General features: G+C 30.4%; 8 protein-coding genes across 10 annotated transcripts; 3 read left to right on the top strand and 5 right to left on the bottom strand.

Moving 5' to 3' along the window:
* Positions 1–8,824: 8,824 nt before the first annotated feature.
* Positions 8,825–11,045, bottom strand: LOC113873267 (zinc finger protein WIP2). Its single transcript, XM_027511316.1, has 2 exons — positions 10,425–11,045; positions 8,825–9,327 (listed from the first exon to the last, which is right to left on the bottom strand). The coding sequence occupies exons 1-2, from the start codon at positions 11,043–11,045 to the stop codon at positions 8,890–8,892; spliced, it is 1,059 nt and encodes a 352-aa protein (XP_027367117.1). The 3' UTR covers positions 8,825–8,889.
* A 15,499-nt stretch (positions 11,046–26,544) lies between these two features.
* Positions 26,545–43,506, bottom strand: LOC113871223 (DNA-directed RNA polymerase I subunit 1). 2 transcript variants are annotated; one of them, XM_027508169.1, is made up of 21 exons: positions 43,377–43,506; positions 43,127–43,296; positions 41,924–42,083; positions 41,537–41,818; positions 40,605–40,820; positions 40,267–40,437; positions 39,413–39,575; positions 38,817–39,001; positions 37,555–37,818; positions 37,054–37,142; positions 36,724–36,871; positions 36,212–36,430; positions 35,456–35,770; positions 35,212–35,356; positions 34,339–34,547; positions 31,872–32,074; positions 31,205–31,403; positions 30,853–31,115; positions 28,842–28,982; positions 27,949–28,714; positions 26,545–27,569 (listed from the first exon to the last, which is right to left on the bottom strand). In XM_027508169.1, exons 1-21 carry the CDS (start codon positions 43,392–43,394, stop codon positions 26,973–26,975), a joined length of 4,923 nt encoding a protein of 1,640 aa, XP_027363970.1. In that variant the 5' UTR covers positions 43,395–43,506; the 3' UTR covers positions 26,545–26,972. The 2 variants fall into 2 exon arrangements, with proteins under 2 accessions (XP_027363970.1, XP_027363971.1); XM_027508170.1 differs by having other exon boundaries at positions 26,675–27,569; positions 39,407–39,575.
* Positions 43,507–61,675: 18,169 nt separating this feature from the next.
* On the bottom strand, positions 61,676–71,934 carry LOC113872273 (1-acyl-sn-glycerol-3-phosphate acyltransferase 2-like). Its single transcript, XM_027509701.1, has 11 exons — positions 71,656–71,934; positions 71,208–71,330; positions 69,780–69,819; positions 69,532–69,605; positions 69,209–69,268; positions 68,816–68,893; positions 68,431–68,589; positions 64,053–64,178; positions 62,684–62,776; positions 62,393–62,479; positions 61,676–62,274 (listed from the first exon to the last, which is right to left on the bottom strand). The coding sequence occupies exons 1-11, from the start codon at positions 71,734–71,736 to the stop codon at positions 62,035–62,037; spliced, it is 1,161 nt and encodes a 386-aa protein (XP_027365502.1). The 5' UTR covers positions 71,737–71,934; the 3' UTR covers positions 61,676–62,034.
* A 5,494-nt stretch (positions 71,935–77,428) lies between these two features.
* Positions 77,429–92,221, top strand: LOC113872059. The gene is made up of 16 exons (XM_027509280.1): positions 77,429–77,550; positions 77,694–77,817; positions 78,112–78,534; positions 78,655–78,748; positions 79,642–79,828; positions 79,919–80,174; positions 80,916–81,131; positions 81,227–81,313; positions 81,404–81,538; positions 81,999–82,112; positions 82,568–82,815; positions 82,949–83,029; positions 83,257–83,488; positions 83,908–84,006; positions 84,143–84,328; positions 91,688–92,221. Exons 1-16 carry the CDS (start codon positions 77,531–77,533, stop codon positions 91,784–91,786), a joined length of 2,601 nt encoding a protein of 866 aa, XP_027365081.1. The 5' UTR covers positions 77,429–77,530; the 3' UTR covers positions 91,787–92,221.
* A 5,111-nt stretch (positions 92,222–97,332) lies between these two features.
* Positions 97,333–98,220, bottom strand: LOC113873655 (dehydration-responsive element-binding protein 2F-like). Its single transcript, XM_027511870.1, has one exon. It carries the CDS (start codon positions 98,218–98,220, stop codon positions 97,333–97,335), a length of 888 nt encoding a protein of 295 aa, XP_027367671.1.
* A 1,410-nt stretch (positions 98,221–99,630) lies between these two features.
* On the bottom strand, positions 99,631–105,574 carry LOC113872222. 2 transcript variants are annotated; one of them, XM_027509600.1, is made up of 6 exons: positions 105,249–105,574; positions 104,965–105,152; positions 104,579–104,683; positions 102,227–104,475; positions 100,406–100,478; positions 99,631–100,138 (listed from the first exon to the last, which is right to left on the bottom strand). In XM_027509600.1, exons 1-6 carry the CDS (start codon positions 105,340–105,342, stop codon positions 99,977–99,979), a joined length of 2,871 nt encoding a protein of 956 aa, XP_027365401.1. In that variant the 5' UTR covers positions 105,343–105,574; the 3' UTR covers positions 99,631–99,976. The 2 variants fall into 2 exon arrangements, with proteins under 2 accessions (XP_027365401.1, XP_027365402.1); XM_027509601.1 differs by having other exon boundaries at positions 99,632–100,138; positions 104,965–105,137; positions 105,249–105,557.
* Positions 105,575–131,687: 26,113 nt separating this feature from the next.
* On the top strand, positions 131,688–138,550 carry LOC113872327 (protein DETOXIFICATION 42-like). Its single transcript, XM_027509805.1, has 13 exons — positions 131,688–132,047; positions 132,290–132,411; positions 133,153–133,374; positions 133,544–133,722; positions 133,999–134,134; positions 134,685–134,781; positions 134,903–135,003; positions 135,774–135,937; positions 136,636–136,707; positions 136,793–136,909; positions 137,045–137,140; positions 137,932–138,053; positions 138,407–138,550. The coding sequence occupies exons 1-13, from the start codon at positions 132,016–132,018 to the stop codon at positions 138,465–138,467; spliced, it is 1,521 nt and encodes a 506-aa protein (XP_027365606.1). The 5' UTR covers positions 131,688–132,015; the 3' UTR covers positions 138,468–138,550.
* A 1,879-nt stretch (positions 138,551–140,429) lies between these two features.
* Positions 140,430–142,998, top strand: LOC113871415 (putative disease resistance protein RGA1). Its single transcript, XM_027508510.1, has 2 exons — positions 140,430–142,166; positions 142,236–142,998. Exons 1-2 carry the CDS (start codon positions 140,458–140,460, stop codon positions 142,996–142,998), a joined length of 2,472 nt encoding a protein of 823 aa, XP_027364311.1. The 5' UTR covers positions 140,430–140,457.
* The last annotated feature ends 1,181 nt before the right edge of the window (positions 142,999–144,179 follow it).

Genomic DNA, 144,179 nt, shown 5'->3' on the forward strand with positions numbered 1-144,179 from the left:
CAATTAATGTATATAATTAGTGCTATTTTTTTATTTTAACATGCCGAATTTTAAGGCTATACGTATAAATCCTTTTTTTTTCCTTAAAAGAAAAAAATATGGTGTGATACATGAGCATATGTTATAATTTGTTCTGTCGTCTATCCTTTCTTTTGGTTGATTATAATTTTGAAAGTTTTTTAAGTTAAGCATTGAGTAGAAAATAGATAAAATTTAACAGGCTTAATATGATGTGAGATTGAAGTTTCAAAAGGAAGAATGTCAACTTATAGTTAATTTTTATTAAAAAAGATATTTATAACATATTTAAATTTGAACAGGAAGAATATTCTTTCTCTGTAAAAGAATTATTATTTTTCAGTACTTAAACTTAGTCTTCAAGCGAAATTTGAAGTTAAATTTGTGAATTTGAGTAAAAAATTCTTTAAAATAATTTATTGATTTAATACATAAATATTGGATTAAAAATATGTTCTTGAGTTTTAATTAATATAAATTTTTTTATAACGACCTAATTTTATAAATAATGAGATGAATTGACATGGATAAAAACTTAAAAAGCTAAAATTGCATACATTTCAAACTAAACAATATTATTAAATTTTATTAATATTTATCCACTTTTTAATATAAGCGTGAGAGATGGAAGAAAATAAATGGTTTTAGCTAGGGATTAGTGACACAATTAAGTCCTTAGATATATTTATTGATCGATTACCAATTATTAATCCTTCAAAAAATAATTCCGAGACACTAATAAAAATTTCCTCACTTCTATTTCCACTTGTGATAATAATTTTGTAAGGTATGAAATGTTTTTAATTCCCCAATAATTGTGATGTTGAAGAGTGTCATGTGAGGAAAATAAACTTATGTGCAGTGTTCTGATTTCTAAATATGGGAAAGTGAATGCTTTGAGTTAGGGTGGTAACTTTCAACAAGGTCCATGGTGCTGGAAAGACTTGGGTAAAAGTGTAAAAAAAGAAAATGGTTCTTGCTGATTTGCAAAGGAGTAACAAGAAAATCAGGAGATGGGAAAAGCACAATTGGATGAAGTATGTGTGGGAGAAAAGTGTCTGCAGAAACTTTCACCAAAATCTTTTCAATTTCTAAAACAAACTGGTAATTTTCAAGTGCAAACTCCAAGAACCCAAAAGCATGACCACTCAAGCTCATATATTGTTACATCAGAATTCAGAATAATAAGCAATGATGGTGACCAAGGTGATTAATTAGCTACTCTTCAAGAAATTATAGTCTATCTTTGTTCCTTCAAAGGTCTTGGTATGTGTTTGGACAATTCTTCTGAATAGATTACTAACTAAACGAAATCTTTTCAAAAGAAATATTTTATTGACAACACTCAAAATCTTTCTTCTATGTTTACTTCTCACTCCAAAACTCATCAAAAAGCAAACCAACCTGTCTTAGCTTATTTTTTGAAATGGGATAGAAATGCCCACTCAACCTGTTTAGGTGTGGACCAGTCGACTATCAGGTTGGATTGTCAAAATAAAAAAAAAAGTAAAAAAAAAAAAGGATAATGTATTTCATTAAAAAATTAATCAAATTCTTTTTTTTTTAATTAGTTCATGAATTTTTTTTGTTAGTACCTGCACTAAGAGTCTTTATTTTATAAATATATCTTTTATTTTTATGATTATTTATTTCAATAAATTATGATATTTTAGACTTATTTTTTTAAAATATAATTATTTTCTTAGAATACTTAATAGAACATTATATAATATCAAGTAAATAAATTAATCATAAAAATTTGTTTAATGTTATTTTAAAAATGTTATAGTCAAATATTAATATTAAAATGATATAATAGTGTATGAGTGGGCTAATGATGGAATTATACATACAAATGTTATAGGCAATTTTCAATGTCATAACAGAGTATGTGGTTCTTTAACTTGATTTCTATTAATTTTATCAAATATCATTTGTAACAATATAATCATAAAGTAAGATGTTGGATATAAATAAATTAAGTAGAGAAATGCAAGTGATCTATAAATGAGATTTTTTTTAACTCTGTATAAATCATAATATCTATAAATTATGAAATGCATAATTATTTTAAATGAGATAAATATTGTATATTTATTTTGAAAAAATATACTTAGATACAAGAAAACAAAAAATAAATTATACAATATACATATTATCATACAAATAGCTTACATCAATTTAATAACATTAATATTGATATTTGGATTTAATAATGTATTAGTAGATGTAATTCAATTTTTATGGTATTAAATATAAAAGTTTATATTTATAATATCATAACTAAATATTACAAAATTCTAGAGTTGCGGATAAAAATAAGCTCGCAAGAAAAATTAAAGTTTAGTTAGACTAGAGTGCTTAATAAATTAGACCAAACTCATAAAATTGTATTACTGATTACCTAAGGATATAAATTAAGAAATATGTTATTATTTATTAATTCTTGTGCTTAATGTAATTAATTTTAACTATGAATTAAGGTAAGATTGCCAAGGGATTGGAGCTTACTTATTTAAGTGGATTAGATCATTAGTTAAGTTGTAGGTTCTAATTTAAGAAAATCATGTTTAATGTAGGATGAGAGTGGGAAAGCAAATAAGAGAATGAGAAAGATTGGAAGACACGAGAGAATGTCAATGATGTGTGAGAGAGTATGAAAGAAAAGTTCAATTGGAATATAAACTGTTAAGGCGAAGAAAACCTTGTCAGTCAATGGCCAAAACTACAAAGAAGAGTTGTGTAGATTACTATTTTCTATGGTTAAAAACATGAACCGCCAATATTAGTATTTTTATCCCCTCTGTTTTCATATGTAATCTCAACATAAGTTTGGTTGAGTTATTTCTATAAATTTACAAACAAAACCGCAAACATATAGGTTCTTCTTCCTAGCATACTCAATAGAAATATAAAATAAAAATTCCAACATGTGCTCATACTTACGATGGAGGATGCTTATCAAAGACTAAATATAAAAATGTTTCATGACTATTTCTAGATAATTTCTTCTTTTTTTTATCAGCAACTTGAAATTTTCTTAAAATTGATTACATGGGGACTCTAACCCTTACATATGAACATTTATGGCCATGAAGCAATTTCATAGTACACAACAACAAATTATACCCACTAAATTACTCTTAGGAGGATTCAAACTCCAATCTTAAAAAGAATATTAGACAAAATTCTCGGGGAGGAGAACCATCTCAATGATAGTAATCGTATATTTTCAACAATCGCCTCAAAAGCATAATCCCTCGCTGTTGAACACTACCAAATTTCCTAAACTATAGCATAGAACACTATCAGCATGCCTTAGCTCAATTTATGATCAGTGAACAGCCCTTGTGATGAGACAGCCTCCACTTTGGGAAGGGTAAAATTTTTCCAAATGTAATAGAAAATTTTTTGTTCTGCACCTTTGAAAATGTAGTAGATTTGCCAAGAAAATTCCTTTTGAAGCCACTTGTAGATAGATTATGAGTAATAATAAGATCCTAATCTATCAGAGGCCACAGCCACACATCTTTTCAGTTTCTCAGAAGATTTTTACGTAATAACTATATTTGTTTAGTTATCAGCTTTTATCCTTAAGGAAAAGGTTCCTTCTCCAAGACTTGCCACCAAGGCATTTTTTCCCCATTGCAAGCACATATACCCTTCGGAGAAAAGGTTTTTGCTGTTTCTGTTTCATTTTAAAAGAAATATATAATTATTTTATAATAATTAATAAAAAGTAATTACATGTCATAAACTTATATTATATTTTAAAAATACTCAAAGAATAAATAGTTTAATTAATGATTTATGTATTAAATGAATGAATGTATTTATTTATGAATAATGTGAGTGCTTTGTTAACATAAATGTCATGATAAATCGGGGTTTATGAAAAATTAAGTAATTAATACATCTAAAAACGACTGTTTATTTTTGTATTTTGAACCAAAATTTAATGATAATTATTTCTATAAATAGGAATATAACTTTTGGTTGCTAATCCATATATCATACCGGAACTTCACTATTTCTAAAATCAATTAATAGTTGAGCCTTTTACTTTCCATATCTTGCAAATGTCCTTGGACCAACTTGATGGACATTTTTAATAAATCAATAGAAAAATAGGTAGTTTGACCTTCTAGAATTCAGCATATAGATTTTTTTTTTGGATTATTTTAATTAAAATAGCTTTTAAATGAGTAATTAATTAAGGGATATAAATTAGCAAAAGAAATTAAGAATTTAAATATTTTGCAAGATTAATACACCACTAAGAGAAAGGAAATGAATGTTCAATTTTTGAGGTCAACCAAGACTAAGATGTAACCTTCGTAAGATTCACAATTCTCATTATCTCGAGGAGCTCTTCGTTGAAGATAATGTCATGTATGAGTCCAAATAGTCCAAATTACTGTCATTCAAACAAGTATCTAAAACCTCCTACGTACTATGTTGAGATTTTAATAATATTTTGTGCTGTAAAAAATGTCTCCTACAGTCCGCAACAAGTGAAACATTGCAACCTAACAAAGCACAAGTGTTGCCCCAGACCTTAAGAACTATATTGTACGAAAAGAATCATAGTCAGCATATATTTACCAAACAATTATGCCAATAATTTATTAACCTCACATTTAAATGCACATAATCAAGTTTGAGCGTTCCAAAAGCATTTCCAAGTTAACAAGCATTACATCGTGCAAGAGCCCTTACACCCTAAAACATCATGTGAAGGATAGTATTTTTTAAAAAACGTAAGTCATCGGGTAGAAACCTGTGAACAACTTTAAATTTTCCATGCCCCCACCCTACGAGAGTCTCTTGAACTTGAAATGTAGATAATTGCAATATATCCGCATGCCCTTTTGTATAAAGAGTCTTTTGAACTTAAAACATAAATAAATAACGAATTTATGAATAATTCTATTTTTTTTACTTTTTATTTCAACATATCTTTTTAATTATTAAATAAATAAAGTATTAAATATATTAATGTTTTCAAGATAATGAGTGCATTCATTTTTCATTCAAAATGTTTATTTTATAAAATACTAATAAAAAGATAATTAAAATAATAAAAAAGATGACTTAGCAAAGCTCAAACAACATAGATTTGAAAAGGTTTCATGAATTAAGATAGACATTAAGAAATAAAAAACAATAAGCACAAGGATTCAATATTTTGAAAATTCAAACGGAACTAATAAGAGGACAACTTTCTTTAAAACCTCTCTTAAAAAGTCAAAATAAGTTTTAGAAAAATTAGTTCAAATACATACTTAATAATTTATAAATAATTGAGATGAGTAAATTAAAGATACCCATTTTAATATTTCTAACTTGCATCTTAACGTACATGTGAATAAATTCTTATACAACGTATTTTAAATATTAAATGCACAAAAAAAATAGAAAAGACAAAAAATATTAAATGAGAGTTAGTGATTCGAGCCAAGGAGACAAAGTTGTCCCTACTGTATTGGAATGTGAATACAAAAGGAGAATATCACATTTAACATATTCTTGCGTGTTGGGTTGTTTGGTGTCCTTTACATGGTCATGGCTCGGTAGATCATGGAGCTACTACATATATAAAACTAGCTACCTAACTCTGTTTCTCTTCGATCAACTGTTAATTAGATATTTATTGGTAGAAGCGATGTCATTAACAAAGACAATAATCTTGGGATTACAACCTATAGATATTGTGTGTTCGCACTATAATTAACTTCAAGAGCTGATCTCCTATTTGATTACTTATGTCTAATTCCAAAGTGATAATGCATGTACATGCATGGACTTATACATGCCTTACGTACTTTTAATCTTTTTTGTCAACCTTTCTTGGGAAATTCTTATTTTTTTTCTGCATCATTTCGAAAAAATAAATTGTCCTAATCATTGTCGATCTCATGTATTGACATTGGAGGGCATATTGTGGGTATGGGTGGTTTTGAGATAGAGACTTCCCATAAAAGCATAAATGCCACACTAAAAAGATGATGTTATTGCAAGACACCACACTCTCAGAAGAGAGTGATAGAGATCGATCCGGTGGAACTAATAGAGTCCCAAAGGTTCAATATAATGGTAGGGTTGGTTTCCACAACAAACAGGTAAGGATATTGATTGTCAATAAATGCTTTATTTTTCAGTGTACTGTTTGAGTTCACCTATTAGTAGCATTCTTCATAGTCAGGAAGGAATTAGTAACCCCACATGGGCATCAACTGACATTGAACAGTGTGTTAACTCTCAGAAAATTATTCTTCCACAATATGCCAATATGCAAACAGATTGCTTTTATTAAGGAAAAGTCTTCTAATTCTAATCAAGATAGTCCCTTCTTTTTTAAATGAACGAAGAAAAATTTAAATGTCGTTTGTATAGATTATAATACTCTTAATTTACATAATTTGGTCATGATTTTATACAAAAGAAGGTCGCGGTAGTAAAGACAAAATCTGCCTAACTAGCTATGATCTTCCTGCGGTGGGACAACTTTTGGTATCACATTTAATTTTAAAAAATATTTTTAATATACGTGTGTGTATATAATTATATCCAGTATTAATTTTAAATTTTAAAATAACTAACTAAATAATCGTATTACCAACGTCAAGGATCTAAATTATAATTGCAACCATGATGCAATAATAAAAATGTAGATAAACGCGGTTACATATATATAATTTGTGTATGATCCTTAGTATGGCCACACTCTCAGTTACAATCAGTAGTTCTTATTTGTATAACAATTTTAAAGAATAATATTTAAATCTACCTTTTCCTTTTTAATTAAGTATATATTTAAAATGTATATATGAAAATGACAAAATGTTAACATTCTACACAAATTATTCTATACACTATTTTGTGTCAGCCATAATAATAAGAGAAAATATTTAAATAATGAATAAGATATATTTGATTTAATTTTCTTCAGTTCTGGCCATTGTACACCATATGTATAACTGCATTGAGCACCATACCATATGAATTGAAGGCTGCAGGTTAATTTAGAGCACTCAAAAGGAGAGAGAAAGATAAGTGGTCAAAATTAAAATAAAATTGGCTGAAAGGTCGATTCAATCTACAGTTCATCCATCAGAAGGAAGAGGGGAGAAGGGGTGCATGCACTGTAGAAGGTATCAGTACATGTTGCCAATCAGCCCAACCAACAAAACTTGGGCTCCACACTCTTGCAGTTCTCAGCTGTAGCTCACCTTTTGCCATTCTCTCTCTCTCTCTCCACAAAGCTGCAAATGAGATCCACTTCATTGCATTGCTTGCAGGTTATACCCTCATATACCTCACAAACTTCAAAACGGGACCATTATGATATCTCCTATGTATCCTACCCTTAAATCTTTTGATATCCTCCTTTTACATTGTGCATCAATTTTCTCTCAAAAAGCTAATCATTTGCTTTGAATTTTCCGTGCAAGGGTGAATCTCAATTTGGTATATGTTCTATCTATCAACAAACACATCGTCTCCTCTCCCACTATGCAAAGCAAAAGGGCATCATATGCACCCCCAAACAAAAAGCTGACGTAGGGTTTCAGTTTCACAGGATGAAAAGGCTACCCAATGACCTACAATTGTAAGATAATAAAAATATATGGAATAACTTGTGTCATCAAAATTTTCAATTATCCAATACTTTACATCATTATTTAAATTGTTTTTACTTAAGATTATGTTGTTAAATATAAAAATTAATATCAACATGTCACAATTTAATTGAAAAAAATAGTGAGAAATTTGATTTTATATTATGCTCTCAATGGCTTCCTTGTGACTTTTGTGGTATATTGTGGCATGTTGAACTCGTACTCTCATCTTTTGATATCCAAGTGTTAAGCTTCACCTTATATATATCCATTTTGAGACAAATTGTGGATTAATTGGAAAATACGTACCAAGAGATCTTGAGAGGAAAGCAAGTTGTCAAAGCCATGAAATGCCCCACATGTATTTGTCCATGCACATTCATCATTATCCATCAAAGTTTAAACTTTGATGAGGCCTACAGCCTCTGGATTTGAGAAAAAAACTTTTCTTCATTTTGACCCTTCTTCCTGTTCATTTTGACAAGCAAGAACGCAAGACATATATAGGTCCTTTCTCAAACATATATACGTACAATAGCGTAAACACATAACATATTACATGTTGAGACAAACGTAGAGTGTACAAGACTAGTGCACTAATTCGTACGTGTATCCAGAAGTACATATACACCAACCTACGAGATACTAAAACTTTTCTTACGATGATACTAAAACACATGTCAAAACGTTATTATAAAGGTAATAAGACAAACGTAAATAAATACAGATAGCTCAGTAAAATGAATGTACAGTGTTTTCAATCCGCCACATGGCACTGGACCTTAAGACAAACGCAATTTTAGATAAATTAAGAAATTGAAATTTAAAATACAACTGAAGCTGCATGCTATAGGTTACAATTGCTACTAACCAATTAGCTACATGCTTATGCCAAAAGCATATGTAAGGTAATAATCTTTGACTGCAATGCCTTAAGCAGATATAAAAGAAGAGATCTTATACATGAGAGAACAAATTAAAAAAAGTTGGATTTACACCTGGCTTTAATGCTTAGCATCCAGGGTTAATTCCAACAGAAAGAAAAGAGAGCCAAAGAATAATAAAGAACCAGAAAAGGTTGGCCTCTATTTAAACCTGGTGCTTATATATAGTTCTTAAATGGGAAGCCATGGATATATATTAATCCCAATTAATTTGTTCATAAATTAATTAAGATTTAAGAATAAGATAATTCACATAGGGATATAGATATAAATTTAAAACCAGTTTCATTTTCCTTATTATGTCTTTACTGGGTGAAATCATTATCTTGTTCTACTTCTGATGCAGGCTCTTCTTCCTCTTCAAAGCCATCAATCCCATAAGCTGCATGGCCACTCCCAAAAGCCTTGATATGATCTTTAAGAGACCTCTTGTGCTTGAAATCAGAGCCACAGATGCAATACCAAAGCTTCCCACAGTTCTTTTCATGGGTTCTCCAATCACCCCTCACAGCAAAAGCCTTGCCACATTTTCTGCACATGAAGGGCTTAATACCATGCTTCCTCTTGTAGTGTGTTTGAAGGGTTCTAAAATCTTTGAGGGGCTTTGCTCTTGGGTGATCAATGTTGTTCCTGCAACCTGGGGAACAACAATAGCATGGAAGCCTAAGCATTCCTGTTGGTTGGGTACCCCTCAGAGATTCAGGCCCTTTTCTGTACTGTGATCCATGCCCCCACATATGCATCTGACAAAGAAAGAAAAGAAGAAAATTTATGGAATATACCCCAAAAACAAGAAATTAGCTACGTTAAATTAGGCAAATTAACAAGGTAAAATGATCAAAATCTGTATTAATTGGTTATATATTGTGAATTTTTAAACTTTAAATGAAAAACCAAAACAAAAGTTGGTTAAACTTTAAGTTGGATATTGAAGTAATTGTATTATTTTTATTTTTGTTATTAATTTCACTTAGCAATCAACTGGAGTTGACATAGACAATAACTGTCTCAGAAGCGCCTTGCGGAACAATACTTTTTTCTCCGAATATGTTAGCTTTTTAGTATGTATATTAATTGTTTAACTGAATGCACTAAAATAAATTAAAAAAACAAACAAACAAACAAATTTCTTGCACTGCAAATTTCATGAAAATTAGATAAGTAATCATTAACTGTTTGCTATGAAGAAAGAAGGCCTATTACAGGCCAGAGAGATAGAGTAAGGGTATAGCCTTGTCCATGTATGGGATTTTCAGGTAGGGAAGGTGTTTGGAATCAGACTGAAAAGGGCCACAAAGAGAAACAAATCTATTGCTGTATTAATATCATTATCTGAGAGATCTGGAAGAAACACTGCAAAATTATCAGTTCTTTGCGCAGCTGCATGCCAAAACACATACGAAGCACAGACTTCAATGCACTAAAGGCATAAGGAACATTGCCTGAGTAGTTTAATCAACAAAAAGTAGTATGGGATCTGATCTAAGTCACAGTGTGAACCAGGAAAAGATTTGTTCATACATTAGTACTGGTTTCACCATGCAAAAACGCAAAAAAAAAAAAAAAAAATGCTCATTAATTTTAATCATTATGACTGAAGGACAAAAAATAAAAAATGACCCTGGTGGTAAAGAGGGGAAGACAAAAAGGAGAAGAGAAAAATAAAATGAAAGTTAAAGAAAAGGACAATATTTTCCTCTAACCATTCAAACAATTAATCAAATTAATTTTTTTAACTATAAATTGCCGGAAGAAAAGTAGAAGAAGAGCAACAGAAGGAGGGCCTTCAACATGTGTGTGGGTTATGGTTAATTTCTTGTATATGTTACTATACACTAACCTGCATATTGTTGTATCTGTTGAAGGTTTTGCAGCAAACAGGACAAGAAAATTGTGTAGGACCAATGAGAATCTGAGAAGGAGTAGGGATCCAGTACTGCCCCTTGTTGAGCCTGTTGGCTAAGAACCCTGAAGAAGAATCCTCACTACCATTGTTACCATCACCACTTTGTTGTTGTTCTTTGTTAGTGGAAGAAAGCATTGAGGCTATCTCAGCAGCACTAGGGCTTGGCAACCCTATGTGCAGTGCAACAGTGACACTATCATCATCCTCTTCTTGTTCTTCCTCTTTGGGATGGAGGATCCTGTTACACTCCTCTTCCACATCCATGGACTGATCCTCCTCTTGTTCTTCTTCATCCTCTTGCTTTGTTGGGCTAAGACTCAAAAGTGGAAGGGCTTCTCTTAGAGGAGGGGAAGGGGGTGAAAAGGTAGAAGAACAAGAGGTGATAGTGCTTTGAAGGTGGTGGGGGTGGAAGTAGTGGAAAAAGGTGTTGTTGTTGATGTTGGTGTTGGTGTTTTGGTTGATGAAGTTGTGAACATAAGGGTGGCGTGGTGAAGGGTTTGAAGATGGGTAATGGAAGAAACCTGATGAGAAGAAATTAGAGTAAGGGTCAGCCATGGGTGGAAAAAGGTTAGTGTTTGTGGAGAGAGTGGGAACAGTTCTGAGGATATGTTGGTTTCCTTTTATACAGATAGAGAAAGTACAAGATGGCTGAAGGAAGTGGACGGTGGAGAGAGAGAGAGAGAGAGAGGTATCAGACATGGGGAAAGAAGTATAGTCAAGTGGACTCAAAAATAAAGCAACACAACATAACAAAATCACTTTAATTAAAATATTTGATGATTAGGATTTAATCATTAAGAAGAATGAAGCAATATAATGACAATTCTTTTTTTAATTTTCGTCAGTCTTCTTTTTCATTTTTGTTAAGAGAGAGAGAGAGAGAGAGAGAGAGAGAGAGAGAGAGAGAATACCGTTAGCGGCAGTTTATAGTTATACATGGAAGAGTACTATCCAATAATTAATTTTAATTTATTAGAGTATTTACGCCACATATTACTTCATTATGTATCGTCATGTTCTCAATATATACATCTTCTAAATTTTTATTATTATAATAAAATTTGAGATAAATACTAAACTTGATGAAACCAAAACCTCCAAAACCCCCTCTCTCTCTCTCTCCCCCTATATATATATATATATATATATGTGAACGTTTTCAAAATTAAATCATAAATGATTAATTAAGGATTAAATTTATACATAATTTGCTTTTTGAAAAAGTATTATGTATGAAAATAGAGGAAAAAAACTTAAAAATAAAATTACCTCACCATTATAATATTAAAATGATTATTCGTTGTTTTTTCTTTTGAAAATTAAATTAGGTTGGCAACTTTTTTAAAGACAATTTAATGTTTACTCTTAATTTATAATAATATATAATATGTGAAAAAATAATTGTGAAATAAAGTTAAATGTTTTATCCCCTGGGTCGATCAATCAACTGTTAGGTTGTGTTTAGATAAAACAAAAAATATAAAATATTTAAATATCTAATTTATATTATTATTTAACTTTTTATCATTTTAAATTAGGTATTTTAGATTGAGTAATTGAAATTATTTTATTTTTTATTTAAATAGAATAATCAAATTTTTTGAATTTTAATTTTTTTATTTCAAAATTTATTATGATAAGTATAAAAAAAAGTGAAGGCTCACACATTATGATGTCACTATGGAACTAGACCACCAATTCTTCATTATCTAAGTAACAATGATCTCAAACTCAATCCGAGTATGATTTTGAATAAACTTCTATAAAACAGAAAAAATTAACATAAAAAATAAATAAAATATTTTATAAGTTAAAATAATTTAGAAGTTAAATAATTTTTAAAAAATTATAAGTTATTTCTAATTTATAAAAAAATATTTATTTTTTATACTAATTTTTTTCTTTACAAAAATTTCTCTAAAATTTTACCTAAATTGAGTCTACAGCGTGTGAAGATGGGGAGGAGGGAGGCACATGGAAAGGGGATGAAACACGTGCCCGAGAAGACATTAAAGCAAGAGTGCACAGTGACGACATTGACGGATTCACTGAAGGAGATGATGATATATTTTGGTATCTCTAATGGTTTTGTGAATTTTTAGGAATATGAGAAGAGATAATGGTTTCTAAATATAAAAAAGAGAGATAAAATCCTAAGAAAGAGATATAAGAAAACATTAAAAAAAAAAACCATCTAACAAAAAATGAGAAAAGATTAAAAAAGCTGCATATGCAAAGCACATGAGAAAAAGAGAAGGAGAAGGAGATGAACATGATAAAATATTAAGAAAGTGAAAAAAAGAAAAAAAAATAAGGAGTGATATATTTTATTTAAAAAAAAAAAAACTGTTTTTAGAAGAAGAAATAAACATGTTCTAACTCTTTTAATGAAATTTGTAATTTTTTAATTATTGATTACAATTTTCTGTTAACATTTTCAAATCTTCAGTTAAATACTCAATTCAAATATTGTATATCATTTTATTTAAAAAAATGTCTCATTTGTAATTATGTTTTTTTTTTATGAATGCTATATTAAAGTACAACCTAATGGCCTGAATCAAAAATTAACTTTCTTTGACTTGATTTTTTGTTTCAAATTTTATGTTATTTAATCCATTTTAACTAACTTGATCTGACCGTAAATATTTGAGTTCTAGACTTTTTATATTTAATTATTTCAACAAAATTTGACTTTAAGGTGATGGACATTTGAATCCTTGTGATCATTGCTTTCAGAGTATGACTTTCACTACCTTCTTCTATGAGAACTGTTGCCACGAAAACTCATCTGTAAAAACAATAAACATAGGAGAACGCATCTTTAACCATTAAGTTAAAAATTCACCTTGCAATTAATTATTTTATTTAATTCTTCTTGGATCATTGTTGTGTTATGCTGTTTGATAGCAGGATATACAAGACTTGCATAGTAGTATAAGTAAACTTACAACTTATGATATTTTTATGGAAAACTCTACTACACTGAGTTATACTTTTAAAAGTAAAATAAAATTATAATCATTAATATTATTTTTATTTTTAAAATTAGCTATAAAAAATAATGAAACATAAATCTTTAAGTTGATGTGCATCATCTAATTTACTTCAAAAATTTCGATTTAATCTTCAGTATAAAACATATACATATTATGCTGGCATGAGAATGAGTTACAAAAGTAAAACATTTTATTATATTTTTTTATTTCTTTAATTTAGATTATGTGTGATTTTTTAAGTTAATAAATTTCTTTATTTTTAAAAAATTAACAAATTTGACTATTCATTGTTTGCTTTTACTTAAATTATCTTGTGATAGATTTATTATATTAAATAATTTAAATATTTAGAAGTAGAAATTGAAAAAAAATTATTATTTTATTGAATTTTGATGCTTTGATGAGTGAATTTTGAGTAAAACAATTAAATTTATTCAATTTGTGAAAATTTTGAATTGATAAAAAAGATTAAATTTATTTAAAAAATATTAATCCGTGGTCTCAAATTCAAGTTTCAGTAAATGCAGTTATATTTAGAAAAAAAAAACTGACACCAAAATGATCCCACTGACTTGAATAGAATTATTTCTAGTAAACTAAAAAAAATTCTATTAATATTTAAAGGAAGAAGGAGTTAGTTTTAATAAAATTTTAATAAAAATACTCAATCTAAATTAAAAGAATCAAAATTACAGTTAAGCTAAATTATTTTTCATATCCATTGGGTAAATTGGATAATTAATTTTTGTGAATATCAATAGAATATACATAAATCCAAATGCCACCACGAGGGTCCTAAAATATAACGGCAGCTTAAAATGCCATATTTTCCCCTTATATATATGGTGGATAATTGCAGCTTAAAGTACAAGACCATGTCATTCCTAACAATGATATGTATATAAATTTTATAATTTATTAAGAAAAATAATGCATAATCAAATATAAATAGCTAAAATTACATAATTTCATATCAAACAAATTAAAAATTAATGAACGTGAAATTTTTTTGCATAATTGTTGTTGCTAAACAGAGATCTTAAACCTAGCCTATTCGACAGGACAAGGCTCGTGTTTCACGGTACATTTAGGAACTTACTAGATGTTGAAATCCCAACAGCACCAACAGGTACCACGTTAGTACAAAACCTTTCTTGTCAAAAATATTATTGTTTAAAAACTATTTTTACTATTTAATTACAACTATACATTTTAATTTCAAATTTATTATTAAAATTATTTTTGCATATATTTTTATTATATTTCACACTTTGAAACTAATTAAGTTTATTAAAATTAATTCTACTAAAACTGATAGCCTTTAAATTCAATTGTGAAACTTTATTTTGCGTCGTTATAGAAAGCAATGTCATGCGTAATTAAATTCCACACGTTCAATCTTTTAGTCACATAGACATATAATTCCCAATATATGAATTTATCATTCAAAGATATTTTCTATTATAGATAGTTGTATGAAGTACTAGATCCTGAATTCATTTACTTGCACTATTCTAGAATAATTGTTAGAGATAGAATATTTTAGTTGGGTTCTATTTATTTTGTATTTATTTTTATTATTAAACATTAATAATTGTTAGAGATGTGTCTTCGTTTGGTGAAATTATATTACTTACATTGTTAATATCTTTATAAAAAATTAAATTTCATTAATTCTTATTAAATTAATCAAATAGTTCTTGTTTTTATATATTTTAAAAGTATATTTCACACTAATTTATATATATATATATATATATATATATGAATAAAGTATCAAATAATTTTGAATTGATCTATAATCTATGTTATTAAAATTTTTAATCTAAAGTTTTTTTCTAAAAATTAATTATTCAATAATAAAACTATCAAATAGCGTAAGAATCAGGATAATTTATATTGGTATAAATTTATTATTTTAATTAATATAACAAGGATCAAATTGCACTGTGGTGTAGTGTGTGTCCATATATATTATTGCTCTAGGTTTTTATTCTTCTTGGGTGTTTTGAAGGGGTAGAAAAGGTTATAGGAGCTGAGATGTTGCATAAACATTCGAAAGAATAGAACATTTGACTCTTAGCATAGATAGAGATACTTTTAATTTCAAAAAGAACAAGATAGTTTTGTGATGATGAATTGATTAATTAAATTAATGAGAGAGAGTATTGCACGCATCCCAGGATAGACAAGAGGCATAAAAGATAGAATCTGTTTCTCACAGCCACCATCATATAATACAATTTTGTGAGTTTATAGGATACTGGCAGCGACAAGAAGCAACCAGTCCCAATATGCCCCCAACATTTTCATTGGTGAGTGCACTCTGGTCGGCTAACCCAACTATTAGCTTATAACATTGTTTCATTATTTTATAATTCAATGCTCAGTGTGCACCTTATTTTGGACTCTGATTTCTTCTTCTTCACTAAAATCATGTGTGAAATAATGTGACCTCATCCATTATTTTAATTTACTGTAGTCATTATACTATTAATTATAGTAATTAATCATTTGGGTTCACTAAATATTAATAGGGTGTTCCCATGTTAAGTTAAATTACATTTATATTCTTTTTTAATCGTTCACAGATTTAATTTGTATAATTAAATTACAAATTTATGGAAATTTGTGTCAGTAGAAGGGGCAACAGTATGTTATTATATAAATTGAAAAAAAGAACATAACTAGAGTTAGAAAAAAACAAGAGAAGAATAATATAATAATATTACTAATATTTAATAGTACGAGTGTAATCTATATTATAAGAATAATTTTACGTAAACAAGTTTTTAATATACATATAGTTGTTGAGTGCATGATGTAATTCTATGTAGACTTAGAAACGTGTCTAAAGAGTCTGTACCTGAAAAACAAAAGGAAATTATTGAATATTTTCGAAATTTGTATGCATATATATATATATATATAAAAAACTAAATTGCACTCTGTCTTATTTTAATAGGCGTTATTATTTATCTATGGGGGTGGGCAGGGTACATAAATAGTGATTGTTATTATTCCTGAGAGAAACAGTGAAAGCAGAAGAGGGTGCAGTGTTAACCTGAGGTTTAGGTCTGAATGTTGATGGGCATATAATGACATGCATTCTGTTCACTAATTGACCCCAGCAATGCCAAAAGGAGCCAAAAGAGTGTGTTGGCCTAGGCCAGTGTGAGACTACAGTACAACTAGTCTAAACTAAACTCTAAAACAATAGCATGACACAGGATAAGAAGAAGAAGAAGATTCAATCAAAAAGCCTAGCTAGATTATTAATTATATATTTTTTTTTAAGGAGTGTTGCTGCTAACCAGTGTTTTTAAAGTATTAACTAAAAAAATTAAAATACTTGATTAATATTTGACCATATATATTTATCATCAACACACATTGAGAATTAATAACAACTAGGATGCAAGAATTACCAGCATGGGCTCCCACACTCCACCGTGGGAAGCTTTGGTTGTAGCTATAGGTAGGGACATATGATGTGTGTCACTCTAAACTGGTTTCAGATTATGAGCTAGCTAGGCTATAGCTTTGAACAATGTTGACTATATATATTAATTATTGACATTATATAATATTTATATGCTGTATAATTGGTCTGATAAGGAGTGTAGTGATCACTTGGTCATGGCATGGGGAAATGTTTGTTACAGTTACACCACAAATCTAGGCTTTATTTATTCATCTCTGTTCACTGGCTATAGCATGTATATATGCAACCTCTCTTCTGTAACATTCAGGACCACTTTCTTCTGCCCCCTCTATAGATCTCTTTCTGATCAATTTTGTTTATTTTTACTTTTATTTTCCAAATTTTTTTCTCAAACGATTATGGGAGTCCAAACTAAATTATATATACTCAATCACAACAATTCAATTTCATATTGTACACATGCTACATGTGTACATATGACTCGTTTATACAATAAAGTATAATGCACAATATAATTATTATAAGAAATGATATTAGTGTTCACATTCACATTCATCCCTGAGAAAGAGTACAAGTGAGTTGTCTTTGTTCAGGACACTCGGAAGATTTTGTACAAAACATCAAGGAAGCTTAGCTGAATTACCTATATAGTTTCAATTTCACTGTATAATACTCATACTTTTTTTATTAAACTTCAACACCGACGATATCTGCATAACGCTTTCTGACACATGTTGTGTAAGTTAAAAATTTTAAATTTGACCACAACAGAATTATCATGACAACACAAAGGGACTATATATATATCACGTCTGCAGAAGAGGTGGAGAAATTATTGTTATTATATTATAATTACGTTGGAAGTTTACAAATCCTATTTCATTTAGTTGTACCATATACACGTGTGAAATTAATGACAGAGAAATATATTTAAGCAGGATATGAAATTTGGGTAAATTATTCTGTAAATTTCTAGTTTCAATTAATTTTTATATTTTTATAATTTAATTTTTGTAGTATCTAAAGTTTAAAAATATTTAAACAGGTCGTTATAATTTAAATAAATTGTTAATGAAGTATATATTGATCATAACACTTTATTTATATCTCTAACACCTGGACCAATAACATAAAATGATTAGCAGATGACTGTAAATATCTATTAGCAAAGTCTAATGTTCAACCAATAAGGACTTTAAATTTTAAAAAATTAGAAATTCAATGACAAACTTTGAACTACAAAGAATTATTTAAAATAATTGTCAAACTCTGAAGGCCTAGCTAGAGAATAATTTATTTTTACAAAGTATTTTTTTACATAATTTATTTTATCTCTTTTTTTTTATTTCTCACTTAAATTGTAAGAAATGTGATTAAGCAAAAACTATCTGTTATATTTGAAGGATTCCAAAGAAGATTATATTAAGAGTATTGGTTAAAATATTTAACTTATCAAATGAAACATATTTATTATTTTGGAAAAATAATAGATATTTGTGTTAAAGAGTTCCTAACTAGTAGACTACTTTTCATTCACTATTTCTATTTTCTCAATAAAAAATTTCATGAATAATGATAATATTTAAATTAATTACTCAAATGTTACCTTCACCAAGTACATCCTTTCCTCTTCCCAACATTATTATTTGAAACAAACCAATTACACTATCTCTCTGCCTCTGAGAAGTGAAGATATATAGCTTCACGATTCCCAGAGCTCTCAGAAAGTTAAGTTCACCATTCTAAGTTTTTTTGTCGAAATCTGAAAACATTAGCAGTTTTTGAGCGGAGTTAACATGAAAGTAAAATATTATACTTGAAGAACATGAAGTGGGGGAAACACTATATGCATAGGTTTGTCACTAAGGAAAAAAAATAATGTAACAATATAGATCATAGCATGGTTAGGATACTTTTAACAAAGATATAAGTTAAATTTGTGTACGAAAAAGGGAACACAATAAAACATATTTAGCAAAAAGGGTATTTGTGTTGACCAGAGATCCCATGCATGCTTCTTTCATCCTTTGTATTTCCAAGACAGCACGAGTGAGTTTACATTGTAAGATCAGAATTTTTAATATATTAAACATCATTCTTTGTTGTTAAGATGTCACATGTCTTCTGAAAAATAAGTCCTAGTTCACACTGTGTAATAACGATCGAGAATTGATAATTATCGACTTTGTTAATTTCAAATTTTAAAGTTGATTTTAATATTTAATAATAATCAAATTTTATTAAAAATAAAATAGTTATTATATTTTTGTATCTTTAATATGATAAATACTTTACTTTTAAATAGTTAAATTTAGTGAATTAAGAAAATTGTTAATTTAATTTTATATTTTTGTACACTAGAGGATTTAAAATCACTGATCAATTCAACATCATTCTTTTTCTTTTTCAGATGTCCGTGTCTTCCGAAAACCTCCAATTATGCCTGCTCTGCACTGTCAAATCCTAATGATCATTACAAAGAATAAATAATTCACTCTATAATAATAATAATAATAATAATAATAATAGCTACTTAATTTCTCCATAATATTCCTTAGAATTTCTCGTGGTCCCATTGGAACTGATACGTACCGAAGTATTAATTATTAGTGGTTTGGATCGCAATCAAGCATGTGATTGTAGATTTTGAAAAGATATTGTTTAAATAAACAAATATTCCCATCAGCTGTACCTTAGAAATTTTCTTAAAATTAACGGTATTCTAGATTAATTGTCCAAAAAAATGTGGAAAGTTTGAATTTTTAGGAATTAACTGGCTTTTATAATACTATGGGTTTAAATTAAACTTGTCGGAATGCAAATTGTGTAGAATGACAAAAAATATATATGGTTGGAGATTAATTTGGATAAATAGATTATATTTAAATAAAGTTGACGTTTCAATCTCTCTGATGAAAAATAACACCCACATAACTTATCTGTTGTAAAAGAACACTGCTAATGACAATTATTTTTTTATCGAATAAATTGATGTCACTAACATTTTAATCGATATCACGTGTGTTTATTGAAATAAGTATTTTTAAGTTATATTTTTTAATATGTAAATGGAAAAATAGAAACAAAATCAATGTGGTTGCCGGAACTTCTTACAATCCAAAAGATAAAAAATTATGTTCGTTCTTATAAATGATTACATGTATCATGATATTGAGAGTAGAAAGTTTTTTTTTTCTTATTCGATTTAATCTAAATCTAATTCGAGTTGCACATTTGTATATAATGATAAGTTTATTACTAAAAAAATTTTAAACTCAAACTTCACTTGAGACTTTAAGCGATATTGAATCGTTTGCTACTCAACCCAATTTCTAGAGTAGAAAACTCTTCATAAGATAAAAGATTTTTTTTTAATATCTTTAATTAATTGCACATGATATGTTACCATGCTTAATTTACACAAGAGAATAGTCTTAAGAATAGAAAGCTCTCTTCATGGGTTAATTAAAAAAAACAAAAAATACTAGATTTACTTCCTGATGAGATGTCCATAACATAAGAAAGTAAAGATATATCAATGTAGATTAAGGGTAAATCTACTTTCATTTAAATAAATTATACGAATAATGCTAGTTATGTATAAACTTTTTTTTAACATTGTAAGGACTTTTTCTTTTGTATTAGAAATTTTTAGTTATGGGTCTCTTTTTTAACGAAGAAAATTTATTATGACCATATAATAACACTTTGGAGTTTTTGGAACCATTGGCCATTTCTTAGCTAATGATAGAGGATGGAATCTTTTCAAAGTCAGCACTAGCAAACTCCCTCCTCCTTTAATTAGCATTGTGTGTTTCTTGTTCAAATGTATTAATTTGAAGGCTCTGTTTATTAATATTGCAAATTGCAGGTATGAGCAAGAATCCGAACCAAATCTATCAATGGATCAGTTATATAGTATAGTCTTATTCAATCGTATGTGGTCATATGGTCTCTTCGGTACATGCAATATTACTTTAGCAATAAGCCATTTGATGTTATTGGTTCATTGAATTTGATAAAGTTTGGGTCTTGGCCATGATTTACTATATACCAAGGTGAATAGTTGATTTTTCATGTTAATGTATAAGTTCTATTGATTGCATAAAAGCAGTATTGCTGGAGATGGTATAGTGATTTCTTATATATGGGTCATTGAATCACTTATACTCTTATCAATAATTTTGGCATATATAAAAAATTGGTGACAATTAGAAAATAATTAAAATATATTAGATTAAAAACCGAAAGACAAATAAAATCTAAACCATAGCTCTTTTTTTTTTTTTACAAACCTAAACCAGTTCTACTCCTTGTATATATCAATATCTTTCACAATAAAGAGCAATAAAAATGCAACTCTTAAGGTGATGTGTTTCTTTTCTCAAAATAAAATAATATAATAATATGAAACTCTCTACTAGCTGTAAAATTATTACAATGTAACCAAATATATGAAAAATATATTATATAACTAAAAAAAGAAAGAAACATTTAAATCTATTTAAAGAAGAAAACAATCTATCTTAAAAAAAAAGAATGATTCTTAAGTCTTCTCATTCACTTTAATAACTATGATTTTAATAAAGTAATAATTTTCAATAAGCAAATATAGTTAATTGTCTATTATTGATATGATTTCATGTTAAATGAACGGTTATAATTTAATAATTTTTAAATAAATATTTTGAATAATAGCAAGTTAATGAAGAGCAAATCGGTATTGTTGCTCTTCTTCCTTTGTCTTTTTCTTCCTAACCTCATCACAATTCCTTCTCTCTTAACTTTCATTCCTAACCAATTTGCTGTTAAAACAGGAAAAGTTTAATAATTATTGTTTGTTACTCATATATATATATATATATATATGCAATTTAACTCACTCAAACTTGAGAAAAGTATTTGATACAACCTTAGTCAAAACTCTATTTGAGTTGGGTAAAAATTAGATTTATTGATATTGTTGAGGGCAAGTTAAACTTTTATAATAAGCAAGTTGACTGTAGCTAAATCACAAGCGAGATAGGCATGGATGAGAGATAGATGCAAAAAGAACTATTTTTAATATTGATTCTTAAAAGAACTTCTATATCATTACTTTCTGCATCAATTGTTTTAAAGAATCGATGTATAAAGTACATCAGTTACTTTGAAAAACTGATGTATAAAGTAATAAAAATTTATGTAATTTTTTGTCTTTAATGTCATAAATTTTAAAGAGACAATTTTTAGTACTGAAATTTAAATTTTATAAATTATATATTTATTTTATATAACTTTTCAAGATCTATTCAACATAAACTTTTTTTTCTAAAATTTCAACTTTTTGTAATATTTTTTATTTTGTAGTATTTTTTTATTTTTTTATAAAGAGGGTTTTGCCATTTGAAAATCCTCAATAATATAAATAAGAATTTATAACCATGAAGTAAAATAAAAAGTAATGGTGCTCAACTGTGTAGTAGCTAGTGAAAGACAAAGAGTAAATGAGAAAGAGATTGACAGATAAAAAAAAGAGAAAAATATAAATCAAATGATTAATATGTTTTTTAATAAATTTAACTTGAATTACTGATTTTTATCTTACATTTTTAACCATAAGATTTTAATTAATAGTTTATAATACTTGCAAACTTTTTAAAAGACATTTTTACTTTACTTCTTTAAATTTATGGGAGGACATAAGATCATAAAAAATGTAAATTTAGATAATTAAGTTGAAAACAATCAAATGAGCAATTTATTAGAAAAAAAGCCTAAAGAAGAACAGAAAAAGGAGATGACAAGGTTACTTCTAGAGAAAGAGAATGGGAGAACTCTTTCACACTATCAAAAAGGAAAGAGTGAAAAGACAAGGGAAAAATAAATAAAGCAAAACAATGTTAACATCAATCAGTATTAATTATTTTATTTTTAAAAAGAATTTATTACATTAAAAATAAAATTGTAAAATATATTTTTATACAAAACAATAATTAATTTTAAATAGTTAAATTTAAGAGTTTAATTATAATGCACTGTTAATATAAAAATATTTACATTATTAACTAATTAAAATATACTGTAAGTATAGTCCTAGCCTAATTATATTAGTAATCATATACAAAAGTTAAAAAAAAAAAAAAAAAAAAAGCCATACAACAACTTATGATTAAGAGATATGTTAAAAGCTATTACAGTGTCAATATATTTTATTAAAGTCTAAAGAATGGTGATAATATTTTTATAAATAACACACACTTAGAGTGATAAGTTAGGACAATCAGATTTATGAAACTTACAACAAAGCAACTATATATATTAAATCTATATTTGTTCAAAATTGCAAGATCCTACAAGTTGAACCAAAGAAAAAGTAAGGGACAAAGGAATTTGATACTAATTATATTTTGGGTGGTGGGTATAGATTAGGACAGTTGGTGGCACTTAATCTTGGAAGAGAATTGCAGTTCAATGGCTATGTATGATTGAGAGACACTGTTGACACATAGTTGTGACATCACTTGCTTTGTCTATCTGTAGGCTCAAAAATAAAATCACTATTCATAAGAGAGAGACATTCACTCTACCAGGCATGCATCATGCATCTTTCAGGCTCGCCAATTAACACCACACTAAAGAAGCCAAATTACACGGCGCATGCATTATTATGTGCTTTATTACCATCATCATCACGTGTAATATGCTGCATTCCATGGCAATCTACTCTCATAAGACTCATATATTGGCTTTCAGAGATCCATTTTTCATATATGACTTTTTCTTATGAAAAAACCATGTTTGCTTCTTTTATTAAATTTGTATGCACCAAACGATGTTATGCTCCACGCATTAAGTATAATATTTTAACAAAGGAATCCAAATACAATATTCATGAGCATTCCTAAGGGACCTATTACATCTGGGTAGTTTTTCTCATGGAGATTTAATTGAATATTAAGTAACACAAAAATGGGAATGTATAAAATTTTAAATACAAAGATGATCAATGTCTCGATTAATTGTACACTAGACGATAATAAAATCCTATTAACAAGTCTGCAAGATTATTTTCGTTCCAACCTATGTCTTTAAGAAGAAATTTTTTTTTATATTAATAGATTACTTCTAGCCTAATTAAAAGATGTTATTATTTATGATTATTGTGGTTTTATTTCCTTTTTTCAGGTATAAGAGTATGATTAACCCTCATGTACACATAGATCAAACAATAATAATACCCAAATTTTTTTCTCCTTTGTTTTTTATCCTTATACATCACAAATATTATGTTGTGAATAGATTCTTAGTTGCTTACAAGTCACAAATATGACAGAAAGGAAATGTAGTTAACATAAAATAGCAGCATTCTTGTTTTTTATTTTTCGATATTTTGTCATATGAAAAAGAACAAAAGATTCCAAAATGATAAACAAAGAGTGTACAAAAGGTTAGATAAACAATCGCCATCAAGATTGAAGAGAAGGCTTGTGAATTGGGCGAAGCAGGAGGACACGGCTAAGTTGGTTAACTAATAAATACAAATGCAGAGACAGCTTGATGCATTTTCTCCTTTGCTTTTCAAGTCATTTTCCCCTCAGTTTCACTCCACGAAGACAAATGAAAAATTAAAAACCGTTAATGTGTGTTAAAAAATACAATAAAAATTTCATAAAAAAATAAATTTTGAGTAAACGTTATAATATTTAATGTTATAAATATTTTATATTTTATAAATTTTAATATAATTTATTATATATAAATTTATCTTACATATACCTTAAAATACCAAATTAATAAAAGGGGTAACAGCTTGGAATGTCATTACTTCTCCCTCTCAACAGTCCAAAAATAGTGTCATTTTCATTCGGTGGCTATGGACAGACCACAGTTAAACTATTTTGAAACCATAATTGCTACGTTGTCACTTTGTGTGTTGTGTCCTTCAAATGTTTTTGGGAGATGCAACACACATACCCCCACTTCTCATTGGACACTTTTTTCAATAATAAATTGAAGGCTCTTAATTTTTTATATTTTAAAACATATACAATTGATTTAGTTCATACATAGAAGTATTAAATATCTTTAAAATTTAGTAATTATTTCATATTGAATTTGTTTACATAATTAAAAATATTACTGAAAATAACTGTATTAAATGTTTTAATCAATATTTATAGGCATATTACTGAACTTGAAGATGGTTCAACTTACAACGATATAATTAATCTAATTTTTATATTAATGATAACTTTAGATAAAAATATAAGTTTTTAGTAATCTAATATATATTTTTTATCATTTTATTTATTTATGTAAAATATTAAAATTTTAGCATTAATAAATCAACAATCAAGTATTTTAATTTCTTTTGCATTTTGAAAATATATATAGCATTAAGCTTCATATTAAACAGTTTTACATAATGTAAAATTTTATAAATACGATTTATATGATAGTAGTTTCAATATAATAATAAATTTTAAAAGATTATTATAATTTGTGCAGTTGTAACTATCTCTCTGTATGTACATGCATGTGTGTGCATAGCTATATTTGCTGCTAAATAAACTTATTCTAAAGGCATATGCTAAATTGATGATGCATGAGAGATGTAAATAGATAAGAATGAATTTAGATCTTTTCATGTAATATAATGCTCCGTTAAAAAAATACAATAAAATTATTATCATAATTAGTTGTGTGATTTAAAAATTGTTTCTTTGATTTAAAATATAATGCATTTAAAAATTATGGTCCTCTTGAAGAAATATGAAAACTTAATGAAATGTAATTTATCTTTGTGAATAGCTGTGAGCAAGATTGAGCAAATGCTAACCTTAGCATTAACTATCCAATCAATATTTTGTTATCTTAATGTTTGAAAATATGTTATAATGATACAGGCAAAGATAGAGACAATTGTGAAAGTGCTAAATGACTCAACAAAGTCCTTATAAGTCAATGCTAGACTCGAGATCAAATTCTCCTATTATCCCTGAAATCAAAAGCTACTCTTCTGAGATAATTATATTGACCTCTTCTAAGATTAGAGGTAGATTAGACCTTAATTCAAAAACTACTCATGCATCTCTTATTTATATGTTATAATTATGTTTTGATTCTTAAAAAAAGATAGCACACACTATTAGAATGTAAAGAAAAACTAGAAGAGGAAGAATGACAATATTGTATTATCTTTGCAGTACAAAATGGTATCTTTAGTATATTGTGTATATAGTCTGAGTCAATACACACCTCCCTTATTTTTATGTATAAAACATACACATGATATCCATAAAAATGACAAAGCAAAAGCGTGCAAAGAAGACGGGTGTAATTTCTATAAACAAAGAATCTCTAATTATACCATTTTTTCTTTTTGAACAAATTCCCCCTTTAATCCATACGCCTGCTCTTAGATCACCTAATACAAAACTCATTCACCACAGCAGTCCAATTTCTAATTTCAGTTGTGTTTTTTTAATAAATTCTGGACAAAATTATTATATCCAATATTTTAATTATTCAGATAACAAAACTACAAATTTCATAGAACATGCTCAATCCAGATTGCTTTCAAAATTTAAGGAATTTAAGATCCCGCATGCATTGATATATTCTTAAAGTGCTACTTAAAATAACTCCAAATCCAATCTCCTTCAATTAACTTCCAGAGATGAAATTAACCCTATCCGTTCGCAATTCTAATAAAACGATACACATTTTAAAATAAGGATCCTCAACAAATGCATTTAAAATTTACAAAACAAAATAGATATTTAAATTGTGTGTAAATGTTGTACATTAGAACAACCGTGAAAATCAAGACAGTAGAAAAGCTACTCATTATACCATACCTATATATAAAAAATATTGGACGAAGAATGGCACTTCAAACTATGCTACACTACCACCAATTACTTTCCAGCCAAATGAAAATGGCTTTCAAAAAAATTAGAACGTTAGTTGTACAATTATGGTATCAAAATTTGCCAGGAATTACAGGCATGTGTATGTGGTGCCCAAAGTTATATAGAGAACATGCCAATTGCATCATATGTCCAACTTCTGTATCAAGTCATGGCACCCAGTTCCCATCTTCACTGGCAAACCAAGACATATTCTAGAAGAAGGAGTCTCCAAATTATCCACCTGCCCATGATAAGCAGCTTCAACAATAAATTTGGAGGCTGTCTCAAAGCACATTTTAATGAAAGGAGATGTAGAGTCTGCTATGCTCCCAGTTCGGTTCATGGGACGATAGCCACCAGAGTGCGTCATAAAGTCGGCAATGAGGGTCAAGTGCCGGATATTTACTGATATCCCATAAGACTTGAAAACATTCTGTACTTCCCTAATGATGGTCTCTCTGGCTGCTTCCACACCATAAGCATTTAGCATAGCATGGACGTTGTTTGAATAAATATACCTAACATCAAGATCATCTTGCAACTCCCAAAATGTTTCAAAATGTACCCCTGATGTCTGAAGTGCTGGTATTTTTTCTTTCACTGAGGATGGAATATCATCCCTTTTACTACAATCCTCACCGTAGTAGACAACTCCACTTTCTTTACATGTAATAGCTTTACATTCCCCAACCTTTCCAAAGCTCTGGATGCAAACCTTCTTGGCTGTTCTCAGAGCAATCTGCATAGTTGATTTGAAAACAGTTGAGTTTTATAAGAAAAATAGAAAGAAAAAAAATGCATATACACCCAACAGCTATCATATTTGCTTTCTGACCATATTTCACTTCACAGTTTCCTTAGATGTTACTATTTCTCATCCAAAAACCTAAGGATGGGGCACACCCCCATTATAGGAAAAAATGTATGACACCACCATATGCATTTTAATGGGCCAGACAGTGCAGGTAAGGTATTGTCCTAGAATATAGAAATAAACTATTTATTGTGTCGAATAAACAATCTAATATACAATAACACAACCTAAACTTAAATATCAATATAGAAACCCTGATATTAACACTGCGTATTAAACAGAAATGAGCCGCAACTGAAAGTACCTGAGCTAACAAAATGTGAGGTTCACCAGTAAGTTTAAAGTGGATCTCAAAATGCATCCCTTTAGCTTTCACAAAAACTGCCCTGTCATATTTTTTTGTTGTTAGTTTAGATTTTTTCTTTTGAGATTTCAAATTATCTTTTCCATCAATAGACTTGCCCTTGGAGGGTTTTTCATGTCCTTTAGAATTATTATCATCCTCATTGACGTCAATATCACTGCCATCCTCATCACCTTCTTCAAAATCCTCTGACAGCTCACCATCATGTGTTTCCTCTTCAGGACCATCCTCGTAATCAACCTCATCAGTACCTTGCTGTTTTCTTTTTTGCGCATCTGAACCAAGATCGTCATGCCCTTCAGTGTCTTCAACACCACCGTCATCATCGTCATCATCATTATTTTGACTTTTTTTCTGAGATTCTGATTCATTATTATGAACATCTTCTGAGCTGTTTGAATTAGATTGTGGATCTGTCTTGAAATTCTTTATGCCACTAATTTTAGAAAGCAATGTCATGTGATTTTCAATGGCGTCCTCCAACGCTCTCACGAAGACTACTCTGAGAGTTTCCTCCCAGTCTTCGAGGGTAATATCAGTGTACTTCGGATAGTGTTTAGGTTTATATAGCTTCATCACAAGTTTATATATACTGCAAATCTGACCGCCACGAATGGTTACTGGTACAACAGAAACTTTCATACTCTCAATTATGTCAGCTACAGTAATCTTCTTCAACTTGTCAGCAAGACAAACAGCATCCTCCCTGCAAATAACAACTGCATTAAACATCTAAACATATCTGTATGTAGAAAAAAGAATAATTTTGCAGAAACAAAATAAGGCATATACAAGGAAACACTAGAGAACAGATAATAGTGCCAGCATCTCACATAGATTTTTTGGGTCTCAAGGGACATGTCATAAATGGAGTTTTGATATCACGTGCAGCAGCCATCACAATTTCTTGCAAGCGTGGAATTCCAAGTGTCACATTCATTTCACCTCGACCAGCAAGGTGGAAAGTATTCAAACTGAAAAAAGAAGCTGAAAATAATCAGAAACAATAAATCAACCACACATACAAATTAAGTCTGACTTAATCATTACTGAGAATTTCATAGCTGGCAAAAAAACTACTCTGAAGTAAGAAGTTCTAGGCTTCTAGCGGACCATGAAGAGAGCGCTTCAGAATTTAATCAGATGCAAATAAAATGTCATTGTTCCAGCTAATTTTGCTGAGGTTCTCAAAGCTCCAGGAATACATCAGAAAGTTTACCCACATTTCAAGAATTTGCTATGAAAATTAAAATATTCATTTTCTCTGTGATCATAAAAAAGCGCTCAGCTTATCTAATACTCTATTAAGTACCCCCATTAGCACAAGTCATTCCAGAAACTCATTACGCCTACCTACATTAGAACCCTAGAGAAAGCTTTTAAGAAGTTTAGATCAAACTAAAACCACTAAATCTGTATTGTAAGATAATAGAGAGGAGCTAACTTTACATGTGATTTGTTCTGTCTGTTATTCTCTTTTGAGAGCAGATAATCCAATAATTGGTATAGTGCTCACCTTAGAATTCAATCCCCTATGGCCAATGCTTTCACCCACTTCCAACAAATAAAAACCATTGTTTAACTTAATTCTTTTTGCTCATTCTAAATTGTTCATCCATTAAAATTTACTTACTATGCATGAACAAAACAAAATAATAGCAACAGGCTCATCAAAAAGATGTGAAAACTTGAAGGTTTGGCTAATTAAAAAGAATCACAAAGATGATTTAGATGGTCAAAACACACAATCATCCCAGAAAAAGTGATGCCACAACAATGTTGACACAAAATTACATTAATTGCAAGATGATGCCCAGTGATTGGAGCAGGTGGAGATGACACGGAAATGCACCAGTTTAAGCATAACAATGCCACATCTCATGCCTTAGCTTAAGAGATGAGTATTCCTAGCCAGCTTCTTGGCATAAAACATAGCAAAATCCAGTCTATACTACACTCTTGAGGAAAGAAACAGGAATGTACATGTTTGTTGCGTACAAAGGCTCATCAGTTAGTTCTATCTATAAAAATTAATAGATTCAGTTTGATTCAAATGTCATGGGGGTTAGACTACACTTACATAGAGCTTGTGAAACCACCAAGTTCAAGTGGGTAAAGTGTATTATTACCTAAACAAGGCCATAAGATTTGTTTAATTTGTTACTTAAGCTCAGAATATATGAATGGAAAAAAAATAAGAAAGCAAAACAAAAGGGTGAAAAAACTTTAAGCCAAATAGCCAATAAGACAAGAAAATGAGAAAAGAAAAAACTTTTGGGAAAACTGAGTCAAGCTGGACAAGACAAGCAAACAAAGTGCAGAACAAACCTATGGGTTGCAAGGATGGGCAAGAAAATGCAGGCTCAGCCAGAAATAAGCCAGAAAGGTAGGGTTAAAGGGGTTGCATCAAAACAGAGAAGGCAGAGGGTGTATGCATATTTGAACAAGGGTTTTCAAATCCTTTCCTCTACTATAATGAAAAAAGGGTGAAGCCATGAAATAACCCTCCAATAAAGGTTTCGTAATACAGAAAATAAGGGTCAAAAACATATTCTAAGCCCCTTTTTAATGGTGGCCACATGTGTGAGTATTTTTCACACACAGCAAGAACATCCAAATGCTTAGTCAATGAACTTCTGTAGCAGCCAAAGGCTGCAACACCATAATAGTGGTGCTATTGCATACTTTTAATAACTCTGGCTCCAGTAATCATGAAAGACTGGTAACAACTTCAAAATTTTTCGTAAGCTTTAATTATGAAACAGATTGAGTATAAAGGGCATCTCATGGTTACACATTAAATTCAAAAAATAAGAAAAATCTATGAAAATTAAAAATTCTTACGTCATCTGTGTTGCCGGTTCTCCAACAGATTGAGAAGCTAATACACCAACTGGCTCACCTGGTTGAGCAAGACTCGAGAGATACTTGTGCTCCATCAACTTCAAGAATTCTTTTCGTTTCATTGAACCATGATTTTTCTGTTTTAAGGAGAAATCACGAAAGAAATTTTCTGCTTTTCCTTTAAGAGCATCAGGCAGTTTGTTAATATATGGACTGGATCTGTCTAGCTGACGGCAACAGTTGCTGTAAACCAATTCTTTATTCTGAAAATAATAATAGAAACATCAAACAATAAGCTACAAGTTGGATATGTAATCTGCAGTTTTCTAAAAACAATAAAACATGCACATACAGTTGACAGTGCTTCAAATTTGGTGATAAAGCTAGTTTGATGGACATCTACACCATCTTCTCCATAGTGAAACTGAATAACTGAACCATCAGAATCACGGACAGTATGATCATAACAAACTTTAAGACACTCAAGGTTTTTCATTAGGCATCTTTGCAGATAACCACTCCGAGATGTTTTGACAGCAGTATCAACTAACCTGTGCAGCAAAGATGTCATTTGTTAGGTTTTAGCAACAAATGAATAGTGTAATTTGATGATCTGATGTTCAGTTTGGAGGGAGGGGGTGTCTTTCACATGAAACAGTAGCCATGGAAGGAAAGTTAAGTACATATGATGCATTCACATGTAACCATGTGACTTATATGACAAGTACACACCACTACTGTCACCAAGTACTCTGTTTTGGACCCATCTATTTCTCTTAGATTCAACAAAGTAATTCATCTGTTTATCTTCAAAGATAATATAACTTATTAAAGTTAAAATAACAAATATCATTTTGGTATTTGTTGTCATTCATATGTTCTATGCCTTGAACAGAAATGATATACAGGAAATGGAATAAAATTATAACAATTCACAACCCTAATGACCATAAATCATTCAATAACAATTATTTAGAATGAGCTATTTCTATCAGCTCAATCTAAAAGTTTTTCTTTACCCTTCACGACCAGCCATGCAATGAAAGTAATATTCCTGCGGATGAAGAGCTGTAAGAAACCGATCAATAATGAATCCTCCTGCTCTAGGGGAACAATCCCAGGGAGGAAAGCATGGTAAGGTCTTTCCAGAAACCATACGTGGGACTCGCTTCCCTTCCAACTCTTGCTGGCCAAGATGAGATGATATTTGCTGGAAATTCACCTGTTTAAAAGCATATGAAATCAACTTGATATCATTAAATGTCATAAACATAATACATAAATGATTAGTATCCATATTCATCAACACTGAAAGCAGCAGGTATGGCCATCCTAGAAACCACTACAGCAGGATAATGGACAGCATAAAGACATTATTGTAGACTCTAGAAGCAATATATAACAGTTATATTGTACATATACAGATGTTCAAACATTAAAAAAACACACTAAATGAAAGTTATGTCCATAATTAATGATCAAATGTTCCAATCCAAAGTCAATGATAACAAAAGTCAAGGAGTTAAAAATGCCCCTCTTAAGTGGATGATGCCATGACTGAGATGGACATGGAGGGTGGTGACCAATGCAGTTAAAAAATAGGAAAGAAAACGGATAGAAAAGGAGTGAACAGGATAAGAACTTAGAACGTACACAAACAAAAAACATAGGTAACAGAATAGGTAGAGGAAGGGCACAAAGACCTTTCTTGAGTTTCTTCTCAGAAATTTTTCATGAAAACTAGGAGTAGAGGGTGCAATATATCGGCAAAACAGAGTAGAGGATATGCCCAGGCATGGCTGAACACCATAGTTGTTAATCTCGAATAGTGGCAAATAGCGGCTGACCCCTACAACGCTATAGCAGAATTGCGTAAGTGGGATGATCGCTATTTAAAGATTTATAATATGTATATATAACAGTGTAAAACATTACAACATGAGTGTTATATATAAACAAAAATGCTTTCATATGATAAATCAGTGAACAGACGCCGGAAAATCTGATTTTCCGGTGAACAGAAAAACAGAGATGCTGGAAAAAGTAATTTCTCCTGTGAACAAAAAAAGAGGAGACGCTGGAAAAGCTGATTCCTCCAGCAAAATGGAGCAAGTGAGCCTCTGGACAAGCTGATTTCACCAGTGAAATGGAATGGGTGCGCCGCTGAGAATGGGAGAAATTGCTACGCAGAGGCTTGGTCTTTTCGCGGAGAGAGGAGAGCGTGGGGAAGATGGGTTTCTTTCTTTTCCCCAAATGACCCTTTACCCTTAAAAAATAATCCAAACAGTGCATTTTATAAAAATAGAATAGGGTTTCTTTCTTCCCACCAAATCACGCGATTGTCTCCCTGTTTTGGCCACAAACGCCCGCACCTGCCGCGACATACCAAACTCCCCGCGTTGTGGCAGCCAACAGCCTGCACTGCTCTGGTGCGCTATTAACAAGTATGCTGAACACCAGCAGAAAGTAGTGGGTTTTGAAGGAAACAGGTCACACCACAGCCAGTGTTGCATTAATGAAGAAGAGAGATGTGAAATCACAAAAGTAATACAAAAAGTTTGTCTGACAATGCAGAAAATGGGGCTGGGGGGGTGGTTTGGCCCCATTTCAGCATAGCTGCTGCAAAATCCATGAATCACCACAACATTGGGTGCAATCATGAGCACGACCGGCAGATGTATAAACACTGTGATGCCTTTTTCTGTAGCAGGTGGCTGTTATTGATAACTCTGTATCAACTAGAAAAGATGAACAGAGACTTTGTACAGTGTTTTAGAAACCAAACCAATTAGTTATATGCTAGATACAGGAAAACCAATTGCCAGATTACTGATAACCTTTGTCAAAAACCATTGCAAACCAGCTCAATCTACCAAACAAGTTTAATACCAGAAGAAACAGTACAAATAGTGAAATATCAATGAATTTATTACTGTATCTATTGCATCCCAGTTAAGAAGCTGTTAGGTGCCCTAAAAGGACCATGTACTTTACAGCAAATAGAACCCAAAATGCCCCAACCATATCTATAGTGATAACCCATGAAATACGTTTTTTTTTTTCTTTTACATATGCCAGACATACAGGACCCCTTGGCGCCAACACTGCAACACATATCACCCAGTTCCAGATTTAGTAGAGTAAAATATTAATCTAAATTACAATCTTGTACTCCTTTATAGAATAAAAATAAAAATTTACACTCAAAATTAAAAACAAAAAAAAAAGTTCATGATATTTTATAATTTAAAATTTTGAGTATCATCTGCATACTCTTCAATAAGATCTTTTAATTCATAAAACACACAAATCCTGCATTTCACTCTAATCATACAGCACACTAGTGCCACGCTGCCACAGAAAATATTCATAGGAGAATGTTACTAACAAATAGCACACGCGATACTTATGGTGCCAGGTATCCTAATACAACAACATATGAGAGTGACTGAGGACAAATTAACATTAAAGCAAAAGTACACATACCATACTACCCTTAGCTCCAGATGTAGTCATAAGAGAAATCCAATTTTTTCCGGAGGGTTTCAATATTCCTTCAGATAGTAGCTCTTTCAATATCCCTGAGCTTGTTCTGGAGTTAAGATTGCTTATCATCTTCCTATCCAAGTATGTTAAGGCTCCTTCTCCATTACTGCGTATCTTTTTCTCAATATTCAATTGCATTGTGATTGGATCTGAAATGCAAAAATATGCCAAAACATCACAACTTTAAGCGAAAAAAAAGATGGCATTAAGGAAATGCCAAGTACCCCATGTAAGATGCCTATGAATTGGACACGTCTCAAACGGTAAGATAATGAAAGAAATGAACGCAAAAATTTATCCAAAATATTACAAAGTATTAACCATTGTTTTCCACAAACACTAATCTAAAATGAAATGAGTCTGTCAGAACTCACTAGAATATCATGAGAATCATACAACCCTCAACAGAGATAGTCTATTGTGGGCAAACATGAAAGACATATTTGATACAAAAAGTCACCATATGTCAACACTTAAACACAAGAAAATTTAGTGATTGAAAGATATGAGTGCCCATCTTCTCAACACATTATTTTGGTCTGTCGGCCTAATAGTTACTTTTGGTTTTGGAACAACAGGTAAAACAAACTCATTGACACAAATTTTAGATAGTAAACATTCTTGCATGCTCATAACCTTATTCGAAAGACAAAAAAAGATGGCATTCAATAATACAGTATTAAATTCAGGGTAAAAATATTAAATAGAAAACTAGCAATTCACCAACTAAAAGCAATCAATAAATGTTATCACATTTGGAAATGGAATATTTCGATTATATAATTTGAGCAAATTAATTTTACTTCAGGTTACCTATATTATCACTATCCATCACTCCAATGAATTCACGATGAACAATGTCCCCAATTTCCTCACAACTTTTGAGTTGATTCATTCTTTCAACATCGTTTCCTTCCATTAATAGAAGATCATCTACTCCACATGTGAACCCATGCATCTGAACAACAGAAAACAGATCAGAATCATGCAGGATTGTAGGATGAGTAAATACTATTAAATAGATTCCATTTGCATAACAAATTAATTGGTGGCTAACCTGTAAAAAGGTAGTGAATAACCGACTTAATGCAGAAAGCAGGTTGCCAGCAACATTTGACCCATAAAGTTCTTGCACCGTGTGTACTATACCATAGTCACCAAATTGAGCCTTATCAACCACACCACGCACCAAGTCATTTCTATATATCAATAATTTATCCTCATCAGGCTCATTCTTTTTTGATGTATCCCGAGTGCATTTTTTACCCTTCCTGATTCGAGTCTTGAAAAAGTTAGATGGGATTTTTGCATTCTTCTCAACAGTAAATGGTGGTGAACCTCTGGTGATGTAGTATAGCAATGCACTGATAACCTAAAAAAGACAGCAAAGACCAAACATACTTAATAAAACCATTATGTTATAAAAATAAAGCAGATCATACCTGAGTAGAAAAATAGGAAACGGGATTGACATCTGTTTCTGTAGTTTCATAAAGACTTAGATATGTTTTTAATCCTTACATTGTCACAAGATTGTGATTTTAGTCCCTCAAAAAAAATTGATTTTAGTTGTTGATTTTTCTAAATTCAACATTTTTGTCCCTACTGATGATGTGGCTAACTAAGAGGTTGCCACGTGTCGATTTTTGGCACCACATCAATGAGAAGGACCAAAAGTGCCAAATTTAGAAAAATCAGGGACTATAACGATTTTTTTAAGGATTAAAATCAAAATCTGCCAGTTTATTTAGATAGTACTCTTATAATGTCAAAAAAGTATTAATTCTTAAATTTAGGGGTATCAGAATGCAACCTGTTTTCCTGTCCAAAGGGGTTCAGGCTTCCATATTGCAGGAGGAAACAGAAACATTTCACTCTCAGAATTTGTCATGAAAACTTTCTGCCCAGGTTTGCCATAGAATGAGCCTAGCCCAGCCATGGATACACCAGAACTGTAGAGTAGTTGATTGAACTCTTCATAACTTAGAAAAGTATCCTTTTTTGTAAGAAGAGCAGCACTTACAATATGATCCTGGAAAAATGTTCAAAACAGGAGGAAAATACTTCAGGAAATCACTCCAAAAATAAATCTTTTGTAAATGATTTACATTAACTATTCAATCAAATAGGTGGAGGATCAACAGTAATGTTATTAACTTGTGACCTAATGGTCTTGGATTCTACTATGGACAACAACCCCATGTCCCCAAAACTCACCGGGATGAGGCTTCATGATTCTAACTCTATCTAGACCCCACAATGGAGGGATCCTAATGTCCTGAGGCACTAACCACCCCTGTTTAAATAAAATATTTATGCAAATACCTGAATCAAGGCTCTGATTGGATCACCACTTGTAGGTTTTACATATTGATTGTTGGCATTTACAATATTGTAAGCTTCAGCCCGGGAAATTTCATCTTGTGGAAAGTGAACATTAATCTCATCACCATCAAAATCAGCATTATAGGTACTGAGATAACAAGAAAAAAGAAAATGTGATTGACTTCAGAAACAATATTAAGCTGCGATGCTCTGTATATGACATCAAAAATGAAATTTTCATGACAGCTCATCAATCTAAGTTTTCAGATATAGTCAAAACATAATAGTTTATATCGCTATCACAATGCTCAGAAACAAATTATACATTACCTACAGTTTGCATAGTGCATGCGTACAGTTTTCTCCCCTTTCAGAACACGAACTATGTGAGCCATTATACTAGGCTTATGGAGTGTGGGCTGTAACAGAATATAAAATTCAATTACTATAAGGTCATCAAATAGATCGAGTCATATTGCACATTTTCTCAATATGATCACCATAATGGTAATTGTGGTATACAGTACAAAATTAAGCATGCAGAATAATCACCGCCCACTAAAGCAAAAACATAATTTTAACTCTATATAGACAAGCAATCACACATATTCAAGAATTGCATAATCTTAACAATTTCCAAGAGCAGACAGGAACAAAAAATCATTATTCTTAACAATCACACATACATCAAGCATTCTAATGTATAGCTTTTCTGTTTCATTTTTAACCCAAAAAAAAAAAAAATCATTAGAGGAATAGAAGACAATACCATGATACAATATATATTGCATTATTGTTAAAACACATCAGATGAGATAATGCATTCATTACCTGTCGATTGACAAGCACAACATCACCATCTTTCAAATGGCGATACACAACTTTTCCTTCAAATTCTTGGTCATATATCTTTCCATGATGCATAATAACCCCTCTTGAGGATGGTAATTTCCTTGATGTCAAAGAAAGCATTTTCCCTTTCGGAGGAAGCTTGACTATTGATACTTTATCAGCATAATGTGTTGCACCTGGATGGGATTCAGGACCATTAAGAATAGCAGTCCTTAGCTTGGCTACATTCCAGGGAGTCACTCTCTGCAAGATACTAACTTAAAAGTCAATGGCAGGAAACAAACTGAATTCCTTAGATTATCAAAATATTTGCTTCTGTTAGAACTGTTAGAATAGCAAGTAGTTCATGTATCACATTTTAAATGAGTCCAATAATATATTTAGGAAGTAGCACCCAATTAGTCTATCAATAATAGATAGATAGATAGATAGATGTTCTGCACAACCTAAGTATACACACTCAAGCAATATCATTCAAGCTATGTCATCCCATCTCCCTTTCTTTATTTTTCTCTATATCTCCCACTAAAATCAGCATGGTATCAAAGCACTATCATCTACCATGACCTGTCGCATCACATTCCTGCTCCAGTGGTCATAAAACATGAAACTATTTCGATTTCCAGTAGATTTCCTTTCCTCTGTAATTTCAGTGGTTTTCTTTTGTCATTTCTTCTGTATAGTCACTTTTCTTGTGCAAAAATTCTTGCTTCCACCCTTTTACCACAGGCCTTCTCCTCCAGCAACCTTCCAGCAACTTCCCATCAATCTTTATAGCTGTTTTTCATACCATTGACCTTTTCAGGTGACCTTCCAGTAACTTTTTGGCAACCTCTTCAGCAAGTTGTCACCTCAGGCGACATTCCAGTGAACTCGCCATTAATCTACAGCTGCATCAATCTCCAGCTGATATTAAAGTGTTCTCTGGTTCTTTTCTGGTCTAATCAAGCCCAATGTTGCATTCGCAGGGGCATTTAGTGGATTCCATGTTATTTGGAACAAAAGCTTAAATCCTAGTAAGCTTTAGCTTGAGGGGAGTCTTAAAATAACGCTCCATTCAAGTATCACATGTTACACTTACATGCATTTAATTTTAATGGGAAATCATAAATTTACACATTTTGATTTTCATACCATATGCAGGTGTTAAACTAAATAGACATCAGAAATTCATTACACACCAAAATAATAATAAGTGATAACAATATGCACATTGAGTAATACTTAGTTAAAACCCTCACCTCAGGATACGTTAATCTTAAAGCAAAATACGGGGGAATCCCAATTTCATTGACAGCTAAATAAGGATCTGGTGATATGACAGAGCGGCATGCAAAATTAACCCTCTTTCCCATCATTTTCTGCCGAAAGATACCTTCCTTCTTTTCCAGCAACTGACAAATTCCAGTAGCCACATCTCTCTGGCCTATACAAAGCAAGAAGTAAAGATAACCCTATGTACGAACCATTAGCATTATATCTAAATTGGCTACATGTTAACATATATATCAAGAGATTTCACAAATTCATCTAATGGACTAAACTTTGTTTCAATAAAATCTTGTCTACTGGATTCTTTGAGAATTACCTTAATTATGTTTTTGCAATGATTTTTTCCTCTATTATAGTACTTCCTTCAACAAAACAGAAAAATGAGATCCTCTTACAAACATTCTATCACAATTTAAAAAAGCATACAAAACTATTTTTATTTTCATTTGCTCTGTTTAGTGTATTATATATTGATATTGATTTTTTTTATTGACAAAATACAAGCCAACCCAGTTCCACATAATTCCAACAGGGTAAGGAAAATGAAACTAGAATAAACTCTCACCAGAAGCAGTTTTATTGTCAAATAGCACATTTACTGATTGCTGAAGATCCATCCACCGACTTAGAACCTTTGAAGAATCTGCCTTGTTTAGATGGGCATCTCCTAAGGATATATTGCACTGTAAAACCTTAGACAACAAAACAGTTTGAGGATGCTCCATCACCTGCAAAAGCATTGACCATGTAATTAAAAACATGTTGGATTGAAGAACAGCCAAAATATAGCAACACAATAACTTTAGAATAATGTGGAAAGGCCAATGAGGCAATGACAAGAGACTGAGTACCAGAGTAATTGGATGTAATTTACTAATGAAAATAAGGAACACAGGATGTAATTCACAAAAGAAGCTCTGAATGATTGTAATACATGTAACCAAATATCACTGTTTATCCAAAACTATGAATATCAGAAGACAACTATACTTGTTACATGGTCCACATGTCTAAAAGCTTTTTGCTTTTTCAATTATCAAGACTGTCCTACTTACCTAATAATATGTTATATTTCTCAACATTTACTGTAGCATCAAATAATATCAAGCGAAGCAACGAATATAAACAACAATAATCCATCTCACATAATAGTCCTAGCACAATGCAATTCAATAGTAGGAAAAACCAAAAAGGAAGAGAGAAAGAATGATAACATAATATATAAACATACTCAGTAAAATACCCATAAAAGTTCATCTCTACAAATAGTAGATTGTATACATATACTTTTCCTCATGAAACAACAATCTGAGTCAAAAATAAAATAATGAAGCGGTTCTCACAACACTGTTACATAGCTGTTTGTTGTTAGACAAAATTTATAAACTTTTGGTAATAGCATCTCCTAATCACACTTACATTATCACCTCCTTTAGTTGGGGGACGGAATTTGATTGGTGGCACAAATATATTCTGTAGAAAGAACATTGAGTGACCAGCTTTCTTCCCAAAACCCTGATCTTGAATATCACTAATATAAGAACAGAACCGAGCCTCGTTTTCCCACAAAAGCTCTAAAATATCTTTAACCTGTAATTTGAATAGAATTATATGAAATGAAATTATCCACACACATTTTCCAACAGCATCTAATATGTATATAAATTAAACATGCCATTACCAAGTAGACACTTTTCCTTGAAAAATAGAAATGTTATATAAATGACAGTCATTAAGCCAATTTGTAAGAAACTAACCTGTGATGGTAAAAGAGAACCAGAAAGTTTATTTTGCTCAGCAAGCTTGTAAGACAATATACCATTTTTCTTATTATCCCTTTTTGATGTCCTAGCAGAGGTAATATCTTCTTCATCTGTTGTATCCCCATTACCTAAAGATGTATCATCATTCGTTGTTTCACTTGCCACAGATCTAACGATATTTGCTCTAGCTTGATCAGCTGAGAGAACATTCTAGAGCCATCGAGCAGCAACCCAAAAAGGAGAAAGGAAATGAAAAGAAAAGCAAGAATTAGACATTGCAGCTAGAAACACCTACAAACATGGACCTATGGACATGAAATCTCTGTGGACAAAAGTATAAATACTTCATATGAAAAACATAATATACACAATAGATATAGTGACTTTATGGTATTCAAATTTCAAAATTTACCAAGTCATCATACATATTCCAAAGAAGAGAAAAAATTCAGACTTACTTAACCATACAACTTTTTGTCTTGCATATTTGAAAATTGAAGGTACCATCAACAAATTATAACAAAAAGGTAAAACGAGTATCATTTTGCAAATTTTACAGTTGTATGCATAATGTCTGGAATTACTGGACAGAGCATACATAATACACATCAACAAAGGTAGTAGTCACACACCCAGCCCAACCCACTCCCTCTAAATGCATAAATACACATGTGTATAGAAAATAAAGGAGTATTATTGTTGCTGCTGTACCACACAGTACACACATAACATTATAAAAGAACAACAAAATCTATATATATGTCTGTGTAATAAAAGAGAATACCATAAAACAATTATTATAACCAAAGAGAGGGTAAAGTCAAAGCTGCCTACATGAACCCCACAAAGTCCAGAAAATATCCTTTAGATAATATATTATTTTAATTTCTGAAAATAAACAAAGTAGCAAGAAACAAAGACTGTACCACATGAAACCATCCAAAGGTTGGTTTAGTAATTCTAGGATTGATAACTCCGCAATTTTGACACTTCTTATATTTCCGCAACAGAAATTTCCTTAGAACAGACATTGCCTCACTAAATTGAAGGGAGGTCCAATTTTCTCCCAGTTGCTCAGCACCACAACACTGGCTCTCGTCACCATCACCCAAACCAATGGATTCATCTTGATTGATAGAATCCAAACTTTTGGCCCTAATAATATCCCCTTTCATGATGAGCTCTAATTGGGATGTACGCATTTCCACCTTGAATCAACACAAGGCAATATGAATAATGGCCAAGAAATGCATAAATAACTTATAAAAAGCACAAGTATAGAGAACCAACACATAAAATTACTAAAAATTTACCTCCTCTCTTTTAGCCTGAAAATGATGGCAAGAGAAACAAGTTCTTTGTAGAATACTGCTAAGAATATTGAACATCAAAGGGTTGTAGACAGGGGAAACAAGCTCAATATGACCGAAATGACCAGGGCAATGTTTAGAAGTTTGACCACAGGATTTACAACTGAATCAAGCAAAAGATACATCTCAGTCACCCACCTCAATTTCAAGCTATGTAACGTAAATAAAAAGCAGAACAAACATCTTCAGTTATCACAAAACAATCAATTACTACCCCACTTAATCTTATCTCCACACAACCATATCAGCAACAAACTCCTAGGATCAGAGGACATTAAGATAAAATCTCAATCCAAAAGACAAGACATCCTCCACTTTGAATACAGACTAAACCCCAGTTTACTCCTTCAAGAGAAGTTCTTATAGGAGAAAAAATCAATATAAAAAATGAATAAAATTTCTCATTTTTTTAGAATTTCTCTCATTTAACTTCTCTAAAATTTGAGAAGATAAGTAGTTTCTAACTTATGACAAGTTTTATTAAGTTTTTATACTGATTTTTTTCCTCTTAGAAGGACTCTCTAGAAGTTTACCCAAACTAGATTTACAAGTGCATTAGGATAAACAGCTTAATCAAGCGCTTATTTAATAAACTCATACCAGAGAAGGACTTTTGGCATAAATTTGATCATGAAATTTATTAAAATAAGTTAAAAATAACTTATTTTGATAAACTATATCAAGAATCATACTGAGATAATGTAAAAAAAGCCTATAAGAGTGCTAACTATTGTGTAAGCTCTTCCAAATTTCCCCTAAAGCCTGCTTTGAATTAGCTTCTAGCTTATGGCAGATTTTCAAGTGAAACAAGTTTTCCATTCTTAACTTACAACAAAGCCCTTACAAGTTTATAACTGGTTATGTAAAAGTTGTGTACAGAGCTCAAAAAAAAGTTTAGGATACCGCGCATAAATTGATTTTAGCTTATGCAAAAACTTTCATTTATGTCATCTTAATTCATTTTATTTTCTTCTCCTGTAAGTTCTGAAGTTTATCAATACTGGCTCCACTATACTTGTACTCAAAAAATATGTATCAATAGTAATCGCCTGTTCGGTTTGGCTTATAAAAGTAAGCGACTTTTCCTTAAAATCTAAGGTTTCCCAAAACGAAGAGTGAAGTGAAAATTGATGAAACGCAGCATACAGAGACTTGTCATCGAGGGGACCAAACGCAGGGTCGTATAATCCAGCTGGCACAGGACGCTCCAAAGCATCGAGCAAAATGGGATTGGTGACTTTCACGTGACTACTCCTCCGTAACTCTTCTTCCGTTAAGAAACTGAAGGCCACCGCCTTAACGGAATTCGTTGCGCCCTGCGAGGTTACGGCGTTAGGTTTCACGGAGCAAGAACTGAGTTTCGATACAAGCGTGTTAAGTTCGAGAGTGTGATTACCTCAGTTGTGAGAACCATGTTGCTGCTGTCAAAGGTTCAATGCAGAGTTAAAGAAGAAGAAAAAGAAGAAGAGCCGTTGAGGTGACGAGAGGTTCAATGACAGTGCCAGTGAGAGGAGACACGAAAATTAGGTTTTGAAAAGTTAGGATCCATAAATAATTAAATATATTTGGTCCGACCCATCCACCTATATATGTTCTTGGGTTTGATTATACTCTTAGAAGTCTTTTTAAATTAAATTTATTATATTATTTTCTGCTAAAATTTATTAATTAATATAACAAATTTTCTCCAAAACAAATTAAAATCTCAAAAAAATTCTTCAAATTCAGTTTTATATCATTAAATTTTAACTATATTTACTTATAAACTTTTAAAACTTTTTCATATTTGAATTTTATTATAAATTATCTGAAAATCAATCAACCGAAAATCAATTATACAGAATTTTAATAATAAAAGTAAATAATTAACTCAAAAAATGTTAAAGGATTGGTCTAATAGATTAAGTTAAGATATAATTTTGTATCCTACGTTCAAGGTTTTTTTTTAATATTTTGCTAAGATTAAATCAAAAAATAATTTATTTTATTTTTTGAGAAAATTGGTCCATAAATTCAATTCATTTGTAATACAAACTGAAAAAATTTGTCTATAACAAAAATTATCAACAAAAAAATATGATTGTATTTTGAAATATATTTCTAACTTTTCGTAGAGCTCTTTAGAGATGGAAAGATATGTTTGTAACTAAGGTTTTAAAATACTACATTTCATTAAAGCAATTAAAGATGAAAAATTTTATCAATAATTTGTGAAATAGATAAAAATTACATCTCCTCCTTCTTCTTCTTCACTTTGCATTTTTTTCCTCTGTCTCTCTGCCATCTTTAGTTATTTGTCCATTGCTAGTGGTTGAAGTTTCTATTTAGAAAATAAATTACACCATTGTATTCTTAGTACGATATTCTAACTTTTACTCAACTTAGTTTTTTTTATTTTTTATGTAAAATAGATATTTATAATTTCTAAGATAGAGTTGTAGGATTGAAAATTGTATAATTGGGGAATGGACGTAGTGGTCCTCCCCCAAGCCAAATTATTATTTGCTGTGAAACTGTTCATAATTGTAGAGATTGTAGAATTTGTATGTTGTGGAATTATAAGGAGATGCACCCAAAACGATTTTAAGATTATGATGTATATGTTTATGATTTATTTATTAATATATTTTTATATAATATATAGACTATATGTGAAGAAAATGTTTATTTTTGTATTAAGTGTTAACATACATAAAGAAATGTTTATATAGTAGGGAGATTCTACAAAAATTTATATTATAAATTTGTGTATAAAATAAAAGATGTTCATATAGTATGTGTGCTTGTATTTAAGTTTGTTTAAAATATGGTAGGTAAAAGTAAGAAAGATGATACTTAACATTTTGATCATGGCAACACTCCTCATTGTAACGCCCCTAATTTTGTAATATTAATTATTATTATTTATATAAAATATAAATGCATATATATGTGTGTATATGCGTAAATGGATGTTGAAAATTACATTGGATGCATGATGATGGTGTTTTGTGTGTAATGAGTATGAATATATGTATGTTGTGGATGTGTGTATATATATGTGTGTGTATGCATGACTGGATAAGGTTGAAATGGGATAAGTGCCTAAGTACAGGCGTGGTACTGGGTTGTTCTCGCTGCAGCGAGAGGATTCTCGTTGTAGCGAGAAGGCCCTGGGAGGAAGGACTGAAACTGTCTCATTCTCGCTGTAGCGAGAGAGCGACAGTTTGGAGTGCATTTCTGGGTGCAGTCTCGCTGTAACGAGATTCTGCAGAAATCAGAGTGCAGTTTCGTCTGATATTTTCGCTACAGTGTAAGAGTGTGTCGCTGCAGCGAGGGGAATATCTTACTGTAGCGAGAGAGTCGCGACAAAAAAAGGATTTAAAGGGGTTAGGATTCGGAGAGAGTAATTTCTCCCTCTCCCTTCAAAATTCCTTTGATCCTCTCATTCCCAAACCATTTTCTACCGATTAAATTACCTCCAAAGCCGTTCGAGAGCTTGATTGAAGGTTGAATGGTGAGTTTTAATGGTTAGAGTTTCGATTTTTCATTCTCTATCTCTGTTTTTGTGGTTTCCCTGAGTTCTCATGGAATTTCTCTATGTGTTTAAGACGAAATCTGTGAGGAGAAACACTTCTTGGTGAATTTAGTGTGTGGGTCTTCAATCCAAGGTAAGGGGGGACTCTACTCTATCTCAATATGTTGTGTAATTCTTGTGTATTTCAATGAATAATATATTGTGGCTGAAATAGAGAGTAGGAATTGTGTGTTTGATGAAAATTGGTATGCAATATGATGTGTACTAAAATAGTTAGGCCCCGTGGAGGTGGTTGTGTGTGATAGAATGTCATTGATTGGTGAATTAATGATATTGTGAATGAATGAAGGCTATGTGTTGTATATTATGGATAAAATGTGGGCTATGTGCCGTGTAATATGAATTGAATATAGGCTGTGTGTCTTGTGCAAGTATGAATATTGCGTGTGTAAATGAAATGTCTGTGAATAGGGCATGTAGCGCCGTTGTAATGTGCTGTAAATGGTTCAGCGATACATTGGGGGTGTGAAAGATGAAGACGGTAGAAATACCTTGAGGAAGAGGGAGTGGTGGTGACACCGACTGTGGAACGGGTGCACCACAGGTCACACACTCTCTTCCTAACTAGACCTCTGACCATTACCTTTGTTGAGCAACCCATGACTGCCCACGTGGTATCCGTGAGGTGGGGGTAACCAACGACCATTCATAGTGTAAATCTGTGATCACAGTGCCACAGTGAGTGTGGTTGGCGTGCATATGCATGAGTTTATGAATTGTACTTATGGATGTGAAATGTCGCTTGTGATTGTAATTGTTTAATGTATTGGAAATGTACTAGGGGTGAGGCCTTGTATTGACTATATGTCTTTGGGTAGTGTAGAGTACTCACCCTTACATTCATTTTTCAGATAATCAAGACGATCAGCACCGGACTCAGTGAAAGGGTGGATGAAACTGCTATAAGACTTAGGACATTATTTTGAAAACTGTTGTATTTGAATAAGGCTTGTAGCAACTGTTTGATGTAATTTGTAACTCGTTTCTTCATTTGAAATGTTTGATGAAACTTGAATTAAAAATGAAAGTCTTATTATTTCAAAAATTTGCGAAAATTCCTTATTTATTGAAATTAAATTTAAGGTGTTACACTCATCAACCACCATACCAGTTGTAGTGCAAACCTACTAAGTTGGGGAGCAGGACTAGTTCATTATAGTGCTCAACCTTGGCTATGTGCCTCCTCTCCTCTCGTATAAGTTACACAATTTACATGGCTAACTACATCTATCTCATTATCCCATCTACATAGCGCACAAGCAAGAGATCTACTACTATTGCATCTTCCTATTGGCAATAGTCACAAACCCATACACCATCGAGACTGCTTCCAAGTTTGAGATGAGATGGATCAACTTGGTAAATTATTTACAAAATATGACACAACTTTATTTGATGTGAATTTTATAATCATTGTGTTATTTTATTGTGCTCAGTTGGTATCTACCGTAGAAAAGTATCCATTACGTAACAGATACCATTAAAAAGATATAAAGGTGGAGTAGTTCAAATATTTGAAGGTAATAGAAGTCAATTAATTTATTTTAAATCTAATTAAATATCTAATTCTTGCACCTGTTATAATTAATTTCTACTTATGTAAAGCAACTTCTACATTCCCTTCCAAGAGAGAAGATGATTTTCAAGGCTGGAAGAGTCGTACTACAAAGCGACTAAGACAAATGTACATTGTGATAATTAAAAATAACGAGGAATAATTATTCAAGTAAACAAAAGAAACAAAAAACTAAATTAAATAATCTATTTATGACTTATAGATGGAAAAATATGTATGCAATTTACAAATGGATTTAAAAATCTTCTGTATTGATTTACCAACAAATAAATTATAGATGAGTGTAACTCGTTTGTAAATCTAAAATTTGTTGATAACTTTTCAAAAATTCATCGATAATTTGCATATTTTTAGTAGTGTAAAGATTTTAATTAGTTATACAAATTTGTTACTTAGTTATTATTTTTTAATTTTAATTATAAATAACCTTGGGATGATATTTATGATGATTATTGGTATGAATATAATTAACGTTTGTATTACAGAATTTTATTGCATTGTCATTAATTATTATTGTTATTGTATTTACAAATTTGGAAAATATTAGAGTTTTTTTTTATTAATTTGTTAACTATTAGTAATTAGTAGATTACATATAAAGTTGAATCATTGATTAATTGTATTACTATAAAATTAATTATTATTATTATTATTATTATTATTATTTATTAAATATTAAAATTATATTTAGATAGCATCATCTTCTTAGCAAATTAGGGTCATTAATCTCAAATTAGAGAATTCTTCGTTGTTACAATTTACAACATTTACCTATCTAAATATTTTTAGGATGGTCAAGATCACCCTACTTTAAAGGTGAGGAAGAGTTAGCTTATTTTAACTAGTCTAGAAGGTGTTTTAGCATATATCTTTCCCTACTTGAAGATTTAACATTGTTGGATTTGCTGGAATTGTACATTTGTCAGTTTTCACTATACCTTTCATTAATCATTGCACTAGTGGAGAGATGACACTACTAAAAAAAATATTTTTTTCCGCTATTTATATAACCTTTGTTAAGTTTGAATATTACCCGTGATTTAAATAACCATAGTTAATAGTTAATTAACAATGATTGTGAAAAACTCCCAAGTAATTATTGAAATTTTTTTTACCTATTTATTATGACTTTGCCTACAAGCATAGATACCACTTCTCCTAACCCCAAAACATAACCCTACTAGTGCCAAAGGTACGCCCTCTTTCTTAACTCCTTTTTTGACATCCTCTCTATCAACTCCTCTTTGAATTGATTTTGTGCCCTCTCTGTTTCACAAAGGTTCGATTCAATCTTCTTACTGTCTTCCAACCAAGTATGATTTGTGTTTTACGTTTGGAGTTTTATATTTGGAGTTTGTATTTGGGCTTAAAGTCGTCGTTGAAGAGCAAAAGAGAGTGGAATGAAGGCTAGAGAAGCATACATTCTACCTGCCTCTTAGAGAGTGTAGGATTGATCTTTAGGATATTGCCACTTTGTTGGGATTGCAAATTGATGGATGACCTATTACAACACCTATTGGAGGTAACTATATGCATATGATCAAAGATAGTCTTGGTATTCAACCTTAGTGTGATGTCTTTGTGGGTAGCTTCCTCAAGATGGGTTGGTTAGACTAACATTTTACCCACAATATGATGTATAATGAGAGTTCTCTCCAGATCACTCATTTTGTCAAAGCTTACATGTTGCAATTGATTGGAAGGTTTATATTGAACAACCACTCCAGCAACAAGGTTTTTGTTAAGTGCTTCTACTTAAGGATTTTGCCATGATTAGTCAATATAGTTGGGGTTTGTAGTTCTTGGAGTTCTATATCAAGAGTTGTGCCTAGACCCAAACATTGATCGGATTAGTTTAGGAGGCATGGTTGCATTGGTTGTGATTAGGGCATAGGTTAAGTTTTCGTTCTTAATTCCTGGTAATCCCACACACACATGATTTGATCTTCTGTATTTTGTGAGGTATTATACGCATTTTACTTTTATTTTTGTTTTGTAAAATTTGACTAACCATTTTGTGTTAGCACATACCTTGTGATCCATTTTAGTCAAATACACTACATGACTTGACACTACGAGGTAAGACATTGGAAAACTGAAAGAACAAGCTTAAAGATGTATTAGAGATTTAGGAGAGGAGAAATTAGGTTATGAGTAATGAATTGTAGATCAATTTCCTCAACTCTAACTTTGATTATAGGTGATGATATAAAACTCACACCCAACGTTAGATGACTAGGGATTGTATTATGCTTTTGAACACTTGGTCCTTTAATCATGCATTAGAAAGTGATTTTGATTGAGAATATGATTAATCAATCATACAACTTTTAAGATAAAGATCGGTATTTTACATGCAATTCAAAACAATAGTTAATCAAGAAAGCAACTTTGGGGAATAGTAGAATTAATCCTAAAAAAATTATATGCCAGAAAATGAGAAAATGTTAAACTAATAAAGCAACTTTAAACAAGAAAGTTATCATTCATTTTAAAAGGTTTTAGTATTTAGAAGGAATGATATTAATAATTCATACTTATCACATTTTACCCTATTATGCATATTAATTAAGAATATGAATATTTGTCATTACCAATACATATGTTTTTAATAATTTTAAAAATAAAGTAACATATAAATATTAAATTAAGAGTCAAAATTGAGTATTTAACTCTATAACATTAAAATGTATACTTTGTACATGTGTTCTTATTACATTTATCACGTTCTTATGTAAAAACTTTTAAGCCATCTTCACTTGTTTTGCATTGCACATGTTACTTTAAACGAGCACTTTTATTTCGATTAACACATGCTCTTTCATGTACACTATCTAGTTTAAGGCATACATATTGATCTACATAAACTTGTTGCATGTCTTTTTACACAAAATTGCATATTTAACTCTTCATAGGTCTAATTATATTCTCTTTCTTAACTTTATTTTTGTAAGCACATTGAATATTTTTCCTTTTTGCAACCAAAGTGCCATTACGCGCTCTTTTTTAATTATCATGAGCATTGTTTTTATTATTTGTTTTGTTGTCCTTTCAAGGCTTCATTAGTACAAAAAATACTTTCTAAAACATGATTCTACATCAGTTCTTTCTGAAACGATGTAGAAAAAGACCTAACAATATTTTTAAAATTTATGCAAATTTTTCTACATCAGTTGTCAAAAAAACTGATGTGAAAAGTATTTTATACATTGGTTCTAAAAATAACTGATATAGAAAAAAAAACACAATGACATGTTTTAAATTTATGCGAGCTTTTTACATTAGTTGTTAAAGGAATTGATGCAAAAAGTACTTTCTACATTGGTTGTTAAAAGAATCGATGTAGAAAGTCCTATAATTTTACAATTTTTTGTGTTCATAGTTATAAACTTTGAATGAGCATAACTTTCAGCACAAGACTCTGCTTTATATAAATTATATCTCTATTTCATGTAACTTTTTGATATCTATCTAATCCAAGCCTTCGATGGAAGTTTGGACTAACTATTTTTTCAAAATTTCAATGTTTTCTCCCAATTTTCTATTTCTTAGTGTCTTTTCAATTTCTTAAAATTTCAAAACTTTTTACATCGGTTAAATAAACAATAGATGTAAAAGGTATTTTCTACATCGGTTATTTCTAGGAATTGGTGTAAAATCAATGCAAATTTTAAATTTTAAAATACGCGCAAGTGAAAGCGTCAATGAAATAGCATAAATTTAAGATGAACAAAGATTTTTCTTAAGTTTTTGAAGCTTATGTTAGCTAGAAACATATATAAATAGTGAACACAATAACAGTTTTTCATGTACATCAATGGTTTTATATTACTTCATTTTCTGTATTTTCTTCTTCATTAAACAATTTGACAAACACTGCATATTCTTTATGACATATTCAAACAAAGATAAACACTGACATTTATGAATTTTAATTTAATTTAAACAATGTTTTAAATCCTGAGAAAATATATTAATAACATGACAAACATATATGTTAAAACTGTTAGAGAAGAGAAACAACGATGTCATTGACCAAAACAAACATAAACAAGAAGAACATTTTCTATATCAATCATTATGAATAACTAATGTAATTAATTATTAACAACTAAGGTAAATTTTTTACATAACCTATGTCTACATAGTTTATAGAATCGACGTAAAAAACTTTTTTTAATAAATATAAAAAACTTTTTCTTCACTAGTACTTTTTTATTTAAATAATAAAATTTTAAAAATAATTTTACAAAATAGAATTTTTTAAAACTAATTTTCTGTGTATTACTTTTTTTTTTTTGTGATATCAGTAGTATGATTGTTCATGCATAAATGACAATAAATTATTATTATTATTATAATTAAATATGTCTAACAAAATAGAATGATAATAAATTATTATTGTGGGCCGATAGTCCAAAAGAGCTGGAATACAAATCCGATGAATCGGGTAGATAGCGTCTCCTCGAGTAAAAGCTTCTACAGCTGGAAATCCGCTTCGCACTCAAACAATTTCTTATATCATTCTTTCTCAGAGTGCAGCCATTTCCCATGCTTCCCTCTTTTGGTTGCTCTGGCATTCTGTAAGCCTATTCCTATTGTTGATGAAGAATTGGTTCCCTTTTTAAGGGTGAAAAGAGAACAACCATAAGGATCCATGAGAACGGGCTTGTCCTTCACAAACCCATACAGACTCATGTTTCAAGAGCTTGATCTCGCCACCAGGCATAACCCCCTTCTTCTCTGTGCTGCTCGCATTGACTTTCTTCTGTGCTTAGTGTTTAGGTCATCACTTTGCCATTCCTCGTCCCATTGAAGGAACCGATTCATATATGACTTTGGGGCCTTTTCAATGAAGAACCTGACTGCAAATGGTTGTGGCTTAAGGTCTATCACTGCAAATGTCAACCTATGCATGTCAAGGATGGAGTTATCATTCATATATTGATGATTATATAGTTTGACCCTCAATTAGCTCAAACTTTGAGATGTCGAGCTAGAGTTTGACATAAGACTTTGCCTGCTCAACAGGGTGTTGCATGACTGAATCCCATAATATCAATCTATATTTATTTTAAATTTAATTATATATGAATTTGATTTTAAATTAATTTATTTTAATTTTTAAATAAACTTAAAATTAATTTTAAAATTTAAATTTAGTTTAAAATTAATTTTAAATATAATAAAATATACAATAATTATTTTTTATACTGTTATTAAATTATTATATTAAAAATATTTAAATTTTATAATCATTAATATAAAATTATATTTATATATATTTTTAATTTATTGATGATATTTTTTTTATTTTTATATGATATTAAACTAATAAATATTTACATATATTCTACTTTACATTATCTATCCACCATACAAACTAATTTATTTTATTTTTTTAAACAAGTTTAAAAGTAATTTTAAATTTTGAATTTAGTTTAAAACTTATTTTAAATTTAATTTTTCTTGAAATCAATTTTAAATTCAATGTTTTATGATAAATTAATTTTAAATTTTCTTTTACGTTAAATTCATTTTAAATTTAATTAAGACAAAACTAATTTTTAATACATTGGTAGATTTAGTTTTTAAGGTAAAATTAATTTATTTTATTTCACCATTACATTAAATTAGTGTGTTTTAAAAAGATTTTAGTAATATTTATTAATTATATTTATTTATAAAATATTTTATAAATATTTATTATTATTTTTAATAAACATAGTTGATGATGAAATTTAAATTTAAATTTACAAAAATAATAAAAATATTTTGTTAAAAAATTTAAAAAATTAAATATTTTACATATAAAAATAATAATAGTAATTAATTTAAAAATATTTTTTATATTTTTATATCTTTAACCTAATAAATATATTTTAGAAAATATTATTTTCAATATTTAATATTAATTTTAAAAATTAAAATTGAAAAAAGATTAATCATAAAATATAGTCATAAATAAAATTGATGAACTGATATAATATAATATCAAAAAGATAATTAACAATTTAATCTCTAAAATTTAGAATAAAATGAATAAAAATATAAAATAATTTCAATGAAAGAGGGACGTCATGTATATATCATTCTCCACTAATTTTAATCATAAAATATAAAAGAGAACAATTTAACTAATGTTTCACTTTTTCAAATAATAAACATGAAAGAATGTATAAAGTGAAAAAAATTATCAATAATTTAATATTAATTATATTTATAAAATATTTCAATTCAAATCAATTCTACTTTACATATTTTTGTTAATATTTCTTTTAATTTATAATATAGAAAATTACAAAATTCAAAATATTTTGAATTTCATGATTTTTGCTTAAAAGAAACTTACTCAAATCCGTGCTTATAAGTTTCCAGGGGATCTTTAAGTTTTTAGTAGAAAAATTTTGAAGAAGTATTTTTTGATTTACTTTTTTCTTTTTATGACAATCAACTTGTAAATTTTAAAAGGAAGAAAGGAAGAATTTTAAAATTAAAATAAATTACTGCTAACTTTATTGTAGATTAATAACACCATATTAAATTATCTTTTGTTTAAGTTAAATAAGTTAAATAAACTCTTCTAAATTATTTAAATAAAATAATTAATATTATTTTAACAATTATTCAAAGTGTCATATCCAAGAATTAATATCTAACTACTTTGGAATATTAATATGTAATTCAAAATCTAATTCAAAATTTAATTTTCAAAATTTGAAAGGATAGTTTAAAACAACAAAAATTATGATTTGAATATTTAAAATTTGAACTTTAAATTTAAAAAATTAGGTAAAAATTAATAAAGATAAGGGTGATTTTAAATTTTAAAAGTTAAAAAATTATATTAATAAATAAGACTTGTAAAAAATTTATTTGTCAAGATATGAACAAAATTTTTAATTTACACCTCATAAATATTTCTATGATATGTATTAAAAAATCAAATAAAGCAATAAATTAAGTCAAAATAAATTTTTAAATTTTTAAAATTTAAATTATTATTAAAACATAAGTGATTAATTATAAATTAAGATATCACTTGGCATGAAAAAAAATTAACTTATAAAAATTTTCTTGTATGATATTTTGTACTTGTAAATTATGTATAAATATTAAATTTTTATTTTTTTTATTTTTTATTCCTTTTAAGTCACATTTCTTAATTTAATTTAATCTAAATTTCAATACTTTATACATCAATTCAAATTAAAGATATATTTCTCTCTATGAATTTGTTTTATTTTATAAAATATTTTATCTAATGCAAAACTTTTTTTATGTACTTTTATGTAATGTCAGTAACCAATTAACTCATTTGATACATTCGTCTACACATCTCTTTGACTCTTTCTCTAGGTGACTCTAGATGTATTTTCTAGATTTATAATTTTAGTTAGTTTACATATTTTGTTTTTTTTTCCCTTATTACCAGACAAAAAATTAAAGATATAGTTACTTTTTTAAATTAATCACATTGTAAAATTATTATTTTAATAATATTTTAAATTTTTATACACTATATCAATAAAGATAATATATGTTGGTTTTAATAATTTTTAAAATTTTGAAATTGTTGTTTCTTTAATATAATAAAATATTTATTATTCTCTTTAATTTATTATTTATGTATTTTATTTAAATTTAAAATATTTGTACAATATATAAAAAACATGTTAGTTGTATATACTTTCAAATTAAGCATATTTCAAATGTTTTAAAATTTACTTTTTCCAAAATCTAAATTGTTGATTTGTCTCCTTATTTATTTGAACAAATTAGGCATATTTTGTAAATTTAAATATTATAATTTATACTTGTAAAATTGAAAATACATGTTCATTATGAATCATGTAGTTTTTGTATTAAATTAATAATTAATCAAGAAAGTTCGAAAGAAAATAAACAAGAAAGTTCAAAAGAAAAGAATCACCCACATGATGTTTTCGTTTTTGAAATATGAATGATATATACACTAACACAGACCAATTAAAAAGTGGGTACATTCATAAAGAAATCTAAAGATAATTCATTCCCATATATGAACAAGGAATCGATGTCTGGAATATTTCCAGGAATGTCAAAATCAGCTATGCACTCAGTTGAATCATCCCAGTAATTTGTTTTGCTTGAACTTCTTAAATTTTCTGTCTTTCCACCTTGGCTTGAGGTTTCTGAAGCATTAGAATGTTCACAATGAACAGAAGAATGTTTAATGATTTGTCCAATCTTGGTCTTGGTCCTAGGTTTTCTCATAACCTTTTGAGGATACGAGGTAGCCAAGAATTGCAATAGGGTGCCATTATCCTTGTTTTGTTCTTTCTTTGGACTACGATGGCTTCTCAACCTCATGATTAAGAACACTGTTTGCTAACAAAGTTATGGCACAATTTACAAACTTCAGCTTCTCACAAGAAGTTTCTGTAACAAAGATGCAAAATATTATTTACTTTACAAAGATAACAGTGAAGATATATATATTAGTTTGTTCGGTAAGATCTTGCTCTTGCGTTGGTTAACTTTCATATAATTTGAATTTAAATCCTATAAAAAAATTGACCATTGGTCAAATTATAAAAGAATTAAATTTCTATTTTAAATCTTAAATATTATACGATCTTTATCATCAATTTTTTTGGGCTTATCGTGGCCTAACAGATAAAGTTGTTGTTTTTCAATTAATGGAAAATATATCATCAGATTTTATCTCTTATTTTGTTATTCTTTTAGGGAGGAGAAATAAATAATTTTAATATTGAGAAGAAAAATATTATAATTAAATATATTTTTTATTGTAAAAATTTGAGAAAAAGCTGTTAAAAGCAACAAAAACAATCGACCGTTGGTAATGTAAGGAAGAAAAATACACACTTGGCTGCAAATCACGTCAAATAAACCATTAATCATGTTCTGAATCTTACCAAATCTATAAACGAAATAAAGGTTCCTGAATCAAATTATTAAACATCTACTTTTATATTTTAAATTTTAGTCCTTATTTTTCAAATCAGAGAATTTTTAAGATAATTGTAATCTTAATCAACCTTAATTTAAACAATTTTAAAGTCTTAAATTTAAACACACAATATTAATAAATATGAAAAAAAATTGAATGTTGATTTTTTTTTTTTGCAATTAAAATTTTTAAAACCTTATATGATCTCTTTAACTTAATCTTATCTACCTTCATATATAAAAATGTGAGTGTTAACTCTAGAAACAGAAGTATTTTTAAGATCTATTTTAACTCCAGAAACAGAAGTACTTTTAGGATCTATTTTAAACCAATTTTTGTTTATTATCAACGAAAACCAAATTTATTTAGGAATTAGCTCTCTCCATTGTTAGGTTATTTGACTTTTTAACTCATCCAATTAATTTCAAATTTATTTTAATTTTGAAAACCATATCTATATTTTAATCTTATTTAGTATAATAAAATATTATTATTAATGATTAAAATATGTATTCATTTTAAATTGATAAAAAATTCAGTTAATTTAAGAACTGATAGATGATCTTTCAGTCCATATAATTTTTTTTGTTAAACATCAACAAATTAAAAAGAAATTTAGAATACAAGAAGTACTTTAACACGTTACAACTCTAAAAGAAATTAATAATTAGATCATTAATCCAATTCATATATACAATCAATTTTCTGAAATATCTTGCTGGAAGCCACTTTCAAGAATGATAATTAATAGAATCAAATATTTCACAAGCATTTAACATATTATTATTAAAGAGAAATATTATTCCGCTGAAGTCAAATAGTTCATACTATCGCAAACCATACAATGACAACTCCCATCTATTTTTTTTTTCTACATTGAATTCCACACATGCTTAATAACATATCATGCAAATTTTTAGGTAAACATAAACTGACATCAAACTATTCAAACTCTGTATCACATTTTTATGGAGACATTACAATGGAAAAAAAGATGCAATATGTCCTTATCTTTAATTCACATTTAGTCAAGTTTTTTCATTGCATTAAACAATAGACGCCAAACGAATACCACTATCTTTGTTAGCGCACTGACTTTCCAAATCTTATTAATCGTTGTTGAAAATAGCTTTAGGTATAAATTTGTCAATGCAATATTTCTTACCCATTTATCTTTCCAAAAACTAAAAGAATGACTATCACCAAGTATTTGTGTGACATTAGAATTTATCCATCCATTAGTTTGCTTACATATACACACCACGTCCCTCCACCAATCTTAAGCATTATGAGCTACCTCCAAAGAAATTAAAATATTAGCACATGATCCATAACGCGCCCATAACACATCTAAGTACAACAAGTTTGAAGATTTTAATCCTCTCCAAACCCATTTATCCAACAAGCTCCAATTGAACCATTTCACATTTCTCACCCTTAGACTACCCTCATTTTTTAGTATGTATATTCTTTCCCATTTAATCCAAGCTATTTTTAATGATTTCTACACCAAATAGCATTTTCCAAAAAGATAAATTATGTAATCTAGTCTTTGTAGATAAAAAATTTGTATATCAATCCTACATGAAAATTTATTTTTAATTTTGTTCATGTTGTTATAGTATATTATAATGACATTAGCTTTAAAATGATTATCTAACATGACAAATTTAAATTGTCTTATACAATATCCTTTTTTGTAATTTAGTTCATATAGGTAAAAAAAAAAAAGGTAAAATCTACTATACCCTCCATAATTGAGAGGGTTTAGTAACCTCTCTAACACGTGGTTCAATCGTCATTGTTGATTTTATACTAATAGATAGTAGAATCAGTAGTTTAATTGAAAAAGACTTTAATATCATATAATCTTTAAGATATAAGATAAATCATGATTGTTGATCTAGAAAAGGTATACCCTTCCAAGTTTTCAGGTATCATATCAAGCACAAAAAAAATTGTATATTAGTTTTTATACAAAAAATTATTTTCAATTTTGTCCCGATCATTATGGTGACAATTTCATATTAATATCAAGTGACATTTTTTCATCATATTTAAAAAAGTATTATAGATTCTTCAAATAAACTTTATACTTTATTTCATACTTTTTCACATTAAATTTTTATGTCTTGATTTGTCTTTACATGAATATCACCTACATCATATTCATATCCAGTATCACTACTTATATGTTCCATTATATCTCATCATAATTTTTTTATCACTTTTTCTATTATCTTTATTTCAATATCTTGAATCTCGATCATGTCCCCTTAAGTCATACCTAAAGTTAAGAACCTTCTTTCTCTATATTCTTGGTACATTTGTAAAAAAATTAGAATCATTCTTTAAATTATTACTATCATCATTATTTTTATTTATTTATGCAATCACATATTGACTATCTTAAAAAAGCAGCATTGAAAAAAGGATGATAATAACGTGATATGAATTATTATGAGAATATAATAAAACAGACAAGTAATGGTGATTTTTAAGATAAATATTGAAAATGATGCTTACATAAAGATGAAGTATTTTTGAAATGATTCTTATATGATTTTAAAACAAAGAGACCTTAGTTTGTATAATAAAACTCGACATCATAAATTGAAAATGTATGAAGCAAAATGTGAAGCTTCTTTAAAGAATTCAGAATACTTCTAAAGATGATAGAAAAATATCACATAACATTTATATGAACCATAATGATAGAAACAAAATTAAAAATAATTTTTTGTATAAATTTTTATACATTTTATTTTTATTTACGGGGACTAAATTACAAAAAAAAAAATATTGTACAAAGATTAAAAGATAATTTAAATTTATCATGTTAGATAGTTGTTTGCCATGTAAAAAAGAGAGTTAACATCGTTATAATGTACTATATCGATAAAGATGAAATTAAAAATAAATTTTCATATAAAAATTGATTTACAATTTTTTATCTATAAAAATTAAATTAAAGAAAGAGATATTTTATTAAACTAAAAGATCATCTATCCTATCTAAAACTAATCATACAATATATTTATAATCTTATATTTAAAAATTATTTAAATTTAATAATACTTATACAGTAAAAAAGGAACTCACTAGTTTATATTTGTTATATTTTAATTTAAAGAATTTATTAAATCTAAAATAGTCCTACAATATTTAAAAATTTATTTAAATATATTATTTTAATTTAATAATAAAATACAGTACAAAAAGACTTGGAACCATAAATTTTCCACAACTCGAGTCGAGTGTCTTAATAACAAGACGTCTTGCCTAAATTAACCATTTAATATAAAATAAATTTTTTAAAAATAATTTAAAATAAATTTGGTATTATTAATTATCAATTAAAATTTATAATTAATAAGGCACATTGGCCAAATTAACTCCCTTAACGTAAAATAATAATAATAAAAAAAGAAGCATTTAATTTTAGAAGAATATAGGATCACTAAGTTGTTACAAAGTGTTTACAATTAAAATATATTATTAAAAATATATTTTTGCCTAAATTAACTATTTTAGCATAAACAAATATTTTAAAAAAACAATAACTAAATTCAAAATTTGATGAATAGTCTTATTACATTTTATATTATTTAAAAAGTGAGAACTAAGAGGAATAAACACAAAATCTAAATGATGTTTACAAGGCACATATGACAATAAAATAAAAATGCTATTTTTTTTTCCTACATTTTTATTTGCAAATCATTTAAGAGGTCATTAGATTTATGAATTCACTTTACACCGTTTCCCCATCTTCTAATTAAACCCTTTTTAATAAATTACTTTTTTGTCAAATTTTTAATTAATTTATTTTTCTCAAACTTTTTAATTAATGCTAGAAGGATGCACAAGAATAAAATATTGTCAACAAAAAGAAGAAATAAAAATGTAGGCCCAAGATTTTTAATTAATGCATACTTTACTAATGAGCTCGTTCCAAAAGCTAACCCACACACTTGACACATTAGTCCATCTTATATACTCAACCCTCTTTTCTTTTATTTCCTTTTCATTACCACCAATCCCAATTAATACAAACCCATCATCATCAGAACCTATTCGCTTTTTGAGGAAGAAAAAGGCAGTATTTGGAACGATCGATTTTTCCATCTCAACAAGCAGTATCATCCCTATTAAGAATAATATTTATTTTTCTTAAGAAAATTAATTTTACTTGTTGTAGGGGTGATACACTTTAATTTATTCAGCAGTTATTTTATTTTTTTTTGCATTTTTTTTTAAAGTTTGTAATATTTTAATTATAAATTTCTTATAAACTTAATTCACGTGTACACTTTAATTTTATCATTGTTTATTATATATATGATTATTGTGTAATAAATTAATTATTTTTATATTTTATATTGATTAATATATATTTCATAAATAATTTACATGTTTTTAATTCATAAAAAATTATGTAATGCAACTATTTTTTTCTATTTTTGAAAATTAATATTTTAATTTTAAGTTTCTTATAAATATAAGCTATAACTTTTTAAGTAGCTTATCAATTATAAATTACAAACTTTAAGTTACTACTACCAAACATAAGTTATTTAAGAGCTTATAACCTTATTTTAATTTTTTTTTATCATTAAGCTTGTAAAATTGTTTAATAACCAAAGTAAATAAATAAAAATAAAAATAATAATTTATGAAAAGTTATCTCAAGTAACATTTCACAAAGTAGAATTTAGATTTCGATATTTATAATTTGATCTTTAACCCTTTAAACAATTTACATTCGTAAATTAACATTAACACTTTATTTTTGATCATTTAATATATCTATTAGTTGTATAACTAATTACCAAGCAACTCTAATTCAATTAGCTAGTTATATACTATAAATTTTTAGTTAATTTACCAATCAAAGCCTTAGTAACACATTTATAACTTGTTTAAGAGTTTATACTTAATTTCTTTTGTCAATAAACTAGTAGAGCAATTTAATAAATAATAAATAAAAAAAGACTTGTAGATTTTGAAAGGTAACCTGTTAAACAATTTATACTCACATAAAATAACCTTAACACTTCATTTTGTCACTCATTTAACAATTAATTGTATAACTAATTTTTATCAAACAACTCTAATTAAATCAGCTAATTATAAAATATAAATTTTCAACTAACTTATCAATTACAAGGTACAAGGTACAAGTTTTCAGCTAATTTCGTCAAACAAAATCTAAAATAATAGCTAAACAAAGGCCACCCGATCCCTTCAAAATCTACAAGATCAATTTTCAAAAGCAATCATAGGATATGAAGTATCATTTGATCCCCAAGACTCAAAGAAGCATAGTCTAGAAAACTACGATGAAAAAATGTTAGACCAAACGTGCCCAGTTTCTGCAGTGCGGCAGTGTTTGTTTGTGATGATCTTTCGTGGGTGTAGTAGTATATATTTATCTTTGCTTTTCATTGCATGATTTATTGGCAAAAATGGCAATATTTGTTTCTTCTCCTTCACTTATTTCCATGCTTTTCTTTCTTAAGAGAGCAAGTCCTACTTTTTTCTTTGCAAAAGCAGGGAATCGCACATAAACTAAAAACCGTTTAGAAGGGGAACCAGAAATAATCACAAAATTAATTGTTCAATACCTGAAAGTGTACAAGTGCCCACAAAGGGAGGGGGAAGCGATATGGAGGAGGAATTTTGTATTGTCTATACAAATATATCCTAATTAAATTGAAAAATAATGAATAGTATGTGTGCATGCATAATACAAGGAATAACAGAATTCATGAGAGATGGAATTTCAAAGCAAACAAATAAAGCAGGGGGGGTGTCACGTGAGTCCCTAAACACACAAATGCAATTTTGTTTTATGAACGATAAATTGCAAATTAAGTTCACAAAGATGTGACCTCAGAAGAATTCCCTATCTATGTATAGTGTGTTTGGGTAATGCGTGTGATCTAGTCTTGTTTGTTATCACTACCTCCCACCTGTCCCCTATTCTTGGACTGCGAAGGGGCAATCTTGGAAGGGGTTGAACGCTCAGATTGTGAGAACTTAATCATGATGTGCATGAGGAGAGTTACGACTACCAAACCAAATGCTGAAAATGCAACACCCTTCCAGGAGGATAGTAGTGAAGACCATAGAAGGAACTTTACAGCCCCCGTAACAACCACACAAGCCCAAGATATGACAACCTGTTTACAATGAAATTGATTGTTGACTAGGCAAAAGAACTACACAACTTACACAAAAGAGAATATTATAAATAAGGATGATGCAAGATTATAGACATATTGAGAGAAAGTATCTCACCACAAGAGACTTTATTGGTCGACCAGTGTCCTGCAGTTCTTGATCACCGAATTTGTCCTCAGCTATATGTTTGTCTAACAATGCGTCCTGGAATCCCAGAGGTTTAGGGAGAGAAAAGAGAAAAATTGTAAACTATCAAACACTAAGAACTACTGCAAAATCTACCTAAGCATTCTTGAAAATACACACAGAGCACAAAATTTTGCAAACTTGATCAAATAATCCAGAGTCACCTACATGGGGACTTGTTTTTTTTTTTTTGGGGGGGGGGGGGGGGTTCAGTTAATAAACCTTAGCGACAAATATATCTCGACACCATTGAGCAACAGCTTCATCTGCTTCTGGCAAATCCTTCATCAAATGCCGCTTAATATGCACATGCACCTAAGGTGGTAAAAAGAAGTAAATTTTTAATTAACCAAGACATTTTATAAAGATAAGGAATCCTCTTGATGAAGAAAACCAAACTAATGCAACAAGTAGACATAAAAGAGCCACCCAAACCTTCAAAATCTACAAGATAATAGACATTAAAATTTCAATGCAAAGAAACATAATGAAGCCATGAAAACAACATTTGGTTCCCAGGTATATAGAAAACTATGAATCCTTAAAAGCTTCGCAACTTTCCAAAGTAAAAACCAAAAACATGCAGCAAATTGCTCAGGTAGCCACATAGAAAACTAAGGATCCTTAAAAGCTCAGCTATTCTTCAAAGTTAAAACATATGTACCAAATTGCTAAGTCACGTCTCTCTTTCTTTTTCCTCAACCAATAACAGTACCAACAAATTCCTCAGCAACACTGTGGCTTTCCATAAAAATAAAGAAGCCTATTACAACTCTCCAGGATAACAAAGCTAAGTTAAAACAGATGATCATGTATCCCACAATGGTGGCAAAATAACAACCAAAATTTGTCAAACTAAGTGAGGTTGGCTACATGGATTTGGTAAACACCATTGGGCTCTATCAAAAAGATATTTTTTAATAGTTACTTTTTAAATTCTTTCATCTTCTTGAACTCCTTTTTTATCAGACAATGTTCTATATGATTCACTTTTCTTACTATAGTCTCCATTGGCCTTCTCACATGGACAAACTAAAAGCCTAATGCAAAAAGAAAATAAAGTTTTATATTCCATACATGCTTAGAATAATATGTTTTGGAAAAAGAAGACAATTTGGAAACAAAAAAGAAAAAGAAAAAGAAAATCAATTCCATCCACTTGCAATAGAACCCTAATCTTAATGTGATTTTTTCATGGCTTCCATTTTCCCAAAGCATACAGAAAGAGCAGTAGAGTATTAAAAAATAAGACATGCATTGAGCAGGGAATGCATTTCTTTTCTATCTCCTAATTCCTATTGTAGTTACATCAAAGTTAATTTCTGCATTTAAATTCTCTCGATTGGAATTACTAGTAGGAGAACAGAGGAAACAATGAAATAAAAAAAAAAAAAAACTTAATGAAAGTCAAAGTGATGATCAATTAACAGCTTCAGTGAGGGATACTCAATAGAATCACAAACTTGTAGTTGGTTGGTTGGCTAAGAGAAAGAGTAAAATTCCATTCTGTACATAATGTAGTGAGAGAAAGAATGGAGACTATAGATGCAGTTTTTTTGTTCTTTCTAAATCTCAATTTTGATTGGCTCACCACTGAAGGTTGCCCCCTGAAGAGTCTTAGCATTGTAGGAGCAGGTGAACTCTTGGGAATTGCCACTGTTACATCATAAATGGCGGGAACAAATGAGCGCATATGGCTTACTGCTGAAACAAATCCCTGAAAGAAACAAAATTGAGTAAATATTTCAGAGCAAACAATGGAGAAGAACAATAAAACCTAAAATAATGGCTAGTGCTGCCTCTCAGGTCATATTTGTAAGATTGAATGCGATACTTGTAAATTTAGAAAAACAAAGAAACCAAAGAAAGGATGTAAAAATGTAGATCAAGTCAATATCTATTTTTGAAATTTAAAGGATAAAATAAAACTCGGGAAATTAAAATCATGAGAACTTAAAAATTCATACGATATTGCATTAAGTCATTTCAACTTATTTTACAAGAAGTAATTTTATATATAAAAGAGTGAAAGTACAGCTATGAGGAGGATGCAATATCTTCCGAAAAAGAAAAAACCAAATAAATCAGAGAACACAAAAAAATCAGGGACTGGGCAAAACACTCTGATAAACACAATCATACCCATTACAAGTATAAGGCAGAGACACCAGCTAAATTGCATGCTTTTCCAACAAAATACACCAAAGGGAAGCATAATCAAGATCACAAGTTCAGTTGTCTCTTAAGATACCTACTTTGTCTCTTTCATAGACAATTTTTCAAGATATAATTGAGTACAAGACAATTGTTCATTATGTTTGAAATCAAAATCAATTTGGACAAAATATTAGCGTTCCAAGTAATGATAATACAAAAGAATCTGCACCTTCCAAGAGTTAAATATTGTTCAAACATAATGACATAGCCAGCTACTTGATAAGTTGATTTCCACCCTTCTATTTAAAGAATAAAATATTGTATTCCATTCTTTTTCTTCCAGCACCCTTTACACTGTTTCCCCTCATGCTTTTGGTTCTACCTTTGTTTTGCATGATCTTTCTCCAGGTCTTGATAAAGTATCTTGCTGTGCTATTAAGTACATTTTCCTTGTTTATTCTCAGGGTCAACAAGGATATCAGTGTTGTTCCCTTTCCATACTTCACATCAACAGTAACCAAACTCTATCACTTAGCTTTTACCAATTCCCTACATTGATTCATCTGTCTGTACTCCCCTTTCATACTGATTTGAACCTCCATGGACCAATGTGCATAAATGTTAAACTTATAATTGATAAGTAGTTGCATTATTGCATTCAGACACAAGTAGATATGAAGACTGGTGGGAAAAATTATCTCACCATGACTAGACCAAACATATCCTTTGTTAGTCTTGTGAGTTAGTTTCTTAATTTCCCACTGACAGTCACAGTCATTGGGATCAACTTGTTCATATCATTAGATATAAAGGTTTTGTAGGAAAGGGCCATGTACAGAAATATAGGCCACACAGATGTGTTGCATACATGGTAGTTAAAATCCTGATTTGAAACATAAAATGGATTTTATGATTTATGAAGCCTTACCAATTTAAATCATGTGTAAAATAGTGGCCAAGTAAAATCATTGTCAAATCAGGATTTAAATCGTTAAATCGTTAAATCCCTTAAATCGTGGGATTTTATGATATCACTTTGATTCTGGAAATTCCTCAAAAGGCCTCTTTTGTTGAACCCTAATGAAGTTGACGCCTCTTTCATATCTCTTTTTTATCAAACCCAATTTGCTTCTAGCAGCTTTCAACCCTAATGTTGTCAACATTCAACAGTTCTCATGGATATATAGATGAATTTTGTAAAATCTTATGATATGATTTACGATTTTACAATTTAATATTTTCACTCCCCTTTACAATTTAAAGTAAAATCCTGATTTTAACTACCTTGATTTGGAAGAGGTCCTTTCAAAATCAGAATCATAATCCAGATGGCACCTCCATGGAATTAGACTATTACCAGCTCAAGCTTTTGAAATTGTTAGCCAAAATTTTGTGGTTATTTAACATGTTATTTTATAAAATTTATATTATTATATTTTAAGTGTTTAATTATTAGTGTCTGTATCAAGTAACTTTTTAATCAGAGACTTACATTTCTTTTTAAATTTCTCAATCTTACATCCAAGCAATAGAATTGGAATCAAACTTAGAATTCTAATTCTACAACCTGATTCTTTGCATGGCCAAACATAGAATCAATGATTTTATATAAATTCCACACTGACAGAATTGGTATTGAAATTAAAATTCTGAGCCATAATTCTAATTCTGTCATCTAAATGGACCTAAAAGCCATCAAATTCAAAACCCTACTTTTCAGGTACTCTTCAAAGTACTCTAACAAGTAATAACCACCAATTTGGGCCTACATCCCCATCCTACTGCAAGAAAATTTACCTGTCTTCAAAATGCCATAACCTTTCAATTTCCTTAATTTTGTATCATTTATCAACCAAAGAAAACCCAATCCATGGCTCTTTAAGACCACCCAACTTATTTTCTTCCCTACATCATCTAGTTTAGAAGATAAAATTCACAACACAACAACCAAGCCTTATCCCACTAAGACATATAATTCTCAATATCAATAAAAAAATAAGGACAATCAATAATACAAGGTGAAACACAGTTTGAAATGCAGACACCTTAATTAGATTTGTAAAAGAGGGGCTCAGGTTTTTTTATTTAAATTTAAATTTTATATTTCACTGCAGAAAGAAATTGCTATTAGATTAAATCAACTCTATTAAAGAAGCTGTCTAAGAAGATTCCACAAATATGAAACAGGGCAGGTTATACATTCAGGGATATCTAAATAACTTATGTCTGGTTACACATGAAAATCCAAATTTCCATAGTCCTCAAAACATTACATAAATCAATGACCAAACATCCATATTAACCTAGCATATAGTTCACAGAAGTATTATGATAAAACTGGTTAAGAATCTAATAGAAAGAATGATTTTGGGTAAACCCTCAAATTAGTTCCTTAGTTAGTAATGGTCATGCATATTAGTCCTTTACTTATTTAAATTGTCCTGTTAATTCTTACAAATAAGTTTGTCATGCATTTAAGTCTTTGCCGTTAATAGAAGCCTAAAAAACGTTAACTTTTGCTATTAAGTGACACATAGAAGTTAAAACAACGTCATTTAACACAATGTTAGGGACTAATCTAACCAATTTTGCATCATTGCCGCTCCACCCATCTTTGACGTTCCCTTCATCCTAACCATGACGTTCCTAGCTGCCCTCATCGCCTCCTCTCTCTCTCAAAAACACACACACACAACCTTCAAACAATGGTGGTGTTGGAGCTTCAGACAACAACCAATAATGCCCTAAACACAAACTTAGAACTCTTAGATTCCAACAATGGTGACGACGTTTTTGAAGTTCCAAAAAATGCAATGGCATTGGAGCTAGTTGTTGGGTTACAGTAGTGTGACTTCGAGGAGAGAGAGAAAAAGAGAGAGAAGTGACAAGGGCTTTGGAGGTGCAAACCACCATGCTGATTGTAGCTCCAAGGAGAGAAAAAAAGAGAGAGAAGTAGTGGGGATTTGAGGGTTACAAAATAGAGAGAGAGGTGGTGGTAGACCACCATGAATAGCATGGATATGAGGAATGTGAAGAGAGAGAGAGAGAGAGAGTGGAAGGGAGGTGTGAAACATCGTTATTTTAACTTCGACATATAATTTGCATAAAAAGTTAACATTTTTTAAGCGTCTATTAACGACAAGAACTTAAATTCATGACGAATTGATATGTGAGGGACTAATGGGATAATTTAAATAAGTAAATGACTATTATGCACGATGTTACTATCTAAGGGACTAATTTTAGGGTTTACTCAATGATTTTGTATTGATTAACCCTAAATCTCAATTGCAGTGCAAATGTGGTAGCAACCTTAGACTCAGGTAGAAGATATAAAATGAATGATATTCAAGAGACTAGGACTATTCTCACTCTTCAAGAGTCTAATTCTTTCTCAAATGATAAGATGATTTCTCTCTCAACCTCCTCTATTTATATACAGGCAATATGCCATATTTCTTCCACTATCTCAGCTGGCCCAACTTAACCTACCTAAGTAACCCCCTCACTAACAGACACCTAACTAACTACTAATGGGCATCTACCTTATTATCCACAGGATCACCAATCTGAATCATAAAAAAGAGGATACAAAAACTTTAGCAATCCTTGACAGGTAGAGTTGTATCAACCTATTTATTGGCAGACTGCAGGACAGATATAATCTCATGAAGAATATGCTAGCATAGATGAGTTGAGCCTGATAGTTAGATAGACTAGAGTCATGCAGAATAGCTTCCAAACTGTGAAAAGAAAAGTGAGGAAAGTAAAAAATACAAATAAAAAAATTTCAGAGAACATTTATATTTCACCTTCGTTCTTGGAATCAAAACGTTTCTGGGAACAGGCAATCCAGCTGAGGTTGCATACTCCTGAGCAGCTAATAGTTTGGCCTGTGTAAAGCGAGTTCCTTCTACGAAGAGAGCCAACCAAAAGGGAAGAGGGAAATCCATCAGTTGCTGTAGACCTGACTGCACATAGAATTTTGCAAGATTCAAATGAGATTCACATATAATGAAACAGCTACCAAGTGAGAGGATGTGGAGAGAGCAAGGGTGAGAGAAAATTTGCAGTAGCTTTGTAACATGGTGAATGAGTGAGAAGACATTAATATAATTAATAAAACATGTACAAATACGAATCTCTTATCACATGAACATACAGCACATATATGAATTATGCTTGAGTAACCCATACCTTTAATGTGCTTTCATCCTTGGCCCAACTTCTCTCCAGGAAAAGATACTCAGAAAACCACATTGACCAACCAATAACCTGCAAATTGGAACTTAGCTGATAGATCAACAATGACATTATATGATAACATCAGTAAACCCAAAAAATGTCCAAGTAAAGCAGATTCAAAAGCTTTCATTCCATTGTCTAATCAGGCCTTAAGCAGACATAGATGACATGATAAACCAAAACATCCAGATACAATCATACAATACTTCCTCACATTTCATATTTCATACCCCAGTATCAAATCACATTATTTCTATCATCCATGATCAAACCATTAAAACATGATTGAAAAACAAGGCCACTCCATGTTCTCATGTCAAAATAACAAGTCTTAACAAAGCATACCGGTAGAAACTTCGAAGATTTCTTCATCACAGCAAGGGTGCTGCCTAGGCAACCTGAACGCTGAAGAAAAATAATGTTCAATAATCAATCAATAGTTGTAGAAAAAACCAGATGAGTCACAGAAATGCAAACTCAAATCAAAGAATGACAAATTGATGACAAAATAGACAAATATATAAATAGGCCTAACGTATGTGTCCTTCTGTCCTAGCATGATAATGTAAAAATAATCACCATATTAAGTAAAATAAGCTATTCATGTGAATTCTATAATTTTTTTGCATTGAATATGTGAAAAAGGTCATAGAAAATAAGACAATCACCTGAGCTAAAACCCATCCAACAAGCCAATCAATATCACTTCTGTGATTTGATATGACAAGAGCATGCTCTTTACCTGGAAAATTCTAGACTGAATTAGAATTCAGATGATTTAGATTCATAAAAATGTAGGCAGTAGAAATACTCCATGTTCCATTCCAAAACACAAGTACATATGCAGTACACAAAAAGAAAGAAGACAAAGAAAGGGGAAAAACCTTGCACCAAATGCATAATACAAGAGACTTACCCATCAAACGAAAGGTTTCACGATCTGTGAATACTTGGATCTGAAACCAGAAAGTTTGAAATGAAAGATTTGATTATTCCAAATGCAGCAATAAGAACAATTACATTGCTGTAAAGTTCATGTCTGATGTCTCTCAAATTACCAAGTTTTCTACTTAGATCACATCAGTTTTTCATGATAGCAATATGCTTCAACATAGTTAAAAAAAAAAAGATAAGAACATTAGACAGGGCTATCAAGAAGAGAAGAGATCTCAGATATCAAAAGGACAGAATTTCCCTAGAATTCCTAATGTCATCACTAATAGCTAACCACCTAATCAATTAGTATCTGGTAAAGGAAGCTTGCTACAAATGGAGCTCACCAATGTAGTCCAAAGGCCTCATCTTTCCAATTGCCCTGAAGTCACACAATCACAGAAAATTCCCTTCAATTAAGACTACTTTGGACCAAGGATATCTAAGCAATCTGAGCTTCCATTTCATATGGATAAATTCCATTTTGGAATCACTAATCTCTGAAACTTTTAGTTCAAATAATATGAAGCTTTATAAAAAGAAAAAGACTAAATCTCTGTGCCAAATTGATTGATAGCTCATGGCTTGTGAGTAGTAAAATATCCAGTCTCCCCAAATTTCTGCTTCTTCCATAGTTTTGTGGCTATGGGAAGTACATGAAGAACAAATTTTATCAAAAAGGGAGGGGTAAAGTAAAAAAAGATAATGAATCCTCATAATCCTCTCTCCAGTTTCCTGTCACATAGACCCTAGTAGCACTGTGTGATGTATGAGTAGCAAATTACCATAGGATCTTCCCTCCATTTTAACGCCAAAATCCCTCAAATTAGTGAACGAAAGATCACAGTGTTGGTGAGGCGGGTGGGCAAAACTGCTAATCAATAAATGAGCTATACATTCTATTGCAATAATTTCAGCCGCATGAGAAATGTAGGAATATGTGACATAGCCTGAAAGGTTCATGATATCTAACTGGCCGTTGTTGCAGCCACAATCATGGAAAAGTAGGAGCAATGTGCCCTTTGCTCACTCAGATTCCTCACATAAAAAAATAAATACCTACTAGAGCAGCTTCAGTCGAAAATCCATACTGCACACTTGAACATCAACATTGATATTTGCTTTGTTTTTTAGTACCACAAACAACAGGACTAAGTTTAGCACCCATTTGACTTACACCTGGTAAAATCAATTCTCGCACTTTTCAATATAAATCTATGACTAAGATTGATTCTAAATTCTCAACTATTATTTCACGAAACGTGCTAGAACAACAACTAATTCAGTAATCCAATGCCACGTCACCAACACAGCAAGCAAAGTGCATAAACAACAACTAAACTAGACTTTGCACTTTGCAGCAGTGAACAACAATAAATGAACAAGATTAAAAAAAGAGAAGCTAAAACACCTTAACACCCGCCCACCAATCAATAATCCACACGAGTTCCAACCATAGCAGTTCTGCCATCACCCTGTTCATCCTTCGGTACAAATTCTTCGACACTGGCCGAACAACCACATAGCATATTGCCTGATAATATACACCACAACACAAAATCAACACCTCATAACTATCATTTAATTAACTAAAGTATATGAAGAAAACTATCTCTATTTTACTTACATAATAGTATTAACACAACATAGATAAAGGAGTTTAATGTAACGAAGACGGTTACAATTTAATTGGGAAAGGGACGAATCTAAATCTAAAACAACATCTGAAATAAATAATAATAAAATAAAATAAAATAAAAGGCCTCAGTTTAAAAGATTGATTAATGAAAATGGGAGATTTAGAGATTAATAATAAAAAGATATTAATTTTAGAAAGGAAAAAAAATGAATGAGGTGACCTGAAAGAGGTTAACGATGAGACCGGAAGCGAAGAAGAGAAGGCCCAATGGGACGATAACAGCTGCAGGTGCAACAGCCATAGCCACTAATTTTCAATTGAATTCTTCTTTTCGATGATATTGATACGTTGATGTTGGTGTTCGTGTTCGTGTTTGTGTCGATCGTCCTAATTCCTATTCCTTCCTATGCTAATATGCTATGCTATTTTGCTACTTAGTGTCTTTCTGTGTTTTGCTTGTATTTTCTTCTGCCAATCTTCTTTTCTCTTCTCTGCGTTCCAAGTTCTTTTATTATTAGTATTATTATAAACTACGCTCTGTCTCTCATCCTTACCCTCACGCACACGCTGTTCACTGCTCTCTCTCTCTCTCTAATTCAGACTTATCTAATAAAAAATATATTAAATATTATCTTTCTTATTATTTGTAGTACAAAATTTAAATCTATATTTTTAGATATTTTCGTATTTTTTAATTATAATTTTATTTTAACTAGTAATATTTTATGTACTACTTGAATATTATTAAATTAAAATAAATTTTTAATTAAAATATATTATATGTTATTTTAAAATTTTTATAAATAAAATTCTATTATATTAAATAAATTTATATAATGAGATGATAAATTGTAAAAATTAAATTAATTTAATATTAGATTAAAAAAACAATTCATAATGTAAAGAAAATACTTAGAACTGAGAAAAAAAATCAAGGTACTCACATTTAAGAAAATATTAAAAACGTCTTTTAAAAATTTGTAGTCATAAATCATATATAAAAATTAATAATTTATGATAATCTTAATTATTTACTTTTTTATTGAGATAAAATTTTAAATATAATTAAAAATATAAAAACACTTAAAAATTGTACTAAAAGTTTATTATACTTTTTATGTAAGGCAACAATGTTTTATTCAAATTTACTCTTCTTTTTTTTCAATTATCTACTTTTACCCATAAAACGGGAGTCCTTTTTGTTTTAAAATAAGTATTTTTATAAGTTATCTTAAGAGCTGTTTAAGGGTTAATTCTCTTATTCTTTATGTAATGTGACTTCCTTTGCATTAAGCATTTAATTTTTTTAAATTTAATTTTGAACTTTAAATTTTTGATAATATATTTTAAATTTTAAAAATTCTATTTTTTTATTTTGTCACATTTTTAATATAGTAATTAATATATTTACTCTTTCTAAAATATTAATTTTTTTAAAAAAATTATACTAACTCTATATGTTAATTGGGAGTCAAGCAATTTTAAAAGAAAGTATTTTAGAAAGTTTTTTTTCCCTTATTCCATATGTCTTTTTTATATTAATCATTTTTACTTTAATTTTAATTTTTTTCATTTTAAAATTCTATTTTCTTTAATTAGGATTATTTATTTAAATAGAAACTTCATTTCTAATAACCTACCTCTACATATATATATATATAATACTTTTTGTTATGTCATCTGCTTTTTCCAACATTAATAATTTTTTAATTCAATGTTAATTTAAATTTATATAATTTTTTTAATTTAGTCTTGTATAATATAAGGAAAAATTTACCATTAATGATAATACTTACTCTTCTGAGTTTATAAAATTTAATTTTAAAAATATTTATGCAGTTTTTTATTTAAAAAATTAAATATAGTTTAATATTATTTGTTTAATGCATGAAAAAATCACTGATTATAATTAAATCCACATATTAATTTTCATCTTTTTAAAACTCAAATCAATTTTTAAAAAATTATATATATAATTTTTAGAAATTATACTTTAAATAAGTTTATTTGAAATATATATTTTTTCATAAGATAATCTTAAGATTGAAGTACTTAAAAATGGAGGATGCATGCGTAATGTGGCTGTGTTTCAACTTTCATGGCCTCTTTATCTTTAAACAAACCGAAGAAAGGTTGAGTCTCCCAGGTAACGGTGGGTTGCTCCTCCCTTGTCAAGTCCCTTTCTTTTCCCACATCGTTGACCACGTTGACCACCTCGACACAGATATGATACTTTATGTAAGTTTGCATTGCATTTCTCGCAATCTCTTTCAGGTATATAATATTTAAAATTTATAAATATATAAATTTATGTGTTAGTGTGTACTAATATTTGTAGATAAATATTATTTTGGTGATGTTGCCTATCACACTTTTATGAACTTTCTAGAGCTATATAAGAAAAATAGATATCATCTTTTATAGTTTAGAAATAATTCAACAATTAAGAAGAGTTAAACTTTTCAATTATTATCATTCTAGTCTTTAAAGTACACTCAGGTATTCATTTGATTGTTATAAAGTAAGATGAAAGATATTGTATAAGATATTTCCTTTACTTAAACTATCTCCATTTTGTGCACAATTTCTTAAAATGAAATAAAGAGTATTGCATTTTTTTATTGTTGGAACAATTTGACCTCTTAATATAAGGAACAGTTTCTTCTTATATACAGTCTCATTTTCATGCCCAGCTCTTAAGAGTTTCTTACCATTAAAGTGAATTTCTTGAGATTTTTTACCATTTGAGTGAATTTGTGTTTGAATTGCTTAATGTTGATGTGGCAGTGTAGGGACCATAAAACATATTTCAATGTAAAAAAAAATCCTTTCAAGAAATCTCTGTTGAAAATCTCCTTATGAGACACAAAATAAAATTATTATTACTTGTATGATTTCATGTAATATTATTAGAATAAACAATAAAAATAGTGAAGAATTTGAAACATTTGATGATTGTTATGAATATAAAAACAACGATGGAAAGAAGAATCAAACTAATCATAGCCCTATTTTTTTTTTAATGAGTCAAATAGCCTCATTTGAAATGGATTTGTAATTTTTAATTCATTCAAAATTTTAATTATATAATATGATAAATTTTTAATAAAATAAATTTCAAGTATCAAATTATAAAAATTTACATACAAATTATTATTATTTAGTTTTAAAATTTTAATGAAATAAAAATAAAAAAATATTTTTCAGATAAAGGTCTAATATTAGATAATAAAAATCTACATAAGAATCATTATTATTAAATATTTTATTATTAATTTTTATGTTGTAAAATATATAATATAAATTTTACACTAATTATTTAAATGTAAAATAAAAAATAATTTTACTTTAAAAATAAAATTATTATTATTTAAAAAATAACTAAATAACTTTTGTGAGAAGCAATATAAATAACATCTTTTTAATAATAATCACCTCAAATTTTATAAGAGAAACGTTATCAACACACGTTCTTTAATATAATTTTAGTTAAATATATTAAAAAATTAAAAAATATAAATAAAAAATATTAATATAAAAATGAGAAAGAGTAAAATACACCTGATTTTTATTATTTTTAATAAATTATTATTTTTAAAGTTTTTTAATAAATTTTAAAAAATATATATTATAGTGTGTTAAAAAAATGTAACGTGACTAATTTTATAAGCTTGGTAGCGTGGACACGCACCCCCTCTCACTTTCTTTTATTTCTGCATCATTGGATGGTGATTTTTATATTTAAAGGGAATCTGCATTTGAATTAAAGAACAAATATGATAATTATGTAACATGTAAGCTTTCCCTTCTTCATGATTGATTCATTGGGTCCACCGTCCAATACAAACAAATTTGCTTTCTTTACGCCACTTTACACTGATTATTAAATATTTCTTATTTTTTTAATTAAGATTAAAATTTTATTTTTATTATGCAAATTATATATAATTAAAGACTTTATTAATCTCAATCTTTAAAATTGAATTTAAGCACCTTAAAAGTAAGTAAATTTTTTATTAAAAATACATTTGTTTACATAAAATTTATAAAAGTTATTATTATTAGTAGTTGGTTAAACTCAATTTTAAAAGATTGATGTTAATAATTTTTAAAATTAAATATAAATCTTGACTTTATAAGAATAGAGGTCGGCTATTTGAGCAAATTTTTTCATTTACGGCTAATATGTATTTAATTGATTGAAAACATTAACATTAATTCTTAAGTTGATTTTAAACATTTAAAATTGATCAATTTTGTTAAAACTTATTTAAGTAATTTTTTTAAATTTGAAAGATAATCTACAAGTTTGATGATTTTTTTTATCAACTGACCTTTCCTAGTTTAACATTTTGTTTATAAAAAATTAATAACTTGAGAGGGATAAGAAATAAAGATAAATTTTTATTATAAAATAATTATAGACAGAGAACATTTAATATTTTATTGAGTATTTTAATAATTAAAAGTAATTTTTTTAATACTTTATGTTCATCCATGATTGCCCATGTTAGTTTATTATATGTAATTTTTTAAATTGCTTTGTTTAATTAACATCTTTAAATACGTTAAAATTTATGAGCTTTTGTAAAAAAATCAAGAATAATTTATTGTGAGTATTAATGAGTTAACCTAAAGTTAAATATTGACTTCATAAGAATATAGGTCGGCTACGTGAGCACCAATTCTTCATTTAGGACTAATGTATTTAATTAATAAAATTTTTAACATTGATTATATTATTAATAAAATAAATATACTTTTCTAAAATAAGTTAAATTAAATATGCATTATGCTTTGATTTCACGATAATGAATATTAATGAGTTAACCTAAAATTAAATATAAATCTTGACTTATAAAATAGAGTCGGCTACTTGTGCCAATTTTCCATTTAGGGATAATACATTTAATTAATACAAGATATTAATATAAATTTTTAGAACTAATTAAATATGCATTATGCATTGGTTATATTACTGTTTTAAATATTTAAATTTATTTTTAAAGACTGATTTTAATAAAATTATTAATTAACTAATACCTTTTAAAAATTTTCAGTAGATATATGTGCATTTTCATTATTTTACATACTAAGGAAGCCATTCCTTTAGTAAAGTAAATTCAATAATTATTAATATTCATCCATGATTGTCGAAAATACAGTATTGCCCATATAGGAGCCTCTCATCAACTGTCTTCAACTATAATATTACGTATTCGTTTGATTTAAAATTAAGCGAAATTCATTAAATATAATTAAAAATAATAAAAATTATATATTTTCATTAAGAAATACGAAAATTAATCTTTTTATTTTTAAACAATCACCCGTTGTTCTGTTTAAGAGTTTTAAATAAAATATATTTGATTAAAAAATTATTTATAGTGTCATTCAATTATAAAATATTATATTTATCAATTTTAATTAGTTGATAGTATCAAAAACCTAATATCGATGACATATCAAAGTTAAATTTTTAAAAAATATTTTAATAGCTTATGATGCTTTGATAATATCTCCTTTATATATTTTTTGATAAAATTAAAATATATTTAGTTTCTGTAACATTTACTTGCAAATTAGGTTTTATGATTAACAAATTTACATATTAGTTCTGAGTATTTTATCATGCTTTAATCTTTGTTATTTTAACACTGTTAAAAAAAATGTTAGCGTGCGTCGATAATGATATCTCAACTCATTTTAATGATATTAAACGTTACTTTTTCTGATGTTATTAAAATAATACTAAATAAAGTACAATGAAATAATCATATAACGTGCCTCGATGATGGTATCTCAACTTGTTTTAATGATATTAACTTTACTTTTTCTAATGGTATTAAAATAATACATTAAAAATAGATTAATTTATAAATAAGTTTTAAATATTTATTTTAATTAAATAATTATCCTTTCATTTTAACCTAAAATAGAAACCGCACAGTGAGAAGGGTAATATAGTCTTTTGAATATCGTGAAACTCAGTTGGAGCATGATTCAGCACTGTCCGGGAAAGACAACCTTGGTGGCTTGTGATTCCTTTCACAAATCCACTTCTCTAAACGTGAAACCAAAACTCAGAATGTTACATGCTGAGAACGAACAACAAGTGAGTGGTCCCAATGTCCCACGTCGTTATATTATAGTGCTTGCCAACTTTGTATTGAAATAGTTGCAGGAAAACAAAACATTTAAAAAAAAAAAAGACTCAATTTTTGGCACTCCCATTGACCCTTTTGTGTTTTGTGGTAGCTGGCACCGAAAAGAAGCCACCTTGGCAATTCAATTGTTGAATTGGCCAAACCTAGTTCTTGCCCATCTTCAATTTCCGCATGAGGATCTCTGTTTTGGAGCAAAGGCTTCAGATCCGAGAAAGGTGAGTCAAAGCTCTGCAGTTGTCAGAATACTTATGCAGGATCACATAATCTTTGCCTTTGTTTATTGAATTCACTTGTGATTCTTCAGTTTTTGAGTTGAAAATCCAAATGGGTTTGCATTAGTTGTAGCATATTGCTGCCACTGTTTATTCTCTTAATGTATAAAATAAAAGGTTTTTATATTTGTAAGTTTTAAGCCTAGGTGAGCTTTGTTGTGACTCTGTTTCTGATATGTGCATACGGGATATGGCTTTGGTCATTGTGAGCAAGGGTTTTTATTGTTGCTATTTCAGGTTATGATGTCAGAAGAGTCTGGGAATCAGAAGAGTTTGTTTTGTGGTGTTGCGTTGCGATTTAGAATGGCAAGAGACTTGTTATTAGATTTGTTCTCAAGGAACAAATGGAGGTGCTCTTGGTCTCTTGCAGCATCAATTGCTTCTGTTGTGGCGTTGGTTTCTGTAGTGCATCTGTTCTTGTTCCCTTTGACACCAACTTTCAGTTATTTCAAGATAGCTCAGGACTCATGCATCCCAACAAATGCATCAGCAGAATTGCCAAGCAACCTCGACAAGGAAGGACCTGTGATTGATTTTAAGCGTCAGTTTCCGGCTGATTTGCATGGTGCATTTGTTTATGAGGGTGCACCGTGGAAGGCTGAGATTGGCCAGTGGCTTGCAGGTTGTGATTCTGTTATTAAGGAAGTCAACATTACTGAGGTGACAAGGATACCTTAGTTTTTGTTTACATTCTTTTTCTTCTTTATGAGTTGTTGTTGGCATAGCATTGGCTTGATATCTGTTCATTGAAAGTAATTTCTCCCCTTAATTTTATAACAGATAATAGGTGGCAATGACTGCAAAAATGACTGCAGTGGCCTAGGGGTTTGCAATCGAGAATTGGGACAATGCAGATGTTTTCATGGGTATTCTGGTTAGTTTTCTATCATTTATTGGCCTGATACATAATGCTTAATGAGAAGCAGCAAATAGTAGAATTAATTCTTTTTAACAATCTTGCAGTTTTAGCTTTCTTACTAACTCTCTTAATATAGCTATGATCACAATTCTACTTTATTTAGACATTGATTTTGCACTCATTCTTTGGTGACCGGTAAAAAATATTAAAAAAAATCTATAATTCTTTTAAGAAAATCATATTTTTTTAGAAAAAATTGTTAAAAAATATCTTAATCAATTCTTACCTAAAATAAATTTTAATTTTGATTGTTCTAATTATAATTTCTTACCTAAAAAAATTAAATTTTAATTATTACAAAATTGAATAGAATTATTATAATTTAATATCAAATTAGTATTATATGTGCATAAATTTTTTTTCCTTTTTAATATATACATATATATATATATGTATATATATATTGAAAAGTAAAAAAATTAAATAATTATATATATATATATTAATTAATTTTGATAAAAGAATAATTTTATCATTTAAATATAATTTATATTTTCTTCTATTTGTTTTTGTTTTTCTCAAACATTAAAAAAATGACATAGTGCTATTTATTTTACTATCCTGATAAAAGCTTATCCTTTCCCTGAATTCTTTCTATTTCTTACATGTGATGTCTCATGATTATAAATAAGCTGTGTTGTAGTTCTTACTAGTTACATCTAAGTTTTAACTAATAATACTTTTTTATTGCTATATATGTTAACGTTCTCTGATTTGCTTGAAACAGACCAATAAAGAAAATTACATAACGTGCTGCTTCTGTTTCCTGAATATCTTTGATCATTGCACAAAAGCATATTTAATTTATTAGCTCATCTGAACAACCATGCTATTTTCTGTGGTGAAAGGGCATGGATGCACTGACAAATTGCAGTTGGAATGCAACTACAAAGGATCACCAGATCAGCCATTTGGGCGATGGGTTGTCTCAATTTGCCCATCCAACTGTGACAAGACGAGAGCTATGTGCTTCTGTGGAGAAGGCACAAAATATCCTAATCGACCTCTGGCAGAGACATGTGGGTTTCAATTTAAGTATGTAAAATCAGATTCCTAGTAACCAGTTTCACTGGCTAATTTTCTCAATTTCTTTTATTCAACTCACACTCTTTACATCTGTTTCAGTCCACCTTCTGAACCTGGTGGTCCCAAATTAGTGAATTGGACAAAAGTTGACCAAGATGTGTTCACAAGTAATGGTAGCATACCAGGATGGTGTAATGTGGACCCAGCTGAAGCATATGCTGGCAAGGCAAAAATCAAAGAGGAATGTGACTGCAAATATGATGGTCTTTGGGGCAAACTTTGTGAAGTACCAGTTGAATCTGTTTGCATTAATCAATGCTCAGGACATGGCCATTGTCGTGGTGGATTTTGTCAGGTGTTTCTTTTGTTTATTATTGTGACATCTATGTTGGTGTCTCATTTGTTTACTAGAATATAAACTTTGTTGGTCATCTATTATTTTCATTTTGCAGTCATAGAGACTGACTGATGGCAAATAAATTACTACTAAGACATGTAGGATGAATAATGTTGTTTTAAAACATTTAAGCCTATTATTAAAAAGGTCTTATACCTAGAAAAGTTGTGGCTGACCACATGTATATTTAGAAACCAGTTAACTTGATGCTGGAGGAGTATAAACCTATTAGGACAAAAATTAAAGACAGAGAAATGAAAGATTAATGAAGAATTAAAAATTCATGGTAAAAGGTAGCATAGGCTCACAACTTTGGAGACCTTCTATATGGATGCTATTTCAATTTATGATAATTTGTGATTTTTGTTTCCAGTGTTGAGAGTCTGTACTTGCTAGAATTAGAACTAAGAAGCCTACAATGTGAATCTGTATGATGTTGAGTAACAATTTCAAGAATGAAATCGCTTTGAAATACTAAATGTCAATTATTAAAAGTCCTAACTAATGTCTATTTTGATTCCTTTAAACGACATTGATAAGTTTCTCCAGGGTAAGAACAGTAAGAAAAAATAAAATCACTTTCACTTTCTGTGCTGTCTATTTGCTTCCATTCATTGTATGTAGATAAACTGAATGTTGTGCATTTGTAGCTCCTTCAATACAACGTCATCAAATATGGTGAATATATTGTATTTTCAGTGTGACAATGGCTGGTATGGAGTAGATTGCAGCACTCCATCAGTGATTTCTTCTATAAGAGAGTGGCCTAGTTGGCTGCGTCCTGCTCTAGTTGATGTTCCAAACGATGCTCAAGCCAATGGAAAAATGATCAATCTTAATGCTGTGGTAGCAAAGAAAAGGCCTCTTATATATGTTTATGATTTGCCCCCAGAGTTTAACAGCTTGCTACTTGAGGTTAGGGTAATCTGTGTGTCATTCTTGGCTCCCAAGAGGAAGTTTTTGATTTTTTTTTTCTAATTTTATTTTTTATTCTATTTTGGTTATTGTAGGGACGCCATTTTAAGTTAGAGTGTGTAAACAGAATTTATGATGGCAATAATGTGACATTATGGACAGATCAATTGTACGGTGCCCAGGTATTTCATGACTTTTAGATAGGAGCATTTCATTTGGTCAAATTAACATTTATTGCAATATATTTATCATGTGCTTCTACTTGTCTGCAGATAGCAATTTTTGAGAGTTTGTTAGCTAGTCCTCATCGAACTCTAAATGGTGAAGAGGCAGATTTTTTCTTTGTTCCTGTTCTTGATTCATGTATCATAACTCGTGCTGATGATGCTCCTCACTTGAGCATGCGGGTATATCTTATTAAATGTTAATTTTTACTGGAATATATCTGTTGGATGTCTATTGCTGCATGTGGCATATGTATAGAGACTGAATGCATCACTGTTTGATGCCTATGCATGCTAGTAGTGCTTTTAGATTTCTCCAAGTTACAATATCTGTGATTAGTTGGATGACATGACGGTCAACAATGACATCTATGTTATAATGTACATGGATTTACTTTCCACCAATGTTCCTAAATAGTAATTTCAAAATGGGAAAGCAGTTGCTCGTGATGTTTTTTTTTTCTTTTTGGATGGAATAATAGAAATACCTTCAGTTATCTATTACTTGTTCTTACCATCAGGAATGTAGATCTGTTTTGTAATATGTATGTGTGTGTGTGTGTGACTAATAGTGTTGGCTATAGATCCATGTTTTACACTGTTACTTTCCACTTTTTCTTATGTTTTCTTTTATAACATTCAGGAGCATATGGGATTGAGGAGCGCTCTCACTTTGGAATATTATAAGAATGCTTATAATCATATTGTTGAACAATATCCTTATTGGAATCGCTCCTCAGGAAGGGATCACATCTGGGTATGTACAAGGAGAATTGTTTTGAGTAAATGCACAATTAGTACTTGACAGTGACATTCCGTTTACTTTTTACCCCTGAAAGTTTTGCTTTGTACCTCAGATGTATTAACTTGCTTCCATTTTGTTCCTTTTTGGAAACTATTTGGTCCCTAAAAGTGTTGATGTGTGGAATTTGGTCCCCAAATATGTTAATTTCCATTGCATTTTACTCCCATTCTGCTTACATTTTTGTGAGGGAAGGACACAAATTTGAGTTAGTTAACACATTCAAAAACTAAATTGTAGAAATGAAACTTTCAGCAACCAAAGATAAATAGAATGTCATTTTCAGAGATCAAATTGTATATTTACTCGTTGGTTATCTCAAGTTGAAGATTATTTTAATGAAGTAAAATTCATTGTATTTGCTTGTGAGAAGCACATGCTAATAATTTCACTTTTGTTTCTGAAGGCAGTTTTTTTCATGGGATGAAGGTGCTTGCTATGCCCCAAAGGAGATATGGAACAGCATGATGTTAGTTCACTGGGGAAACACAAATTCAAAGCATAACCATTCAACTACAGCCTATTGGCCTGACAACTGGGATAAAATCTCTTCTGATAGCAGAGGCATTCATCCATGTTTTGACCCTGACAAAGATCTTGTGCTTCCTGCTTGGAAAGTTCCTGATGCTACTGTGCTGACTTCAAAACTTTGGGCTTGGTAAATATTTGTCAAATAATTAATTTTAAGCTCAATCATTTGCTTTATTTTTCTAGTTGTGCTACAATCTTGTATTCTATTCATTCAAGTTCTAGAAATCAGACAAAGCAATCATATTATAATCTGTCTTCAGGCCCCATGAGAAGCGGAAGACACTGTTCTACTTCAATGGGAATTTAGGGCCATCTTACCCTCATGGAAGACCAGAAGATTCGTAAGTATAGTGTGACATATACTGCGTGGTTAAAGCATGTTCACTCTTTTCTAATTAGTAGCCTTGACATCTTTTTGCCTAATGCTGTGTATGAAATTGAATAATTTCTCTCACTTCCATGTAAAAGAAATTGGATATATTGTTGGTCACCTGAAGTTACTTCAGATTTAGATATGTTATCAAATGTTATAGAATATCTGGGTTCACGTTTGTTGGAAATCATGCAGGTATAGCATGGGTATCAGGCAGAAGCTGGCAGAAGAGTTTGGGTCAAGCCCTAACAAGGATGGAAAACTTGGGAAACACCATGCCAAAGATGTCATTGTGACCCCAGTGCGTTCTGATAACTATCATGTGGATCTGGCAAGCTCTGTTTTTTGTGGAGTATTTCCGGGAGATGGTTGGAGTGGTCGCATGGAAGACAGTATTTTGCAAGGATGCATTCCTGTGGTCATTCAGGTATTAAGTTAAGCTCTTCTTTTTCATTTCTTATATGGAAGATAGATATATTTTCTGTTTTAGTGACCATGTTTTCCCGGTGCTAAGGAAGTTTAACTCACTTGTACAGCTGACAAATCCTATGAATTACGTTCAATAAGCAAATGGATGTTAACGGAATGATGTTGTATATATATTGTCGGAAGGTGATATATATTGGAAATTAGTGGTGGTTCATCTTTCTGTATGTTTTCATAGCTTTACATAGTACTTTAGAAATGCTTCAGGGCTTTTGATTAATGAGGAAAGTAGCTTATTTAAGCTTTCTTCTTCATGTTAATAATGGTCTGGTATATCTTTCAAAATTGATCACTAAATGATTTAAATTATCAATGATGATAATGGTATTCCTTTTGCCTCTTTGTTTCCTTGTTCTGTAGGATGGGATTTTCCTACCATATGAGAATGTGCTCAACTATGACAGCTTTGCTGTTCGAATATCCGAAGAGGAAATTCCAAACTTGATAAAGATTCTTCGGGTATTTAATTTCCTCATTTTATCTGTAATTGTTTCTGGCTATTGCATAGTTGATAGTACAAGTTAAATCTAGACACTGCATAAAATCTTCGTCATAGGCATGATTGGTTGAATGACTGGTAATCCACTTCTTGCAGGGATTCAACGATACAGAAATCAAATTCAGGCTGGCAAATGTTCAGAAAATATGGCAAAGATTCTTGTATCGTGATTCTGTTTTGCTTGAAGCTGAAAGGCAAAGAAATGCTTTTGGACATGTTGAGGATTGGGCAGTTGAGTTCTTAAAATTGACAGAGGATGATGTTTTTGCTACTTTAATACAGGTACTCATCTTTATTTGACAAACCTATTTTAGAATGGGTTTTAAACTTCTGAGAGTTGTTAGCTATTAGGTGTTATGATAATCAAGCTTTGACAACACAGAGAAAACAAAGTTAGGAGCAAATAAAAACTTCTATTTGATTGCACAGAATGCTGATTTAATGCCCCCTCTCCACCGGCACAAAAGGAAAATAAAACACCTCAAATTTTTATTATATTGAAACAGCCACTCTGAAGTCAGCTAGCAGAACCTTCGCCTAGTTTGGATAAGTCTTTGCAAAAGTACTTGTAAGAGAAGAAAATAATGAGATAAAACAAATAAAATCCTTCTCATATACTTGAAAAAAGGGAACAGAATATTATATGAATAATATTAGAATTTCTTGATTAATTGAGAGCCTGTATAAAATATATTTATATAGACTACTAGTCTCCTAATTAAGGAAATAAGAACTGTATAAATCAAATCAGCCAAATTTATCCTTAATTACAGAATAAATCTCCTAATTATAATAAATCTCCTAATTATATTTTATAATACTCCCCCTCAAGCTAGTGAATGTATATCTGTCATTTCCAGCTTGCACGTAAGATCTTTAAACTGTTTGGTGGGAAGTCCCTTGGTGAACATGTCTGCCAACTGCAGTCTTGAAGGAATGTACTCGGTGGCTATAAGACCGTTGTCCAATTTTTCCTTAATGAAATGTCGGTCTATCTCTATGTGCTTTGTTTGATCATGTTGAACTGGATTGTGCGCAATGCTGATGGCTGATTTTTTATCACAAACCAGTCTCATGGGAACTTCATACTTTATTTTGAGGTCAGCAAGTATTATCTTCATCCATAACAGTTCACAGACCCCTTGTGCCATAGCTCTAAATTCTGCCTCTGCACTTGATCTTGCAACCACATTTTGCTTCTTGCTCCTCCATGTCACCAAATTTCTACCCATGAATATGCAATATCCTGTAGTGGACCTCCTATCAACAACTGATCCTGCATAGTCAGCATCGGTATACACTTCCATGGATAGGTTTTCCTCCTTTTTAAATAGCAATCCTTTCTCTGGAGAGGCCTTCAAGTACTGAATAATTTTATTTACTGCCTGCAAGTGTCTTTCTCTTGGATCATGCATGAACTAACTAACTACACTAACTGCATAGGCTATGTCTGGCCTAGTGTGAGATAGATAGATAAGCTTTCCCACAAGTCTCTGGTACTGTGTCTTATCTACCTTTGGGCTTCCATCATCATTTCCAATTCTATGATTTTGCTCTATGGGTGTTTCAGTGGTCTTACAACCCAACTTACCAATTTCTTTAAGAAGATCAAGAATGTATTTCCTTTGGGAAATAAAAATACCCTGTCTGGAGTATGCAACTTCTATCCCAAGGAAGTACTTTAGTTTATCGAGATCCTTCATCTCAAATTGAGCAGCCAACTTCTTCCTCAAATTCTGTTTTTCCATTTCATCGTCTCCTACAATAATCATATCATTCACATAGACTAAAAGTAGAGTGAGTTTGCCATCTTGTAAGTGTTTTATGAAGAGAGTATGATCATCTTGGCTTTATTTGTACCCTAGAGATACCATGGCCTGAGTGAACCTCCCAAACCAGGCCCGAGGTGACTGTTTGAGGCCATACAAGGCTTTCTTTAATTTGCAAACCTTACTTCCTCCACCAGCAACACCATATCCAGGTGGAATTTCCATATATACTTCTTCATCTAAACTTCCATGTAGGAAGGCGTTTTTAACATCGAACTGATGCATCTCCCAACCAAAGTGTGCTGTCAAGGAGAGGATAATTCTGACTGTGTTCATTTTTGCCACTGGAGCAAAAGTCTCGTCATAATCAATCTCATAGGTTTGGGTGTATCCTTTTACAACCAGCCTCGCTTTATACCTGTCCAGTGTGTCATCCGAGTGATACTTAATAGTATATATATCTACCGACAACCCACTGCTTTCTTATCCTTTGGTCTCTCTACAATCTCCCAAGTCTCATTCCTTTCTAATGCACCCATTTCATCATTTATGGCTTGAACCCAATTCTTATCCTTTTAAGGCTTCTTGTACTGATGCAGGGATTATAATAGAATCAATAGCTGAAATAAAACTTTGGTGCTGCATAGAAAGATTTTTAGTAGACACAAATTGGGATATAGGATATTTGGCACAAGATCTTTTTCCTTTTCTTAAGGCAATTGGTAAATTATCTGGGTTAAGATCACAAGAGATATTTAAGGTGTCCTCAAGATTATGAGTTCTTACCTCCGGTTCAGAAATTGAAGTTGCTGTTCGACCAGGTCGGGTTTTTCTCTTCGCTGATGTTGAATCTCAAAATGTCTAACTTCATTATTCTGCATTGGTCTAGGATCTTTGTCATCCTCCAGAAGAGTGGAATTTTGCAACAAAGGAATAGATGACAACTCAAGGAACTCAGCTTCTTCTAGGTTACTCTCCCCCTGATGTTGAGTACTAGTGAAAAAAGGTTCTGTTTCATGAAATGTGACATCTTTGGAAACATAAACACGACGACTTTGGGGTTGATAACATTTGTATCCCTTTTTGTTTGAGGCATAACCTATGAAGACATATTTGATAGCTTGAGGATCTAACTTTCCCCGATGAGTGCTATGACATGGACAAAAACTGAACAACCAAAGACACGATTTTTGAGGCTGGGCATAATGGGGTTAGAAGGATAGAATGAAGTCATGACTTGAACAGGGCTAACATCATCAAGAACACGAGAGGGCAATCTATTGATTAAATATGTGGCAGTGAGAATAGCTTCCCCCCAGTAAGACTTAGGGACAGACATTTGGAAGAGTAATGCTCTAATAAGATGACGATTTTTTCTTTCTGCAACCCCATTTTGTTGGGGGGTGTCTACACAGGTTAACTCATGAATAACTCTTTTCTTTAAGGAAATTGGAGAGATTTTGATTTACATACTCTCCCATTATCAGAACGCAATCTCTTAATAGGACTCCCAAACTGTGTTTGAACCGTTTGGTAAAAATTAACAAACAGCTGGAAAACTTCAAACTTATCTTTCATGAGGAAAATCCAGGTAACCCGTTGACACGTGGTCGCACATGGGTCAAAATAAACTTAATTACTATAGTACGAGGTAAGCAACTAGGGTCATTTCTCAAAGAATCACAAGATCAAATTAATCTATTTAGAGAGTATATAAAACGGGGGTTAGTTTATAAGAGAAACAAAAAACGCACTTAATTATAATTAGAATGAAGAGTGAACAAAAATTAAAATTCTAATCCAAGAATTAAGAAGAAAAAATGACTACTGTATCACCAGATTTTTAAGAGAGTACATCAACAAACAATTCGGTAATTAACAATAAATCCGAATGAAATCTCAATTCGAACTCAGCATTCATATGAAAATCTTCATGCATTCGATTAGCACATAATTAATTAAAATTCAGAAAATTCTAGAACCTAATTGAATTGTGCTAATTTAATTTACCAATGCCGTTAATCGTAGTTTTCAAAACTTGAAAATCCAATTCATTTTCCTTAAAACTCAATTACATACATCAATCGAATAATACGTAATCAACCAGATGCATAATCATCAATCCAAACGAACAACTTTAATTCAAAAATATAATTAGCAAAAGGAAAAAATAAGGAATAGATGAAACCAAAATTGTTATTGAATTTATGCCAATGTGAGATCAATCCTCAAGAGTGTCACGTCTCTTTTAATCCTTGAATTAGATGAAAATCTAAGCCTCTATGGATGGAGGGAAACAAGTCGTAAAAGGGGAAAAAAAAACGAAAACAGAGAAGAGAGGAGAGGAGCCAAAAAATTAAAATTCCAAATTCAAAATTCCGTTCGTCACTTTGTTCCATTTTTTCGGTTATGAAAACGGCCTCTTTTTGGTTTGTGGCCTGAAGGACAATTGTAGCCTTGGATGTCAGCTTCAAAACGCCACTGGAATGGGCTTAATCGGATGTCTGTGGACTGAGATATGGCCCAAATACTGCACCTTACTCAGGATCCGCGACTGCAGTGTTCCGACTTTTTTCAGGCCCAGTTTCAGCTTCTTATCATCAGAATTGGTTTCTGACCTCTTCATAGAAATTGTGCACCTTTCTTTTAGCTTTCCTACAAATCAAGAATCATAATGAAAGGAGTTCTACAACTCAAGATATGATCCAGAAACCAAAACAGTATCAGAATTTGCCAAATACTGAAAAAATTAAATAAAGTCCAAATAAAATTCAAACATCACAAAATGATCCAATTCAACCAATTAGGCCCAAAAGAGGATTAATGAGTTAGGAATTAGAGGAAATAATGTTATAAAAATCCAATTGATCACCCATTTACGGTCATTAATAAAAGAAATAAACCACTTGGCACCAGAAATATTAGGAGTAGATGCAGGCCCCCACACATCCGAATGAACAAGATCAAAATGTTTTGAACTTTTATTATTACTGGGAAGAAAAATTGTTCAATGATGTTTAGCAAATTGACAGACATCACAATGAAAGGACTCAATTGACACTTTTGTAAATAAAAAAGGAAATAATGACTTAAGAACACTAAAAGGAGGATGCCCAAGACGCCTGTGTTGAAGCCATATCTGGGAGGAAGACCAAGATTCTGAATTTATTTGATTGTTGGATGTGAATGTTTGTTGTTTGGTGCACTCTTTACTGTCTTCATGCTGTAGGTAATATAACCCGTCCTGCTCTTTAGCAATTCCAATCGTCCTCCCCATGGCATGATCTTGAAAAACACAATGGGAGTGGAAAAAGTGACTGCACAGTTTAAGTCTTGGGTGATCTTATGAATAAACAAAAGGTTATTAGATAGTTGTGGAACATGAAGTACATTTTTAAAAAAAAAGAAAGATTGAAGTTGAATGTTGCGACAACCAGTAACAGGGGTATGAGAACCATTAGCAACAGTGATATGTTGGTTACCAAATGAAATGGAATAGGATGAAAAATAAGGAGAATGAGGTGTCATATGATCAGTAGCACCAGAGTCTATAATCCAGATATTTTCAGTATCAGAACCCTTAAAGGATAAGAAGTTAGAACTCTTACTAGTCATGGTTAAGGAATAAGAACTAGATGTCTTACTAAGAGAGTCCATAAGAGCCCTTAGGCATTTCAACTCTGCTTTGCTGAGAGCTAATACCTCATTTTCTGTTGTTTGGGCAGATGGGGCAGTTTCATAGTCAGATGTCACCTGATTAGCACGTCGTTGTGTAAGCCCTTTGAACCCTCCAGTTCGCTCAAGAACCTTCTCCTTGCCATGGAACCTAAAACATGTCTCCTTAGTGTGGCCCGTCTTCCTACAATAACTACACCACCTATCTTCACGACTAGCTTTTATTGGTGGCCTTCCAAATGAAGAGCTTTTTACAGGACCCTTGCCACTAGCTAAGGCTGAACCATTCATAGAACTCTTGTTCGTAGCCAAGGCTGAACCATCAATAAAATTGCCCCCTTCTAGCATGACTGACCTCCAAGTTTCTTCACCTTGTACAATGTGAAACACCTCTGAGAGAGAAAGAAGTTCATTCTTGCCCAGAATTAGTCCATGCGCCCCCTTCTAGCATGACTGACCTCCAAGTTTCTTCACCTTGTACAATGTGAAACACCTCTGAGAGAGAAAGAAGTTCATTCTTGCCCAGAATTTGAACCCGAATTGGAACTTAAAGATTCGCACCTTTTCTAGGAATGCTGTCAGTGTGTTTGAATCAGTTGTACACTCCATTTTCAAATTCTGATACTGGTCCAACTCAATCCACAAACCATTTAATGTTTCGTAGTAATCTGTTACTGAAAGACTCCCTTGTTTGATATTAAAGATCTTGCTCTCTATTTCATAACATGCTGCAGTATCCTTCTTTATAGAATACGTCTTTCTAAGGTTCTCCCAAAGGAATTGGAGAAAAACATGCAATTCCGACTAATCTCCGGTGTCATAGAATGCCACAGCCAGGTCATGATCAGAGAGTCTTCATCATCCCAAGCTTCATATTTTGGGTTCGTTTTGGCTGGAGGGTCTTCTTCAATGTGACTCAACTTCTTCTGTCCCTTAAGGGTTGTGCGAACCAACTGAGCCCACTGTAAATAGTTTCGCCCATCAAGGCAATAAGAGCCTTGCAGAACCTGTAGATCATTGGTACTCAAAATAGGGGCTGTCTTGTCTTAAGACATATTAGGAGAATGAAAAAATGCAGAAACAAAAATTTGATGAACAGTACCGCATTTGAACAATAATGCGTTTGAACAGTAACCGCTTAATTTAGAATCTTTTAACATTACTTAAAAAAGGCTGTATTAAGATGAAATGACCCTTGGAACAGAATCAGGGATGGTCTGCGACCAAGTCTGTGGTGGTTTGGTCAAAAACGGCAGCTGAGAAGGCGGCACGTGACGTACATGTGCCGGAGACAGAACCAGCGATTGACGGAGAAATTTTGGGGGTAGGCCGACCTTGAAGAGGCGCTCCTCCTGATGTGTTTTTTTGGTTGGGTCCACAGTGGTCGGTAGCGGATTGCGACGGACAGTGCTAACGTGCACAGATTCGCAGCAATGAAGGCTGCCTAGAAGATGCGGAAGCAGAGCCCTCTAGATTGGGAACTCTGATACCAACTTGAAAAAAAGGAACAGAATATTATGTGAATAATATTAGAATTTCTTGATTAATTGAGAGCCTGTACAAAATACATTTATATAGACTACTAGTCTCCTAATTAAGGAAATAAGAACTATACAAATCAAATCAGCCAAATCTATCTTTAATTACAGAACAAATCTCTTAATTATAATAAATCTCCTAATTATATTTTACAACACATATGTTAAAATTAACTTATGCATCTCATGTTTTAGAGAAGTTAATTGAGAAAGCTTCTAAAATGGTAGAACAGTATTAAGTTGATTTTAAGTTATGAAAAATGTTTTATTTGTTTTATCTTCTTATTTTCTTCTTCTATAAGTACTTAAGCAAAAACTTATCCAAATTGGGCCCTCGTTAATTGTGTTTTTTAATAGCTTACACACCATATCTTGGCTAGAAAGGAGATTAGAAATCCTTTTTGATTTCATAAAATGATTAATTTCCAATTTCCAAGTCAGTTATGAGAGTGTAGGACAAGACAGATGGTTTCCTTTGACATAATTGTGCTATTCAATTTTGTGCCAACTAATTTCAAATTGGATACGTTATGAGTTGCAGACACTATGGATGAAAAGAAGCATGATGAAGTAGAAAATAAATAATTTACTTGTGCAATTCATCAGTGTATTTGTGTATATATATTTTTCCTTCTGACAAACAGTTTGTGTTAAATAAGGTTTTGCATTACAAGTTACATAATGATCCTTGGAGGAAAGAAGTTCGCTATAACAAGAAGTTTGGATTACCTCACCAGTGTCTAGTAAGCACCAACTGAGGGACTTGATTGATGTGAAGGTTAATTTGAAGACTACAAGATCTAGATATTTCCAGAGGAGTTGGGGAAAGGATAACCTTTCTACTAAATTTCAGGAGTCAATCTAAAAAATATTTGCATCCTTTGTTGTAGAACAAGGTGAAGGTCAAGTTCCTAACAGATATTACAATCTCCAGTACAGTAAATCATTCTACCAGGGTGGACATACATGATTCTTTTTCCCTTCTCGCATAAATATGTGCATGTCAAGTGCATTTACATTTCTTTTTTTAGGGCTTTTTCTCCCGGGCTGCCACAATGTGGAATTGTAAAATCATGTCATTCACGAGAGGATTTTTTGGTGAAAAAATGAAAAAGAAAAAATTGATTACATATTTATTTTACTTGATCCTTTTTTGTTCTCTATAAAACATACCATGCGGATCTTTGATTAGGTCAACAATGTGGTGTTTTACTGCACTTTCTAGAACTTGAGATTGATCCATACTAGCGTGACTATGATATTATCATAATACATATTAATGATTATGTTTAGATAAGTAAAATCAACATCCATTTCAGCATTCCTATTAAAGTTATGTATAGTTGTTATTGAACAAACTATTTCAACTGGTGTTTTCAATTTGAATTTAAGCGTGCTACGCAAAATTACAAACCTCTTTTTATGCTCTAAAAGCTTTTTCTACTGTGCTCTTTAGATTTGAGTTATAAAATTCAAGACTTTATTATGATTTGCAAAGCTAGATTTACTCCTTAAATTAGGAAAGTGGTAGTGTTTACATGTGTATGGAACGAAGGTACAATAGGCCTGTTAGTAAATCAATACTTATATTTGTCCTCAATAAGCGTATGATATTACACCAATTCAGTAATTAAGATTTAGTCCTTAGACATCAAATCACATATTAATATATATGGCAGGGAATAAGGCATCAAAAAAGGAACAACCAGAACGTTAGACATGAAAATGGGTAGAGAAGTACTACAATATCACACCAATTCAGTAGGCCTTAGTCCTCAGGCATCAAATTATATATTAATATAAATGACAACAAACATTAACTCAAGATGAAGTTGGTCTTAATCATAACAATAAGTTACATAAGAAAGTAGTCCAGACCATAAGATTTAAGAAGAGTTACAGGCATTATAATCAACCTTGTTCAAATCCTACATAAACCAGTATTCAAGCTAAATCACTTCCTAGTAATCCAAATCCTAGTACAGAATCTAAATTGACCAAATGGTTTCGTTTCATGAATGGCAAAGGGTTATTTGCTGCATTCCTAAGCCAATTTAGTTTTTTTATCCCTTAAATCTTGTAAGGCAACAAACATTTCCCTCACTAGCTTGAACATTAAAAATAATAAATGAGTCTTATCTCATTAGATAAGGTCGATTACAAGTATCACTAAGCAAGATCAGCTTGAATATCAGAAAGTGACGACATTTAGTATGAAAAGTAGTAGCAGTTGATATACATCTAACACAGTTAAGAATAAAGTTCATGAGATCTACATCGAAAGGGAAGAAAGTGCTTCATAAATATGTTTGGTGAAATTAAATTGTTGGAAGCATCTTCCTTAGATGGTGTTTGGTGACAAGGGAAAATGCAAATTGAAGAAGGGTTGAAAAGAGATCACGAATAATACTTAAATTTGATGTGTGTCTACTCGATCCAAAAGTAGCCCCTAGTAGCGTTGACTTCAACTTGTGTTAGTAGGAAGTGATACGAGTTGCAAATGAATTCAAATATGTTGCTCAACAAAGTTTGTCGAATGATTGACACCCAAATTCTATACAGGGTAGAGAATTCACACACAATCAAATATGCATCATTTCACCTAATGAAAAAAATTATCATCATACTCTTTTAAATACATTTTTTAATGCAATCTTTGTAATTGATTTTTTTTAAAATGTCAAGACACTTGTTTCGTAAATTGATCTTTTAAAAGTTTCTTTAAATTTTTTTATTAAATAAATCTATCACAAGAAATGTGTAAAAAAATATGTCATAGAAGGTATCTTGCTGACATTTCTTCTCAGCTAATTGTTACTTTGTATGATTCCTTTCTATTGTACAGGAAGGACACTATCGAATAAGAGGAGCTTCATTTAGTAGCTTGGAGTCTGCCTCGTACAAATCTTTACAAAGAAATAATACTTAAAAATGAATAAAAAAGAATAGATTATGCTCTAGAGTTAATTAATTTAACATACACTAATAATGACAATACTAATTATTATCCTCCACTTGAAAAAAAAAATACCTAAATATAAGTAACATTATGTATTGCTAAATATTAACAATCACATATAAGCTTATATACATGTATGATAGCTTAACATATTTTTATTTTCGTAATATCATGATCCTTATTTGTTAATACTTAGTTCTAGAATGATATAAAAGGTAATAGTTTTACAAATATTATTTTGGGAGAATTACTTCAAAACTAATTCATAAATTGACTCCTATTCTTTTTTAGTTTTATTTTGGACAAAATTTAAGTGCACTTTTTAAAGTAGTTTTATTTTTTTTTCAATTAAAAATTAAGTTTTATTTTGATAAAACATTAGCATTTGATTTTGTCATATGTTCTTACAGTAAAACTTTAATTTTAATTAAAAATAATACTAAAAATACTTATAAACTGCAAGTAAATTTTATTCTTTTACTCTATCCATGGATTTGGCTTCGTCATTTATTTAGGAAGTTGAGATGTCAACAAGGGACTTGACAATGCTCGTTTGAGGAGACCAGCCACATGAAGCAAGATGAAAAATTTTGGAAACAAAAAAAAAAAAAAAAGGAAATAGTTTTTAAATATTTTACTCCTTCATATGTCATTACTCATGTTTCAATGATGAGATGTGAAGAGTATCTAGTAAAAGCAATCATATTTATCAACTAAAATTAGAATGTAAAGTGATAAATGTTTGGTCATTTTGGAGACTGCCGATAAGTATTTATAATCGTTAACATCCAAGTGAAATTAATTATAAGTTTTTATATTTTTTAGAATTAAACTGTTCAACCATACAATTTCAGGGACTAAGATAGATTTTATTCAATTTTATTCTTTAATTTTACTGTGTTATTTTACTAATAAATGGAGCATCAAATCATTTGACACAACTATAAAAGATTATTAGCTCACCAAATCCTTTAACAAAAATGAAAAACAATAAAGGGAGGTAAATTATAGGGAAAAAATATGGTAGCTCCCCAGTTTTCTTGACAATCTATCTAAAATGAACTTGCAATGTTTTTAATTTGTTATAATTTTCTATGCAAATTTTACAGATAAGAAACAAGGTAAAAATAGGATCGTATTTTTAATTATTAGAAAATATGAAATAAAAACAAACAAGTAATGCTTTATAATATGAAAGAGGTTTCCTCCACTTGTGTAAATTGAAGAGTATGAAAATTTTGCACTTATTCTCTGCCCCCTCCCAAATCCCTTGCCAATATAGTAGCCAAATACATGAGAGGCTGTAAAAACAGGAACCTTATTTTCCTGAAAATAGTGTCTCTTAGAGGCTTGACTTTCCTTCTTCGTTTACCGTTTTGGTTGACTATTAGAAAATTTCAGTGGTTGATATCAAGTAGGTATAGTCTAATTGCAAGGTACGAGAATATCACACTTGAATCCTTCATCATAAGCATGAAATTACAATGGGGTCCTTCTGTGACTTTTTATGATATAAAAGGTCTAGAGTGCCCTTAAATTGAATCACAATTGAAGATAAAACAATACCCTGTAAAAAGCTGTAAATTAGAAGAGTAAATGGAATACATCAATGGGATTTTTAACTTTGTTTTTAACAAATGAAATTAAAGGTCCCAAAAGTAGTATAATAACTTCTTGAGTATGCATTAAGAGACTTGGCTATCTGTCAATTATGTTAAAATTTGTTATAGGGTTTTTCTCGCGATTCTTGCATGAGCACTAGGAATGGAGAAGAGTTAGGTTATACTATGCTTTATAAGCCATGTGTCTGACCAATTTTTCAAATCTAAGGTCTAATTTTGACTTATTTACTTGATGTAGGTTCATTTTCTAATGGTTTTACTAGATAGTTTGAAATTTTGCTTTGACTTAAAAATTTATTTGAAGTTTACTTTGTAGCAGAATCTTTTAATTAGGTTTAAGAAAATCTATCTCTAATTAAGCTAATGAATCTAAACTTATAAGAAGGTTAATACCTTAAGTTTTTAAATAGACCAGCACATATACAATCTCAAAATAAATATATATAAATTAGTTACTATTATTATTGTTACTACTATTACTAGTACTATTATTATTGTTATAATTAATATTACTATTACTACTACAGCCATTATTGTTGATGTTACAATTGTTTTTATTCTTAATCTTATTATTGCTACTGCTTGTGTTATTATTGTTGCAATTGCTACACTTACTACTTAGAATTAAAAAAAAGTTTTTTTTTTCTGGAAAAAAAGTTTTGTTTTATTAGTTTAAAGTTTAACCTTTTTAATTCAGTGCACTTTTAAAATTTTTTGACCATTTATTTGGTAAATATTAAGTCATGTGCATGTAATAAAATAGAAATAAAATTTGTATTGAAATTCATTTAAAAATTATTTTATTCTTATTCTAGGTTTTTGATTAGTTGTGCATGTGCTCATGGACTTGAAGTGATTCAATAATTTTGAAGTGATTCCTTAAAAGAAAAATGTATACACTTATATTCTATGTTGTTCATAACATTGTTGCTTCACATTGATGAGATAAATGTAATGTCTGTTTTATCTTGAGATAAAGCTAATGTTTTGGATAGTGTGATTCTTCTGATATTCCCCGTTAAAGTCGAATTAGACCTTTCCTTTCCTGTTAATTACATTCATGAGATTTCAGAAGCAAGGGCAATTAAGTAGTAATTCATAGGAGAGAAAATACTGAAGCATTAAAATTTTAGTCTTGTTTTAATCATTTTTTATCGTTCATACCATTATACTGCTTGATTGTTCCATGTGGTCACCATTGACTCTGAGCTAACCCATAGCCACTGGTTTCCATTTTACCCATCTAATGAAATTCTGGACGCAACATAGCAGTCATGTCTATCTGACCCACCTCTTAAAAAATATAAAAAACAATAAAGCAAAAATTGAATGTGACAGAACAAAAACTATACCTTTTAATTTAATGTCACCAAAATGCTGAAAATATGTCAACTTTTCACTAGCAAGATGATATTCGTATCTTCATTCTCTGCCAGTGCCACGATGACTAAAATAAGCTCCGTTCTCACTCAAGTAACTGAATGAAAATTTACTAAATAAATGGTCAATATTTTTTTTATGATAAGCTATTTTTCCTCTAGTACATAATACATTGCTAGATGCTAACAGAATGAAAATTTCGCTAAAGAGGACAAACAGTAATAAAGTAGTAACCAACGGTCCAACACCTTCATATTTTAATTTAAAGCATTTACTAGTTACCTATTTATTTCAACTACATCCAAACCAGATAAAAGTAGTCCTACTTTTTTGGCTAATTCTCTTAGTAGTTCCAAATGGAAGTGGAGAAAGTAAGTTCTTCGTTTATATCATATGCTTCGAACTGGATTGCTTCTGATTCATGATAATTATCTGCAACTCCATAGTCATGCTGATGCATCTCAATCAATGCATCCCAGTTAATACTCATGTCAGAAAACACTTTTTGTTTCTCATTATCATCTCTTGATGCAGCTTCAGACACTGTTGAACTTCCTGAGCTATCAGTTTTCTCTGACTCTCTTTCATCTTTTAGGATTCCCATCTGTTGAAGAAACTCAAGAAGGTCTATCTGGGGTTTCTCATGAAAATCTCCAAGCATCTTTGGTGATGAAGTTTGAGCATATTTTTCAGGTAGAGGAAAATTTTCTGCATGATTTTTGGTGCCCATGTTCTCAAGTTCTACCTTTGGATCAGTGGATGATGAACTCGGAAGTGGTGATTGATTTGCATTTGCAACCACCCCATTCTTGTGCTTAAGTTGTTGGAGCCTTTGATGGATTACATGGACACTTGGTTGTGCATTGAGGTTGAGTAATCCACGTGAAGGGAACATGGAAATGAAGTTTTTGGAAGGGAACCATTTGAACTTTTGAGGTTTGGTATTGGAACTAATGAAGCTTGGTTGCATGTGGGGAAGGTTAAGATAAGCATCAGGTCCGTAGAGTCTCCTTGCAGCCTCGTCATAAGCCAAAGCAGCTTCTTCTGCTGTGGCAAAAGAGCCAAGCCAGAGTCTTGTTCTCTTCTTTGGCTCTCTTATTTCAGCAACCCATTTACCCCATGTTCTTTGTCTAACACCTCTATACTCACATGAAGCATTTTGGGGGCCACCTTTACCCCTTGTTGGCCCTTTCTTCCAAGGCTTTAGTGGGGACTTTTTGCAACCTTCCATGGTTGATACTGATGGGAATTGAACAAAACTAGGTGATGATGTTCTTAGAAGTGATGCATGTTGGTGGGATGAAAGGAGCGGAATATGTAGGAGCAAGAGTGAAGTTTAGTATTAATGTTGTCACGTTTGGATAAGTGGCCATGTGACCGTTACTTAGTGTAGGCATAGATTAACTTTAAACTTTTTTTTACTTACAAATTTTTAGGCTGAATTGTTTTATTTTGTTGTTATAACAATAATCTTGGTTGCAATTTACACGAGTTGATTAGTGGAAGTACGAGTATGCATGGTCCTAACATGTGATAGATAATTATATTTTTATGGTCTAAACAAAATATAACTTGTTTTACAAAGAGATAGTCAAACTGAAAGCTTGAAATAGAAAAGAAAAATTAATAACTTCTTTCACGAAAACGAGAGACGCGGTTCTTGAAATTAAGGTCAAACTCTTTCTAGTTGATTGCCCAGTAATTTATTTTAGATATATGTTTTGCTTTTGGCATTCACGGGTCAAGGATTGCTATAGCATAACGATTATTCAAGCCGATATTATAAATTGTTTTTGGATAAAATTAATAAAAGAAAAGAAACTGCTTATTGTTAGTATTGTTGATTAATGCTTGTCTAAACGAAATCACCATGATTTTGAATTTGGCAGCAGGAGTCGCATTAGACAATCTTGTGTCTGGCAGTAGTTCGTCCCGAGTGCCACCTTTAGGTTCACAGGCACATGATACATCGCATTTGAAAGGACAACCACATTTATAATATAATAATATTGATGTTTATCCCTGCTTTTTTAAGGTCAATGATATTAATTAATGGCAAATTTAAAATCAAGGTGATTTTATCTATAACGGAAGATGTTGGGTGAGGGGGCTAATATCTGATCCCTGATGAGGAAGAGAAGAAAAGAGGTTATTAAATGAGGTAATAACTACAGTACATGGCAAGAGTCTTTCCAAGTAAGTGTGAGTGCTTTGAATGAACTCTGACACTCATCCTTGGATTCTATACAAGTGTTGAATTTGTCCTCGAAGAGAAGAATTTCAAGAAAGATCCACCTCAACATTTTCCAATTTCACGAGCTACATTTCACATGTTTTCCTGCCATACCCAGCCTGATTCTCGAGACTCGGTTCACCTTTATCCCATGCATAATGCATTTCCTCTCTATGTATGCCTAACTAGGTCATCAGGGAATTACATTCTTATCACTGAAGCCTAGGAAACGCCCACATCAAACCAAATAAAACATAGGTGACGAAATTAGACACGATAACGATTGATTGTGATGGTAAAATTGGTACTGAGATGGCAATGGTATGACGGCTATGCTTAATGTAACAGGGCAAACTGGCTTGAGAAAAAGAATGAAATAAAAAGGGCAGAAATATACACTTGTGATTGGGAGAAGATAATTAACATGAAACATCAGTCTAAAACATTAAGAGAGATGTGATCAAGATTTCACTGTTATGGCCGTTATCAAACGAGCTTACAAAAGCGACCACTTCTATGAAAATTTACACCAAGCAAAAGGTCACAGCTAATAAACTATACTATTTAAAAGGCATGTTAAACTTCACTTCCATGATTCTCTTGGGACAAAATCTTGAAACGTTCTAGTAAGGGTAAAGGTGACGCCATAATAGGAGACTAGCTGGACAATACAAAATACTATTTGCCAAATATTTCTGGAGGAAAAAGAAAAAGAAATGCATGACATTACAAGTATCACTTAAAATGAAGCCTTTCATTTAGATTTCGACTGAGATTTGCACATGTTCTTCCATTTATCCTTCAAGTCTTGTGGTGTACGACACTTATTATCCTTCTCAAACACATGAGCACCAAATGCCAAAATTTTTTTCCATGGGATCTTGGACTCATTACAGCCAAACTTCTGAAGTCCCTCCTTCACAGAGAAATCAAACAATTATTTCAACAGTTGAAAATGGAATTATCTTTGAGATACAATAAATCATAGAACTCAAGGTGGAAGAAACATATATGACAATCCACATCCTTTCACATTCTAATGCAGTATTAGATTGTTCTAAATTTTGAATTGTTGAGGAAGGAAAAGAAATCCATGTCAGAAGAATGATGTTTATACAAACATAATGCAGTTAACTACTTATAAAGTCGTATACTTGAAATAAGTGATGAAGAGAAATAATACCATAATCAGCTCTTCCTCCTCAACTGTCCATGGAATTATCTTTCGTCTTGACGGAGGGCTTGCTTGGGATTTGCTGTCAGTCAAAATAACCAATCAAATTAGATTAAGCATAATAGTGAGTACTTCAAAGGTTATTATAACCATAAGGCCATATTTGGTTCATGACTTATTTGTGCATTTCCAGAAATCTTGAGGTGGAATAACCATTCCCAAGTTTAGGATGAGATGTGAAAAATATGTCCACCCAATAGTTATTCTGAGAGATTTTTTTTAAATTTGGATTTCCATGAAATCATTCCCACCAGAGAAACAGTGTGTGGGAATAGCAGTTCTATTTTTAGCACAAGATTTTTCTTCCATTCCTCTGTCATCTTCCTTTGGAGATCAAAATGCCAATGATATTAAGGAGGACTGGATCAACTCGGTGGTACTCCATCACGTAGTATTCCATGATTTCCATCCACTAACAATGGAGGTTAAGAGTGTTGAAAGCATGAGATTTTTCCTGGGATTTTTTTTGGATTTTCCAGGCATTTGAGATTGGATTTTCTTAGGAAAATGACGAGTTTCTGAAGATGGAGTTGATTTATAGAGCATGATGATGACATTGCAGAGCAAAATGAAGGTGGGACTATTCATCACGATTTCTTTTTTGGGGGGCGGGGGGCTGTGTTTACATATATCAATTGCAAATCCTGTTAGATCATGTTTTTTTCTGTACGGAAATTGTCAGTTATGTTTGCCAAAGTTGAATTATCATATTGGAAGATTCAAGATGCACACTAGCACAAACATGGGGGAAAATAGGAGATCATACAGTTTAGGTATGTTTTCTTGAATCTATCATGCAAAGCGGAGATTTAGAGAGATATTAAATCATTCAAGATGGATGGATGAAGCTAAAGAATGCTTTAGACATTATTTGTGATAGGTATGTGTCTCTTAAGCACAAAGAAAAATTTAGCTGCACATGCATAAGACCAACAGTACTTCATAGCACTAAATGTCAATAAACAAAGGGCTAACAATGTTACAAGATGTTAGTGTTGTTGAGTTGTTGTGTGGGGATGAGTGGGCAGTGGGCATACAACGAAAGAAAATATTAGAAATGAATATCTGAGAGAAAGTTGAAGGGACACCTATTGAGGAAGAAAATGAGGTATAGAACTGTGTGCCTACATTGGTTTGGACTTTGGACATGTGGGGAAAAAGACCAACAGAAGCACTGGTTAGCAGAGTTGATTAGTGATGTTAGCTGAATAATTAGACGTAGAGTTAAAGCAAGAAAAACACAAGTTAGAATATTAAAAGGGATTTAAAACTAAATGGCCTAAAGATTAGGATTTGACAGAATATGGTGGTGTTAGATGATTTGTTAGCAATTTTTTTGGAATATTAATAAATATAGAATGTTGTTTCAAACTGAAAATAGTGATCTCAAGAATGGTCAAAGTAACCACAAAATAGGTTTGATAGATTCCTATGAATCCATTCCTCAGGATACAATTCCCACCAAGGGTAATATTCTCAGGAATGAAAATCCAACTCCTGAACCAAATCCGCCGTAAAAGGAACTTACACAAGTTAAAAAAATAATTAATTAATTAAATCAAGCTTCAGGAAATCTTTAAATTGAATCAAATCAATAATTCCAACTCTCCACATACCAAACTCAAAGCATAGAAAAACAAACATTTCATCCAGACGAAAATCTAGTTACCAAAAAGTTTAAAACACTGCACAAGTGCAGATAACTCCATACCAGTTCAATTAATTAGAAGTTCAATCATCACATATGATAGGGAAAGTGTAGGAACTTACTCTTGTGTTTCATGCTTACGCATTCGCATAGAGTATCTAGAAGCAATATGCTTTTCAGATTCATCTTCAGAAATTTCCCCTTTCCCAGAATCATGTGCACAAACTGGCTCTAATGTTTCTTTCATATCATGTAAGGTCATTTCTTTTGGAACTTCTTGAGCATAGCTTTGATTAGCATAGACAATGCTTGTTTTTCCACTAGTAAATTTATCATCATCGTGTCCATCTACAGAGTCATTTGGCACTTCCATTTCTTCAACTATTCCACCGGTTAAGATCATAGCATTTGGCATTTCACCTATTTCCTCTTCTCTTGAAACCTCTCCTAATTTATTAATTATGTATTCCTTTTCTTTGAATGATGAGTGGACACATGATATGGGGGCTTGTTGCTGACTTCTTTCAAATTGAAGACTATTGGTTTCATTTGCATGCTCACCAAAATGAACTTCTCTATTGTCTTCACACCCATTTAACCGATCATCTCCATTCTTTTGGACATGAATATTTTCACACTTGCTGCTACTCTTTTCTGACAGACTATGGTCTTGTCTACAAAATTCATGAACAAGTTCTGCAGCTTGGGTCTTTATACCCTTACTAATGAAGATAGATAACTCTTTCCTTGCCATGGAGGCTTCTTTCTTAGCTTCAAGATATTCTGAAATAGTGCGAGAATATTCACAAAAGGAGCAAATAAAGTTTCCCTTTGCATCCAACTGAGCAGACGCACCAACACAGCTTTTATGCACCATCAATGAGCAAGTAGTTGTTTTACAAGCCAATAATTGGCCACCTTCATTACACTTCATGCAGCGATTTAGTTCAGTTGATTTGGCCATTGCTGAGAAATCTTGATCAAATGGGAAGTGGGAGCTCAAAAATTCATGCTTTTTGGCTGCAATATCATTTCTTTCATTGTGATATCCATCACTGCCACTCGATAACTCTTCTCCACAATCATTAACAGTATCAACTACAGGTTTATCACCAGCAACTGGCTTATGAGAGAAATTTAAAGATGCAACATTCGGTTCCTTCTGATTGGGTGGGAATTCATTAATCAAATGCTCAATTTTATCTGTATTATTATCATTTGTAGGAAGAGGCTCAACATGATGAGTATCAGTGGCTTCATGCATAAATTTATTTCCACAAGGCTCAGCTCCAGCTGTATTTGGAGACATTAAAGTGGTTGTCATATCAAGACAAATTTCAGGAAAAACTGGTGGAACAGTAGTCGCATCACAGACCAGTAATCGACTGCCATCATTACACTTCATGTTAAGATTTTGCTCTTCATGCTTTTTCATCGAGAGATTAATCTTTCCAGCTTGATACACAATCATATCACCTGTTACCGTTACCTCACAACTATTACAAGTATTCTCCGGAGCCTTAACAGTAGCAACTGTCTGCTGAGAGCCATTTAGATCTTCGAGTTGTGAATCAGTTTCATGTTTATGGCAGGGTTTGCTTCCAGAAACCTCATCCTGAATTCCATCTGAAAGTTCAACATTTGTAGGAATTATCTCAACCAGCTGTTGCTGGGAATTTTCACCTCCAAATGTATGCTGGGCCATCAAAGTAGTATTAAAGGGAATATTTGATTCATCACGAAACATTTCATTGTGACAGCTGGATTGGCGTAAATTTGAAGCAGAGCACGTATTGTGACTTTCCTCTAAGGATCCAGTAGCCAGAGTAACATTGTTGTTCTTTTCTGTGTGATGCCCTACTGTCTCAGAAATTTGAACAATTCTTTCAGTTGAAGTTTCTGACACCTCATATTCAAGTTGAGAAACTGGCTTTTCTTTCTGAGACTCAAAACTTGTACATCCATTACATTTAATCCTCTTCGAAGTTCTTAAGAGATCATCACATTCATCCATACAAACTCGCTTTTCATTGTGTCCCATAAGATGATCATCAGCTGAGTAAACCCCATTCGTCTTATCATCACTTAAGTGTTCTTTTGAAGACTTGCTCCCATTCTCTAGAATTAAGGAATCATCAATTAAGTGTTCTTTTGAAGACTTACTCCCATTCTGTAGAATTAAGGACACCAAGTTCTCTTTTTCTCCCATGTTTTCGCTATCAGTGGAGTTCCCATCATCCTTTTCAGACTGAGCATCGCATTCAACCTCATTTACATGCACTATATAACTGCTATTCTGAGGGAATAATCCACTCCTTTCCCTCAACTCATCAGTATGTGGATGAGTACCTTCCAAGATTGATTCTTTCAGCTATTCAGCATTAGGAAAAGAAACAAGCCAAACAAAAAAGGTGAATGAAAATGCAGAAATTTCTTAAAGGAGAGTTCTCAAAAGAAAATGACATTTGCATCACCTGCTCTAAGTAGCATTTAATCCCAGCTCTTTTGTGCTCGATAAATGGGTAAATATCCCATTTCAACAGCTCCGCCGCAGCCACATCCAGATTTGATGGTGTTATCTGATTCCACATTACACAAAACAAAAGAAGAGAGATTTGTCTCAATTATCATAACAATATTTAGGGTCTTTAAAAACAAAAAAATTCCCATTTTCACTGTTTCCAGTACAAAACTTAAAGTAAAAACAAAGTAACATTTTGTAATTATTCATTAAACTAACAAATTAAACCAGCCAAAATAAACAGGTCCTTAAAAAATAACCAAATCGGTTCAATTAGCTTTGCAAAGTAAGTAAACTAAGTCACTTAAACATCAAAGATCATTTAAATTTTCTTTTTACCTCGCGCAATATTTCTTCGAGTACATCTTCACAACTTCGCGAAAAATCAAATCCAACTCTGGAATCCAAGGTAGAAGGGTCAACCTCACCAGCATAACCAAACAGTTCCTCCAAACACTTTATAGCAACCAATTCCCTTGTCGTTTCACTAAAATCATCAAGCTCCACAGGTGCTGCATCAAACAAAACTACAACAGAAAAAAATAAAAAGTAAAAACGCAATAACAACAACACTTCTGATAAAATCATTCACCAAAATTAAAATTACAAAAAAGGTTGGTTACGTTGTAAAGTGGAAGTGGGGATTTGTTTGAAGGATGCTAGGGCTTCAATGCCCCAAAGCCATGCAAGTGTTGAAGGGTCATTATCACCGTCCATGGGTTAGGATCACGCAATGGTTCTTAAATGGTTTTCTTAATGCGAATGCATCGTAGGCGTTGAGAGAAACAGAGATAACAGCGATATTGAGAAGAATCGAAATGGAGGGAAACGCGGTATTGAGGAAGCTTTTGATTTATTGGAGGGAAGTGGGAACTGAAATCGCGCTTTTTGGTTGATAGTATTTTGACAGGTAGCAGGTAAGTACTCTTGGGAATGATAAACCAGAAGTGCTTTCAGACAACGCTTTGTCAACACATTTATTACTGATTAGACCTCTAATTTCAAAATTTAAAAGTTTATTGGTTTCTAATTTTATAAAATAATATTTATTTTAATTTTGTAATATAAAATAAAAAAGTGTGTTTATTATTGGCTTTAAAAAATTATCTACAAGAAATATGAAAAAAAATATTTTATCTGTCTAGAGTAAATTTTATCATATACATAATTTTATTGTTACTATAAAGAGTAATGAGCGAAATTAATTTGAAAAAATTAAAAAAAATTAAAGTTAAGCATTGAATGATATTTTTTACTTAAAATATATTTTTATAATTATATTAATAATAAAATTATTTTATATAAAACGTATATTAGAATAGCAATAAATATGTAAAAAAATATAGACTCTCTTAACAAAATAAATAATTTTTATAAATTTAAATTTAGCGAATTTTTTTAATAATTAAAATTTTAAAACAATCAATGTTTAATTTTTAATAAATTATTTTAAATTACATATTTATAGATTTTATTTTAAGAAACTATTCTAACTAATTTTTTTAAGTAAAAAGTGTTTTTTTTATAATTATAACCAAGCCAAATACAAATAAAATTTTAATTATATATATTTTGTAATATTAAAAATAGTTTTTAAATCTTAAACAAATAAAAGTTTGTTAACATAATTTTAGTTGAATCCTAATTCCAAGAGTCTTATTAATTATTAATTAACTCAACACTCATTCTTCTCACATTTATATCTTTTATTATTTATTTAGTTGTTGAATTATATATATAGTCTATTATAACTCTATACTTAAAAGAATTAGAATTTAAGAGTTTTGTTATGTTTTAATCCAATTATTATCACATTATTAATTAAAAAAAGTAAGCATAATAATACATTCATATAAACATATTTTTCTAATATAAAAACTAATTTGTAAAAGTATTATTTATAAGGACTAAAAGCGTATTTTAATAAAATAATTTTTAAAAAATATAAGACCCTAAATTTAGTTGGAAAAAAATTTAAATTATAGGCTCTTTCTCTCGGTCCCTTCTGCTTATGGTTTTTATGGATTTTTGTACTAGTAAAAGTTTAATTTTTGCTCTAATTCCTTTTTAATGTTAAAAGTTAATTTTAATTTTTAATTTATTTTCTTATAGTATTTTATTTTTCATTTTTGAAGTTAAATCTGATTTTACCCCATTTGTTAAGACCAATTGTTATCATTCTTGTAACAAAAATTATTTTTCCCGACTTTGTAAAATAAGATCAGAAACAATAAAATAAAAATAATTTTTTTATAAAAAATAGTATTCACATGTATATACAATATTTTTTTTTTAAATACTCAATTTATCTATTTATTTTAGATTATTTACTACTGAGTTATAATTTATTTATCTATTGTTAAATATTAATGATCACAAACTACCTCTAAACTTAAAGGGTTAATAGTTGTGTTGTAACTCAATCTTATCTTCATAAAATATTTAATTATTAACTAATAAAAATTTATTTAATTTTATATTTTATATTTTATCTTACTTTTAAAAGATTAAATAAAATATTAACGTTAGCATTTTTTTTAATATGTAATTGTCTCAATTTATATAGAATATACTTTCTATATAATATATTATTTTTCTTGATCTCCCCAAAATATATATTATTATGTAAGAAATGAATTATTGCTATTTTTCTACATAATATAAGTAAGCAATTTTTAATACATCAATTCAACATCTCATTAATTGATCTTTCCGATACTTTTTCTATAAATTAAAAATATGTAGATATTTAATTTTTTAACTTTAATAAAAAGTCTTTGTCATACATGAGTAATTATTGATATTTTATCGGTACTTCATTTTTATCTTTTTCTAAAAAAGTTCACTATTTTCTTTTATTTTGGGTTAAAATTTTATATTTAATCCCTATAACTAATATTTGCTTATGAATTAATTTATATACTTTAAAAAAGTATGGTTAGTCCTTATATGAGTGTGGTGTTACATTTTGATATCTACTGTCATAATGTTGTTACATGAGTGTTAATTAGACTTCCTTCAATCCAATGATGTTGTCGATGGTAGTGCAAAAAAGAATTAATGTTAAGAGTGCACTTCGTAAGACGAAGAGGAAGAGGTATGACTCTAAGTTTACGACACGGTCTAAATCCATGAAAAATAATTATGTGATTAGATCGAAACTTGAGCTAAATGTTTGGGACACGTCGCAGCATCAGTATCAAAGCGAGTTTGCTTCTGTTTCCCAAGCAAGGCTCGTTTTAGGTAAGGAAGAGAGGAAATTGGCAGAAAAAACATTGCAGATTGAAGAATATGTAGGTCTGGTGGTACACATGAATTCTACGGAGGTGATTAATAAATTAGTTGAGACGGAAGCAAGGGATAAACGAGAGCCAGAAAAACAGGGAGTGTCATTAGTCATTAGTGAAAGTACTAACATTTAATATCTGAGGGCTAGGGAGTCGGTTGAAGAAGAAGAAAATTGGAGAGATCATTAGGAAGGAGGGTATTAATGTCTTAGCTCTTCAAGAAACTAAGCTCAAGGCTTACTCTAGAGAAGTATGTAGTCAGATATAGAACAATGATAACTTCAAGTGGTGTGAGTGGCCTGCGGTTAGAAGTAGTGGTGACTTGCTTATTATTTGGAATGCAACAAAAGGTAATCTTCTCTTCACCTTCTATGGAGTGAGTTTTGTTGGTGTGTGCATGGAGTGAGGACCAAACACGGTAAAAATAGTAAATGTTTCCTCTTCATGTCGATTGAATGGCAAAAGGATGTTGTGGAAAAACCTGTATATGTCTAGACATGGATTGAGGAAGGAGTTATGGTGAGTTTTGATTGATTTTAAAATAATTTGAGGCCGTGAGGAGAGAAAAGGAGGGGTGGGGTCAGTAGATGCTCATGATATGATAGAATTCAATCAATATATTGCCAATATGAAATTGCTTGACTTGCTGCTTATGAGAAAGAAATTCACTTGGATGCATGGGGCAATGAGGTAATGAGCAGGCTAGATAGGGTGATGATCTTGGAGGATTGGTGTAAAATGTGGGAAAATGCAGTAGTTCGAGTCTTACTAAGAGACTTGTCTAATCATTACCTATTGTTGTCAATGCATAGGGTGGATGACTGGGCCCAAAACCTTTTAAGTTCAAAAATTGTTGGATGGAGCATGTCAGTGTTCATGAGGTAGTTAAAAGGGCATGGAATGACAATGTTAATAAGTCATGGGCAATGAAACACATTAAGGGAATGTTAACTAATTTTAAAATTGCTCTTAAGGGGTAGAAATAAGAAGTGTTCGAAGATATAGATAAGAAAATTGGTAAAATGATATTAGAGCTTGCAGTGTTGAATGCAAAATATGAAATTCAAGATTTATCAATGGTAGAGTCAAATCGGTAAAAAGATTTGGTTGAGGATATTTGGCGAGTGAGGAGGCATAGGGATATTCTCTTGACACAAAAGGCATGAAAGAAGTGATTTGTGGATGATGATATGAATTCCAAATACTTCCATGCTTGCATTAGAGGAAGATGATGACATAATCAAATACTAGCTCTAGAATACCTAGTGTACAGTCAATACCCTATGAGCCTAGAATACCTTTCCTTCTACAACTGCAGGGCAAAACCCTATGACCTAGAATTTGACAAATTCCTAGATCTATAAGAGAAGTTGCACATCAATATGCCTTTTATGAATGCTATCTCCAAAATGTCCAAATATGTTAAGCTTCTCAAGGAGATCTTGACTAATAAGAGGAAGCTAAAATCACATGAAACTATAAAGCTCATTGAATAGTGTTTAACTATAGTCTTTAAAAAGCGTCCACCTAAGCTTAAAGACCCAAAGAGTTTTACTACCTGTTGCACTATTGAAATAACTCGCATTGATAAAGTTCTATGTGATTGAGGGATAAATATTAACCTTATGCTCTATTCTATTTTCAAGAAGCTTGGGATGCATAAACTTAATTTGACCACTGTGTCACTTCAGCTGAAAAATAAGTCGATTAATTTTCCCAAGGGCATATTAGAAAATGTACTTGTAAAGGTTGGAGAGTTCATATTTCTTATGGACTTTGCGGTGTTTGATATAGAAGAGGATGATGAAGTTTAGGGAGACATTTCTTGGCCACTAGAAGAGGCATCATAGACGTCCAAGAAAAAAGCTCACCTTAAGGCTAGATAATGAGGAAATCATTTTTAAGTTTTTAATTCTTTACAGTATATTTCTAGTTAAGAGTCCTGTAGTTTTGTGAGCATTGTAGATATTGCTTCTCCTTTAAATTTTGTGAAGTATAAAACTCAAAGAAAAAGGCTAAGGAATAAGCAACCTAAGAATGAGGAAAAACAAAAACTCAATCAACCCACTAATAAATCATTAGATTTAAATCTTAAATTCTTTTCCTCTTTATTTTAATTATCCTCTTCTTTTTCCTTCTACAATTAACCCTTCTAATGTGATAGATGCAGTGGAGAAGAAGTTGCTGAGAAGACAACCACATATCAAGGGAATAATCTCTAAGACTTATACCTCCTTCCCATTATAATTTAACAAGACTGTTGGACTTGTGATGTTATATAAGCACTCGCAAAAAAAAAGTCTTCATCTTTCATTTCTATTTTATTACTTTTCTTTGCTTATTTTATATTTATTTTATTTTTTATTTTTTTTAGAATGAAAAATAAACATACTAGAAGTTCAAAAGAGTCAAGTTGATCAAATTTCAATGTATGTTTATGGACTTGTGCAATATGCATGATCGTGCTTAGAGACATGCATCACTGTGCATGCAGCTACGATAGAAAATTTAAAGTCTTAGATTATGAACATGAGCATGCACAAAGCGTAACATGACTGTGCCTCTTATATGAGAACCTCAAAAGCAAAATTTGAGCTAACACAAAGAAGAGGGAGAGAATGAAATGCAGGGGGAGGTTAGATAAAAATTTGAAAAACAAAAAAACGTATCATAACCATTGGCGGGGACAAAAGAGAAAAAGAAAAGGGATTGGAAATGGACAAGAGAGGGAGATTAGAATTTCAAATAAAAAAGAATTAAAAAACAACTAAAAACATACTAAGTAATTATTCTCTTCTAAACTAGACTACTTAATACTAAATTTTATTTTTATTTGTCTTTATCATTGTTCATTTGCTACTAAGTTTTATTTGTCAATATACACTTATAACATTTTAAGTGATCATATTAATTATAAAAGTACAATGAAACTCAAAAATATTAAAATAGGTTGAAAAATAAATAAAAAAGAAAGAAAGAAGAAGTAAATCTATTAAGATTGAATGCACGTGTCAACAAATAATGTTATGAAATCAACTCTTTCAAATCTACCACATGATTTAAATATTAATGATGAGTTTGTATCTTTTCTTCTCATGTCTTTTTTTATTTTTAGTTTAAAGAATTCACATTTTTTTATATATTTTTCTAAAGTTTTTCTTTAAAATAAACTTTAATTATGACTCATTTTATTTTTAAATCTGATGTTTTTTAAAATCGCATTCCTGATCCCATTTCGACCACGTTGAAAAAATGACAGTCTTTTCATTACTAAAAAAAAGACTAAATATGTCTACATATTTTTTATGTATCTAATTGATAAAAATAGTACCATAAACATCAATTAACAAGATTTTGAATTAATGTAGTAAAAATTGCTTCCTTATATTATGATAAAAACATAACAATATTTCATTTCTTGTAATACTGCTCTAACATAGAAGAAAAGATAATGAAATTATATTGCAAGTCAGTTTCAAAAACATAGTATTTCTAATTTCAAAAGAAGAATTACTATAATATTATAGGCCATGACAATTATAGCTACTTAAATTTTTATCTTCGTTAGAGAAGGTGTGTGTTTATTTAATTAATTTGATTTGATGTCTTAGTTTTTTTAGTCAATATTTTATTATTTTTTGTCTAAAGTTATGTTTTGAAGAAAAATTAAATAAATTATAAATATGCTAAAATGGTAGGTAATCTGAAATAAATAGAAAAATTGAATATCTTAAAACTTTTTGTCGTATATATAATCTATAAAGTTACTTATTTTTTATATTCTGAAAATGCCTACATTAATTTTTTTGAAACTTCTGTATCGAGTTACTCAAAGTCAAAGTTACTACCACATATATAATATTTTATAGAATAAGTACATATTGCATTGAATTTTTTAAATTAAAACTTTTGTCCTATGTAATAACCTTTTTAAAGTTTTCTCTGCATGTATTATATATTTTCAAATATTTTATATATTTATACATATAAAAATATATTGACTTTCTTGTAAACTCCGTCGTAATACAATATAAAAGGTAGTAAAATTTTCCTAATCCCTCACACACAGTATTTACAGCTTGTAAAAGAGAATGAGCACAGTATATGCAACCCCCAAGAGTTGAAGCTACATAAGTGTTTATCTTCATTCCAAAAGGTAAGTGTTTATTTAATTTGATATCATATTTCTTTTTAGTTTTCTTCTCTAAAATTATGATCATGGTTCTATTATACTTTTTTTTTTAATTTTAAAGTAAATTGAATATCGGCAGCACTTTTTTTCTGCCTCTTTTATCATTCTTATTTCTCAACTATTAATTTTCAAGTTTGACTCATTCACCGATCTGGTCGAGAAAATATTTTTAAATTTTCTAAATCTTGAATTGTTTTTTTTAAATAGAAATACTAAAATTTTCTATTTTGGTGGCAGATGTTCAGTGGCAGATTCTTGAGAAAATTGAAGATTCAACTAATATTCGACTTCAATTCAAAAAATTAGAATCGAACATTGTCTCACAATATGCCAGCGATCATAAATCGAATGAATGTTGTTGCAAAACATTGTGACCATCAGAAAAAGAATAGAAAAGGTGCAACCACAAAACTCAAAATCCTAGTTACAAACTGTGAAAACTGTGGATGAGAGTTGAACCGAAATTGAACCAGATAAGAATATAATATCTGGTTCAAAAGAAGTAAGATTATGAATTGGTCTGGTTCTCAAGGATAATCATGATGGAAGATCTGTTGCAACCTCACCATTACTTTTTTTTCAAGTTCTGCGGACATGTCAAGATCATTGAAAAGTGGGCTGAAGGAGAAGAAAAAGGGTTAGGAAGGAGTGTGGAGTAGAAAAGGCATATCAGATCAAGTTCCAAATCAAGTGGACAAGTGTTTGCTCTTGTGTAACCATAAGCATATCGATTTGGATCTTACTCCCTTCAAGTGTTCAACTTGGTTACCCTTGAATGTATCAATGGACGGATATTTCAAAATGGTTGTTGAAGCACGTTGTATCTATATTCAACACAAATATATATACAACACACTGGCCTTTACATCCGCTGTGAATTTCAGGTTTGACATCGGAAAAAGTGCATTTTAAGATTGAGGAAAAGTGTTATGATACAAAGAGGATTTGATCAATTTCTTTTTTTAACTTTTTTTTAATATTTTTTAATGAAACATTTTTAATCTTATTTTTAAAAGAATAATATTGTAAACAACAAAAGTTATAGCAATTGAAGTGTTTATCTTCTTTGAGAAGATGATTTTATTTAATCTGATGCCTTAGTTTATTTTCGTCAATATTTTATTGTTTTTGGTCTAAATTTATAATCATAATATTATTTGTCTTGACCCTTTGGGTTTACATATACTTTATAATCTCTAATCTTGAAAAAGATAATTATGACTCTACTACAATGGTAGATAATCTAAAGTAAATAGACAAATTAAGTGTATTAAAATTTTTTATTGGAATAATAAATTACTAAAAAAATTAATTAAAACTATTTCAACTTAAGACATGCTTAATTTATTAGATAAAAATAGTTATATTTATTATTGTCTTAAATCAATTAATGATGAGAAAATAATTAATTTGGTATATAAGTTATGACATTTTATACGATGAATAAATTAAGTATACAATTTAAATTTTATGAAAAAAGTTCAATATTTATTTCTAAATCAAACAAATAAATATTTTATCATAGCCAAACAATTAAATTTATGATTTTGCATTTGTTTTTAATCTCTTAAATATTTTACAAATGTTAACCTCAAAAAGGTTTGATCAAATATTTTTTTTACATATTTTAATAATATTTTTTTATAAATACATTAATTAACATATATTTAGTAAATATAATATTCTTCTTCATAATACAGGTAAACTAACCTGTTTACATGTAAAAAAGAGAGAGAGAGAAAAAAAATCATTTTCAAATAAAGTAATCAATAGAGAAACTTTTTTTTTTTTTTTTAAAGTATAGCTTATCTCAAATGAGTCATAGTTCTCAAACTAGATAAAATTAAAAAAAAATCATAAATGCATATTTAAGGTAATTCACCTTGAAGGATTTAAAAATTTTAAGTTATATAAAAATTATACATTAAAAGTTTAACATACTATATATATATATATATATATATATATATGTATGAAACTTTGAACAATTATTTTTTAATATTATTAAAAAAGTAGTTATCTTTGTTTTTTTTTTAAATTTAAAGTATTAAAACTAGTAAAATAAAACTCATCACAAAAAAATGCTATCCTATTAATGCATTAAAAAAATAAAGAGAATGTACAGTGCACAATGTTAACAACTTAAAATAAAAAGTTTGAGAAAAAAATTTGTATTACAATAATTTAAACTTACCAAATCATAGTTAAGTTGAGAAAAGTTATAACAACAAGAATGACGCACGGCAATATATTACTAGAGGCCTTTTAATTTTAAATTTTTAGTAAAATATATTTTTGTATCGCTTTTAATTTTAAAAATTATTATTATTATTATTATTATTATTATTATTATATATACACTAAATAAGAAATAAAAATTATATAAAATATTACATTGAATGTCAATGTTTAAATATTCAAATAAAAAATTGTTTAGTTTAAAGAATACTTTCATAAACCAACGAAGGTTGGTCTAGATAACAAGCGACTCAGTACCGTTTAAGTAAGGTTTCAAATTTGAGTTATTGTATATGTAAAAAATCTTCAGTGGTAGATTCACACACCATATTCAAGTATGCGATTCGAGTCAAATCTAAATTAAACCAGGGATAGGAAACTAAAAAAAGAATACTTTTGTAACAAGTTATTAAATATTTTTTAATTTGTGCCTTTAATGTTAAATAAATAAATAAGGTTAAATTATATATTTAATTTTTATAGTTGACACTCATTTTTGAATTAATCAATTTTCATGACTCTCAAATATAACAATCTTCTCAGTTTAATTGATCTCATTTTTTTCCTAATTAATAGGGCTTAACGCTTAAATTAATTTCATTCTACTACTACTTCCACATTAATTTTGTATTAATTTTATTGATATAAGATTCTAGTGATAACAAAAATCAATATTGATTCTAAATGAATGAATTATCCATAAAATGCAATTGTCAACATTGATTCAAAATGGATCAATAATCAATAATGAAACAAATATGTGAGCATATATGTTAATGCAAAAATAGTATTAATCATTACCCTTTTAATGATCTTTTTAAAAATTATTATCTACTTTTCTTTTAAATTGTATATTGATAATTAAGAGGATAATGACTCAGTATGACAATTTGATAATGCAAGAAAAATGCAAATCATCATCTTTGACCTTATTTCAAAATTGATTTTAAATTAAAACAAGTATTAAAGGGATGACAATAAATATGATCCTTGGATAAATGATATGCAATGATATGTGGAATGAAAATAATGTTATACAATGAAAATTGACATAAGAAATTATATGAAACATTGGCCCTCAACGTTGTAAAGTTGGGGTGATTGTTCATTCATTCAATCTTAACAATTCTATTTCTTCTCCCTCTTTTTATTTGTTTCTCAACCTATTTTGATATTTTTGAGATTCATTATACTTTTGTAGTTAATCTAGGCACTTGAAATGTTATAAATATGTATTGACAAATGAAACTTTGGACAATGACAAACAGAAATGAGAATAGAATTTATGTATTAAGTAGCTTAATATAGCAAAGAATAATTACTTGGTATGATTTCAGATGTTTTTCAATTCTTTGCTTGCATTCTTTATTTTCTTCACCCAATTCTTCATTTGTTTGAAGATCTTATCTTCTTCTTTGCTCCTCTTCCAATCTTTTATCCATTTCTTTTTTATTTTGGAACTCATTTTTTTAGTTCCTCTCTTCTCTCTTCTTCCTCCCAATGGTTATGATGCTTCTTCTTCTTCTTCTTCTTCTTCTTCTCCCCCTTTCATTTCATTCTCTCCCTCTTCTTTATGTTAGTCCAACTTATTCTATTGGTGTTCTCCCACAAGAGGTCAAAATTCTAAATATTTCCTTCTTCATGTATAAAGTATGGTACTTCTATCTGATTTCATTCTTGTAATGCTTAAATTTCCATTTTTGAAGCCAAATTTGTTTTTCCAAATTTGCATAGACCAACTTTTTATTTTACTAAAAAAATTGTCATCATTCCTTTTCGATAAAACAAGATTAATTAATATTACTTTTCTTAAAAAATATTTAGACAAAAAAATAATATTCATAGTTCTCCTTTTTACTCAGTTCTTATCAGATAATAAGTACAAAAGATGTTTATAGTGATAATAACTGAGTAAGAAGTGAATCAATTTAGTTTGAAACTAATTAGGTGCATATCAAAGATAAGGATGTTGAGCATTTAGTTTTGAAGGAAACAACATGGAAGAAATTAAAACAAATAAATGTAAAAGGTTGCAAGATAAACAAAGAGTTATGAATAAAAAACCTAAAAGAGGTCATCAAGTAGATGCTAGACTTTGATAGAAAAAGTAAAGCAGACAAATAAAAGGATTAGTCAATATAAAAAAGTAAAGTGTCCAGTTAAATCCTGAACTTAGATTGGAAATAAAAGTTGTAAGGAAAAAACTAGGGTTAAACTAAGCTTCAGATGGTAACAAATGCATGCTAATGTAATGACATAATTGTAAAAATTGAATGAATCTTAACACTTGAAATGGAGTTAATGCATGATGATAAATTGTTTTCTTACTTTTATTCTTCTTGGGGTTTAAAGTTCTTGATCCTTATCTGAACAAACATCTTAAGGTTCTTGAATGAGTAATTTTTTGTCCAGATCAATTCTTTCATAAGGGTTGTATTGAGTTAAGATATCAATCAAATTACACTACTACTTATTTCTGAGTTGTCATGAGGAGTCACATTCTTTTGCATGTTGAACCTATCTAGAAACTCACTAGACTTATTATGGATTTTAAAACCTGTTATTGTAATTAAATTTTTTTATTACTTTTTTCAAAAACAAAATTCCTTTTAGTATATAATTACTAAAATGACAAATGAATTGTTAGTTAACAATTTTAAAGAGTTAAACTAAACTAATTATTGAGGGAGTGTACACACTAAATGAAAGGTGAGAAAAGTCAAACGATTGATATTTGAAAAATGAGACATCTACAATAAAAGAGAGTATAATTAATTTACAAGAAGAGTCATGACATGAGAATTAAAGAACTAATACATCGAACAAAAGAGAATAAATACTAAGAATGACTATAAAAACAATGAGGTATCATGCCACTAAAATGACGCCATCTAAATGAATTGCGCTAGTCCTTTATACCAGTAAATTGACTATCCATTAATAGAACTTCCAAGTGAATAAATTTCTCCCAATTTGAGATTTTGGACTCATCAACTATTTGATTTAACTTCACCACGTGACATTGCCCCAATTTGAAATACTGATGACGTTAGATTACTAGTTCAATGTTAATTGCTCAACCTTCATTTAGACCGCCTTTTCAAGGTTTCAGTTTAATGGATGGTTTTACTTGACCCTAATTTTTGTTTAAGCTGCTCTTTCAAGTTTTCAACTCATCATGTTGCTCTAACTTTTTCATAGATTGGTCTTTTGGATTTTCAACCTAGTGAGGTATTTTTATTTTTTTCTTTTCTAATTTTTGTTTTTATTTTTTCTCTTTATATTTTTTTTGTTTATTTTTTGAATGTCAATTTCAAGCATATTACTTTTGACAATAGAGAATTCATAGGGTCTGTGAGGTCTTGCCTATCCATGTTTATGAGGATTACAACTCATTTTGAGAAAGTTTTTGTCACTAAGTAAAGTCCTTTCATAATTTGGAGATCACTTGCCACTGTGAGCTTTCTGTGTTGGTAAAATCTTTTTGAGCACCATGTCTCCCTCACTAAATACTTACGGGGTGAAACTTATATTCAAAAACACTCTTCATCCTTCTTTGGTACATTTAACCATGACATAATGCATTCAATTATTTTCCTTCAATGAGATTCAATTGATAAAAATGAGACTGCACCTATTCTACTTCTTCCAATTTAGTCTTTATTACCACTCTTAATGAAGGATTTTCAACCTTAATAGGAAGCACTGCTTCCATTTGATATACCAAAAGAATGAAATTGTCCTAGTTGAAGTATGAACTAAAGTTCAGTATCTGTATAAGACAAGGGGTAGCATTTTGAAGAGTTTCTTAAAGCATTCTTTAAGAAAGTCCTATGAAACGGATCTTTAAGAGGATGAACAACACTTCCTTGCTTGTGTAATTCATGAAAACCGAGCCAAATTTACCAAGGAGGAAGAAGTGGATCTCAGATTTTGAAGGAACCAAAAGAGAGAAAATTCAAGTGGAAAGAAAAAAAAAATAGATTAAGAATAAATGACACCACTCTAAAGGATTAGAGATAAGCCTCTTTGCCTCATCACATGGAGGAGTTCCATGATAAGAGAAATGGATCCTAGAGAATCCTAGAGAACTCAAGCTCACAAAGGTGAGAAAATTATATAAATGAATTCCAATCTTAATTTTACAAGGGAGGTAGCCTATATATAGGCAAGCTAACTCAAGGCCCAAATACATCTCTAATGAGCCGTGAACAAGTAACAAGAGAATGGGGATTGGGCTGAATACATGCCCTCAAACATGGCCCAATACAAGCTTGAACAAAAATACAATAGACTCTACCCCAAAGCCCAATGGGCTTTCCAGACCCATGGCCAAAATACAAGGCCCAAAACTAAACAAAGCTAAGTCTCTTTATTTTGTAGTTATACAATTACAAGTAAGAGTATAAAGGGATCTTATGACTCCTAAGATCACATCACATTGCATGTCAATCCCTATATGTCACTGCTATCTTTTGAATGATCTTCTTAATATTTTTATTGGTTGCTTCAACTGCTCCATTCATCTTTGGATGATAAAGGGAGGAGTTATGGTGTTCTATCTTGAAGTTATCACACAATTCTTTAATCATTTTACTATTCATGTTAGTGTTGTCTGTATCAACTTGTTTGAAAGGTCATAACAACATATCTAATCTTATTTTTAACAAACCTAACATCACATTTTAAGTCACAGTAGCATGTGAGGCATTAGCATATGAGAAATCCTTGATCCATTTTGTGAAATAGTCAATGGTAACAAGAATGAAGCGATGACCATTAGAAGCTTAGGTTCAATGGGTCCAATAACATCCATTTCCCACATAAAAAATGACTAAAGTGATAACAAGACATTCAAAGTTGTTTGGAGAATGTTAATATTGTCAGTATACGATTGACACTTATGACAAATTTTCACGTAACAAAAGCAATCGACTTATATTGTTAGCCAATAATACATAGCCCTTAGAACTCTCTTTGCCATGACATGTCCATTGACATGAGTCACAAATGAACATTCATGAATTTCTTTAATGATCTTTTGTGCTTCTAAAGCATCCACACATCTAAGAAGTATCATATAATGATTCTTTTTACAAAGCACATCTCCATTTAGAAAGAAATACATTACTAACATTCTTAATATTTCTTTTGTTATTATCAGAAGTATTTAATGGGTATTCTTAATTTTTTAGGTAATTCTTAATGTCACAGTACCAAGGTTTACCATCAAATTTTTCTTTTATCATTTGACACTAAGTTGGTTCATCATGCTATCGTATTTTTATGAGCAACATGTCCTCTTTTTTACTCACTCCAAACATTGATGACAGAATGACTAAAGCATCAACCAATTGATTCTCCTCGTGTGGAATGTGTTGGAAGGTGATTTTATCAAAATAATCCATCAATTACTTGATGTAGGATTGGTAAAGGGATCAATTTTATATCTCGAGTATCTCATTCTCCTTTGAATTGATGAATAACAAAGACTAAGTCACCATACACCTTAAGATTTTTTTATTTTTAACTTTATAACTGCTTGAATTTCTATAGTGCATGATTCATATTCAGCTACATTATTTGTACAATCAAACGATAATCTAGTTGTGATTGAGTATCGTTTATCTGAAAAAATCAATATAGTTCCAATCTCGTGTTCAAGTGCATCATAAGCACTATTAAACATCGTGACCCATTTTTCTTTTTCTAAATATTTTTTTTCTCTTTAAACAATGTCATTATATTTTCATTAAGAAATTTACACTACTTTGACTGATAATCATTCATTGTTTGATGAGTTAGGAAATATGCGAGAGCACTGTCTTTGATCACTTTCTGAGTAAGATACGTAATATCATACCCTAATAAGAGAACTTGCCATCAAGGAATATTTCTCGTAATAGTTGGTTTTCCAAAATATACTTGATAGAGTCCATTTTTTACACCATCTAAGTCGTGTGATTTAAAATATATTGCCTTAACCTATGAGTTACCGAAGTCAGGGTACAACATGTTTGCTGCAACAATAACTATCTACCTTCATAATTAGTAAATTTCTTACTCAAGTAATAAATGACATGTTCTTTCCTACTAAATTCATCATGCTCACCTAACACATATCTCATATATCATCTTAAAACTATTAAATATATAATGAGCAGTCTACCTAGTACTGGTGACACTAGTATTAGAAGATTATGCAAATACTATTTAATTTTTTCAAAGGCTTCCTTGCAACTATCATTCTACAACATCAATTGATTTTTTTTATAGTAGTTTAAAGATAGGCTCATAAGTGGCTATCAATTGATATATGAATTGCGCAATCTAATTCAATTTTCCCAAGATTCATTGACCTTTTTTTTAGTTTAAGGATTACTCTTACCTTATCTAGATCAACCTCTATTTCCTTTCAGCTAACTACGAACCCTAACAACTTACCTGATTTCACACCAAAGGTACAATTTGTTGGGTTCGACCTCAATTTGAATATTTTCAACCACTCAAACAACTTATCTAAAATGATAACATGGTTTTCTTTGGTCTTTAATTTGACAATTGTAACACCCTAATATTTATTTATATAATTTTCTCTTTTAAATATAGAAACACTGATATGATTTGCAAAAAATAAGTAAAAGATAGATGAATGTAGAAAATATTTCTGTGTATGTAAATGTACATTCTAAATCAGTGAAAATGTGTAAAATTTTAAAATTTCATATATATTTTTCAGAATTTTCAATTAACAATTTAAAGAAAACTAAACTGTTATATTAATCATCCTTCACAGTAAATTTATCAAAATACTTAAACTTTAAATTAAAAGCTTTAATCAATAAAATTACATAAAGTAAATTGTAATGCCCCAAATTTTGTAATATTGTTTAATTATTAATATATGTGTAAATTGATGTTTGAATGTGCATTTGATTGTGTGATGAGTTGGATGTGAATATGATGATGATGAGTATTGAATGGTGGTGTGAATATGTGTGTAAATGCGTATAAACATGTATACATTTGTATAATATGATTAAAAGATAAATATGAATTTGTGGTTAGATTGAAAATATAGAGTGACAGAAAGAATGCAATCTCGTTGTAGCAAGATTCTGCAGAAACAGAGTACAATTTTTATGAGATTTTCATTGTAACGAGAGAAAGTGTCGCTGTAGCAAGAGATGACTCGTTGTAGCAAAAGTATCGCGACCAGGAGGGTATTTGAGGGGTTTAGGATTTGAAAAATTCATTTTCCATTTCTCTCTTTGAAATCTCTTCGATTCTCTCGACTCCTAACCCTATTTTATCCATTAAATTGCCCCCAAAGCCGTTTGGGGGTAAGATTGAAGGTTGAAATCACATTTGGAGCGTTTGGAGGTAAGTTCTAAGAACTAGAGTTTTGATTTTTGTCCCTCTTCCTTGTCCTTTCGATTTCTCATGTAGATTTCCATGTTTTAGGGATGAAAATTCGTGTGGGGAGCTATTCTACCGTTGATTTGTGTTGTGGGTTTTCATTCTGAGGTAAGAGGAACTTTACCCTATCTTATTGTGTTGGAAATTCGTTATTTTGCTATGTGTTATAATGTGAATGATTGAAATGTAGGAGGATGTGTGTTTTAATGGAATTGACTTGATTGTGATGGATATTGAGCATAATGTGTGTGATGTAGTAATTTAGTTGTGTTGTGATGGAATTTTGATGAGATTTGATATTTGAGTGTAATACGATTGAATGAAGGCATACGTGCCGTGTGTGAACATGAATATTGTGATATGATTGAGAATGTGGGTGAAGTGTGTGTAGATATGTCGTTGATTGATGATGAACAATATGAAATGGTTAAAAGTGTGTGGAAATGACATATTGATGTTGATTGTGATTGTGTTTGAATATGTTAGAAAACTACGAATGCTTCAGCGATACACTAGGGGTGTGAAAGATGGAGACAATATAGATACCTTGGGAAAGAGAGGGTGATGGTGACATCAATAGTGAACGTGGGTACACCACAGGCTACACACTATTTTCTTGACTTGACCTCTAACTAACATTTTTGTTAAGGACCCTGTGGTTACACACGTTGTATCCGTGAGGCGGGGACTATCTGGTGACCATCCATGGTGTGAAGTTGAGTAAGTGTCTGAGGTTGAAGGCGTCAAGAAACTGTGATCACAGTGTCATAGTGAGCGTGACTATGTGCAATGAACGCATGTGTGTGAATTGTTTATTGGTGCAATGAGCACACCTATCTGTGAATTGAAATGAAATGTTTGAAAAGTGTTACTTGTGTTGTTGATGCTTGATTTGAGTTATGCTAGAAAACATGTGGAATGTGCAAGGTGAATCTCTATGCTTGTGTATGTTGGATAGTGTAGAGTACTCACTCTTACATTTATTTTTCAGGTGACTAAGATGATTAGTACCAAGCTTAGTGAATGGATGGATGATACTGCTATAAGACTTAGAATATTTATTTCTGAAACTGAAATGTATTAATTAAGTCTTGTAGCAATTACTTGATTCAAATTGTAATCCATCTTTATTTTGAAAGACTTTATTGAAACTATGTGTGGGGAACTAATTGAATGAGAATTTTATTATTCCTATTTTTGTGAAATTTATTTAATTAAAAATTAAATTAAGGTGTTACAATTTTGGTATCAGAGCAATTCATCCAAATTGGACTAGGGTATCGGGCTGAAGCGTCCAAGCTGTGTGCTGATGTGTTTTGTTTACCTAAATTATAAATGTTATTATTGATCGACGTGTTAGGATGTGGTTTGTTACATTTTTTTATTAGCTTAGATTAGAATGGCCGGTAAAGGTAGAGGAGCTGAAGTTACCGATGACCTTCTAGAGCGAATGGCCCAAATTCTGGAGACCTTGGCGCATAACCAAGACGGAGAGTTGGCTGAGTACTGAGGGTTGTCTTCCTTCACTAGGCATAATCCTTCTAAGTTTGAGGGTAAGTTTGACCCTGAAGGAGCCCAGAGGTGGTTGGCTGATGTGAAGAAAATCTTCCATGCAATGGGGTGCAGGGAAGAATACAAGGTGACCTACGCCATATACATGCTATGTGGGAAGGCAGAAGACTGGTGGAGGTTTACCAGTCAGACTTTGCCACAAAAGGGTGGCTATATTCAGTGGGAAACATTCAAGGTGAGCTTCTTAGAGAATTACTTTCCTTAGGATTTGAAGAAACAGAATACTCGGTAGGGGAATATGCTGCAAAGTTCCAGGAATTGATAATTTATATTGACAACAGTTTACTACTATCCTATTTCGATCACAAGTGCAATCCGAAATCTATTATGTACATTCTTTCACCAAATGAGGTCCACCATAACAATAGCACTTCATTGAACCAAAGGAGTTATTATTTTTGACTGAATGTTTGTTACTTTCACTGGTGCTTCTACTCCTCTGAGGTACAGATCGACAATTATTGGCTAAATGTCCCTTGTTTCCACAATAGTCACAAATCCAAAGTGACAGGGCAATCTTTAACCATGTGGGATCCTTTACATCGGAAACATCTAACTCTACCACGAGATTTACTACTACCACTATTATCATTATAGCTTGACACTCAGCTTGCTTGAGTTTGAGTTGTGTTTTGGTAAGGTTTCCTTTGAATTATCTGAGGTTTCTTGTCTTGCCTAACAAGTCCTCTTGTCCTATCTTCTATTGGTCCGTCTGCCACGTTTGCTTCATATACACGACATTTACTTACTAATGTAGGCAGATCACTAATTTGTAAAACACAAACTGCAGTACGAATATCTACCCTCAATTCATTATCGAATTGAGCACATAGGGCCTCGCCACCTTCCTCATATTGGTAAAAGGGCTATTACTTCATTAATTCTTAGAATTTGGCTGCATACTCACCCACTATCATATCTCCTTGCTTTAGTTCCAAAAATTCTCTAGCTTCTGTCTCCTTATGTCACTTGGAATTAATTTCCTAAGAAACTGACTTTAAAAGTCTCCCACGTAACATACCCGTTCTTTTGTGGCAGACTCTGACTCGCAAATCTCCATCAGTCCTCAGCTTCCCCACTGAACATATATGCAACATATGTTACCCTATGCTCTTCATGACAACCCATTACTCTAAAAATTTTCTCCACATTAGCAATCCACCTCTGTGCTCCTTCTAGGTCAAATCCACCTTCAAATCTTGGGGGATTGTGCTGAGTAAATGCAGTCAGTCCTCGATATTCTACTGGTTCTACATTTCTATCACGCACTAAGATCTCTAATACTTGTGTCATACAAGTCAAAATCTCATTAGTTGCTCCCTCTGATCTACCTCTACTCGCCATATTCTAATTTAAACAATACATTATATGTATATTAGTAAACCTATTATCTACATACGTATACACATCACACACAAATAACACGTACTAATAAACAATCAACTTATATTCTTGTAAAATAAAAGTACATGTACACATCACACACAAATGAACTAGTTCTATACCACAAGCTTGTTAGGACGAACTACTCTGATACCATTTTGTAACACCCTAATATTTATTTATATAATTTCCTCTTTTAAATATAGAAATACTGATATGATTTGCGAAAAATAAGTGAAAGATAGATGAATGTAGAAAATATTTCTGTGTATATAGATTCTAAATCAGTGAAAATGTGTAAAATTTTAAAATCCCATATATATTTTTTAGGATTTTCAATTAACAATTTAAAGAAAACTAAATTGTTATATTAATAATCCTTCATAGTAAATTTAACAAAATACTTAAACTTCAAATTAAAAACTTTCATCAATAGAATTACATAAGGTAAATGATTTTAAATAGAAAACATTCACTAATATTTTTACAATTCTTCCTTAAATAAATTAAACTCTGCAGAGCAATTCCCTTCCTACCAATCCTTGCTTGCGAGTATGACTCTAGAACAAATTGACCTTCTTTACCTGAAAAATAGTTGTAAGGGTGGGTATCTCTTGCCCACTAAATCTTAATTTATAAAGTAAGAGAATTAATGCAGAAAGTATTTTTAAAAGTCACATATAATAAGTTAGGAACAGTCAATTTCTAACAAATTCATTCATCATTTGATTAATTAATATTTGTTCCTCCTTGTTTAATACGATAATTCAATTATTCAATTCATTTCAACTTTATCATATTGATTCTAAAATATTTATCAATTTATATTCAAAGTCCATGCATTCCCTACTTCTTCTAGCATACACATTGTAACATAACTTCTTTTATTATTTAAAAACAATTAATCCATTCACATCAATTTCCCTCCAAACTTAACTTGTCAATTAAACATACAATAATAAAACATGAAAGCATATCACTTTACACTTAGCCAAATATCATCATCCAAACCATAACTTCGTGTCACTTTATCTCTTGCACTTTCGAATATTCCATCAATTCAACTGTACTCTAGGTACTCTCGGGCCTCTAATCACTACTAACGTACTTTCTCTAGTTACAAAGGGCTTACGCAGTATAGTTAGAAATTCGGTCAAGAAATGAGTGTAAGACCTATAAATACTTTTCACTTTTACATTGTGTACACATCAGTGAACTGCATTTATCACTTTCATTTCTCCCAGATTTTCACAATCAACTCTAGACCTTATACCTCAAGTGTATCCCTGAACTATCCATACCATATTTTAACCATGGCACATCACATTATACTGTTCTAATACATATGTACTACACTAATTGATGTATTACAACCTATGTGTTATAATTTCACCCGTCGATGTATTACAACACATACATCATAATCGCATCAATCGGTGTATTTTTAACACCTGTACTAGTATCCTTATTTCTTTCTTCTACACATATTATCACTTTTCATATCACACAATTTTCCAAGAGTCATACTCATACATCCCTATTCATCTTCATATTTTTCCATCCCCTTTCTTATCATTTGATTAATCAAAGCATATTCCAACTAATTCTGATTCACATATTAATACATCTATTTTTTTCAGTACTGACTAAACTTCATTAAATTCATCTAATCATTATATTTTATCATTTCAGTACATAACCTCCAACAATAACACATCATAATACAATTCAACACAATCATCATGTTTTATTATTTCAGCAAACAATTATAAGGCGGTAATACATTAGCACACAATTTACTGAGGGTCGGACACCTTCGGACTCAACCCAAATCGTAAAGTTTTATATATATACATAATTTACTAGAGGTCATATTTCTTCAATCTCAATGGAGTCTTCTAACCTAAAGTTCAGTATTCTCTACCCTTATCACTTAACTCATATACATCTCGAGTAACTCAATTATAACACTTCTTAATGTTGTTCTAGCCCATGACTTTTGCTAAGAATTTGATTCCAGTGATTCCAAATAAACCTAAACCCTTTCTTTATACCAAAGTCCACCTTTTACCATATGTTTTCATAGATTATTACTAAAATAGGCTACTTTATTCTCATGGAGTTACTACTTATAAAAATAAACTAAGGCTTGAGAATACTCCCCTTACCTGGAAATGGGTCTAAGAACTAGGTCCTTCGTGAGCTCTAAGAAGAAACTCCATGTCTCAACTGAGAAAACTTCATAGAATAGATTACTATTAGAAGGAGAAAGAGTAGAGAAATAGGAATTAGAGTTAAGAGTTAAGCTCCAGAAACTTACGTAGATCTGAGTGGGACAGACGTTTGAGCTTCGATCAAACAGAGATTCAGAGATATTGAAGGTTTTTTTCTAGTTTAGGAGAGGGAGAGAACAGAAAGATCAGAGAAAGAGAAGTGATTTTAAAGAAAAAAAATGAAATTTCTCAACGCAGAAGTCCTTAAATACCATTCAAACCCGTGTGAACTCGCTTGAGCGAGCTAATCAAACAATGATTTTTTTGATATCCTCGCTTGAGCGAGAAGTCCTGCACAAAAACTCTTATTCTACCCAAAAATAAGAGAATAAAAATAAGGGTGTTACAACAATCATATCATTAACATTTCAACCTTCTTATGCATCATATTGTGAAGTAAGTCACCATAGTTCTTTGACATGTTGTCCTAACATTTTTCAAACTAAATGACATTACCTTGTAGCAAAAAGTATCCCAAATGTGTAATGAACATGATCTTCTTCATATTTTCTTCAGACATTTTGATTTGATTGTATCTAAGTAACTATTCATGAAATAGAAAAAAAAATGTTAGGTTGTATTATCTACCAGCACGTCAATGTGACACAATGAGAAATCATCCTTGACTAACACATGAAAATAAAATTACTACACATTACAAATAAAAAATCTTAAAAATAAAAAAATATTTAAAAAAAAACTTATAAATATTAAAATATGACATTATCAGTTAAATAACAAAACTATCAAACAATTCGTCATGTCATTTGTGTGAGACTCTAAGTAAGGTGCAATAATTGTTACTTTTGGGTGAGCTCGTAAACTAGTTCTTGTACAAAAAACAAATAATATAAAAATTAATGGACTTTTCCAATAAATTTAAAATAATTTTTTTTGGGTTGTAAAAAGGTTAAGAGTAACTTTTAAAAATAGATAAATATAAATTAATTTTAATTTATGAAAGAAATTTTATTTATTTTAATATATTTTTCTTGTTTTTTTGCAACTTACAAGCTCAATCAAAATGGCTGCCGTACAAAAAATAGTTGAATCTATTGTTGAAAATGGGCTAAAACTTAATATCATTGATCAGGATGCTTTCGAAATAATACAGAACAAGTGTGAAGTGGAAATGTACTTGGAACACGATGTTAGTATACCAAGTTTAATGGAAGAATTTCTTGCACTAATTATAAGCAAATACCTTTGCAAAGTGAAAGTGGCGAGGCAGGGATTGATAAAAGGGTTAATGATGAGCCTGAAATAATGGACAATATGGATTGAGGAGTTGAAGTAGGCGAGATAGTGTAATTGACATTCACTTTGATGATAGTGGGAGAAAAAGGATTTAGCTTCTAATGGTGATTTTGACATGTTAAACCAGTTATTTGTTGGAACTACAAAGAAAGGAAAAAATAGAAAAGGTAGATGAAAGTCAAGCGGTATAAAGGGCAAAAAGACCACCTATGAAAAGAAGGGGTGACAGGAATTGAGGGCACACAAAAGACTATGTACATACTATAGGTGGTAAGGAGGATGCAAATATGAATACAACATTTATGGAAGGAGAATAGATTAGGGAGGTCTTAGACAATGTGTTTGCACATGAAAATATTAAATTTTTCTTGGTTTGAACTTTTATTGATTGATAGTATTAATTTGAGTTAACTATCAATTTAACATCTATTAGTTTTAAAAATTATTAAAATGGTCCTTAAACTAATTAAAACATTATTTTAGTCTCCAACACATCATTTTAGTCTTTATAATTTCAATAATTCATAAAAATAGTTCATAATCTAAACAAAATATCATTTTAATTTTCAAAACGTATAATCATTAATCATTTTAATCTTTATTAACTTTGACATTAGTTATTATAACATTCAAGTTGACTTAACAAGTTAAGTATTAGTTAATCATGTTATGATGATAGAGTAATATGCTTTGAAATTTATTTTCTTCCAAATTCGTTAGTTTAGTTTCTAAACAATCTTTAAATTTTAAATTCTATTAAAACTAAATTAACTGATTAAATATTTCATACATCAAATGTTACATATCATGTCTATATGACACTTAATATACATATCATATCTATATGACACTTAATATGCATGTCAAGTTGTGTTATTCGTTAAAACACTTAATGTCTTAGTGACGGTACAGATAAATGATTAATAATTATATATATTGAAAAATAAAATAATTGATAAATGCATGCGTTGAATATTAAAATAATATTTTATTTAGAGTATGGACTATTATAATGAATTCTTAAAAATATATAAACTAAAATGATTGACGATTTAAAATGATATTTTACTTTGTTAGAGATTATTTTAGTAAATTTTAGAAACAATAAGGACCAAATTAATAGTTTACTTGTTTTAATTTTAAAAATGAATATATATAGATAGTTTGACATTGTTCACTTATGTGATTTATTATAATTTGAAAAATACCATGTTTTGAGTACCTAAATTATACATTCATAATTTTCCAAGTTAGAAAATTTAAATTTATAATTTAATTATTGCACTGATAAACAAATTTAAGGAGTAAAAAAATAAAACAAAAACACCTATCTAAAAAATTGCTACAAATTTGAGTTAAAATAGAAACAAATTTTCTTATTTGCTTGATGAATTTTAAAAAGCTAAAGGGGATGATGATTTTTGAAACTTATCCTTAAATTATATTTTTTAATATATATGCTTTAGATATCTATAAATTTTTGAAGAATTTGATAATAAAAATAATAATTTTTAATATGTTTTGTAATCACCACTCTTTCAACTTAGTTAAAATGAATATAGTATATTTTAAAATTAGATTAACTTATCATATACTTTTGGATGGATATTTTTTTTAATTATTAAATTAAAAATTAAGTATTTTATATACTTAGATATATCAATAAGAAATAACAGAATATTTTAAAATTGTATTTAGTTATATTAATTGAATTAAAAAATATTATAGGATTCAAATTATACTAAAATATTAAAAATGAATTATTATTAAATTCTAAAATTATGCAAAATATAACAATATTATAATGTCAATAGTTAAATATAAAAATAATTTTTTTTAGTGAAATACAGAAAAATGAGATTTATATAAAAATATATTGGCATTTTATTCTTGGGAGTAGTTAAAATTTCAAAAATCACTATTAACGACTTTTAAGCTTAAAAATTAGTTTTTATGATTCAAAAATTATCATTAGTGTGTTTTAAGATTTTAATTTTTTTATAGCCAACAAAAAATTACCATTAGCGTTGTTTATTGACAAAAATCATCCTTGACAAAAATTGTCATTGTCATTTTTTACTTGAGAAATGGCCATTAAAAGTTTTTGAATCTTTGGCTATATAAACCAACTTCCTTTTCATTCTCATTCGTATCAAATTACAATTCTTTTGAGTTTTGATAAAAAAAATTTAATGTAAATATGGTAGTATATTATAATGATGATATTCATAAAAACATAAATAAATACAGGACATTTAAATGTGAGAGATTAATACGTTGATATATTTTGTTTAATATATCATTTCAAAAACTAAAGAAAGTGCTTTATAAGTATTTTAGAATTGGGACTTCAAAAATATTAAAGAGAATCACATATAATTTAAATGATTTTTAAATTATATGTATTTTTAAATGATTATCACTTTTTGAATTTTAATTTATTTTAAATGATTTATCATCTTAAAAATTAGGATAATATTTTCTTTAATTTTATTCTCATTTTATTTTTTATTAAATAAAACAAAATAATATAAAGGGATTTATTTATATTTTTAATAATTTTATTTTATAAAAATTTATATTGGATAATTTTGTTGAATCCTCCTCAAGGGCATAAAGATCTATATTAGTAAATAACTTAAAATGATATAAACTTATAAAACAAGTTATCTTCATCAAATAGATCTATTTTTGTCAAATTAACGTTTAAACTAGTAAAATAAATATTTATTTTAGTGTGATTTAAATATTTAAAAATATTAATTTTTTATTAAAAATAAAAAAATTATTTTATTTTTATGTTCTTGATATATAAATAATTTATTTTTTGATAAAATTTTATCAATTTTAATTACCTAAAATTAACCTTAAGAGTTGATATTTTCAAAACTTATAAAATATTAGCACAAGAAAAAACATTGTTGCCACTCAAAAAAGGGTAGCAGATTCTGGGTAGTGATTTTCACTGCATAAAATTACAACTGAAAATATTTCTTTATCCAATGAAAATAGTATAACTATGTATTTTAAAATTATAAGTTAATGAGATAAGCTCAATTCATCCTCTGATATAAAATTGCGATGGAGAGAATCCCCTTCCCCGAAAAAGGGGAAATGGATTTCAAAGGAACGTGATTGTTTCATTTTAACCTCATTATCTTATTACACTACCACATTCTAGACAGGAAAAGGAAAAATAAAAAATAAAAAATCTTAAGTCTTAAACATTGTGCTTTAATAATATTCTCAAATCCCAAACCTAGTATATCTGTTTAGAATCTGTTGGTATTTGCCTACTTTAACTGCATGTGACCAATGATGTACCACGGTCAATGTCAAGTATCAACTCATTGGTTCCCTTACATTATAATATAAAGTTCAATAATATAATATTAATTAAACCTTGTACAATCTGGGTTTTTCATAACCGAGGGAGGTTTTTGCAGTGTGCACGTATCTGGTGTCAGAAAGATGCAATTTGTTCACCATTTTAAGTTAATTTCCCTTTTTCATATTATATTATATAATACGATATATCATATGATTTACCCATTTGCTTAAAGGATGCTGCTTTATTATTTGGGTTACCTATAAGAAAAATTATAGGGTCATTGAAGCATTTTGATTTCTGTTAGTTGAGGGTCTTGAAGTTGGTTGATCAACTACTGTATACTGGGGAGAGAGGAGGTAAATTTGTGTAGACAAATTACATTAAGAGAGAGGAAGTTCTTCTCTTTATGTGCTGAAGTGTTGAGCAAGCACAAGCAAGATGCCCCTTTTGATGTTGTTTTCTGGCATAAGGTACAATTTGTCATTTGCACCATATTTTGTTGGCTGAGACTTTGTTCTGTTTTTATTTTTATTGTTGTGGGTTGTTGGTGTTTTTCCAATGGAGATGCCGAGATGCAATTGAAGTATGTTTCTTTAGCTCAGGGTTGTTTCCTGATTTTGATGCAATTTGGATGAAGTTTTCCTAGTTTTATTAATCTTGTTAGATATTGAATTTAGAGAAATTGAAGGGACCATTTTATCTAATGCTTCAGGAATGCTCTCACAAAGGATGAACTAGGCCTGGAAATACTGCACATTTCCCTCCCTACTACGCTGGCTTTGGCTGCAGATCCTTTTGCTTCTATAATTGATACTGCATTCATTGGTCACATAGGTTTGTTTAACACTTTTCTTTTCCATTTCTCTAGAAAATGGTAGAGTGATACACTCACTCATCTTAAAGCTTTTCACTATGTTTCTTAATAATGCTATGTTTTTGGTGATTGTCTCTTTCCGTATGCATAAGCTGTGTCTAAGTTCAGTTCTAAGCTTACACTGGGATATTGGTTGGGTACCAGAGCTCATGAAAAGACATTTTGGGTAACAGCATTGTGAATGGTGATAAACAAGAGAACACACTAGCATTTTGATGTTTGGGTAAACAATGCTACAACTATGTGAAGGTCATAATGTAAAAACTTCCACCACAGTTTGACTTGAAATCTAGAATGTAGGACCTGTCCTGGAGATCTAGGGTTCTATAGAATTGAAACATTGAATGATTTATGTATTTATTGTAATGGAAGACATGGTTTTATATGTAATAATGCACTTGAATGAGTCTGTGTCTTAAGTCCTTTCTCTTTCTGTCCTTTAAAGTATTTATAAATAGTTGAAGGGATGGAACAATGCTGAATATTTCTTATGGACTGTTAGATCTATTATGTTTTCTGTAACAAGTTGAATTTCTTAAAATTTTGTCAATTTATCTGTGGTTAGCTTGTGATTGTACTGCATGTAATTGTACTATAACAACAACAAAGTCTTATCTTACTAGATGAGGTCCGTTACATGTATTACAACCTGCTTTGTGATTCTACTGCATCAAATTATATTATAAAATATCATTTTGTAGGTCCTGTGGAGCTTGCTGCGGTTGGAGTTTCAATTGCAATTTTCAATCAAGTCTCAAAACTTACAATAATTCCACTAGTCAGTGTTACAACTTCTTTGGTTGCTGAGGAAGATGCTGCTGACATAGTACAAACTAAACCATCAGAAAAAGAAATGCTGATCAAGGCCTCTTTCGTAAATGAGGAAGTAAAGTTGGAATTAGAAGACCATATAGAGCAATCTGGTATTTTTTTTTTATAGGGAGAAAAACTTGAAAAGCTCTCAACTTGTATTGTATGGATCATTCCATTGAGTGAAATAATTAGATAATCATCAACACATTTTTCTTTCAACTTGAACTTTTCTGGATTAATCTGTCAGCATTAATTTTATTTTATTTTATTTTTATTTAGATTCTGAATGCAGCTCTTCATCAACAAATATTGACAGAGTAGCTAAACTTCACCCTGAGAAAAGCTATATTCCTTCAGCTTCATCAGCAATAGTTATTGGGGGTGTGCTTGGGGTACTACAAGCTCTTTTTCTCATTCTTACAGCTAAACCAATGTTGAATTACATGGGCCTTGATTCTGTGAGTTCTTTCTTTAAAAACCTTTCAGAATTCTGAATGAAATGGATATTGACTTCTGTATGAGATAAAATCATCTTTCTCATCACATGGCCTAATTTGATAATTGTTTGAAGGTTGACCTATCTGATGCTCCTTCAAATTAATTTCATAATTTATATAATTCTTTCAAGAAGAACATTAGTCGTTTTCAGTTTTGATTTCTGGCTATTTGACATCTTCAAGTTAGCTTCCTTATTATTCTATGTAAAATATCTGCCACTGTTATTTTTCATGCAGAATTCTCCTATGTTAAAACCAGCACAACAATACTTGACATTGAGGTCATTTGGTGCGCCAGCAGTTATTATTTCTATGGCAATACAAGGAGTTTTCCGTGGAATCAAAGATACAAGAACTCCTTTATATGCTACATGTACATCATTCCTCTCTTTTTATTGAACCGATATCTCTATCCAGTTCATTACAATGATAATAGATCAGTGTCAGATGGTTGTTAACAATGTGATTATCATTTACATAAAATCGCTTCCTTCAGTATATTGATTTTAATATAATATCCAAAATTCAAAATATAATGTCCTGTTTGTGAATAAAAAATTGCTTAGAAATTTCTGTTTCCAGTTAAGTATGTTCTAAAGATTAGGACTGCAACATAAAAGAATGTAAGTGGAGAATCTATGATTGTTATCAGATTATTCCTTGTCCACATCCGCAGCCAACAACATTGATAAAAAGGGAGAAACAAAAGGCTGACATGAAAAGTTGTTTTTCAATTCTTTTGAGTTAAAAATGAAAGGGATTCTGTAGCATTTTGTACATTCTATTTGTTGTTATAATTCAAACTTGAATCAAATCTGAATACAGTCTAGTGGATTAGTGGAGATCAACTAGATGATACTTCTAAATATAAAATGAATTAGAGACCCTATTCTTATTTAGTAATTTGTGAAGTTTAATTGCAGTAATGGGAGATGTAACAAATGTCATTTTAGATCCATTACTTATGTTCATACTGCGGTTGGGAGTCAGTGGGGCAGCCATTGCCCACATTATCTCCCAGTAAGTTCACCTTTGGTCTTCATTTTTGATTCCGTATGTCTCATCACAGACTTGATATTCCAATTGAGAAGTCATGTTACACTTTTTTTTCATATTTTACTTATGTGGCATGATTTAACAGGTACGTGATGTCCGTAATGCTACTATGGAGTTTAATGAAACAAGTTGATCTTCTGCCTCCAAGTATTCGAGACTTTCAATTTGGGAAGATTCTTAAAAATGGTTAAAATTTTTATCTATGCCTTTTGTTTTTTAGAATCTCCTGGTTCCTAATTTTTCACAATTTAGCAGCTGAACCTACATGTTATTTTGTTTAGAGAAGCTTTAAAAATTTGACCTACAAAGACTCTAGTAAACTACTTGCTTATCTGAACTGTACATTCTAGTAATGACAGAAGTTGCCATTCCTGCGTGAACAACTGTCTATCTGATCACAATTTTCTAGCTGATGTTATTTATGCATTTCTTTTGAGTTATTGATGATCCAGAAGCCCACTCCTTGTTTCAGAAACTGATTTGGCAGTTCTCATTTATTAATGTTGTCTGTAATGTGTTGATTTTTTTTCCCTGAAAAACTGTTTCTCTGGTTTTATGTTTATTACGTGCAAAACAAAAACTTTGGTTAAGTTCAAAGATCTATCCTGGTATTGAATGTTCCTTTCCTCAAAAAAAGTAAAAGAGATCATAAAACTCACTGTGGTCCTAATTTGCAAAACTAGATAGGATCTTGCATCACCACCTAACACAATTAATTGTAAATTGTCAAGATAAATGCATAACTTAGTATTCCTGTGGGCTATTCGATCTGAATCTGAACAGTTTCCTTTGCTTTGTCATACATTTCAGTGGAAGAAGATTGTTTTCTGGGATTCCAGAACCCTTTTTTTTTCCTACTGCTTGAATTTGATCATTCTCTTTTAGTCTTGTATAAAATATGTTTGATACATTTTTAATAACAAATTTCTAACTTTGTTTTCTTCCCTTGGTTGTAGGCTTTCTGCTATTGGTTAAAGTTACAGCTGTGACTTTTTGTGTGACCTTGTCAGCATCCCTAGCAGCAAGGCAAGGATCAACAACAATGGCTGCATTTCAGATATGCTTACAGATTTGGATGGCAACTTCTTTGCTTGCTGATGGATTGGCTGTGGCTGGACAAGTAAGAAAATGATTCTTTATGAAAATGTAACTTTTACAACCTAGATGGTTGGGATGAAGAATTTCTATTTGTTTTCATGCACAAATATTTTATTATATATGGAGGACCTAGTGCATAAGGATCCCACCTAGTTAGGTTTGGCAGGGAAGAAAGTATGTAGCCTTATCCTTGCAGATAGAGGCTTTTTCTAAAATTTGAACAGGATATGTTATTGTTGGGTCAAGGCTTACCTTCTAAGCACTAATATTTTACTAAAATCTAAAACTCAAATGACCTCTAATGCTTAAGACTACATATAAGTGAACATCCAAGGAAATGAATATATGCATTTATAGAAGTAACTAGCAAAGTAACTAACTACATTCAGCACATCTATGGCTGAATATCATCTCCAAGGACCATGAGAAATGAAGCAGCACAGACTTGGCTACTAAGTCACATTCCAGATTTATTAGTAACTTACATGCCAACACCATTCGTTGCAATTTCCTATGTGATTGCATTTAGATTGTTTCTACATGCTTCAGTGTTGCATTTGCCTCAGAATCATAATTAATTGCATACATTCTCATGCTTTGTTTGTGATGTCTATTATCATTCATGTATCCATCTTCACTCAAGACGATTCTATTTACTCAAAAATATGTTCCTTTTAATACATTCGAGCAACATTGACCATAGCAAAAGACTATTTTCAGGCTATTATTGCAAGTGCATTTGCAAAAGGGGATTACAAAAAGGTTGTCACATCTGCCTCACGTGTGTTGCAGGTACTTTGACGTTTTACCATTCATATTATTTATTTAGCTATTCATGGTCTTAATTCACCTGTCTTTGCATAATTTGTTCATGCAGCTTGGCTTGATTCTTGGGCTGGTGCTTGCAATCCTTCTTTTTTGTCTTCTACCATTTGCTTCTAGGTTATTTACAAATGACATCAATGTTCTCCGTCTTATCAGCGTTGGCATTCCAGTAAGTAATATCCCTATGATATAAAATAAGAGTACTCGCTATTCCTCCTTTCTACATCCTAGGTATATATTGGTCCTCAAATTATAAAAGCTGATATGTTTTTCCTCTCTTTTACTTGGATAAATACTTTGCTAGTATGTTGCTGCCACTCAACCCATCAATGCTCTGGCATTTGTTTTTGATGGAGTCAACTATGGAGCTTCTGATTTCATATACTCCGCTTACTCAATGGTAACTTTTGATAATTTTTTCTTCTGTTGACTCAAAGCAAGTATCTGAGATGGTGTTCATGAATCATGAATGTTGATCAGCTTTATTTTTTGCTTTGGCTTTGAAAACAAGGAAAACATATATTGTTAATGATGATAATTGTTGTCAAGTTTTGAATAAGACTCTTACAAGCTTACAATTCTAGTTAGAGAAATCGAGTTATCTTGTTATCAAACTCTTCTCTAGATAAACTGGGGTAGACTTGGTAAACTTGTGGAAACTTACATAAACTCTTACGTCAAGAAGTGTGTTAGCATAGTCATATGTAATTTTTGCCAATTGACGCAAATACAGTGTTTTATGCTGGACATGCATTGTTTTTTATGCCAACATAAATGCAATATTTTACCAGGGCTCAAATCATTTACGCATAATGATTAAATCCTTACCATTATCTTGTTTTTGCATGACTTGTGATGCAAAAAACATTGTTGATATCAGTTATAGAAATTGATCAATAACATTGTAGATGGACCATAGTTTTGGGGCCAAATCAAATGATAACTCGTGTGTAAAAGTATCTAGATTCAATGTTTATGTGTCCTATTATGAATTGTGATCAGTTCTTAACCCATGTTTGAAGTCATAGTTTTTCTAAATAAGTTAATATTAATTTAACTCTTACAAGCTTACGAGTTAAGTCTACAACTCAAGTTTATAAAGTTCTATTAGTTTACTTAAATTCTCTAGCTTGACAATCTTGCTTTTTATATTCTCTCTCTTATGGCTTTTGTACTTGCTATTACTCCCAGATTATGGTAGCATTGGTGAGCATATTTAGCTTATATATGTTGTCCTCAAGCCTTGGCTTTACTGGTATCTGGATTGCGTTGTCGATTTACATGAGTCTAAGGATTTTTGCTGGCTTTTGGAGGTAACTTCTTTTGCTACACATAAATGACTTCCTGCTTTTGAGATATCAGTTGTTAAGCAATAATATAGGAGACATTTTCTCCTCCACTTCTCATGCAACCCACATTTCATTTCAAATAAAAAGGAAATTAATAAGTGTTTTTGTTTTAACTGAGCACACAATAACATACATATAAGTTATCAGACGATCCAATGCATTCATTACATTAAATTTTACAATTTCTATAAAAAACTTACTATTTATTGATTTCTTATTTATATCCTTGTACACTTTATACTAAAAATGTAATCGTAGCAAATTATGGAACCATGTATATGACAAAGGATTAAAAGATGTAGATCTTTAATTTGCAGGATTGGTACTGGATCAGGGCCTTGGAGCTTCCTTAAGGAAAACTATGTTAGATTTCACTAGTTCCATGCTATTATTCTGATTCTCAGGTGCACAGCACACGCCACATTGAAGAGAATACTCCCATCATGGGTTGCTCTTTTAAAAGGGTTATTTTTATTTTAAATGATTTTTTTGACTCCGTATGAATCTACATGTATATATATATATGTATGTGAAAGACAATATCTAGCTAGAGATGAAATTTTAGGAAAAAGAAAAAATTTATCTGCAGCTGTTTTATTCAACATTAATGTTTTATTTTCAATTGAAAGACCTTGAGCATCTATTTAAAAGGCTGCAATGGATGAGCTAATCCTCATAGTATATTTCATCTTGTATCGATTACGATACGAAACAATGCTGCTCTCATGTGTGGGATTTCATAAGTGATCTTGGGAACCTTAGGATCGTTATAAAATAATAAAATCATTCTTTAGAATGAATGAATATTCAAACGATTTTGCATCTTGAGTGCCTTGTATACTTTACTAAATAATGGCATGGGTAGAGAGTTATAAATAGTGTTTCCTCTCTCAAAATTTATTGTCTTACATTTTCATTTAAAGTAATTTTAGAAAATATTTGAAAGATGATTTTTAGAGAAGAAAGCGAGAAAGATATATTTTTTAATTTTAAATAAAAAATATAATATTAATGATGATAAATATATAATTAATATATTAAATTTATATTAATATATTAATTTATATTTTTATTTTAAAACAAATATTAATTTTAAATATTTTTAAAATAAAAAAATTACTTTTTTTTTATTTCCTTCTCAAACAACCTCTTAAAAAATAATTAAGTATTTTTCAGCTTTAATAAAGAAATTTTGTAAATGTACCTTTATTTTCAAAAAATAAACATCAAAGCAAATTGTGGGGCCTAACTGTCATGAGTGTAATTTGTTAAAAAAAAAGAAAGATGATGAACGGTGGTATACCTGTTAGAGCAATATTATTGCATGAAAGCAAATTCTATAAGATTTTATCAATAAAAAGTTAATATAATTTCTATACAATATCATATTTTTATTAATTTACTTAAAATAAAATTATTTGTTACATAAAATAATTTAATTAATCCTATAAATTTCTGTTAATTCATCTCTTTATTTTTTTTTATTTTTTTTTTCAATCCAGAAATTTATTCAGCTGCACCCGTGTATATATGACTCCTCTTGGCACTTGTAACACAAACTAGAACCCCCTTTTCCATCGAGTTCCCCAAATTGTTGCATTTCTCTCTATCCAAAGCAAGTGCATAGTTTATGGTAGTGGTTTTGCCAATGATACAATTCAATCTAACCAAAGCTCAATTATCATGAATCTTATTGGGGTGAACTAGTCACCGAGGCCTGACACAACGTAGTTACTGCAATATGAAAATCCAACCCAACATGATATATCACCAACTAAAGGCCGTTCGTTATCTATGTGCATTATGAAGGTTACTCTCTGTTACAGATGCCCAATATTTTATAGAAGTCGTGGCCCTTCATAATCCAACTCTCTGTTCTAAATCTAAGCATTAGTATTTTGCATGATTACATCTGATTTTACCTTATCTTTTGAATTTCATTTATAACGTTGTCCAACACATTTTAAAGACAAGGGTCGACTTGTGATCGATAAATAAGTTTGTGTTCACACCTTACATCATGAGATTGTTACACCTAATTTGTAGTTTATTTGCAAGTTGCTTTAAACACCGTCTCAATTAATTAGTAATTTATTTGCTAGTTGCCGCAAATGCATATTTCATACAGGTCATTAGAAAGGTAGAATTATATATAAACAAGTTGGTAATTCCTCCTTATATCAGACTATTCTATCTAATTCATAGTCAATTATTTTGCCCACCACTGCGAATAAAGAAAGACTTGATAGTTGGCCATTGACTAGACATTCTATAAATATTATTCCTCTTTGCACTTGTGCCACAAACTAAAATCAATCCACAAGTGCATTGCATTCCTATCTCTGATCTCTGTTCTCTCCCCAAAACCATGGCTGAATCAGTCCTCTTCAGCGTGGCAGAGTCACTCATAGGGAAGCTTGCTTCCCGTGCTATGGAAGAAGCTTCTCTGGCTATGGGTGTGTATGATGATCTACGAGAGATGAAACAGACTATCTCGTTCATCAAAGCCGTCCTGTTAGATGCAGAGCAAAAGCAACACCAGAACAACCAGTTGCGTCAATGGCTCACGCAGATCAAGCACGTGCTCTATAACGCCGAAGATATCGTCGATGACTTTGAGTGTGAAGCGTTGCGAAAGCATGTTGTTAAAACTCAGGGCAGCGTGTCCAGGAAGGTACGCCGTTTCTTCTCAGGTTCTAATCCTATCATATATCGTCTTAAAATGGCACATGAGATTAAAGAAATCAATAAGAGATTAAACAAGATTGCAACTGATAGAAACAATTATGGCCTTCAAACCAATAATGTTGATACGCGGGTCGTGCATAGGAGGGAGTTGACCCATTCCCACGTAAATGCTTCTGATGTGATAGGAAGGGAACAGGATAAGAAAAACATCATTGAACTTTTGTTGCAAGACGATGATGGTGGAAGTCTCTCTGTTATTCCCATTGTGGGAATTGGTGGCTTGGGAAAGACCACGCTTGCAAAGACAGTTTTCAATGATAACAGTATTCATGAGTCTTTCGAGTTGAAGATGTGGGTGTGCGTGTCTGACGATTTTGAACACAAACAAATGCTTATTAAGATCCTCAACTCTGCTCCAAACCTGAATCAACAGAACTATAAGGACCTCGAGATGGAGCAGCTACAAAATCATGTGAGAAATATGCTTGATGGTAAAAAGTTCTTTCTTGTCTTGGATGACGTGTGGAATGAGGATCGTGTTAAATGGGTTGAGTTGAAGGGTTTAATACAAATTGGTGCCAAAGGAAGTAAAGTCCTAGTGACTACTCGTAGCCATTCCATTGCTGCCATGATGGGCACTAAACCCTCGTACTCCTACCCTTTAGAAGGTCTTTCTGAAGTGGATTCCATGACTCTGTTCATTAAATGGGCTTTTCAAGAAGGAGAAGAGAAAAAGTATCCAGAATTGTTGTTGATTGGAAAAGAAATTGCCAAAAAATGCCGAGGGCTTCCGTTGGCAGTGAGAACTCTGGGATGTTCACTGTTCTCAAAAGTTGATACAGAAGCGTGGAAGTTAGTTAGAGACAGCGAGATTTGGAATTTACCACAAAATGATGATGACATTTTGCCGGCTCTCAAATTAAGCTATGATCAATTACCTTCGTATTTAAAACGATGTTTTGCTTGCTTCTCCCTTTTTCAAAAGGATGTTAGAGTTAGTAGTTTTAATGTTTCTGCGCTTTGGGAGGCACTTGGTTTCCTTCCATCGTCAATGCAAAATAAAACATTGGAAGACAGTAGCACTCAAATTTTGCATGAGCTGCACGCGAGGTCTTTCGTTGAAGATTTTGTTGACTTTGGTAGTAATTGCTCATTCAGATTACATGATTTGGTGCATGATCTTGCACTATATGTCTCAAAAGATGAGTTTCAACTCTTGAAATCATGCAGTCAGAATATATCTGAAAATACCCAACATTTGTCAATGGCTGAAGACAATTTGTTTGGCCAAGCTTCCTTTCCTACAGGTCTAAGAACCATTATTTTTCCTCTCGGAGCCAACAATGAAGCTTCCTTGAATTCATTGTTGTCGAGGTGCAAATACTTGCGGTTTCTGGAAATAAGTTATTCTGATTACAAGAGTTTGCCTAGCTCCATTGGTAAGTTGAAACATTTAAGATGTCTCATTCTTCAAAATAATACAGAACTTTCAAGACTCCCAGATTCAGTGTGCAAACTCCAAAATTTGCAAGTTTTACGACTCGATGATTGCAAAAGCCTAGAAGCATTGCCCAAAGGCATAGAGAACTTGATCAACCTTCGCCAGTTGTATTTAACCTTTAAGCAATCTAGTTTTCCAGAGATTGCAAAATGGACTTCTTTAGAAACTTTATCCTTGGATTCTTGCGACAACCTGAAGTCATTATTTGAAGGGATACAACTTCCTCGTCTTAAATTTTTTGTTATTAATTCTTGTGGGAGTCTAGAGTCTTTGCCATTTCATGCCATTCCAAACTTGGAGAGTTTGGCTATTTTCAGCTGTCATAAGTTGGAATTGTCAAAAGAACTTGACGAAAATATTCCCAGTTTGAAATTAAAGTTACTTGTTCTTTGTGATTTACCGCAACTGGTCACTTTGCCTCACTGGTTGCGAGGATCTTCAAACACATTGCAATCCTTGCTAACTGTCAAATGTGTCAATCTTGAGGAACTTCCTGGGTGGTTTTCGACTTTGATTTGTGTAAAAACACTTACAATTGGAGATTGCCCAAAATTAATATCACTGCCTGATAACATGCATCACCTCACAAACCTTGAATATTTATTAATTGACGATTGTCCTGAATTATGTGAAAGATGCCAACCGAACGTCGGAGAGGACTGGCACAAAATATCACACATCAAGCAAGTTATCCTTCGTCGACAAGAAGAGGAAGAGTAATTCTCAGATAACATTACTCAGAAGTTTGAAGGTACAATTTTTCTTAATGATTTTTATAATGCTTTTATTTAGATGACTTACTTTTTACATTTCGGAGGAAGTCATTTTATTGTTTATATTTAATATTATATATTTTCTTATTCTTTGTCCTTTTTGCTGTTATTTTCCCGCATTATATACGGATTTCTTGATGCTTTTTGTTTCAACCTGTTTGCTCTTTTGAGTTCAATGGTAGAACTATCTTTAAATATTGACAACTGAGCATATGTTTTTTCCTTTTACTTAGCATATTACATTTTAATATTTTATAACGTCTTGAAGTTTGTTGCAGTAAATTATTTTTATTAGTGTCTCAATTTCTTTTTTCATTGAATACACATATAGAATAGATAAAAAAAAATTGTATTTAACTTGAATTTGATACATTATTCAACTTTAAAGAAAATGCTTTTCTCGCATTGCATTTCAATATAATAATATTTGTTTTAAATAAGTTTGGAAGAACTTTGTTCATCTATTATTATTGAAAATTGTTTTTGGATTATTGATGATGAATTTTGATGATATATCTTATTTTATTGTTCTACTTTTATTTTAATCTTATGTAATTTGATGAATTTTTGGAAAAATTGTTTTATACTTTCTCTGCTTTATCTTTTTTGTATATTAATTTTTAATTGATATTAAAATTATTGTTTCTTAATTTGAACTCTACAAACTATTGAGTGAAACATTGTTAAGAGTTAATAGGAAAACAAAAACAGATACTCGCAAGAAATTTAAATGAATTTTGAATTTTTAAGTAGCTTGAAATATCATACATAAACATTTCCTAATCACTCAAGTATTTGGTTTCCTTGATGCTATTGGAGAGTAATTTTATGAAACAAGTTTTTCTCTTGCCTTTGAGTGTTAAATTTGGAAAGAATCTAAAAGATAGCTGTAATTTGTATCTATAATTTTTCTATTATTAAAATCTCATGGTTTAATTACTTATAATTTAGCTATTCATGGTCTTAATTTACTTGACTTGAATCATTTGATCATCCAGCTTAGCTAGATTCGGGGTTGGTTCTATCATTCATTCTCTTTTCTTCTAGGTTTTTCATAAATGACATCAGTGTTGACATTATGGTAAGTAAAATATACTTATAAATTAATATATTGGTTTTACAAATATG

The sequence above is a fragment of the Abrus precatorius genome, unplaced genomic scaffold, assembly GCF_003935025.1.
Source record: "Abrus precatorius isolate BTA unplaced genomic scaffold, Abrus_2018 Scaffold7, whole genome shotgun sequence".
Lineage (NCBI taxonomy): Eukaryota > Viridiplantae > Streptophyta > Magnoliopsida > Fabales > Fabaceae > Abrus > Abrus precatorius.

Excerpts from the sequence above, each read along its gene's own strand:
- LOC113872222 (XM_027509600.1), bottom strand. The coding sequence starts at position 105,342 with ATGGACGGTGATAATGACCCTTCAACACTTGCATGGCTTTGGGGCATT. Across the intron at positions 104,684-104,964 it reads TCGAAGAAATATTGCGCGAG|ATAACACCATCAAATCTGGA; the intron begins GTAAAAAGAAAA and ends ATGTGGAATCAG. Across the intron at positions 104,476-104,578 it reads TTAAATGCTACTTAGAGCAG|CTGAAAGAATCAATCTTGGA; the intron begins GTGATGCAAATG and ends AATGCTGAATAG.
- LOC113872273 (XM_027509701.1), bottom strand. The coding sequence starts at position 71,736 with ATGGCTGTTGCACCTGCAGCTGTTATCGTCCCATTGGGCCTTCTCTTC. Across the intron at positions 68,590-68,815 it reads AGGATGAAAGCACATTAAAG|TCAGGTCTACAGCAACTGAT; the intron begins GTATGGGTTACT and ends TTCTATGTGCAG. Across the intron at positions 62,777-64,052 it reads TCAGGGGGCAACCTTCAGTG|GTGCATGTGCATATTAAGCG; the intron begins GTGAGCCAATCA and ends TTACCACCTTAG.
- LOC113872059 (XM_027509280.1), top strand. The coding sequence starts at position 77,531 with ATGCTGAGAACGAACAACAA. Across the intron at positions 77,551-77,693 it reads ATGCTGAGAACGAACAACAA|CTGGCACCGAAAAGAAGCCA; the intron begins GTGAGTGGTCCC and ends GTTTTGTGGTAG. Across the intron at positions 83,030-83,256 it reads CATGGAAGACCAGAAGATTC|GTATAGCATGGGTATCAGGC; the intron begins GTAAGTATAGTG and ends GAAATCATGCAG.
- LOC113871223 (XM_027508170.1), bottom strand. Across the intron at positions 37,143-37,554 it reads TTGTGCTTGTCAATCGACAG|CCCACACTCCATAAGCCTAG; the intron begins GTAATGAATGCA and ends ATTCTGTTACAG. Across the intron at positions 36,431-36,723 it reads CAATCAGAGCCTTGATTCAG|GATCATATTGTAAGTGCTGC; the intron begins GTATTTGCATAA and ends ACATTTTTCCAG.
- LOC113873267 (XM_027511316.1), bottom strand. The coding sequence starts at position 11,045 with ATGGCTGACCCTTACTCTAATTTCTTCTCATCAGGTTTCTTCCATTAC. Across the intron at positions 9,328-10,424 it reads ACAGATACAACAATATGCAG|ATGCATATGTGGGGGCATGG; the intron begins GTTAGTGTATAG and ends TTTCTTTGTCAG.
- LOC113871415 (XM_027508510.1), top strand. The coding sequence starts at position 140,458 with ATGGCTGAATCAGTCCTCTTCAGCGTGGCAGAGTCACTCATAGGGAAG. Across the intron at positions 142,167-142,235 it reads TCGAGGTGCAAATACTTGCG|ATGTCTCATTCTTCAAAATA; the intron begins GTTTCTGGAAAT and ends GAAACATTTAAG.
- LOC113873655 (XM_027511870.1), bottom strand. The coding sequence starts at position 98,220 with ATGGAAGGTTGCAAAAAGTCCCCACTAAAGCCTTGGAAGAAAGGGCCA.
- LOC113872327 (XM_027509805.1), top strand. The coding sequence starts at position 132,016 with ATGCCCCTTTTGATGTTGTTTTCTGGCATAAG. Across the intron at positions 133,375-133,543 it reads AGACCATATAGAGCAATCTG|ATTCTGAATGCAGCTCTTCA; the intron begins GTATTTTTTTTT and ends ATTTTTATTTAG. Across the intron at positions 134,135-134,684 it reads AACTCCTTTATATGCTACAT|TAATGGGAGATGTAACAAAT; the intron begins GTACATCATTCC and ends GTTTAATTGCAG.